Source organism: Pseudopodoces humilis, chromosome 22 (assembly GCF_049639895.1).
Source record: "Pseudopodoces humilis isolate 2021_Gansu_Grassland_sample_001 chromosome 22, ASM4963989v1, whole genome shotgun sequence".
NCBI lineage: Eukaryota > Metazoa > Chordata > Aves > Passeriformes > Paridae > Pseudopodoces > Pseudopodoces humilis.
Genome location: NC_142221.1, coordinates 8,968,665 through 9,090,560, shown reverse-complemented (window position 1 = coordinate 9,090,560; position 121,896 = coordinate 8,968,665). Strand labels below are relative to the sequence as shown.

The following is a 121,896-nucleotide window of genomic DNA, read 5'->3' as shown; positions in this document are numbered from 1 at the left end:
GTGGGTGCTCGAGGTGTGGGAAGGGAGTGAAGTGACCCCTCTATGGGGCAGAGCCAGGATGAGCTGCTCCCCCTGCCCCATCCCTGTCTTCAGGTGGCACAGACACCAAAAACCTTGCATGAACTGGGCTGAGATGACCCAAATGCAGGAGAAGCTAAAAAAGGAGGTGATTGTTTTATGGTTAACCTTTTGGCAGGAAAGACAGAGGGACTTTTTGACTCTTTCTAGGATTTTTTGCAGGGATTTTATGTAGTTTTTTTGGCAACTTGTGCTGCTGGGTGCTGCTGAAAGTTTGGGTGGCTCATGATGTGCTCAGCTGGGAACGGCGGCTGCTCTTCCCCTCGAGGTCTGGGGGTGCGCTGGGGACTCTGGGGATCTTGGTAGGCTCAGTGAGGAGCCGCGGTTTGTGGGTGCCGGTGCGGCGAGCGCGGGGTCCGTCCCCATCCCCAGCAGCCCCGTCCCCATCCCGTACGGCACCTGCCGATGGGCGCCGCCATGATGCCGTACGGCCAGCGGGGCCCCTGGGGGCCGCCATGCTGCCGCGCGCATGCGCTGTGCCCGCCCGAGCGTCTCCATTGAGAAGAATGAGGGGCAAGGGGCGGAGCCAAGGCGCGAGGAGCCGCCGGGGGGGCGGGGCTGCGCTCCGGGGCTCCGGCCATGGCCACAGTGGATGCCGAGGTGAGTGAGAGCGGCGGCGTCCATCTACCCGGGCGGGGGGAAGGAAGATGGAGGAGCGTGGAGTGGTATCGCCCAGGGCCAGGCGGGTTCTGTCGGAGGCCGGGAGGGGGGCCGTGCCCCCGTCGCCCCATGGTTCAGTCCAACTCCTCTAGGGGGAAGAATGTAGGAGCTGCTGCCATTGTGTGTAGGGGGGCCCGGGACTCTGTATAAGTTACACCCCTGCCCGGTGAGTCAGTGGTATGTGCCATACAGATTCCGGGGCTCGCCCCAATGGGAGCGAGTGCGTGCGGCGGAGCCTGGAGGGGGGAGCGCCGGGGCCGCCATCCATGTTCCGGGGCCGCCCCATGCGGCGGGGCGGCGCTGGCGCGGCTCCATCCAGAGTCCGGGGCCCGGCCGGGCGCGGCGGCGGCGGCGGGCGGGCCGGCCGGTGCTATGAGCCATGCAGGGTCCGGGGCCGCGGCGGGCGGGAGCCATGCAGGGTCCCGGGCCCGCGGGCGGGAGGAGCCCCACGGGGAGCCGGGGCCGCGCATCCCGGGGAACCGGGGCCGCACATCCCGGGGGAACCGGGGCCGCGCATCCCGGGGGAACCGGGGCCGCGCATCCCGGGGGAACCGGGGCCGCGCATCCCGGGGGAACCGGGGCCGCACATCCCGGGGGAACCGGGGCCGCACATCCCGGGGGAACCGGGGTCGCGCATCCCGGGGAACCGGGGCCGCGCATCCCGGGGGAACCGGGCTCGGGAATTCGTGCTCCCGGCGCTGCCGCCCCGGGAGCGCAGGAGCGGTTCTGTGCCTCCCCTGAGCCGCGCCGAGCCGCCTGGGCGCTCCCAGCGCGGCCGGGGCTGCCCTGCCGCAGCGGGCACGTCCAGTCGGTCACCGAATGGTTCGGCTTGGAACGGACCCGAAGATCCAGAGCCACCCCTGCCCGTGGGCAGGGACCCCTCCCACTGTCCCAGGGTGCTCCAAAGCCCGTCCGGCCCTGCAGGGATCCAGGCGGAGCGGCCCGGGGGTGGCGGGCCCACATCCCCGGGGAAGCGGCGCTGCCGTGGGGTGACAGCAGCAGCCGGGCTGGGGCCGTGCCCGGGGATGTGCGGGCACACAGCGCCGCTCCCTGTGCCGGGCTCCAGCTCCCGGCTGAGCAGAGAATATCGAATTGTCACTCGTCTGTGCCCTCAGGTGAGCGCTGGAGCGCGGCTGGGCTGCACAGAGAGCCACGAGGTGACACAGCTGTGCATCACACACGGGCTGTGACACAGCTGTGCAGCTGTCACACAGGTGTGCATCGCACACAGGGTGCAGTACAGGTGTACTCATGTATGGACTGTAATACAGGTGTACTCATGTATGGACTGTAATACAGGTGTACTCATGTATGGACTGTAATACAGGTGTACACTCAGTATGGACTGTAATACAGGTGTACACTCGGTATGGACTGTAATACAGGTGTACACTCAGTATAGACTGTAATACAGGTGTACACTCGGTATGGACTGTAATACAGGTGTACACTCGTATCTAGACTGTAATACAGGTGTACACTCATGTACGGACTGTAATACAGGTGTACACTCAGTATGGACTGTAATACAGGTGTACACTCGTATCTAGACTGTAATACAGGTGTACACTCATGTATGGACTGTAATACAGGTGTACACTCATGTATGGACTGTAATACAGGTGTACATTCAGTATGGACTGTAATACAGGTGTACACTCAGTATGGACTGTAATACAGGTGTACACTCATGTACGGACTGTAATACAGGTGTACACTCAGTATGGACTGTAATACAGATGTACACTCAGTATGGACTGTAATACAGGTGTGCAGCTGTGCAGAGACTGTCACACAGGTGTGCATTGTACACACACTAACACAGGTGTACAGTTGGACAGAGACTGTCAGATGTGTACACTCATGTATGGACTAACACACTCATACAGGTGTGCATTGCACATGGGCTGTGACACAGGTGTACAGTTGTTCAGGGGCTGTCATACAGGTGTGCACCATACACACACTAATACAGGTGTACTGTTGGACAGAGACTGTCACACAGGTGTGTATCACACATGGGTTGTAACACAGGTGTACATTTACACACAGACTATAAAACAGGTGTGCACTGTACACAGGCTAACACAGGTGTACAGTTGTACCCAGGCTATAATACAGGTGTACACGTATGTACAGACTGTCATACAGCTGTGGATCACTCAGACTGTCATGCAGGTGTGGATCACTCTCAGACTGTCATACAGCTGTGGATCACTCAGACTGTCATGCAGGTGTGGATCACTCTCAGACTGTCATGCAGCTGTGGATCACTCTCAGACTGCCATGCAGGTGTGGATCACTCTCAAACTGTCATGCAGGTGTGGATCACTCTCAGACTGTCATGCAGGTGTGGATCACTCTCAGACTGTCATACAGGTGTGGATCACTCTCAGACTGTCATGCAGGTGTGGATCACTCAGACTGTCATGCAGGTGTGGATCACTCAGACTGTCATGCAGCTGTGGATCACTCTCAGACTGCCATGCAGGTGTGGATCACTCTCAGACTGTCATACAGGTGTGGATCACTCAGACTGCCATGCAGGTGTGGATCACTCTCAGACTGTCATGCAGGTGTGGATCACTCAGACTGTCATGCAGGTGTGGATCACTCAGACTGTCATGCAGCTGTGGATCACTCTCAGACTGCCATGCAGGTGTGGATCACTCAGACTGTCATACAGGTGTGGATCACTCTCAGACTGTCATGCAGGTGTGGATCACTCTCAGACTGCCATGCAGGTGTGCACTGACTGTGGTCCAGGTGCACACTCGTGTACAGGCTGACTGGAGCTGGGGCACAGCCAGGTGTGGTCACTCATGCAGGTGTGACAGGCTGCCTGCTGCCTTTCCCAGCTCTCTCTGCACTGCCGCGGTGCCAGGGCTGTTCTGGCCCGAACACCTGCCCTGTGTGGGGTGACATTTGTGTCACAGCCCCACAGGTGACACCGGCAGTGCTTCGGAAGTGCTGCAGACAGCTTGGATTTATTACTCAGACGGGATTCCCTTCAATTTGCTGGGAGATTGTCCAAGGCTTCCTTTATGTTTTCTGTTCTGTCACAATTGGCCTGATCCTGCAGCCTTGTGCTTTTCGAGGGGATGAGTGTTAATTTTTCCCTGCGACAGAGAAATCAGCCCTTGAGTGCCTCTGTGACTCCATGGGCCAGTTTTGCTTCCAGGAGAAGGGCAGGGCTGTAGCTGGGGCAGGAGTTGGCTCACAGCTCATCAACTCCTGATGCACAGGTCACTCCTGACCCTGCAGACACACCACACAGGTTTTATTTTGGGAAGCATCTCCCAGGAGCCCTGGCTGGGTCTGCCCTGCGAGCAGAGCGTTTAGATCCCCTGCTCGCCGAGTCAGGAGCATCCCCAGATGTTGCTGTGGATTATGGGGAGGGAACAGTGACTCAACTGGAGTTTAATTCCTCCCCTCCCCCATGAACTCAGTTCTGTCTGAGGCCACATCTTGCTTGTACCTCTCTGAGGCCAGAGGGGAGGAAGTTGGTGCAAGTCAGGCTGGAATGTGGGGACTGCAGGAGAAGATCTTTGCTTCCCCAGTGCTGCTGTGGGAGAGCAAGGAAGAACATCCCACATCCACGGTGTTCTGCCAAATGCAAGATGGAATTGTTTCACTTGGTTAAGAGAGGTGCAGAGGTGTGTTTTTGGGAGGAGATCCTTGCTGTGTTGATGTTTGTGTGTCTGCAGGGAGTGCTCAACCAACTCTGCTCCCAGTCTAGAACAGCTTCTTGCCACTTCTTAGTGTTGATGGCTGAAGGAGAATCTCCTTAAACACCAAACTTGGTGTTTAAAGTTCTTGCCAAACCCTGTCTGTGACCTTCAGTCGTTGTTCTCTTCTGTTACCTGTCCCAGGTGATCTCTGTGTTGGGGAATGGCTGTGCTGCAGCCCTTAGGTGCAGTAACCACGAGGCTGCAGAAAAATCTGATTTTGCTGTTGGATTTCTTTAGTAGATACCTTACATCCAGTCCAGCTTGGGGTTGTTACATGCTTCAGACCTACTGCACTAAAGTTTAAACTTTAGGGAATTGAGTTTTAAGGAGCTGAGCCTTGCATGATGGTGCATGTTTGTTGGATTTGATGCTGCTCCTGCAGTTTGCATCAGTTTGGTGAAGAGCTGCCCTTGTGTCTGTGTGTTTCCTAAAATACTTGTTTGGTGCAGGTTTGGAGTTGAAGCCGTGATGTTTTTCCTGGGGAGGCTGGTGCAGGAAGCGAGGTGTGTGTGTGTGGCTCTGAGTGAAGTGGTTCCCTTCAGAAGTCACGCTGCATTTTTCACCATTTTTTTTTCCCTTCTGTCTGTTCTGATCTGTAAAATCTCTCTTCTGGAGGTGCAGCTTTGATCTCTAAAGCGATGAGCGGGCAGAATTCCTGGCTGGGGCTGGATCTGGGATGGACTCAGCACCCAGCAGCTCCCCGTGCTGGGGCTGAGCATTTCTCAGATCAGCGCTGATGCTGAGGCTTCTCCCCAGCTTTGATCCCGGCTCTCATCCCCTCCAGCCGGTGCTGGGAGCTCGGCTGAGCCCCCTGCCAGCATCCAGGGACAGCATTTCCCCAGCTCTGGCTGGAGAGGGGCTCCTGCAGCAGGTGCTGAGTGCAGGAGGGAGCACAGGAGCAGCGCCTTGGAGCAGGGAGGGAAGAGCTGCAGATTCCCACTCCGTGTCTGCAGGTGTCACACAATCCAGCTCTGCTTTCAGGCCTGCCCTCCCTCATTCCCTCCTGCCAGCCAGGAGAGGCCTCTCTGGCTTTTAAATCCCATTTCAGTCACTTATTCAGGTTGTGGGGAGGGAAGGTGTTTTAAGCCCCAGCAGCCTCCTTGGAGCTGTGTCCTGCAGGAGAGCTGCTTCCCAGGAATCCCTGTGCTCTGAGGTGTGAACACAGCACACCTGTGTTACATTTCCAGGTTAATGCATTTATTTGTGTCTTTGTACAGAAAAAGAAGGTTTTTCTTCCATCTCTCTGATCCTCATAAGGAGGTTTTAGAACTTTTCTGAAGTAGGGAGGTTACTTTATTGACATGATTATAATTGCACACAGCCCTGGCCCTGGCAAAGTCTTACCCTGTGTCAAATGGGTGCTGACTTTTACTTTTTCCATGAATTCTCACGTGTTGTGGGCTGGCAAAGGCCCATGAGGAACTCATCCTTTTATTCCATCGAGAGAAACTTTGAATAATAACAGAATGAGCAAATAGGACTTGTGAAGCTTTAAGAAAGCCTTAGAAGTGCCCTTCAGCTGTGCTAAGCTGATGTGGCTGAGCCAATGTGACTGAAGAGAGCATCTGAAGAACATTTTGTCAGTCAAGGCTGAATCAAAGGCCTGGGTTATACTTTAAATAAACTCTTTCAATATAATTATGCTGGCTGGAGAGAATGAGTTTTCATTTCTTCTTGCTGAAATTGTAATAAAAGTCCTTGCTTGTGGATGCAGCTTTATTAGTTTAGAGGTGATCCCACACCAAGATGGATGATATTTTGCTTTCCAAAGCAGAGCCTTGGTCTCCATTTGAGAAGTTTTGCCCACGTAGTTCTCTGTCCATGAACACAAAGCAATTCCTCTCCCACTGCTGTGTCAGCAGAAGCCCTGGGAGAGATGCAATTACCAGCAAAAACCCCAACAGCAGCAAGGAGAAGCAGCAGCTCCTCCATGGAAGGAGTCTCTGGGGCTGGATCCCTCCCCTGGGAGCAGCTGAGTGAGGAAGGCACGAGCATCCCTGAGCTGGTGCTGGTGCCCTGGGTATCCCATTTCCAAATGCAGCTGGAATTGGAATGATCAGGGACTGATCTGGAATGCCAGTTTGAGGCTTTGCTCTTTATTGGCTTGCCTGGCCTTTTGTGCTCTGTCCCTTCCCCTCCCTACCCCAGAACTGCTCTTCCCCTCTTGCTTTTCCCTGGCACAGTGCTGGTTTGGGTCACTGCACCCCAGAAAAGGAGGAGGTGAGGGGGGATTGTGTTTTGTGCAGGACTGTGAGAGGTTCAAGGAGTCTGTTTGGGTGCTTCAAGACACATTTGGCTGGAGAATTCCCTCTTCCTGACTGTTGTGGAAGCCAAAGGTGACGCGAAGCTCGCCCGGCTGTGTGGAGCAGGGAGCAGCCCCGTGAGTCTGTGCTCCCTTGGCGTGGGGCTGTGTGGGCAGGGACATCCCACAGGAGTCTGCCTGAAGTGGTAAAGTGAATCCAGCTGGGAATGAAGGGTTTGGTGTGGCCCTCCTGGCTCTGGGAAGTTCATAAAGCCAGAATAAACTGTGCTTGGGAGAGCGCTCAGTGTGGTACTGTGGTGTCTAAAGCAGAAAAGCTTTTTAAAGCTTTCCTGCTTTTAAGTAAAACTTTGTAGCACAGCAAAGTGTCGAGCACATCCAGCCCATCCTCTTTTCAAGCAGGAAATATTGCTCCAAGAGGTTTCCTTAATCCCCACTGTTGTCTTGCCATTTGCTTCTATCTCAGTCCATTTGGGATGGTTCCAAGCTGCTGATTCATGGACAGGCAAATCCTGAGCCAGGTGAGCCCACCTGAGCTGTCTGTGTGTACCAGGGGCTGGCTTGAGGGTGGGGATGGGCTCTTGAATATTAAATCCATCCTTTTCAGTGTCTCCTTGCAGGAGAACTCTCGGAGGCAGTGTCAGTTCAGGACAGGGAGATGCTGAGTGGCAGAGCAGAAAATTCAGGTCCACTTCTGTTTGCATAAGTCTGATCATCCTGCAGAGCCAGCACATGGACAGGGAGGAAATTTGCAGGTGGTGCAGCTGGGGAGGAAGTAAATATGAAGCAAAATAACCAGGCTGACATGGATATAAAGCCAGGTAAGTGACTTAGTGCTACAGGGAAACATGAAATTTTGCCGACAGGGATGAAAATAATGACAGTGATTATATATCCTTGGGTCAGCTGGGCCAGAACCTGCTCCAGAAGGTGCTGTGAGCTCAGTACAACATTTACAGCAGCAGCAGAGACCGGGGAGCTGAGCTGAGTGCGGGTCAGTGGTGCTCAAAGACGGTGCAGGTCCATTCCCTGTGGTGTGGGGAGAGCCAGTCCAGGATCCCTGGGATGCTGCAGCAGCTCTGCCCGCTCCTGCTGCCCTTGCTGGTGGAAAGAATGAGGTGGTGATTGCTCCTGGGGGCAGCCAGGATGAACCTGATGGGCTGAGCCATCCCTGGAGAAGGGAGCAGGGCATGAGGGCAGCTCGTGGAGAGGGAATGGCACTCCAGGTGTCTGAGCTGCAGCAGGCTCTGCTGGGGCCTTGATTACGGTAGAAGTTGTTCAGAGTGCTGCTTCAGACTTTTAATTAATTTGGAACTCAAGTGCAGATGTGGACAGAAGGATTTGAGTGTGTTTCTTGCAAAAGGGAGCCCTGATCTCCCCAGGCTCTTGGCCATGACCTGCAGGTGCATTTGAGTACAGCCCTGAGAGCAGTGAAATACATATTCCCCTCCTTTTTTTTTATTTTTAAGCATCAGCTCCTGATTTCCTGAGAATCTGAGCTACCTCTTTCCTCTCCAGTTGCACATTTCCAATCCTTGCAGTTTCAGAGGAAGTTTTAATAGGTAATTTCTCCCACAGGCTCAAAGCCAGAAGGCAAATTACCCCAATGCTTTATCCAGCTTCAGTGGGAATTGGGGATGTTTCATACTGCTGACCCAGAGCATTCAGAAGCTCTGCTTCTCTCAAAAATCATAATATTGTTTCAAGAAGTGGGAAATTAAACATGCACATGGTAGAAGACTTAGAAAGGATTAATGGGTTTCAAAATTACATGCTTCATCCAGCTGCTGATTTGGGAATTGAAAGTATGCCTGTTGCAGGATTGGGAGGGAGGTACTGAAACGTGGTGTTCCTCAGCATCCAGTGAATGCAAATATCCCAAATCTGTCATTCCAAAGCCTTGCCCAATCTCCAGACTGACTCCAGGTTTGATGCTGGATCAGCTCAGCCCAGGTGGGAGCAGCTGGGTGGAAAAGCCCTCTGTATATTTTATTTTGTCTTCCCTGTAGTTTAATTTGTCCTCTCTTGGTTGTCTCAGCTGCTGGGGTGTCACCCAAGGCACGTTTTTAGGCTGCTTGGACTGAAGTTCATTCCCTGTGAGTGAGTTTTGCTTTAGGCACGTGGAAGGGACTCACAGAATGTGCTGGAGGCTCTTCTTGGCTCTTCCTGCCTTGTGAGGAGGATTTGGGATCTGAAGGGGCAGCACCTCCAGCCTGAGGTCACAGGAACCTGCACTAGATTGGAGATGGGTGTTGAAGTCACTTGCATTTTTGGGACCTGAGAAATTTTCTTCCTCTTTTGGTGCATTTCTTGTGTCCACTGGGGTTGGCAGGAGATTTACAGCCTGTCAAGTGTGGGTTTGGAGGTGTGAAGAGGAGAATATTTGTATTTGGGAGATGAAAGCATTAACAATGGGCTGGGAGCTGGTTTGTGTGGTTCCATGTAGGATCCTGCCATTATACATAAACCTCCAGATTATGAGAATCTAAAACATGAATCCAAATATTTTATTAATTGAAGAGTATTATTAATATTTGATCACTTAAATCAACAGCCAGAAAGCTCTGCAAAAAGCACCACTGCTGACCCGGTAACCAAGACATGAGGTGCTTTTAATTGCAAACTTGTTTGTGATGGCTTTTATCAGCTCTGTGTTTTAAATGTTAAGGATCTGTGAATCCCATACATTAGAAATCCTTTTGTTCTTTGGATTAGGAAGGATGTTATTTAGTTTTGCTGAGCTGGATTCAAATTGGTGCTTTAATGCCTTCTTAATATGCAAAGGTGGTTGTTTGTAAGGTGTCCTGTTGGGCCTGGAGGTGACATCTGGAATATTTAATCCTTTTTACCACACTTTGAGGACAAACAAGGGCTGTTCCTTTAAAGATGGCCCTCGGATGAGCTGGAATATTTCCTCTTGCTGTAGTGCCAGCTCCTGGAGCTCCGGGAGCACTTGTGGAGAGGTGAGGTTGAGGTCCTGGCTGCCCTTTAATCACCATCCCCCTGCACCAGGGAGATGCCACCAGTGAGCAGCCAAACTGCAGCTCCTTCTGCTCTGAATTTGGGAATTCACAGCGCCAGGAGCCAGCACAGCCTGCGGCGTGCAGCGTTGGGAAAGGCCAGCGAGGGGGGATCATATTCTGTCTTTTATTTCCACTCTGGTTTCTAGGAGCTGCAAGTTGTATTTCTCATCTTTTTTTTTTTCCCAAGATTTTTTTTTTTTTAAGATTTCTGCTACACACAGTGAACTTCATGCCTATCTCACACTTCTTCTGGTTTTGTTTTGTGAGTTTTGTTGTTTCCTTCCCTGTAGAATGTGCCCTTTGTGCTGGTGATCTGGTCGTGTTCTTGTGTTTCTAGGAGTTTGCCTTTGATAAGAGCACATTGGTATTAATCATTTATGGCTTTCATTAAAACCTTATTGGTTTGATGTTTTCTCAGCCTTCCAGGCTGCCCTCACAGAGGCTGCTTTATAGACATCATTTATCTCCTGCCCCTGCCTGACAGCAGCCCCAGATTTTCCCTCCTGCTGCAGATGCTTTGTGCAGGGAGGACGTGCACGTGGTGTGGCTGTTGCTGCTGGGATTGTGTGTGGGCTGAAATTGGGGTTTGAGGCTGTGTCAGTGACATGGGACACACAGATTATCCCCATCCCCATCCCCATCCCCATCCCCATCCCCATCCCCATCCCCATCCCCATCCCCATCCCATCCCATCCCCATCCCCATCCCCATCCCCATCCCATCCCATCCCATCCCATCCCATCCCCATCCCCATCCCATCCCATCCCATCCCATCCCATCCCATCCCATCCCATCCCATCCCATCCCCATCCCCCTCCCCATCCCCATCCCCATCCCCATCCCCATCCCCATCCCATCCCATCCCATCCCATCCCCATCCCCATCCCATCCCATCCCATCCCATCCCATCCCATCCCATCCCATCCCATCCCATCCCATCCCATCCCATCCCATCCCATCCCATCCCATCCCATCCCCATCCCATCCCATCCCATCCCATCCCATCCCATCCCCAATATGTGGCTCAGTACTGGCCTGGTGTGATCCCAGGGCTGTGTGAGAGGAGGAGAGGGGCAGGAATGTGATGGGGATGAGGTTGATCTGTCAGCTCTGGGCCTTGGCCAGTGCTGGGAAGTCTCACCAGCCAACTTTCCTTTCTTCACCGGGCCTTTGTTCCCAGCCAGGCTTCCCATGAAAGGCAGGAGCGGCAGCAGCTCCAGTGGCTGCAGGAAACCCCCTCCCCACCCTGCACAGCCCTGCAGGGGATGAGCCCCAGGGCTGCCTTGGGGCTGGGAGCCCCGGGCTGGCACTTGTGGCGTGCCCAAGCTGCCTCCTGTGACAGGGAGGAGAGGAGGGATTTCCACTGTCTGCCTTGGGATGAGCCTCAGCACCCTGTGCCTCTTTAGGAAAGGGTTTGGATATTCCCAGTGAGCTGCCAAGAGCAGGGAGGTTTGGTCTGGTCCCCCCAGTCCTGACCCAGCAGCTGGAGGCTGGCGTGGGCAGAGCTGCAGGATTTGCAGACGTGGCCAAAGAGCTGCAGGAGGAGGCCCCGTGTCTGTGTGTGTTTATACACTGCATGCCCAGGGATAGCTGAAATTCTTCTTTAAATGACCAAAAGTCCGCAAGTGGAAGTCGGCGTGGGGCTGCCAAGAGTAACTCCTGATGCAACAGTGTCTGCTCTGAAGAGAGATGTAAATGTTTCCTGCGTGTGCCCAGGAGCCCTCCCTGCCCCATGGTGATGCTGATGCACTTGCTGATCCCTGCCAAAGCAAGCAGTCCACACAAGGAGATTAGCCAACAGTCCCTGCTCCCCTGCTGGGTGCTCGTTAACATTTCCTTGCTGATGTATTATTAATTAAGCTAATTTTTATTGCCCTGTAAGTGTGGAGGGTGCTTTGCAAGCGCAGAGCTTGTGTCCCAGGGTTCCTGAAGCACTGTGCGAGGTGAGGCTGCGTGGTTGAGTGTTGAGGAAAGGTAAATCTGTGGGTTTGGCTTTCTTTTTTGTCTCTTTGCAGCTGCCTGGCTTCGTGTCTGGGGCTGGGGCGTGTGGTGCTGTCTGAGCAGAGGGCTGAGGAAATGCTCTCTGTGCAGAATTAGTGCAGACAGCAGGACTCAAGTGCAAGCAGAGTTTGCAGCATTGACCCCTCCATAAGACAGAAGATTACCCAGACCTGGAGTATTATATTTAAAAGAGTTCTGGGAGCTGATCCAAACCTACAGAAGTCAGGGAGGGATTTGCCATCAGCTGCAGTGAGAGCAGCCTCCCTGCAGTGTAGCCAGGCAATGGGGCAGGCAGCAGCTTAAACAAAAGAGGTTAAACAAGAGTCCAGGCAAGGCTGGTTGAGGTTTTGCTGCCTGTGGTGCTTTTCACGGATGTAAAACAGGTAATATTTTCCCAAAGTTCAAAGGTCTGACTTGGTGCTGGAATGCTTTAACTGGAATTGTTGAAGAACTGCTGAATGTTAATTTTTAAATGTACAGATTATCTTCATTAGGTAAGAGATGGCGAGTTACATAATGGTCATTATTTTATTTGCTCTGGTTTTTGGCTTTAGTCCTTGACATCAGGAATGACAATCAGGCCAGGCCTGATGAAGGGAATAGAAAACTTCTAGAAACACTTTGTAAAGTATGAACTATTTGTGATCAAAGCCAGTGTAACTCTGAATGTCCAGCTCTCTTCTTTGGACTTGTGATAGCAGCCTCGGATTCACCTTGAAAATGGGACCTGTGATCTTTCATATGTTCTTATTTCGTTCTTAAATTAGGCTAATGCATCCTGTTCCAGCTGATGCAATTATTAACAAACCTGGGCAATTATGGCATCTATTGTACAGACATTCTGTGCTCCTTGCTAGGAAAAATACATTTTTAACAAACAAATCCACTTTGACAACCTGTCAAGGACTTTTCTAAGGCAAAATTGAAAGAATCACCTCAGTGACCTTTCTTTTTTGTTCTGTTGTGTTTGGGTTTTTTACATGGTCTTGCAAGAGCACAGCAGCTTCAGCTGGAGGTTCAGGCCTGGTTTCACAGCACAGGGGAATGGAAGAAAGCAGGGATGGGATCACAAGGGCTGGATCTCCCCATCAGCATCCCCTGCCCTGCTGAGTCACAGTGCAGGATCCCAGGCTGCATCTGGCCTTGCAGAAACCCTGGGAAAACCTCTGCTCTCTTGGTTGGTTCAGCTGTTTTACTTTTTAATTTTTTTTTTTTTTTTTTTTGGCACAAATTCTCAATGCTTTCTTCTATTCCACATGTGACAAACATATGTGGTTGCTCAGCCTGGGTAGGATCCACTCCCATCGTGGGCTGCCACCAGGAGTTCAAGGCAGATCTTAAATCCTACTTAAACCTCCCTCTCCAGCAGATCAGCTTTGTTTGGCTCTGGGCACAGGAATGGGAAGGAGTGTGCTCTGTTCAGTCCTAGAAGTTAAATTGCACGGAAGGAAGATCAGCCAGGATTGTTTTCTCACTGCATTATCAGAACTGTGTGAAGGTTTGGCCAGTGCAGGGTTGTGCTAACTGGAAATATCCCTGGGTGTCACATCAGCCAGGGAGGAAAGGCAGGAGGAAGGAGAGGGTTTCCTGCCTCTGCCAGGCATTCCCTGCTCCCTGGGTGTCTCAACAGGTTGTTCTTCCCTTGCTGCTGGGGGCTGAGGGACACAGGCCACCTCTGCAAGGGAATTCCCAGGAAAATGGGTAACTCAAAAATCACAGGATGAATCAGGCTGGAGGGGCCACAGTGGCTCCTCAGGCCCATTTCTTTCTGTGGGAATACTCAAATCAGAATGATTGTTAATCTCCATGTGAGTTGGGCAGTGAGTTTTCCTGAGATGAGTTTCAGAACTCTGTGACCACTGCCATTTTCTGGGTGCTATGTCTCCTCCCCTGAGCTCCCCAGCTGTGCTGTGGCCCTGGGCACATCTGTCCCTCCCCACAGGAGGCTGTATCTCCTCACTGCCTGCTGGGCTGGGCAGCCTCAGGGAGCAGCACTTAACATCTCTCTTTTCTAGCTCATCCTCTGATGTGACAGCAGCAGCTTCTCCAAGGATGTGGTACCCAAAAATCAGATTAAAACCCCTTTCCTTGCCCTGACAGCCCCCAGGGGTGTGATGAGGGATCTACCTGGGGTGTGGGTCGTTTATGTGAGCACAATTCCATGGGGGAATAGCCCATGGTCCAGGGCAGACCCAAAGCAGGAGGAAGAGGAGCAGGGCTGTGCTGCTGAAGGCTCTGCTCTGCAATTACCCAGCGAGGCCAGGCAGGTGGGTTTGGGACTCGCAAACATTAATGCATCAGAGCAGTAATTACTGATTATTATTACAGTAATACAATTGCAGAGCATTCAGCACTGCAGGGAGAGCTGTTTGTGGTGACACAGTGGCACAGACACGGGGAGCAGGCTGCAGGTCCAGGCCCTGGCTGTGTGGGCAGGTGTGAGCCGTGCCTCCATCCAGGAATGCTGCCTTGGAACGCTCTGTGGGTGGCTTGGATGGCTTGAACGTGGCTGCAGCTTTTGCTGGCAAAATTAGCCTTCCTAAGTGAAGTGAGCTGCTTCCATGGCATAAAGATCATTTTGGATGGGCTCCTGGGCTCCTCCCAGCTCTCCTCAGCAGAGCAGGAAGAAGCAGATGTGACGTGTTTTCCCCTCAGTTACAGGTTTTTATCCATTGGATTTGTAGAAATAATTGGCAGGATGATCATGGCAGCTCCTTTGCATGTTGAAAGCAATGACTATTGATGAAGATTGTGTTTGTATAATGTTGATACCCAGATTGAAGCTCTTTGTGGGAAGACTTGGGGCACAGCCCTGTTGGAGCAGCACATTCTGGCAGGAGAACATTCCTCTTGGTCTAACTTTGACCTGTCCCAACAGAGCTGTCATGTACAAAAGTGCCTTTATCAGGGATGGCTAAAAAGATGCCAAAATTGTGGATGGACCAGTCTTCAGGAACTTGGACTAATTTACTTATTTTTTTTCGCATTGTACAGTTGCAGCATTTGTCATTCTGTCTGTTTGATTTTTTGTATTTTTCTGTGGTTTTTTGTTGGAATGAGGAAGAAGCTGTTTTGGGATTGAGAAGCTGGGCTGGAGCACATCCCAGAGCTCTGCGTGCCATGGGAAAGGTGCATTGCTGAGCAGAGCACAGAGGGGACAGAGACTCTCCCAGAGCTGTGAGCAGGCACCAGGAGGTGTCTGGGCATGGATACTGGGCTGCTTTGGAAGGTCACAGTCACAGCCATGGATATATCAGGGCCTTGGATGAAGTTGCAGCAAACTCTTTGGTTTTCCTCAGGTGTGGAGTCTCACACTTGGCCAGGCAGGCTCTGGTGCTGGCATCCTCAGCAGTTCATGTGAATTCTCCATTCCTGAATTTTAATCCAGATGTGGGGTAAATACTGTTCATCCTCTTTGCTGCTTGGTCTGGAACCTATGCAGGTGGTCACAAGGAGGTGAGACCGGCTCTGAGCCTGGCTCTGAGCCTCACTTCCCTGGAGCTGGTCCTTCCTTTGCTCATTTTCATAATCCACTCTGAGCATTTTTGTGTCTTCATCACCTCACTGATGAAGAATTTGCTTAAGCTTTGAAAAAAAATCCCATTTTTTTTTTTTGCTTTTATACTTGAAGCCAGACACCTCCAGGACTTCTGTCCCTCCCCGGCTCCAGGGGTGACAGTTCCAATCAGGACACTCTCCACACATCTTGGGTGCAGTGTCCTTGTGCTGAACATGCCAGAAGGGACAAAGGGAATCTCTGAATCAGTCTGATTTGAGGATTATTTCCTAAAGCATCCATGTTCCTTACAGCAAGGGCTGCTCTGCTGAGCCCTGCAAGGTGCAGTGGGATCCCATTGTCTACCCAGCTCAGTCAACTTCTGAAATGCCACCTAATTTGGATTTGTCCAGTGAGAGGAATTCTGGCCACGTCTCCTGCTGCAAGGACAACCTGCTGGACATGCAAGCAGGGATTTACTGTACCTTTACAGGAAAAATATCTCCCTAATTCCTACCCCTGTGCACCAAAGTCAGCTGCGAGTGGCATCTTTGTGCTGGGCATGAGAGGATGGATCACGGAGAGGAGCAGTGCTCTGCTCAGTCATGGGGCTTCCTGACATGGGGCTGAGCTGCTGGAAAACTTACTGGGATGATCTACTTGTTAAATGATCATTGTGCCCAGCAGAGGATGGGAGATGGCAGCTCCCTGCTCTAAGGGAGGTCTCCTGGTCCCATTTTCCATTGTTGCTGTCTCCTTGATCACATCCTCCGTGAGGCTGTGGAGTCCTTTTGTTCTCTGCTCTACTTTCCAGCATTTTTGTTGCTCTAGCAACACTTCCAGCCCCAAAGCAGCGGGATCCTGGTGCTAACACAATGCTGCATTTGAAAGAAGGAAGCAGAGCACGACAGGTGATCCCCAGCTTTTGTATGGAATGGCTGTGCCTTGAGATGGGAGGATGAATGGCAGGTTGTGATATCTTGTTGTCTTGCAACTGGCATAAAAGGTGAGGAATAGTCTTGTGTTACTGCCACAGCTGTGGTTTGTGAAGTTGCTGTGTTATTTTCCTTGTGTGGAGCAGGACAGCAGCAGTTCCAGTGGGGATGTGGGAGCCAGGCCCATGGCAGGCAGCTCCTTTCTGGGCAAAATAAATAATGTTTTCCATGCTCAGCAAGTCCAGCAGCTTTGCAGGCTCCTCCCCAGAGCTGTGCTGCCACTGCACTGTCCTTCCAGCACGGATGCACCGACCTGCTGCTCATCTGCACATCTGGAGGGGAAAGGAGAAGGGTCCATATTTTATATCAGAAAACTGCAGGTATTGTGTGGAAACCTTTCTGGTGGGTTCCCTGCAAAACTCAGGAGCCACTGGTGCTCTGCAGTGCGGTTTGTGGGATCCTGTCAGCTGCTCTGGCATTTTGTAGCTTCTCTCTAAACGGTGAGAGTGATACAGGAAGATGCATTTAACACCTTTTTTTTAATCCTGGGTGCTCTGCTCTGTCTTGCCACGGTGCTGCAGACAAGGCTGGCAGTGGAAAAGCCACCTGTAATTGCTCTGTGGGTAAGAAGAGAAGAAATCCTTTTGAGATTTTGGGCACAGCTTCCTGCTGGCCCAGGCACTGCTGGAAGGACCTGAGTGCACTGTGTGTAGATGGAAGTGAAAACCTCAGTAGGCTCCTCAAGAAGTCCTCAAGAACTGCCACATACAGTTGAAATAATCCATTATCTGCTGCCTTTCACCCAACCTTCCCTCCCAGACCACTGAAAAGTGTTAAAGACTGAGGATATTTAGAATATATCCTCAGATACCTGAATTTTGTGGCAAATGAAGATGGAGTACCAGCTATGGGATTGATATTGTTTCCAGTGAGTCACCCCTTTTTATTTAGATATTAGGTTCAAAATCATGTTTTTTTCAAGCTGCTATGATTGCAGATACTGATTTGGTCATCATTATACAAACATTTCCCTTCCTGGAACCAATGGTAGGATATTCCTAAGTCATTCCTTTTCCTCTCTTGGGTATTTTGCACTTTTTGGGCCCCTGGCAGCCAGCCTCGATGGAATCACTGTGGTGTGGTGGTGGAGCTGCCCCAAACTTGACGAATCTGGGACACTTCTGTAGCACCGAAAGCTTCACAGGCTCCAAGGGGCTTGGATTTACAGTGTTTGGGCAGCTTTTGGGTGCCTTGGTTGCATCTTCCTGTGCCCCTGGTGAAGACAGGCCACCACCCTCCTCCAGCAGCACCAGCAGGATTACTGAGTGTTGCTGCTCTTTGGATGCTTTTGGGCTGTTTCCATGACTTGTGCAAGAACCCATGGGCAAACAGGGAAGTTTCTAGAGTCTCCAGAACTAGATGGAAGGTTGTGTTTGCCCTTGCAATGACAGATAGATATTTAGATATTTAAACATTTAGATATTTAGATGGATAGATAGATGGATGGATGGATAGATGGATAGATAGATGGATAGATAGATGGATAGATAGATAGATAGATAGATAGATAGATAGATAGATAGATAGATAGATAGATAGATAGATATTGGCATTGCACTGTGCTGGCATTCCAGCTGCGTGCTCAGTCTTCTGCAAATTAATTAGGCAATTTTTGTCTCTTTTCATATAAATGAGCCTGTAAAGGGAGTCTGCACTGAGAGCATAAAATGCCTCCATGAGTTTTCAGCTGGTTTTCTTTGTTGTGCTGTTGGCACCGCTGGGTTTAAAGCGTCGCCTCTGGGTCACTCTGAAATGCTCAAAAGGAGCCTTTGGCTCATGGGCTTGTATCATGTTTAGGCCATGAAAAAGCGAGGAAGAGCATTTCCTGGGGTGAAATGATTAATTGTACACCCAAGGTGCAGAGGTCACAGCAGGGGGATAAGAGAGGTGCCATTTGCTGTCTTGGTGGTGTTAAACACGTTTTTGTTGGGGTTTGAGGCTCCTGGTGAGCAGCAAGGTGTGTCCCAGGGGTTGGAGAGTGTTTTGGGAAGGCTGCTTTTCCCCTACGAGTCATTGTTTGAAGGAGAAGGGTTTTACTTCCTCCTCTCCCTCTCATCATCTTCACCCAGCTGCCACTCATGCTACTCCTGAGAGATGAGGAGTGTGAGGGGTGGATTTCAGCACATCACCTTCTATCTCCTGTGCTGTAAATTAGTGATAGCCACCACACTGTTCTGCAGGAATCCCCCTGACCTGGCTGCTCTTCCAGCCAGTTTGAAGGCTGGGTGGGTTTTTAAATGATGGTATTTTAAAATTTGAGAACAGCTTTGATTTATTGACCTGCTGCCTCCACAAATCGAGCTGTCTGGGCTGGCATCTGCAGATAAGAGGCTGTCAAGTAATTGCTTATTATTGACTGATTGCCAGCTTGGGCTGTTTGCTTGCAGAAGAATCAATAGTAGTCAATCTTCAAAGTCTAAACTCTCAGGGAGTGTGACTGGTTTCCAAATTAAGAATGACAGGTCAGGATAACTCCATAGTTGCTATCCCACCTTCACGCGTGGGTGTAATCCTGCCGTGGAGGAGGAAGCACGGGACATGATCTTCCTCCATCGAGGCTTTTTCACATCTGTCTTCTCCAAAGTCTGGGGTTTTCTTTGCAGAGGTTCTCAGGGTCAGATCCCACCTGGCTCCAGGCTCAGCAGCACCTGAGATCCGTGGGAGGTGAGGGCAGGATGAGGTGCAGCCATCAGTCATTGAAGTCCCCAAAGGATGGAGCGGGGAGAGCTGGCTGAGCAGCCTGTGCTCTGACACATCCAAACCAACCAGTTTGGATGCTTTATAAATAAAACAAAGCCTCTATTTTAACGCATGGTAACAGAGATTCCCTTTCTGGGGGTGATTCTATTTAGGTGGCAACAGAGCAAAATATCCAGTGTCACCATAGGTTTTATCATTTCTTGCGGGGACGGTCGCTATGGAGAGCGTGCCGTGTCAAACGCAGCCATAGCCCTTCTTTAACACTCTCCTGACATCCTGCCTTGTTGTGGATTCACTTGTAGGGCTTAAAACATTAAAGGGGCTTCATGGCATCAAACACACTCAAGACTTTTCAAAAAATAAATCCGTGTTTAGGTGGTTGTAATGGCCAGGGCGCTGCATCTGGGAAGTGATCTCTGAGCTTGGGCTGCAGCCCCTCTGGGGTTTTTCTCCCTGGGCTCAGAGGTTGTGATTTTCCCTGGACTCAGGGGTTGCAGTCTGGTCTCTGTGTGTCCTAGACTCAAGCTGGGTTTAAAACTTGAAATAAGAGCCTTTGGGGGGAGGGGGAGGCTTGGATCTCTTTCAGCTACAAAGAGCAATTAAGCAACAGGACATAAAATAGATAAATGGGAAGGGCAGAACCCTGGAATATGAGAAGATGAAAATGGAAGAAACTGTTTCTGCAGTGTATTTGTCCTTAATTTTTGAGCTTTATTTTCACCAGGAAGGCTTTGAATTGAGGTACATCATTTGAGATGAGGGAGAAATATCTCAAACAGAGCAGTTTAATCTACAGTGGTCTGTGAGAGAATGGACAAGATTACTTGAACAGCCTTGTTTAGATACTGGATTTGTTGTCTACCAGCAAATCCTCATTTGCATGGGTCCTTAATCTGTGGAGTTAAATGTGTCTCAGGATCTGTTACCAACTGTGATGCAGAGTTGGGAACTAGATTTTTAAAGCTGTTCCTTTTTATATGAATGTTTCCCCTCCCCCCTCCCCGCACCCCAAATTATCTTCCTGATTTTTATTTTTTTTTTCTGAAAAGCAAAGATGAGCCAACAAGTGATGCAAAAGGAAAAAAAAAATAATCTGCCAGCGAGAAGAAGTTATTTTTGACTCCAGATTCAGTGGATGAACCGTCCACCAGGCTGTAGAGAAAAGCCAAGGTCAGACATTTCAAACGAGTGTCGCAGGGAAACCACCGCCCCCCTCCTTCCCGCGAGGGGCCATGGACGTCAAATCTTTCAACCTCCTTGGAGCTGGAGGCTTGGGCAGAGATCCTTTGTGGAGCCCTGGGAAGGGCTTTAGCCCTTGGTTTGGGGGCTGCTGGCTCTGCCTGGAGCCCTGAAATGGCATTTCCTCATGTGTGCAGCAGCCCTCACTCATGAAATGGATGCAAGTGCTGAAAAAGCTCCCGCGTGAGCATGCTCACTGGAAGATTAATCCTTTAGAGGGAGTTGGAGAGTTAAGCTACTGTAATTTCTCTGCAGTTGGCTGCAGTAAACAACTGCTCTAAAGACACGAGGAAAAAAATTGACGGAGGTATATGGCATTAATGTACATATCTTTTTGTGTTTCTCCTTTCAGGTTGAGGGTTTGAGAAAGGTTTTTTTTTCTCTGAGAGCCGGGGAAGAGGGAGCTGTGTAATGATTTTATGGGTGACCTTCATGTTGTGGTTTCTTTTTTTCCTCCAGGCCAAAGTAATCCTATTTCCGTGCAAGGCCACACTGAGGCTCGGGCTGACTTTCTAGAGCTGGGGTAGAGCACCAGGGTGGCTTCGTGTTGAGTTAAATGATTAGAGGAGGTGAGGCCTTGCTGCTCGTTGAGCTGCGTTGGCAGAAGGCAGCTGAAAACACCTCGTCCTGTTCAGTTGTGAGCAGAACCCAGTGGGACTCGATCTATCATGCTTCTGTTGGGAGGAAAATGTGTGACAGGATTAGCTTTGCCTACAGAAGAATAGTCTTTTGCTTTTGATTATTACTATTATTTTGCTCCCCCTCCTCCCCATGCCTGAGGAGCTGCAATCCCGTGTCAGATGGGGGAAGGAAAACAATCCTTGAGCTATTTTGGCTTTGCTTTGAAGGCTGATGACTCTCGGCGTGTTGAGGAGGGATGCCTTGGCAGCCAGGTAAGTGTTGCAGGCACAGGGGTTGTGTCAAGGTGAAACTGAGCCCCTTCCTCCCCAGTTCCTGCTTTGTGGGGGCATCCCGGAGGAAGGGAAACCTCGGATGGCTCCTAATGAGCGAAGAGTGTTTTCTCTACTCGCCTCCAGAAGCGTGGGTGAAGGAGGATGTGATTTACCCTCCCTGGTGCTTTGTATCAGCTTCCTCTGAGCGCAGCACAAGCCATGGAGGGCCAACCTGGGGCTGCCAGGACGTCAAGCAGAAATGCCTGGGTGGCTTGATTTTTGTCAGGCTGCTGGAGGCGGGAGAGGCAGCGCTCCCTGACCACGGCTCGTGGCTTTACCTCTTACAAGCATCTCTGTAAATCCTTGGGGATGGCGAGGAAATGGAGGTGATCTGTCAGCAGAACGTGGGGGCGGGGGTGGGGAAGGGCATTGTTCTGTTCTGTACCTGACTGGGATGAATGGGAGCTGGAGGGGCTGGAGGTCACCCCTGGGCAGTCCCCCAGGGCTGAGCGAGCCTGTGAGGAGGGCACAGCCTTCCTTCCATGAGGAGGGAATAATCCGGGGTGCAACTGCAAATCCCGCCGCCGCCCGCTGTGAAATTTACGTCCAACGGCTTTTATCAGAAAATGGCTTCACGTTTCCTTGGAGTGGTGTGAAGAAGGGAATAATAATTCAATAATTTAGCAAATGTCAGTGGCTCCCACTAGGTTTGTCCTGAGGTTGCTGTCAGCTTCCATGTGATACCCAGGTGGATTCTAACACTGCTGGATGAGTTCAGAAGGGCAATTCTATTACAGACTTGGCTGAGCTCGAGATGCTGCGGATTTGAAGAAAATTTTGCCACCCCAAAGTTGAGGATTTTTTTGCTTAGTCCTTCCTTTTCCCCTCCTTTCCAGAAGCTCTGGCTAGCACAGACTGTCTGTTCTGTGGATGGTTTTAGGGAACATTGGTGGCTGTGTGCGTAGGGGGAATAATTAGCTACCAAATGCAAATAGATTGTTTCTTGCTGTTTCAAAATCATTGTAATTTCTATTGATGATGGGTTAATTATAACTTCATTTTGATGGGCGTGAGGGAAATGATAGAGATATAGCAATATAAATCTATATAGGGAAGGATGTTGTTGTCAGAATATTGTTTTGGAGATGATTGTGAGAACAAAGACTCGTGTCGTGGAGGACCATGGTTGTGTCAGGGTTCTGTGGTGCTGCTTGTTTCTCACTGGTGAATGAGTGTTTTTCACATTTTTAACTGATGCCAGCGACGTATCTGTCACCATGACAAGGGGTTTTAGTTCAGAGGAAAATGATCAAATTCTATTTAAAAGCCCGTTTGGTGGAAAATTGGGAAATGGTTTTTTTTTGGAGAAGGAAAGTTGAAAGCAAGAAAGTTAAAGGAAACAATAAAAAGCTGTGATCAGGGTATAACAAAAATGCATTTTCAGGCTGAGGTGTGTAGGTGGGAGCTGCTTTACCAGTACAGGGCCCAAGGTCCAGTGACACCAGGACTGGTCCTTGGTCTGGAACGAGGTGCTGGGCCCTGGCTGTGCCCCAGTGCAGGTCATTGCTGTCCTTCCCTTTTCCAGAGGGTGACTTTAGGGAGCCTGGATCCATCATCTCATTCTTTGTTTCACCCTCACTGGGAAGTGTAATCAGGTTCATCCCTGAAATGGTTTGGACCAGCTTTAAACCTTTTCCTCCTGTTTCCAGTCCCAGGATGGGGGAAAGGCTCAGCAAAGGGACAAAGATCACACTGTCTATAGTGTCGTGGGTTTTGGGTCAAAGTCAGAGGATAAAACCCTCCCCCTCTTCTTATTTTAGAGTAAAATGGGGGAAATGAGCTATTTCCAGTGGCTGAGGAGAGTCCCCTGCACAGAGCACCGTGCCTCAACCTTACCAAGCCTTTGGTGTTCTGGGGACTTGGTGCCTCTGGGTCAGAGCAGCTTTTGGGAGAGCCTCATCCCACAGCTGCTTCCCTCCTGTGCAGGGCTCCCCTCTTCCAGGGAGACATTCAGCTCCTTTCCAGCAAGCTCTGGAACTGATCAATCTGGAAGGAAAAAAGCAGCTACAACCAAATCTAATTTCATTTTGTGGGTTTGAGCTCTCAGAGGAGTTCTGCAGGTCCCTGCTGGGTGTTCCCATGGAGTGGGCACCTCTCCTCTCCTTGCAAACCCTGAGCACTCTGGTGTGGCTGAGCTGAGGGAGATTCTTCCTCCCATGGAACTGTGTCCAGTGCCTGCTGCAGGGTGTGGGATGTGCAGGGCAGCGACTCCTGGATGCTTTCTTTGAGGTGGGTGACTTGGACTTTGCAGGAGGATTCACTGCTTGAATTTGCACATTCCTGTCTTTAGATTTGTGTGAAAAACTCTGCCTGTCTGGCCAGTTACCAGCACAGCTTTGTTCAGTGGAGGAACTGAAACCTGAATTTGGGACTTGCTCATCTTTTTGGTATCATATCAACCCAGGACTGTATTCAAAGCAGAAAGAACAAGATGGAACCGAATCCTACAGGTGTATCTAAGAAAACCTCATGCAACTTTGGCACTCCCAGGGAGGAGGAAGGAACTCTGCTGGATGTACACGGCACGCACGTCCCAGTCTTTAATAATCAAATGGTGACCACTTCAAAGCCTGGTGGCTTTGCTTCTCTCCCTTCTAACTGCTTCAGCCAACCTGGACTCAACTGGCAATGCCTTTAAGAGCAGATATTATGGCAGGAGCCTTGTAATTATTTGCTGTGGTGAATCCTTTCTGTGGTGACGCTGTGTGGAAGGGTTCACTGTCACGCACAGCATTTCTCCACCTCCAGAGGAGTTTTATCTCCTGCCTTCCTGGCCATTTTGAAACCAAATTTATGGCTGAATTTTGGCTTTTTTAACACCCTGGGCTCATTCCTTGCTGCTGCAGCGTTGTTTTGTATCCTTTGGCAGTGCTGTCCCCCTGCCCTGAGTGAAGCAGGGAAGGGTTTTGGGGCATCCCGTGCTCTGTGGAGCTGATGGAGCCCTGCATGGAGAGAGCACCTGAGGAAGCCTGGAAGCACCAGCTGGCAAAGGGGACTCCTTACCCCCCTTTTCCCTGAGGATTAGTGAGTGAAGTCACAGACACAGGGGAAGGAGCTCTGATTTTTGACCCAGATGTGGAATTATAGAATAACTCCATTCCCTTGGTGGATGGGGTTTAATGGATCGGCCAGCATAGAGGACATCCAGGGTTCTGAGGGTGAGAGGAGCGTCATGCTGGGAAAAATGTGGTTGTGGGAAGGAGAAGATGGAAGAAAAATCCTGCTCTAAGGACCTGCAGGGGAGAGGTGGAGTTAAACAGCTGGGAGAGAGCAGAAACACAGGAGACAGGGCTGTAGGGAAAGGGATGGGATGGGATGGATGATGGATGATGGATGGATGATGGATGGATGGATGATGGATGGATGATGGATGGATGGATGATGGATGGATGGATGATGGATGGATGATGGATGGATGGATGATGGATGGATGGATGATGGATGGATGGATGATGGATGGATGGATGATGGATGGACGATGGATGGATGGATGATGGATGGAAGGATGGATGGATAGATGGATGGATGATGGATGGATGATGGATGGATGGATGAGGGATGGATGGATGGATGGATGGATGATGGATGGATGGATGATGGATGGATGATGGATGGATGGATGATGGATGATGGATGATGGATGGATGATGGATGGATGGATGATGGATGGATGGATGGATGATGGATGATGGATGATGGATGGATGGATGGATGATGGATGGATGATGGATGGATGGATGGATGGATGGATGATGGATGGATGATGGATGGATGGATGATGGATGGATGGATGATGGATGATGGATGATGGATGGATGATGGATGGATGGATGATGGATGGATGGATGGATGATGGATGATGGATGATGGATGGATGGATGGATGATGGATGGATGATGGATGGATGGATGATGGATGGATGATGGATGGATGGATGGATGGATGATGGATGGATGATGGATGGATGATGGATGGATGGATGAGGGATGGATGATGGATGGATGATGGATGGATGATGGATGGATGGATGATGGATGGATGATGGATGGATGATGGATGGATGGATGGATGATGGATGGATGATGGATGGATGATGGATGGATGATGGATGGATGATGGATGGATGGATGATGGATGGATGGATGATGGATGATGGATGGATGATGGATGGATGATGGATGGATGGATGATGGATGGATGATGGATGGATGGATGATGGATGGATGATGGATGGATGGATGGATGATGGATGGATGGATGGATGGATGGATGGATGGACGAGGTTTGAAGGTGATGGTGAAGTGATTTGGTGTCTCCTAAAAACCCAGAAAGGCAGAAAAGGGGAGAGGAAACGAACTGCAGGTGATTCTTCAGGCTCTGTCTGGTCTGTGACCTACTTGCTGCCACATTGCTCTGCAGCTGGAGGAGAAACAGCAGATGGCTGTTCCCTGTGGGAGGCACAGGGTGCTGGGATGTGCAGGAGCTCTTCCCAGTGGTGCTTCCTTCAGCTGCTGGGATGTGCCTGTGCCAGGACACTTGGAGTTTGTGACTGGAGGAAGGACAGGGAGAGTTTGAGCCATTTCCTGCTGGAGGGAGAGAGTGCTGGATCCTGAACCAGATCAGATTTGTGAGCTGCCATAAACACATGGGCTCCTGGATGCATTAGGTGCTTCCCTTGGGGATGTGGAGCACTGGAGAACTGTCCTGTGTGGACACACAGACTCCCTGGGAGATCCAGGGGGGATCACCAGATCCCTGGACAGTGGGGATTATTCACCCCCCACCTCCTCGTAATCCATTCCAAACTGGAAATCTGCATTCTTCTGCTTCTGTTCCTTCAGGAGCCCCCACTACCCTGATCATTCTTAATCTTGTGTTATTTTCCAGATGATCAATTTGATTTCTCAGTACTTCTACAGTTCTTAGTGTTCCTGGGAATCTGTGCCTCCACCAGTTAGCTCTGTTTCTTTTTGAGGCTGTAGCAACTTTGAACCACAGTTTCCATCCTATTTTTATAACTCATTCTGTTTATTAGAGGAGTCCTCCAGATATAACTACAGTTCTTACCAAGATACCCCAATTTTTTCTCAGTAAACAATTTCATCTCTTGCTAGTATGGACTTGAAGGCTCTCCTCTTCCGTTTGTTCCCTTCTCCCTCTGGGGTTTGGGAGTGAAACACCTTTAATTTAATTCATGGATGTAGATGTACATGCACAAGGGCTGGTGTCCAATAGTGGCTGCTTCAGATTTACCTTTGGTCCAGATGAGATTGGGAAGTGGCCTCTGTTTCTTTCTGAGGGGCTGTTCTGATTTGCAATATTAAATAAATATATAAAGTGGCTCTGAGAGTGAAATGTCAGCCTTCCTCCTGCTGAAGGCATAGAGGCAGTGATTTGTGAGTCAGCAGTCCAAGGTTAACTCCAAAACTTCTGCGCTTCCCTTGCAACTGCCATGCCAGGAAATCATTTCTTTGGAAAGGAAAATGAAAGAAACCTGTCCTCTGTTTCTCAGAAGTTGTGAATTGTGCTCCTGTTTAAGCTGATTATTTTATTTATTCCAATAATCCTCTCTTCCAGAATAAAGGAAAATTAATTGTCTTCCTATTTCCATAATGGTTTGCCCTTCAGACAGTTGCCAGGCAAAGTGCTTAAAACTGAAATGAAAAGATGGTGAATGCTTAAAATCACTGAGCTACTGTTAGGAACATGTTTGTATTTAATAGGGTGGTATCACACAGTCCCAGAGTGTTATTTGCTCTGGGTTCTGTAGGATTAGGAGGGGTTCTTTTCTTTGCTTCTGCATTTGAAGACGGGGTCAAGCCTGCTGTGGTAGATAGTGCAAGTCTTAGGTAGGATTTTTGTAGAGAGATGGGCTGCCTGCAGCTGAGACCCTAAAATTACCCAGCATTAATGGGGAGAGTTGTCATTGGGCTTGGTTGTGTTTGTCTGCAGGGACAGTGCCTGGAGATGGGCAAGGACTTCTGTCCTTACAGGTGTGATGGGAAAAGATTTTCCCTGCTGGAGTTTTTCACTGACACCTACCTGGATCTTGGTTATTTTTAACTTTGTCTGGCTAAAAAAAAAAAAAGTTACCTGATTATTATGGGAAAATGCTGGAATGTTTCCTTAAAAGGCTCCAAAGTGATGGAACATTCAGTGATGAATCTCAGAGCTAAATGAGTGCCTTGGTGGGTGCGTTGGTTGGGGAAGGGAGTTCTGTGTTTTATCACCCAACACATTTATTTTTCATCCCAGGGCTGCTCTGGGGAAGGTGGTGTGGGAGCACTGACAGAGCTCCAGCTCCAGGTCAGCATCAGGGCTTTACTTTCCTGTTTTACCCCAGCAAGCTTTGGGAAATAGGTAAAAACCTGGAGCTGGGGATGGTTGTGCTTCCAGTGGGGGTTTGCCCTGAGGGTGGGTGAAGAGAAAAGCCCAGTGTGGTAAATGAGAGCCGTGTGCAGCCACCAGGGTTTGTTGCCCAGTCATTCATGTCCCCTCAGGCACATCCAGGCACAGGGACAGTGGAGTTCATCTCCTGTGTATCCAGGGAGAAGCTGCTGGCAGCAGCCACACCTGGATGAGCCCTGGCTCATTCGTCCTCTTGCGGCACGAGGCAGCTCCGGTGTTGTGTGTCCACACGAGAAACCACATGGGAATAAATCCATGTTTCCCTCTCCCCTTTTGTGAAATTGCTCTGAAGGAGCAGAATGTAATCCATCCCAGAAGAGAGGAGGGCAGGAGTTAATTCGTTTTCATGATCTCTCTGTAGCACTTACTCCAGCAGTGAATTGTCGTGCTTGGCCACCTCCAATCCCATGAGGGACCCAGAGGGAGAAGGCTGGGCAGGAAGGACCCGTGGCCCCTGGGTATTTGTGTTAGCTGAGGAGCACATGAGATCATCTGCTGCATTTCCAGCCACTTCTGAGCTGCCATCCCAAGCAGGAGAACAACAGGGGCATCTCAACAGCATCCAGCTCCAGGAGACAGCTATAGCTCATCACCTGAGTGTCCCTGAGCACAGGGAGCCTCTCCTGCCTAGAGGGAGCTTAGGGAATATAAAACCAGGTGTGTGAACAACCTGCCCAGGTCTCAGCTGCTCTGCCCTGCATGCAGCAATCTTTTGTTTTCCTTTAAACATCATAAACCCGGCAGGGGAATTCATTAACGCCAGTCCCCACAGACTTTGATTTCAAATCACTCTCCCTCCTCTTAGTAGGTGAGATCTCTCTCCTCTCTCTGTTCAGACATCTTGGGAAGGTGTAGGTGTGGGCTGCAGCAGAAACCTGCCCAGATTTATTCATTCTGTAGCTGACAGGGATTGCTTTTCCTTGCTGTTGGTGCCTTTGGCTCGTGCATGGGATGGAAGACGTTATCCCAGACCGGCCAGCTCCTGTCTGTCGAAAGCTGCTGTTGATTTCAGTATTTTCAACTCAATCTTTTCAATCCCAGATGGAGCTGTATTTCCAGCTAGTACACACCCATACAGTTCATTGAAGGAGGTGAAAATGCTGCATTTTTTCCAGCAGCCACGGCCCTGCTCTGTGGGCAGTGTCAGCTCCCTGGGCACGACGTGGGGAGAGGAGCCTGGAGGTATCAGTCATGCGCTCGTGGAAAATAGCTCCGTGCTTGCTGCTGTGGCTGCCACAAGGGCTTTTGAAATGGCAAAGGTTGTGAAATCGTGGCAGGAAAAACCAGAGGCCAGAGCTGAGCCAGAGGAGGAGCTACCCCTTCTTACAGCATGGCCAGGACTGGAAAAATGAGCGTTCATGGCTTTATTTTTGCATGAGCTCTTCCCTGTGCTGCAGGCATTCCATGTGCCATGTGCCTGTAGGCATCTTTCAAATGGCAGGAGTTGAGCACCTGTAGCCTTTGCTCCTGCTCTTGGATGGCTCTGTGCAGCAGGAGCTGTGTTTGGGACCTGTGTTTGGGACCTGTGTTTGGGACCTGTGTTTGGGACCTGTGTTTGGGGCTGTTACAGCTCCCAGGAGACAAAACAGCTTTTGAAAATCAGTAACTTTTATCTAGTCCCCACCACGGTACTGATAATCTTGTCCTTTTGTCTCCTGCTCCTCCCTGAGAGGGTTTTTGCCTTTTCTGGATCTCATCCTGATCCCTTTCCTGCAGAACTAAATCCTGGCCTGGTGCTGAAATGAGTTGCTGCATTGTCTGTGGCTGTGCAGGGAGAGGAGGAGCTGGTTAATGTTAAACATTTTGGCCAAGGGCACCAAGGCTGCCTTTCCTTGCGTCCTGTCTAGCTGAAGGAGGAGAAGTAAATCATATTTGGGCATTGTAAAGCATTGGAAGGAGCTTCCCAGGGCAGTGGTGGAGTCACCATCCCTGTGAGTGTTCAAAACCCACGTGGATGTGGCACTTGGGGACACGGATTAATGATGAACATGGGGGTGGTTGGACTCAATGATCTTGGAGGTGTTTTCCAGCCTTAAGGATCCTGTGATTTTTCTCTGGGTCCTGTGGTTAGGATTGATTATTGCACAGCATTTCCATCGTGCTGTGCCCTCAGCACATCAGGGCAGGTGGGATGAAGGGGCTGATGGATGCCCACCAGGAGCCTGTGAATCAACGTTTAACACTGGCAGCATCACAGCAGGTTCTGGTTTCCATCCTCTGCAGCTCATGGACAAGAAAATCACACAATCCCAGAGTGGTTCGGATTGGAAGGGACCTTCAAACTCATCCAGTCCCTCCTCTGCCATGTTTAGGGACATTTTCCACCATCCCAGGCTGCTCCAATCCCTGTCCCTGGCCTTGGGCACTTCCAGGGATCCAGAGGCAGCCACAGCTTCTCTGGGCACCTGTGCCAGGACCTTTTTCTGGCACCTTTGCTGTTATCCCAGCGTGACAGCTCCATCCTGGTCCTGTTGGGGACTTCAGGAGGAGAGGAATTCACAATGTAGGCTGTGAATTATTATCTGTATTAAGAAATACAGTTTTTTTCTCCAAGTTTTGTAAGATCATTCCTGTTGTTCGCTCTGAATGCTCTTTGTGCCTCTTCATGGCTGTGGTTTCCTTTATCTCCTCGCACCTGTGATGTCACAGCGCTGAGCATGAGCTTTAAATATAAAATCTGAGCCATCTGGGAGGTCTGGGACTGGGGGTGGGGAGGAAGGGGAGGAGTTCCTTCCAAAAATCTGGTTAAAAATCAAACTGCTGGATTTTGAGTGGCATTCAGTTGTAGCTGCTTCTCTCTGTTTATTTTTCCTTGGGATTTGGAAACTCACACCGGGCCTGGATGCTGCAGTAGGAGATGGACACCTAAATTTGTGGTGTTTGCTATTGAGCCTTTCTTTAGAGAGAAAACTGGAGCAATATATTTATATATACATTTTATACATCAAATTGACTGAACAAACTCTTCTTACCAAGTCACTGCTGCGTTTTGAAGCAGGTGGAAGAGTTGCCATGGCTGCAGTGATGGTTTTTGGGCCTTTCTGAGGTTTTTAGGGCTGAAAAAGGGAAAAGAAAAATAAATAAAAAATAATAAAAAAAAGATGATTTAGGTTTAGAGAAACACTACCAACAAAACCCCCCCCAAAACAAACAAATCTTTATCACATTTCCAATCTTCCATCTCCCCCCAGTTCCAAATGTGCTTTTTAAAGAGTTACAAATGCTTGTTGGCATAGAAACTGCAGAATGGAAGTGAAGCATGCAAATGTAAAAGGAGCCATTCTGCTGAGCAACATGGCCTGAGCCTCTGCAAAGCTGACTGAAATCTTTTACGAGGCCAAGAAAATTGTCCAGATGTTGCTTGAATTATAATGGCACTAAATATTTCAGTTTTTTTCAATTTACATAAATCCAAAGCGGCTTGAAATGTAGGGAATGCAGCTCCATTACCAGTGGGCTTTCTTCTCTTATGAAAGAATTTGTAGTCCAAAAATATTGCTAAAATGTGTTTGGCTCCGAGTAGTGCCAAATCCTCATTAAAACATGTGGATATTTCTGTGGTTTAATCTGTTAGAAATGCATTCAGGATCCAGTTATGTTAAATTAAGCAACAATATTGGCCTGGATGTTGTTTGAAATATTAAATGTGGCAGTCGGAACACCAAGCAAAATGTTTGCACATTTTAATCGTTCGAGGAGCAAATTTTTTTTTAATTTTTTTTTTATTCCAAGGAATGATCAAGAGTGCTTAAAAACTATCCCTGCTCTCCTCAAGCTGCTTCCTTGCCCCTGCCAGGTCTGTGCCATCCTGGTTCCTCCATCCCACCGTGGGATGGGGATGGATTTGTGTTGTGCCAGGAGGATGCTGCTCCCTTTGAGCATCCTCCTCACCCCCTTCCATGCTGTGGGCCTCCAAAATCCCTGTTGGGAATGTAAAAAAACCACCGTGGCCAGAGGGATTTGTCACCCCAAACTTGCCCTAAGAGGTTTTTCCTGCTGATGCTTTGCTCTGTTGGGGTTTCCTGGAGATTTCCTGGGACAAAACACCTCTGAACTCGCCTGGCTGGTTTGTCCCAGTGCTGCAGGATGGAGCCTCTGTGCTGTAAAATGCTGTGGCAGGAGGGCTCCTTCCCAGCAGGGATTGCAAGGACACCTTGGCTTGTTGAGGATTTATTTCCTATTTATTTTCCTCCCCTACCCCCAAGTTTTTAATTGTCCTGTGGTAAGGCAAGTCCTTCTTCCTGCTTTAATGCAGCCATGCCAAGGAGGGAATTTGCAGTTGGGAATGTGGGAGGGGGTGGCACAAAGAGCCATGAAACTCTGCCTGTGCCCTGGGACATGGGGATATAGAAAATAATACATGTATCATATATCCTGGTACATGAGATATAGAAAATATCCCCATGGGAGGGTTTCTGATGGGGAAGGAGGGGCTGTTTGATTTTAAATGTGACCCATTGCCAAATCAATTCTACACCGGTGCCTTTGTAACCCTCATTTAAAGTTAAAAATGAGGGGAGTGGGGTATGTGGTATATAAAGGGTTTTGGGGATTTTTGAATGGCACCTTGTGCTGCATCAAAATGAGCTCAGAGCAGGATGATTCTGCCTGTACCTGTGTGTGATTTGATAGCATTCACACCTCTTTGTTGTCAGACATCAAAAGGGTGGGAGGTTGGTAGGCTCGAAATTCAAACAAGTTTGACTTTCCCTTTTTAGTATAAAGTTCATATTTTCTGTGGGATGGTTTTGCAGCTTTGTTTTAAAAAATAACATACCACAACAAATCAAAAACCCCTCCAAACCCTGAATTCAGTGCAATTTTCTTTATTCTTTTAATTTCAAGCATATGCAAATATATATATATATATATATACATATATATATATAAAAAAATCAATATATAAAAAAGTCAAGCTATATATATATAACTATCTGATGATAAATGGGGTTGGTTAATGATTCATGATGGAAGAAAGCAAGCACAGAAATAAGGCACAGTGGAATGGGGTCACTGCTGAAAATGCCTTTGCTAAAGCAAATGGGAGCACTGGGGAGGGCAGGCAGAGCTCCAGAGTGGGAAGGGAATCAGCACAATCCCAATTTTGGCTGGGTTTTGTGGCTCTGGAATGCAGCACATGGAGGGTCCCACCAGCACTGAGGGAATGTGTCCAGGGCTGGGAAGGGGCTGGAGAATTCCTGAGGGAGCTGGGAAGGGGCTGGAGAATTCCTGAGGGAGCTGGGAAGGGGCTCAGGCTGGAGCAAAGGAGGCTCAGGGGGAATTTCTGGCTCTGCACAAGTCCCTGCCAGGAGGGGACAGCTCAGGCTCTGCTCCCAGGGAACAGGGACAGGAGGAGAGGGAACGGCCTCAGGGTGGACAGCAGCAGGAATTTCCTCCTGGAAATGATTCTTCAGTGGTTGCCAACCATTGGAACAGGTGGAGTGTTCAAACAACGTGTCCCCAAAAACTTGGGGACATGGGTTAGTGGTGGCCACAGGGCTGGGGGAATGTTGGGACCTGATGATCCTAGGGGATTTTTCAGACCGTAATGACTCTGTGAACTTTGGGAGGTTTGATTTAGCAGTAAAGCCTGGGTTTTTTGAAGGGGGGCAGCTGGGGCACTCACTGGGATGTGGTGAGCAACAGGAGGTGTCAGTGCCACCCCCTGTTTTACCCACCAGCTTTATTTTTATTATTTGCTGCAAGGGGTCTTTCTCTTCATCTTTAAGTTGGGTTCCTGGTTTTGCTGCACTACTTGCTTAACAGTTCATTCTCCATGTGGGATAAGGGCAGCTGTTTGAAAACTGAATTTTCTGATGGGATGCAATATGTGTTTAATAGTGAAGCATCATTAGCTGTGCAGGACAAGTTAGGCCAAACTTGCAGAAAAATCTCCTTATAGAAATCTCCTATAAAAAATGTCTGGAGAAGGGTCATCCTGCAGGCTGTAGGTGTGAGAAGTGCTCTGTGGGGAAGCCTGGAGATCTCCCTCTGCTCCTGGGCCTGGCTGTGTATCCTCAGCTGGCAGGGAATCCTGGAGATCTTTTTTGGAGGGCCCTGCTCTGCCTCCCTGGCTGGTTTTTCTTGGCTTTTGCATGAAAACACGGCTGCAGCTCCATTCCCCAAGTGCAGCAGAGTCATTATCAAAGCTGCCTTGGTGCACTGCTCTGGGCCTGGATTTGAGGTCATGATCCAGCTGCTGAAAAGTTTCATGTGAAACTCCAGAGTTACCAAGTTAATGGCTTGCAAAATTGCTGGAGGAAGGGAAGCTGACTCCAGCAGTCCTTGAGTTTGTTTAACTGGGGCTCAGGAGTGATCAAGGCTGGCATTTGGCTTCCTGTTCCAGAAGAGAAATACTCAGGATTTATTTTTTTCCTTATTTCCTGTCTTATTTTATTTTATTTTATTTTATTTTATTTTATTTTATTTTATTTTATTTTATTTTATTTTATTTTTATTTTATGTTTTATGTTTTATATTTTATTTTATATTATATATTTAATTTTATATTTTACATTTTATATTTTTATATTTTTATATTTTTATATTTTATATTTTTATATTTTATATTTTATGTTTTATTTTACTTTATCTCTGGTGTTATCACCAAACCAGAACCAATGATTTCTACTTCTTTTTCCTCTGGGGTGAGGCTTCATGAGAGTGGAAGAGAAACTTCCAAAGGTTCACCATACTTTTGATGCACATTTGAATTCAGCAGATCAGCACTGGGAGGAAGAGTCTAGGCCCTGTACATCCCTTTGCTGTTTCTTATATAATAACATATAAAAATGGTCTTTTTTTAAGTATGCAGAATTTCTCCCTGGTAGAATCCTGCCTTCCCTTGCTTTGCTTCCCAAACAGATTCTGTTTCCTGTGGCCAAGAGTGGGCAGAGGAGGAATGGGGCTGCTGGGCAGACGTTCTGCAAAGTTCATCTTTCCCAATCTCTGGTTCACAGCTCTGAGAGCTGCTTGTTATTGCAGCGTTTTGTGGTTGGTTTGGTTTTTTTCTTCCTAGTGTTTCACTGTATTTTGGGTCCTTCAGTTGAAAATGTTAACAAAATGAAGCTCTGTGCCTCCTTGTGAGGCAAATGAATGGGTTTTATATAGGGGGAAAATTGGAGAGAAGTTATTTTTGAAATAGTGGTTTAATTTTTGTTGTGAAACCACTGCCTAATTTTAAAGTGCACTGACCATTTGCCTCGTGCTGTAATGTCTGTACACAGGGAGGAGATGTTCTTCTGGAAGAATGGTGTGGAGCTGTGTCAGGAGAGGTTTGTGAAGATGAGGGCAAGGTTCTTCCCCCAGAGGCTGCTGGCACTGCCCAGGCTCCCCAGGGAATGGGCACGGCCCCGAGGCTGCCAGAGCTCCAGGGATGCCCAGAGTGGGATGTTGGGGGGTCTGGGCAGGAACAGGGGCTGGGCTGGGTGATGCTGGTGGGTCCCTTCAATTCAGGATATTCTGTGATTCTAAAAATAGATTTAGAACTTTATCTGAACTGGCCACCCAAAAATCAGTGTGTGACCCTTGATTTAAAACTTATTTTTTTGTTCTACAGAGCTTTCCTGTGGGAAAGCATCACAATGAGCTCGCCAGTCTTAGCCTTGAGCTCCACATGCTGTCCTTGCCTCTGTCCTCCAGAATACAGCAAAGCTGTAGCACTGTGGCTCTGGAAGCCCAAGCAAATAGGGTGGTTTAATGCTTTGGATATTGAAAGAAATCCCATGAATGTCACCCCAAATGCAAACCTGAGTTCAGAGGTCTCCAGCATCCATCAGCTCATTATCCCTCCCACAGCTGCAACAGTTAAATTTGATAGGAAGTGCTGTCATCTCCCTCCCTTCCCAAGTTTCCTTTTGTTTGATCCCATCTTTTCACCCAAACCTTTGCCAGGTGTTTCATGCATCTGCATTAAAACCCCATAACGAGCTCATGCCCTTGCCCCCAGGGGCTTTGACTTGCAGCCCAGTTATCTGACAAAAGGAACTTCTCGGAATTTATTGCTCCTGTTGGTTGATTCCAATGTGTCTGACTCCTTTTATGAGTCTGGCCTGTGTCCTGGTGTCACAGACTCACCCACATGGCATCCACCCACTTTCAAACTTGGCAACCGGCATAAAGAGCTCCTTAGTGATTGCAAGATCACTATTCTGCATAAATATTTCCCCTCCCCTCCAAAAACATGTTGGTTAAGGGAATATCAGACAGGGGGAGAAAATACTGATGTGTTTGTTACGTACATTATGTGGTTTGGGGTTTTCTGGTTGTTTTTAAATAATGGAGGATTTTATTCAAGGGAGCTTGAGGTGCTCAGACTTCACTGGAATTTCAATTTGACTCATCTCATCTGGGCTGTCCAAACACATTCCTTGCTGGCCCAGCTTGGCCAGTTGAGGTGACTCAGTAAATCAGCAGCTGAGCATGACTTCACATCGAGTTCTCCTGTACCCTGTTCCTCTGCTCCATACTTTTGTGAAGGACCACTCCAGAAATTTTTGGCAGTTAGCTCTCCAAACCTTGATTTTAAATTGATTAAAAATGGATACATTAATATTGTCTACTATTCCCATCTTTTATTATAAATTGCTTTATAAAGACCTAATTATTGTTACAATATCCCTAAGCAAATCACCATGTATCTATCAGGCTCTTTTTCACCTGATCATGTTTAGATGTTTTTTCAGTATCTGCTTTGCTTTTGATGAGGAAGAACTAGATGGCTTTTCTTGTTCTTCCCCCAGAAGTCATTCAATAGTCTCCAAAACTCCTTCAGGCTGTGGCATTGGTTGGAATAAAATTTAGTAAATTGCTGTACTTGGGAAAGGATGCACATTGTTGGTAGTCTGGGGGATTTTGTTTCCAGGATTCCTTGACAGCAGCAAGATTGGAACCTTGAGCTGATGATGCTGAGTGCTCTTCAAGTCAATGGACTGAAAAAAACATTGAATTTTTCAAGCCTGAGGGCGGGACCCTGTGGAGTTCTGTTGGACATTTGCAGGGTTTGGGGTTTTATGGTACTTTTTGTTTACAGATTGCCCTCCAGGTGATTGATTGGTCCTACTGTGGACATGTCGAAGAGGAGAGCAAGGCTGTTCAGTCAGGAAAGTGGCCTTGGAACTCCTTTGGAATACCTGGAATGCTGGAGTGCAAGGCCTGAAGTGTGAAACATCCACAGTTCATATCAGATTTAGTGCTGGCCACTCAGTCCAGTAACAACTCTGGGATTCTCCAGGGACAGGGAATGGCGAGGCTTTGTCCCTTATGTGGAGGAAGGAGGATTTTCTCCTCCTGTTTGTGCAGCTCCCATGGCTTTTTCTACCCAGTGATCCTATCAGGAACAGGAGAAGTTTGGAGCTCTGTTCCCTTGGATGTAAAGGTCACCTTTTCAGGTAGAGATTGCAACCCAGCCTCAGCCCAGGCACGCTGGGAATGACCTCTGGGAGGGCATTTGAGGAGCCATAATTTTATTTGCTGTTCCCTTGTGTCCGTTTTTCGCAATATCTGACGGATTTGTGAGAGGTGCTAAACTCCAGAGGGTGGGGGCACTGATTCCCTTTGTAAATGAGCCTATGGATAACTCAGCTCTGACACTTTTGCCCTCCCTCCCGTTTCACGCCCTCGCAGAGAGGTTGTGTGTCACTGCTTTAGGATTTACTGCCTTCCCCAGGAGGATCTGGTGGGAGTGGGTCTGGGAGAAGAGTTATGGCTGCACAGAAGGTCTGGCTTCCCACTTCCCTACCGTGTGTCTGGGGGAAAAGTTGGGCTTAAAACTGCCAAAACATATCTACAAGATGTTAGCACTTTTGTTTTTTACGAAGCTTGTGTTGACTCTTCAGCCTTTGTTGGAGGCAGGTGTGTTTGAGCTGTGTCTTTCGGAGCGATGTGGCAGGAGCAGGACAGCATTTCCCTCTTAGATTGCTCCTCTACGGGACCCACCATCCCTAGCACAGGGTAAGGAAATCACTCTGGGTTTTGCTGGTTTTTTTCTACCTGTCCCCAAGGAAACAATACAAATGCTATGCCTCGAGTGTGCATCCATTGAGGGAAAACGGGATTCTTAAATAGTAATGAACTCTGGTTTTCCCTTAGTGCAGTAAACCAATGGTTCATTAGTGAAATACATTAATAATTCTCTTATGAACCCTGTTGGTAGGTGAATCTGCTTTAATTCCTTTGTGTCAACAAGAGCTGCAGGTATGGATGTCTTCGCTACATAAAATAAAAAAAAGGGAAGAAAGCAATGCTTGCAAATTGGTCTTTGTTTCCAAGGAAACAAATTTGACATGCTTGAGCTGTGCGAGATGCAAACACCGCTCCATTCAGCAGACATGCCTCAGGATTTTATGGTCTGAATATTATTTTTAAACTACCTCCAATTTCCAGGCAAGGCAGAGGATGGGAATAGAATTTGTTGGCAGGGTTTATCAATCAGTGAAGGCGCTGGGCGTTGTCGGGGATTGCCCAGGGTGGCGCGGAGGGAATTGATCCTGCGCTGGGAACAGAGGGCTCTGATGAACCCCCTGGGAAGGGCCAGCCTGGGGCCAAATGGCCTTTGGTGATCCTTCAGCAGGAGGAGAGGTCTGAGAGGAGCACACTGAAGTAATGTGGTTTATCCTGGGTCACTTTACCAAATGTTTTGTGCTCTAAAAATATTTTAGTAAAAAGCAGCTCGCCAGCGCTTGGCGTGCCAGGCTGCCTGGCGCTCCCGAGGCGGACACGGGCCCAGAGAATTTGCTAAAAAGCTGTGACTTGGTGTTGAGGACTGGGCTGAATTTATCAGGGAAGGGATGAGGGAACAAGATCATGAGTTGTTTGCGTAGTGCATCTGGCACAGATGTGCTGGGGCCTGATGAAAATCTTGGCGAGGACTTGGCTCGTGGCGTTGTACAGAACGGCTGTAGTGTTGTTGTGATTCCCTTGGAAGTTTTGTTCGGGAAAAAAGCTGGTTCAGTGTTCAGCTGCCACCCTGGTGTTTCCTGAAACACTGTGAATTTTCCTCCAACTCCAGCTCTGGAGCAGACAGTGCCCATGTTCCACGGGAAGCGAACATGGCTCAGCAGAGCACACACAATTCACGGATTTCAACATCCAGAGTTGGTTTTGGCCTAGGCCCAACATGAGGAACAGGATATATATGTTCCAACTTTGTTGGGATTGAATAACCAATTTTTGTCCTGGGAAAGCTTTACTTTTGCACTGTCTTTGCTTTGTGGGGTTGTTCAGTGAGCTGGAAGGGATCTGCAGGGGACATGCAAAGGATATGTGGGGAAATACAAGTTTTAAAGGAATAGTCAAGCTCCTGTGCACATCACTCAGAGTATGCAGGGCTTTATTCCCTAGGTGTGCTCTGACATTGTGTGTCTTTCGTATTTTGTTGCTTGAAAACCTGGGAAAGATTTAAAAAAATATCCTCTATTAATTCTTCCTTGAAACAGTCCTACTGCATCGAGGGGACAAGGCAATGATGGAGGAATTGCAGAGCTGAAGAGTGAAAAACAAACCTCTCTTAAAATTCAGGTCCTTAGGAAAGCGTAGCATGACGTGTGTTACACTGCAGTCTCTTTTCCTCTCTTTCATCCTGCTGTTTAACTTTCTTGCAAATGGAGTTAAAATAACCTTCAAGGAGTTCAGGGTAGACTGGGGTAGGTTTAGCTTTAAGATGGCTGAGAAGCACTATTTGCATTGCCAGCTAAAAGCCTTGCTTGAAGCCCGTTGAGCGAAAAAATAATATTAATGGCATTTCATGAAAATATTGTAATTTGTGGAAGGCCCAGAGTGACAAATTGGCTGGTTTGAATGTCACTGGGAAATGCTTCTTTTGCACAAGGCTTGCCTGAGACAGGATTTTCCTTGCTTTTGTTCTAAAACAAGATGCTCGCTGCCTAAAAATGCCTGTGATCCCCGCAGCGAGAGCTTCGCCTCCTTGACAAGAGGATGGGAAGAGGAAGGTTGGCCGGATCGGGATGAATCCTGCACCTTTTTTTTTTTTTCTCCCCCCCTCTTTTTTTTTTTTTTTTTTGTTGCTAATGACACTTCCTTATGCTTACATTTCATTAAAGCTCTGAAATGGCTGAAGATCAGCCCGTACTGAGCATGCTCCGGGGTGGAGGCTGCACCCATGGAGTGAGATGGATTTGTGGCTGGAGGAGGGATAGGCCTGGAGTCAGGACCTGGAGGGACCCGCAGCCGGGATGGAGGTAGGGCAAATCCATCGCTTCCTTGCCGTGCCCCTGGGCTGGGGCAGCCAGGAGACCGGATGGAGAGCAAACTGTTGGAATTGATTCAAAAAGCAGCGCAGTTAAACCACTGACACGAGATGGCTTCAAACGCTTCCTGCGGATCTGCGGGGAGGGGTTTGGAACGGTGACCTTTGCCGGCCGGCTGGCCAGCATGGAGAAGGGACCTGTGCAACGTCAGGGTGGTGACACGAGGTGACAGCAGGCAGGGGCTGCAGCCAGGGCTGAGCCTTCATATTGGCAGGCACGTGATCGCGTCTCATCGTGAGCTCGGGCGCTAATTATTATTAATGGGGGAACCTCGCAGGGCTCAGACCCGCTCGGAGCGGTTTCAACCCAGATCCGTCTGGGATTGTGGGAGGGTGAAAGAATGTTAAACTCAAACTCCCCTCTTTCAGACTTATTTTGCATTCCAGTGGTGGCAAACAAACCTTGCCACATCAGGTCCTCCAAAGTGGCATGGAGAGGAGGGAATGTGCACCTTTATTCCTTCGGCTGAGGGTTTTTTCTGTGCTCCTTGCAGGGGTTCACTGTGTTGGTGAGTGGGTTTGGGGGAAGGCAGTGCGAGTTGTGCTCGGTTGGGCTCTTGGATTTCACTTTTTCCAAGGAATGTGTAAGCACCAGCAGGTATGTGCTGCATGAGCCGATTGACTCCAGTTGTTGTACAAGCACGCTGCGTGGTGAGGTGCCAATAAAACATTTACATTGGCTCTGGATGTTTGTGTTAGTGAGGTGTAGGGGGGCTTTGGGTTGGTGTGGAGCAGGGGGACATCAGCTCCCTCTGACCTGTCCCCTCACACGTGGCGGTGTGGCACGGGGGGCACACCCCTGTTGTGGCCTGGTGTTGGTACAGGTAAGGCGAGGGGTTTGCTCTGTCAGCGCTGTGAATCCTTGGGTGGCACAGAGTTATTGACTTTCTGAGCAGAGATCTCTGTGATCACAGGCTGGCTGTGTGCTATAAGGTACATCAGCTCTTCCTCCAGGGCACCTCTGGCCGTTTTTTACAGCTTGGTTCAGGGGGTGACTGGCATAGATTTGATTTTATTGCTGTGTCCCAGGTGATGGGCATTCTGCATGAGGAGTCACTTCATTACCTGAAGTAACTTGCCTGTTTATTGCCTGGTTCCATCTTTCTTGTGAACCCAACTCTTCCTTGGTGCTTTCTGGGCCTGTTTTGCTCCATCAGCCCTGTGCTGAGCTGGTGACCAGCTTGCTTACTGGGCTGGCTTTTATGTTCCCTGCATAAAATCCTGCTGGAGCCCAGCTTGCTGGCCAGGCAGAACTTCTCCCGCTCTTTAATGGTCACTGGCTTGTTTATGGCTGGATGAACGCACAAAGAGAAGCGTTTCTGTAAAACAAACAGCATTGTGATCGTACAGCAAGAGGGAAAAGGGGTTGATTTTCTTTGGCTCAGATGGGGGCTGCCTTCATGGCTTTGCAGAATTCACCCCCGTGGCTTTTCCTCCTTGTGTGACTCTGGCAGCGGAGGCGATCTCAGCCCCAAGTTTTCATGTAAGGCCTGGTTCTCTTGATGAGGAAATTCGACTTAATCAGTTTCAGCTGCTGGAAACCCACTGGCGTGCTCGTTCCTATTGTGCTGTGGGAAGGTGTAAGGTAGCCTTAAAGACCCACTGCCACCTTATGGCAGTTGCTGAGAAGCAGCGTCTGTGGAGCCAATTCCGTACACACATCATGCTCGCTCCATTTCTCCGCTCCTCTTAACCAGGGATATTTGCATGGAGGCAGGAGCTTTGTTTTTACAGAGTTCATCTGCGCCTTCTGTTCCTTGCAGAAATTTGATAAAGCCAGCAGGATGGCTGGGAGAGCCATCAACAGGCACTGTTCCACAGGAGCTCATGATCTGGGGAGAGACACAAAGGCTTTGTGGAGCACTGCTTCTCCTCCAGTGAAGAACTTGCTTATTTTCATGGCAGTGCCTTAATCCTTTTAAAAAATAGGTGTGAGGTCAAAGAACAGGGCCACGCTGAACACGTGAGGCTCGCTGGCAGGATCTCCAGCGCTGGTTGCAGCAGGAGGAGGAGGATGGAATGTGCACAGCCATTTTCCCAGGGCACTGCAGGATGGCTTTGCACTGACAAACGGGGCCAGTGTCCCCAAATAAACCAATAAAACCTTGGTCTGTGGAGCAGTGAGTGTGCTGGGGGTAGAGAATGCTGGATTTAGGAGCCTTCTCCAGCAAGGCTGTGTTTGTACTGTAGGAGCTCTTGATATGCCGTAGCTGAATGGAGTGGAGAAATGGTGGATTTAGAGCTCCAAAATAGAAGGAGCTGTGGTTACTGTAAGTTAAAGCTGAAGGAATTTATAATTGGGAACTGTTAGGAATACAGTATGTTCTAAATTACAGCTGTCTGGCCAATATGCTGCTAAATAAAGTTCTAGGATTGCCCTGTAAATGAAATATTCAACGCATATTCTTATCAAAACATAGCAACATCTCCCAGAGAGCTCACATCTCAATTGCTGTCCAAGAGGATATTTTTCCTTTTCCGTTTTTTTTTTTTTTTTTTCCTTTTTAGCATGTATGATTTACTCAATGCAGCATCTCAGGGAACATTTCTTGTTTCCTATTGAGTAAATACAGTTTTCAACTCTGCTGGGGAAAAGGGGGGAGGAAGGGAGATGGCTTGGAAGCTTTGGGGGAATAAAACCAGGTTTTGAAAGCCAGGGAAAGCTCCATTCCAAAAGATGCCTGTTCTTTCAAAGCTCTTACCTGAGCCTGGAGGTGGACACTGGAGGGTGCTGGGGGTACCCAGTGTGTCCTGGGACATTGTGATTGAGAAATGTTGTATGTAACAGTTGAAGAGCAAAAGGAAAGTTTGAATAGTGGTGGAGCTGGAGAATGGTTTACAGCAGTGCAGAAACAATCAGGATTCCAGCAGAAATGCTCATCTCATACCCAAATCCCTTCAATTTTTGAGATTCCTTCTGAGGAGGCTGGAAGGGAGCATCAGATTTGATCAACTGGAGGGTCTGCAAGTAGAGGAGCCTGATGGAAAAAAGGAAATAAGGAAACCCCTCTGTATTTTGCAGAGCTAAATATTGTTCTTCCTATAAAAAGAAAAACCTCCTTTTGCCTCCCACTTGGGCTTCCCCTGCAAGGGAGCTGTGAAAATGCTGGACTTAATGGTGTCATTAAGCAAGAGCCCTGAGGAACCTGGTGTCCTTTGTGAAGGGAGATGTTTGTGCTGCTCCTTTCCTCCTGAAAATGTGGGATTTCTGAAAGGGGTATTTGAGCGTTCAGTCAGAGAAGGGAGGCCAGAGAGCCGTGGAGTGAAAATACCCTGTAATCTCTGGGTCCTGGCAGGTTTGGAAAGGGGATGTCAGGCGTGGTGGGAAGGCTGCTGGAGGGCACTTGGGTTAAATAAAGGGCACAGCTTCTCAGGGCACGGGCCTGTTCTCATCCTCCATCATCAGCAAAACTTCTTCCACAGCCAGCCTGGAAAAGGGACTGTGACTGCGGCTGTGCAGCACCCGACTCCCACCAAGGAGGGCAGGGGGGTCCCGGGCAGGAGGCACCTCTCCCACTGCTGATGGCTGTGCCCTGGCAGCTTCTCGCTCCTTCTGGATGACATAAATGTGGGGTTTCACTGACTGACACCCCGGCATCCCCCGTGGCAGAGATGCTGCTACGGCGCCGATCGATCGATCGCTTTACTCAAGTTGGTTGTTGAAGCATCTGCAGTGCCCTGATGAGCTCTGCTTTTTCCTTTTTGTTTTTAAACAGTGTTTAGTGCTTTCAAGGATGGCCATGAGATGTGAAAAGCGTCTCTGGAAGCATCTGCTCTCAGTGTATATTTAACCTCAGCAGTGAAAACACGTCTGGTGTGGAGATGCAGTGGGGAGGCTGCGGCTGTGCCGCTGTTCTCCGGCGTTACTTTATCTCAGAAAGGGAATGTTGACTGGGGTGGATCATTGACACTGCCTTTGTTAATATCTTCGTTTCTATTTCTGGGCTTTTAATGAAAGCTTGGTAATTTCATGCTGCAAGGAAGGGCAGCACGTCAACTGTTTTAAAGCCATCTTTGGTTTGAAGTACAGTAATCTTTTGATGCGGTGGATAATGCAACTTCTGTCTGCATAGCTGGGGTTTGTTGCTTTTGTTTGGGGATTTTTGAATTTGTCTTTAAATGAGTTACCTCTGTACCTCTCAGCGACTGAGAGAAAGGCCAGGAAAATCTCATTTTGTGTATATTAAAACTTAAGATTCAGATCAAACGAAAACCCGGTGGGTGAAAGAGCGATCCTTTCTTTATACTGTCACCTCAAATACTCCTTGCCTATGAATTTCAATCATCTCGATTTAGCCTTGTGTGTTTTAACTGTTTAGTAGTGAAACTTCTCCAGAGCGCGGAGAGGAAAACAGCATCCTCATGGCCGAGGGAGATCCGTAGCAGCTCTTTGCTGCTTTAATTATTGCAGCTCTGCAAATGTGCCTGGCCACAGTGGTGAAAGAGCTGCTGGGACTGGAGGAAACGTGGCTTGTGGAGGTTTCCAGCCATGGCTGTCGTGCTGTGCCGAGGCCTGGACTCGCTTGGTGCTGGGCAGGGCAATCATCATCCCCAGGCTCCACCAAACCTCCCCACGGATTTGGATGGCTTTTTCCTCCCTCCAGTGCAGGCTGCTCCCTGCCCTCCCCTCCCCAGCTCACTGTCACACATTACACTCCACTCTCTTCGCTGTAGTTTCTCCTCTTAAAGAGAACTCTCCCTTCAGGAGGACGCTCTCCTGTGCTCTCCTCTTTTTGGAAAGCTGTTTTTCCTTTGGCCAAGAGCGCGCGGGTGGTGCCACGGGGCCATGGCGGAGTTTCCTCTTCCTCCTGGTCTCTTCCCCTAGGTTGCCAGCCACCCTCCCCCTGCTCGGGGGAGGTTCTCCAGCCTGACACCCGGCTCCAGCAGCCTCCTGCTCCTGCCTCCGATAAATGCCAGTCTTCCTTGAATCCCTTCCAGCCGAGCTCTGCTTACAGATGTTCCTGAGAGCTGCTCTGGCAGTTTTGCTGGGAGCCTGAGCAGATATGAAGGTTGCCAAGAGTTTATGCTTAATTGTGAAGTGGAACAGAGACAAACTACTTTTATTTTGAAGCTAAAATTTCTTCTGTTATCTTGCCTGGCTGGGCCGGTAGTATTGTAGGGTTTGACATAGGCTGAGCTTAGAGCTCCTGCACCTCGTCATGAACTATCCCTTCGTTAGGGTGAGGATGAGGATGGATCCATGAGGATGTCCCTTCATTCCATTCCCCCCTGCTTTTCCATGACTGTGTTCGTGATACCCTTTCAAAGTCAGTTGTACCAGGTCATGTTATTAATCCCCAAAGTGAAAATGATCTCCCTTTCAGATCAGCAGTTCGAATCTCGAGGACACTGTCTTGGACACTGCTCGCTGCATCAGTTTAACCCATGTGCCTTCATCCCAGCTCTCTGAGGTCGGGGGCTTTGCTAAGCACAACAAAATCAGCCCGGAGACATCCCCAAGCCACTCGCATCCCTCCCTGTCCCTCCTGCCTCTCCTTTTCCCACGGGCAAGTGCTACTCTTGAAGGCCACGAGACAGCACTCTGGTTTAAAAAGCTTTCTCTTTTTTTCAGGCGAGTGATCAGTTTTGAGGCCTGGCGCCCTGTCAGAAAGTTGACAGATGATCTGCATTACCGGTGCGTCCCCGGGATGCCCGGGATAATCGCGCTCCAATGGACGCCCTGGAGCCGGCAGGTTCTCTGTGAAATGGCTGCAGTGGAGGGAGCAGTGAAATGGGCTCTTCTGGGCATGCTCACTCTGTAGAGGGAGCTTTATCACATGAGCAGAAACTGAATCACTGCTCATGAGGATCTGGAATATGCAACTCTTGGAGTCTTCACCAGAAGAAGACAACAGCTGCCCGCAGGTACCGCAGGGGTCTGTCCACCTCCCGTGCCTGGCGAGGCCCTGGCAGGGCAGGCTGCGTCCTGCCGGGGAAGGAGAGGCCTTGGAGAGGAGGAGCAGAGGCCGGGGAAGCATGGCCGGGGCTGTTTGTTCATTTGTTTGGATATTCCTGCGCGTGGCCGCCCCGTGCGCGGGAGGGCAGGAGGGCTGGGGTGACCCATCCCTGTGGGATGACCCATCCCGCTGGGATCGGTGTTCCATGGGCTCCGAGCGGCCTCCGCACCTGGCATCGCAAACCTCGGGCTTTGTTTCCTCCTGCCTTTCATTTGTCTCCTGGGGTGGGGAGGCTCGCTTGGGGTTGGTTTGGTTCTGGGGTTTTTTTTTGGTGTTTTTAGGATTTATTTGTGCTTTTTAAGTGTGAAGTTTCTGGAAAATTCTCCGAGGAGCCCTCCCTGCTTGTAGCTCTTAGAAGAAAAAGGAGCAGAGCCTGGGGTGCCCGAGCTGCTCGAAGACTGAACTTCTGAAGGGGAGGAGAGGGCCTGTGGCCGCATGGCACCTCCTCACTGGGTCTCTTTTGACAGCTTCTGCCTCTGGCTCACTTGGGTGGAGGCCAGAGGCAACAATATTTTACCAGGAAGAAACAATCCTTTTTTATTTTGGGGTGACTTCCTCCCCTCTCTCTTTGTTTTGTTGGGTTTTTTTTTTTTTTCATAGTAGCAATCCAAGGAAACAGCTGATTAAAAGGAAACATCCCTAGTTGATTTCGTGGCAGGAGGTCCATGCCTGCAACATATTTTAAAACTCAGCCCCCTGGTTTCTGCCCTTGCTAGTTTTTTGTTTGGTTTTTTTTTTTTTTTTTTCCCTCTGTGATTTGTGTTGAGTGCAAGAACTGTTGGCTGCCACAGACCTCGGTGAGACTTGGGATGGACACAGAAGGTCCCAGGGCCGTGGAAGGCACGGGCACCCCTGCAGAACACTGGCCTGAGCTTGCTGTGCTCCAGGGAGACCCTCAAAGCTGCAATGCAGGCACAATATTGAATTTTCAGTCAAGGAGCAAGATGTGAAGATGGCATTTAAAAGATTAGGGAGCTTACACAGGACAACCTGTGATACCTAATCTAAATATCTATCATGTCTCCACTGGACTATAAATGTGCTCCTTGTTCATCATCCAGAAGAAAAGGAAAAGGCATCAGAAGTCACGAGGAGAGAGATGAGATTTCTCTTTAACAGTGAAGAGCTGAGGCCTTGACTTGCTGCCTGAGCAGCTCCACCCAGGGAGGAAATGGGCTTTGGGTATGATGAAGGCTGAGGAGACAACCAAAAACCTGCTGAGGTGTGTGAGGTGTGCTCCTGTGTGCTGGTGGCCACGGTGACACCGGTGTGGCACCGGCTGAAAGCGCCCAATGCTCCGTCCCTGCCGGCGGGGCCCTCGGGAAGCGTCTGCAGAGATGCAGAAAAGCCTGACCTACTTTGCAGGGAGGAGAGCTGCTGAGGTCTGGGTTTGGCACTGCTTCTCAGCAAGGGTTAAGAGACCAAAGTGGAGCCTTCGGGTCTTGGTTTTGTTCCGTTTCATGTATTTGACTGAATGTGCAGTGCCAGCACGAGCTCTTGCCCTCATCCCAGAACATGTTTGGGTAGAACTGGGCTCCGTGGCACACATGGGGCATATTCCTGCAGCTCAGCCTCTGTGAGACCAGCCCTGGGCAGGGGGCAGAGGCAGCTCCATGTCCTGACTTCCCTGAGCTCTCCCATGCGGTGCCCATCTCCTAAGGAATGTGTGCACCTCATGCAGTGGCAGCGAGTTGTTTTATTCAGGTAAACAAGGAGTTCTAAGGAGCTTCGCTCTCCTGGCCAGCTGGTTTGGGGGAGGGCTGGCTTAGTTCCTGCTGCTCCTCTTTGTTTTCCTTTTGCTGCTTTTCCCTGAAGTTTTTCCTTCTCGCCTTCCTGCTCGTGGAGTTGAGAGTGGTCGAGGAATGGCCGCAGCGGGAGAGTGACCGTGTGTTGGGGTCAGCCCAAAGGCTCGGGGCACTGACGGCATGTGCTCCCTGCTTGCAAGCCTTGGAGGACCATATGTTCCTGCAGTGACATGGAATGTCAGTGATTTGGAAATGAATCCCTGAGTTTATAATCCTCAACCACCGTTTTCAGCCAGGTTTTTTTGGGGTTCTTTTTCTGACTCCTCCGAATTCAGAGTTTTGACACCGGCCCCTCTTTGCAGACCCTTGTGGCCCCTCGTGTTTCCAGTGGGATTTGTCCCTCTTGTGCCCATGTGAGATCTTTGGTCTCTTGGGTGGAGGATACGTGTCTGGCTTTGCTGTAGGGTGCTGTCAGTCCTGGAGGGGGGCAGAGGAGGAGGGCAGCCTGCCAGGATTTACAGTAGTGAGGAAAGCAGCAGGAGCGAAGCTCTCAAACTGTACAAGCTAATTGGAAAGCATCCATTAGAAAAAAGAAAATATAGAAGGGGAGAAAATGTTGAGCAAGCTTTTAAAAGATATCCTGGACTCCAACACAACAGCTTGCATCCTCCAAAGCAGGTGATTTATTTATGTTTTTTCCTTCAGTCCCCATCAGGAGGGGGAAGGACGTGGAGAAGGGTCGAGGCAGTGGGGGTTTAGAAGGTCTGACGTGCAAGTGTCCTCCCTGCAACGCTGCCATACTGTGCCTGAGCAGCACAGTGGCTCTTGCAAAGGAAGCTTTTCACAACTTGTCCTTGTTCCAAGGATGAGGAAACCTCCAGCTCTTCTGGCATTTTCTCTCTGTCGTAAGTCAGGGCTGCTTTCACCTGTGAAGTATGATCAGCACAGACAGGGAGAGGGCTGGAATGGAGTGGGGCTCTGAGCAGCCTTGCAAGGCTTTTCATGGAGTTCTTGGTGTTAAATGAGGAACATTTCCCCTCCTCCTCTCCTCGTTTTCCTGTGTGCCTGCAAAAATACTCTGGTTTGCATTTAAAGGAGAAAACTGTATGTGCTGGGACTAAGCCAGCTTGTTTATTTAAGGGAAATACCATATTTCCAACCCCTTCTCTCACAGAGGAAGGCTCGGCAGAGGATGGCAGACTGGGCTGGGGATTATATTTTTAGGTGACATCAAAGCACAGTTGTGATTCGAAGAAGCTAAAAATCATGGCTGGCATTTTGCATTGAGCCCTGCGAGTTCCTCCTCCCCACAGCCCCCACAGGGGTTAACCTCTCCCTCCAAAGCAGATGGATTTTCACCTAAATCAAGGAGGAGAAAAGGAGCAAAAAGAAACAAAAACCATCAGGGAAAAAAAACCCCAAAAAACAACAAACCCACCACCATCACCCCCCCAGGCTTCTTCTTTTCCATGCTTTTGCCGTTTGCCTGTCCCCAGGGGGGTGTTTGTGGCGGGGGCTGGGGCGCTGGGCAGGGACACGGGCCCTGTGTCCCTGTCAAAAGATGGCAGGTCCGTGTGTCCGTAAACAATGCGGTTATGAAATGGCAGCGCGGCCGCGCTGAGCATGCTCGGGAGCTGCCTGTAGGGGGAGGCGAGCCAGAAAGATGATCTAATTCCGTGCAATTCTTGGGATTGAAGGAAAAGACCAGGCTCCACTCTTAATGACAGAGCAGAAAAACCAGGCCCCACGCCGGGGACGAAGCCCGTAGGCCATGGAGGAGAGGGTGTGAGGATCTCCCACCTCCAGGACTTCGGGTGCTGGGCAGCGCTGTGTCGCTTTCTCGCCCTCCAGCAGAGTAAGGCCTTGGTGAGGTTTTGCTGTAGTTATTAGAGGGACAGGCCCGAGGGTGCAAGTTTTATGATTATGATTATTTTCATTATTATTTTGTTGTTATTTTTTTCTTTTCCCCCCTTCTCCCCGTCCGCTTTCCCGGCTCGCAGGCACCGCTGTCTCGCTGCTTGGCCGCGCCATGGCCGGAGATGAGCCAGGTGGAGGTGGTGTGGGCAGCTCAGCCAGCTCCTCGTGGTCCCATGGGAACCCACGAGGGGCTTTCCCTCCTCTGCTGCCCCATGTGCCCTTTGGCTGGGCACCATGGACATGGGCAGGGGGACAGGGACCTGCTCCGCTGGCTGCGGTGCTTTGGGTGGGATGAAGAAGAGCGTGGAGGCTGAAGAGGTTCCTGAGCCCCGTTGATGGGGGTGAGCTGCCTCCCAGCAGGAGACTGCTGGAATCTGCTTCCTCCAGGCTCCTCTTGGTGCTCTGGTTTTGTCCTGGCTCAGCCAGTTCCTGGGGACTGGGTGTTTCTGAAACGGCTGGTTTGCTTTTGCTAGAGATAGTGATGAATCTTGGTCTCCATTTTAGGGTTTTCTTCCCCTCCTCCCCTCCCGGGGGCTAGGAGAAGGCAGGCAGCAGCTGGAATCCTTGCTACCCTCAGCCCGTGGAAGGAGGGGACGCCTTTGTCTGCTCTGGATTTACATTTGCCTGCACACACAAGTTGCACTGGCTTTAACTCTACTGGGATGCAGCTAGATGGGCCTGGAAGCAGTGAGGAAGTGTAAATCGATCTCCCCTTTCCAGGAGGGCAGGGGCTCTGCAGACCCCCCTTGCCTGAAGCCTGCACGCCGTCGTGGAATGCCTTGTCTTGGGAGAAGTCACTTTAAGTCCTGTTGTGTTTCATGCACGTGTCTCCGTGTTCCCAGCTGTTGCATGCAGGGACTTGCACCTCTCTCCTTCCCCCCTTCTCGGGGAGTTGACGTGTGTGGCTGGAATAGGAGAGAGGACATGGGGGTTGAGAAGGAAATGTTTCTTTTCTATGGAGAAGGGTCTGGATGAAAGGATTTCAGGAGACAAAAGAATTGCAAAGAATTTGATTTGGGAGCAAACTTCAGGCTGAGGGCAGTGCTTGTTGTGAGCTGCAGATAAAATTCCATGTTCACATGATTGCATGAGGCTTATAAGGAAGTGGCCTTAGCCTGAAAAAAAGGAGCTTTGAGACTGGTGACTGCTTTGTAGGCCAGGTATGCTGGTGGTTGTGTTTCCTTCCTTCTCCAGATGAAATGCTTCTGTTGTTTCTAATGACAGGCCCGTGGTCAGCGTCCCCACGAGCCTTGAGCCCAGGCCTTGCCCAAGCACAGTGCTGAGATCTGAAATGAGCAGCCTCCCCGTGCCTACAGAAGAAACACTCTCTTTCTACAAACATTCTCTTAATCATTGCTTCCTATATAATTAACTACAAAATGTTTGTCTTCTCTTCAAGGCAAAGGTTATTACGAGCAGGCTGGTTTGGGTTGTGTTATTTTTATTAATATTTTTTTTTTTTAGGAGAAGGAGGGAAAAAATGAGTGAATAAGAATCTGCCGCTGCTGGGGTTGCATCATTTGGTGAGAGATTTGCCTCTGTCTTTCTCCGGCATTGCTGCAGCCCTCGTTTTCCTGGCTGGTGGGAACTTTCCCTGGGGCTGTGTCCTGACTGGGGTCTGGTGTCACCTCGGAGGGGTTGGTGAGCAGCTGGAGGCTCCCAGGCAGGAGCAGTGCTGTCCATCCCAGAGGTGTTGGTGCATCCGCCGCCCCAGATGGGAACAGGCACTTTGAGGGGGTCTCCTGCTCCCAGCCCTGTTCCAGATGGACCTGCTGTGTGTGCACGGCTCTGCTCACAGTAACGCTGCTGCCGAGCCTCAGGTTCCCAGACCGTTGATTTTTAAGACATAAAAAAAAAAAAAGAAAGAAAGAAAAAAAAAAAAAAGGAGAAAAAAAGACCCTGGTGAAGGTAGACATCTTGGCACCTCAGCCTGCGCTCCTTCCCGGGCTGCCGGGAGAGCAGAGCTCGGGCTCATGATGTAACTCTGGTCCCTTGGGCTCGGTAAGCTGCAATATGTTGGAGTTTTGCTGTGCATGTGTTGTCTTTGCCTATAAAACCTGTTTGGACCTTTGCGAAGGGCACCCGGATTGCTGATGAAAATGCCAAGGAGAGGAGGCTGCAAAAGCTCTTTCCGTTTTTCCTGGCTTTGTTCTTTTTATCTTCTTTATTTTCCATTTTTTTTTTTTTGGTGGGCTTTCTTTGATTTTTTGTGGGTTTTTTTGTTGGGTTTTTTTGGGTTTTTTTTATTTGTTTGTTTTAAAGGCACCACTGTTAGTTTGTAGCCATCATCTGTTTGGAAATGCTGCAGAGCCTTTCCTTGGCCGGTCTGACCTGTCTTCCATCCCCTCCAAAGACCTCATGGAGGACAGGAAGCTTGTTTTGTTGTAAACAGAGGCAGAGAGGAAAAAACTAACCCAGCAGTAACTCCTCTGCTTTGCTCCTCATGGCTCTTAAAGCCCTTTCAAAGACCCAATCAGTCTTTCTTCAGATGCACTAATTTTTTCTACCCTTTGAAACCTAAACATGAAGGCTTGGGGAGGGAAGGGGGGGTAAGAATGCTTCGTGGCTGCTGGTGTTTGCTCTTTATGGAGGTTCTCCAGCCACGGATGGTTAATAATCAGTCTGGGGTGGGCGAGGGAATGGAGGCAGACGGCTGCGGGAAAGGGGGAAAGGAGGAAAAAAAAAAAAAAAGAAAGAAATGGAGCGAGTGAGACTTTTATTGTGAAGCAGCGTGTGCTTGGCAGTTGGCTTTGTTGGGACTGCTGCAAGAGCAGACATTTCTCGGCGGGGAGGGTGGGTATAGGATTTCCCTGCCAATCGGGAACGGACGGATGGGGCATGGGGAGGGTGAGCAGAAAGGGAAGTTTGATCTGGATTTAAGGGAGGGGAGGGCAAAAAAAACCCCAACACACACACACACACACACACACAAAGCTGGAGGTAGTGACACTTGCGGTGAAGTTGGTGCTAAGTTGGCTGGGTGGAGCTGGGTGGGAATGAATGGTGCTGGGTATCCCATGGGTGCCCCTCGGTGCTGGGCGCTGATGGAGCAAGGATGGGAGAGCGCTGGCCTGGGGGGATGAGGCTTCGAGGGCTTTCCTGTAGCTTCCTTCTGATCAAAATGCTTCAAAATTCACAGTTGGCTTTTTATTTTATTTTATTTATTTTTAATTATTTTATTTTCTACCTCGACGCCGAGTTTCTGTTGGGAAGTTGTAACGTTGTCGCCTCTGCTAGCGAGGGCTTTGTCTCTGAGGTAGGAAGCAGGAGAGCTGTGAGATGCCACCTCGGCCAGCCTTGCCTTGGCACCCAGCTTTTGTCCTCTCAAAGGACAAAAAGTGGTGGTTTCTCTCTTGGAGTTGGGAATTCTGCTTGGAGAGCTGGGCAGGCAGCTCTGAGCTGCTGGTGAGCAGGGAGGGCGGTCAAGTTCTCATTGACTGCAGGCTTCCTGCAGTGGCTTTTCTTCATGGGTGAGCAGCATGTGGAAGGGAGAGCCTGGATGATGTGTGGAGTGAGGATACTGCTTAGAAAATACAGAAAAACTTAGGCTCAGATGGCTGAGAATGGCCCCTGGAAATCCTGGGGCGTCTTGTATGAGTCAGTGGAGTAGCAGGAATATCAAGACCTCTCCTTGTTGCAACAAAGGTTGGGAAATCAAACTGGTCCCTCTTAGACTGACTGAGGCTCTTTTATTTGCTGCTGGTGCCTGTGGCGAGGGCCTGGGTGCCCTTGGCTGGTGGGAGCCAGGGGTGCCCTCGAGCTCTCTGAGCTCTCTTTGCTCAAGTCTTGCAAGCAGGATAATCCTTGAGAAAAACCGAGTTTACTCCCAGTTTACAAGAGGTCTGACTAGAGGAGAGGTAGGGTTTACAAGCTCATGTTTGCAGCAAGGATGTATATTACTACTGGCTCAAATAAATAAATAAAACAGCTGCTCTATGTTTGGGCTGTGTTTTATGATCATTTCTCAATGGAAGCTGTTGGCCAGTGTCTGCTGAAGGTGGGTTCTGTGTCAGGCTGGGCTGAGCTGAGCTTTCCAGTGCTCACTTTTTGGTCTGTGACTGGAGATCTGAAGGTGCTGTGCTCGGAGCACAAGTTCCTGGTGCTGAGAGCCCTGAGATGTGACTGTGTTTGTGTCTGATTGTGCTCGGGACAGGTTGGGGACAGGCAGGGACAGGCAGGCACCCACAGCCTCTGTCCTGTGCTGCAGGAGCCATCCTTGAAGTGCCCTTAGCTCCGGGCCTGGCAGGTGCTGGAGGCTTTCCCAGGATCTGGGGCTGGGTGAGCCCTGCCTGGAGCTGGGGGCTGCTCTCAGGGCATCTCACTGAGTTCACCAGCCTGGCAGGGTGACAGCAGGTGACAGCAGCACCCAAGCCCATCTCCCCTGACAGCCCTGGACAATGCCACATGGGCACGGGCGAGCTGCTGGGAAGGTTTGGGAGCTGCCACACCGGGCTCCACGCGTGCCTCATCCCCCTCACTTGCTTTAAGGGAGGTGGGCAGGTTGTTTTTCTTTCTTTATCACCCAGTGTGCTTTAAACCCTGTGATTTGCATGGCTGCAGGCACCATCTGCTCCCCGTGCTGGCCTACAACAGTTGGCTTGACCTGGGCTTATTCTTGTGCCGGCAGCGCTCAACCCGGCACCGACCTCCCCATCTCTGCCTCCACACCAGCTCTCTCCTTAAACACAGCTGTGGCAAAGACCCCTTCTAGTTCATTTTCTTTCAAATACCATTTTCCTTCTGGTTTTTTTTGGTACGGTTTTGGGGTTTTTTTGGTTGTGTTTTGGTTTTGGTTTTTTTTTTGTTTTTTTTTGTCTGGTTTTGCTGCTTCAAAATAGAAAGCAAAAGAGATGGTATTAAGGCTGCAAACCTGATCTAACAACATGATGCCAGGCATGTGAAAGGCAGAAGAGATGAGCAGGTGTTCCCTTTTTGAATAATTTTTTTTCTTTTTAAAAAGAGGGGGGAAAAGAAAAATTGCTTTCTATAGAATTAAAAATAGAGCTCATTAACTTTAATAAACATGGATGTTATGAATGAGGAGTTAGCTGTAGCTGACTGATGGTTTGCATTTTGGGATGTTCATTTGAATGAGCTACAAAAAAACCCAACCAAGCCACCAAAAGGACATGGGCTGGAAATGTTGATAAATGAGGTTGTAGTGAGAAGTCTGATAGATCTGCCTGCCCCACCCAAAGCCTAAAAAGTTTTTTGGGGGGGGTCAGAGTCACCTCCTTGAGATGCCTTTCACACAGACAGACTCAGCTGGATCCCCAAGCACGTTGCACTGGGAAAATCTGTCTGGCTGCCTCCAAGCCAGAGCTGGGAGGTGCCAGCCCTGGGCACAGCCTGGAGCCCCTGTGCTCTTCGGGCTGTCAGCTGGGGCCAGCCTTGCCGTGTTTTATCTGTGACCTGTGCCTCGGTGGCAGCTTCCTGGCAGCCTTCATTCTGCAGAGGGAGGTTTGGCTGTGTTGTAAACAGGATGTGTCCATGATTGTCTCTTCTTTTGAATGCACCGTGTGTCCGAGCACTGAGCTCAACCCTGACATTTCTGTTTTTTCTCCCCCACCGTAGCGAGCAGTGCTGAGTAAGGGAGAGCCAAGGAAAGACGGCTGCATGAAGACTGAGCTGCTGAAAGACATCACCAACAACAAAGAGGAAGGTGAGCACCTGCCCTGGTTGAGGGTCAGAGCTGGCTCATGAGGTGGGCATGTGATGGGGACAAAACTGGGGGCTTGGAGATGTGCTCGGTGCCCCCAGCACCTCAGGTGTGCTCCCACAAACACAGGCTCCCTTCTCCTGTGTTTATTCTCAGCAGGGCTCTTCCACTGAAGATGCAGATTTGCTTTTCAGTCCATCCCTCACCACTCCCCTGAAGAAGGAGATCTAATTTTCACTTCTGCTTTGGTGTGAAGCGCCCAGGAGTTACTTTGAACTTGCTGTGTGTGTGACAGGTTTTAGCTGAACTCTGATCCCTCCCCACACTGACCTTTTCCTCCCTCTAGCAACGTTGACATTTTGTTTTGCTGTGGGTTTCTCTGTTGCTGCAGAGCAGCCCCAATGGCTGCAGGGTGGTTGGAGGGGTCACACACCCCACACCTCGTGGCCCCTGTGTGGGTTCTGCAGCTTTCACTGCAGCACAGGTTCTGTTGACAAAGTCTTTTCCTGCAGCATTGTCTGTGAGTTACATGCACACAAATCTGAGGGCTTAATAAATGTGTCAGTGGGATTAGGGAAAAAAAACCCCACCACCCTTTAACTTTCCCCCAACTCCCTCCTTTCATGGTTTTATTATTCCTGGACTAGTTACTTCTCATAGCTCTTCAGGGATTTGGTGTATTTTTGTTCTCCTTTCCATAATAGAGCATTAGGAAAGCACTGAACTGGCCCCACTGAAATCCCTACTCTTATCTAGAAGCAAAATTTTGGACTTAATTCAGTCGTGTGCGAGTACAGCATTGCTTTTTCTTTCTTTTCTGTCCAGCTTAAGTTTTGTCAAGCTGCTCTAGTTAGGAAGTAAAGCTCAGAACAGGCAGAAATACTAAATGCTGTGTCAGGTGCTTGGATATTAACTGGGAGCACAGGAATCCTGCTGCCAGCAGGATAGGGACCTATGGTCTGGGCAGAGTGGAGACAGTCTGAGGTGTCAGAGGTGCCAGTGGGAGGTTGTGTTGGTCTGAGGAAACTCAGTTTGATCCCTTGCCTTTCTTAGCTCAGGATTATAGACCTTGTTTGTGTAGCTCTTGGTTGATCTTACCGTGTTAAGAATCTGTGGAGGTAAAAAAATCCAAAAGGAGCGTAGGAAGAGACATTTCTATGCCTCTTGACTGATTTTGACTTGGAGCAATTGCTGTGTCAGAAGGAAGCTGAGAGCCCTCCCTGTGCAGGAACAGGAGGCTTCACAAGGTGCTGAAATTCCAACCACTCCAGTCTACTGTCCAGCTCTGTTCCCAGGGAAAGGAGGCTCCTAAATGTGAGTCTCCATTCTTCTGGAGTGTTCAGAAGGTGTCTCCCCAGGCACACCACGAGTGTCACAGACCATGGGGTGTGTGCTGCTGTGCTGGGACATTGTCCCTGCTGCCCCTGGCTCCCCAGCTGGGATCCTCAGGGGATCATCACCACCAGAACATTGATTCACGGCCCCAAAGCCTGCTAATAACAGTGTTTAGTGCTGGCACAGAATTCACATTTTTGACTGTTGCGTGAACATGAAATCATTCCAGCAGACTTGCAGGGTGGCATGGAACAGTTTCTTTGAGCCCAGTTTTCTGGCTCGGAGATGGAATTGGGAACTGTGGACTGGAAAAGCACCCTGAAATCTCAGCTTTCTCTCTTCAAGTTTTCTTGAACAGTCATTTCCCTTTAGTGAGGAGGGTGATGCTGTCGAATATCTTTGTCAGTGGCACAAACACAGGTTTAGTTTGGGCTGCTGAGGGTGTGTTTGATGGGAGCCTGCTCTGGATTGTGTTCCCTTTGGAAAACCCCCCTGGCAGGTCACCTGTCAATATTAAACCTGGCATCTAAACTTCCAGAGGCTTGAAGCTGCAGATCCAAAGGCTGACTAAAGGTGCTGTTTGGGCTAAAAGTTTACTGTGAATTGCTCTGTTTTCTCCTCTTTTCACTCTCCCCTGACTCAGAAAGGTGCTGATGCCAAGGGCAGGTCAGGTCCCCATTGGAACTGTGTTAGCACATCCCATAGCTCCAGTCTGCCTCTGAATGGCCTTGCACCAGTTCCACCTCTGTGCAAACCTGAGCTTTGCCTGAGTCCAGGCCAAGACAGGAAATTCAGGTAGCTTGAAGCCTTGGCTGATATTTAGGGGTCTGAGCCCAAGCAAGGCCTGTCAGCTGCAGTGGTTCCTGTGAGCACTGCCTGACTCCAGCACTGGTGAACACCAGCCTGTTGGAGATCTCCATGAAGATCTGCTGCAGGGAAAGCTCCTGCTCTGGTAGGAGTTTGCCATGGGAGCAGCAGTTCAGAATCACAGAATCACAGAGGGGTTTGGGCTGGAAGAGACCTCAAAGCTCATCTCGTTCCATCTCCTGCCCCGGGCAGTGACACCTTCCATAGAGCAGGGTGCTCCAAGCCCAATCCATGCTGGCCATCATTGATGTGCTGCTTTGAGGCAGTGGACCTTTCCTGGTGGTCCTCAGCCTGCCAGCCTTCATTTGGGACATCTCAGCAGCTGGGGGTGGGTTGTTGGTGTTTGGGATGGGGTGGGTGCTCTCAGGGAACATCCTGAGGGTGGGAGGCCTTGGGGTTGTGGAGTTCTGTTCTCTGTTCCTCAAGAGGGAGGTGTTGCAGAAATGCCCTGTGATTCCCACCTGGCCTGTCCTCTCCTGCCTTCACCCTGATAAAGAATTGAACTCTGAAGGTGACATGTGTTTGTAGGAACAAGCTCTTTGCACGTTCAGCACTTTCATTCCCGGTTCTGGGGGTGAGTCTCAGCCTGTGGAAGTTGTTCAGTAGGCTCAGTGTCCCTGTCTGTGTAAAACTGCCCAACACAGATAGAAAAAAGCTGTGGATGAGGCTGTTTTGTGGTCCGTGGGAAATGTTCCAGTTCAGTTTTACATGTGGGTGTGAGCTTAGGGCCATACTTCCCTTTGACAGGGTGGGGAAGGGGGCAGGGAGATGGGAGATGAGTGGAAAAAAGCTTTTATTAGGCCATATTGTCTTTAGTCTGACTCAGAGAGAAACTATTAAAAAGTGGTTTCTTTGCAAGAATTGCAAGTGAATTCAGCTCTCCTCATGTGCTTCACTCCCAGCTCTGCGTCTCCCTTGACCTTTCAAGGCAAACCACTCCTTTTCTGATTCCCCAAGCCCAGGGGTGGAAAGTTCCAGTAAAGCAGCAGCACAAAGGAGCAGGAGTGGGTGTTGGGAATGAAGATTTGCTCCGGTGTTTCTGAGCCTTCAACCAAGGCTTTACAAGAGCCACAGTGCTGGGTGAGACCTGCACAGTCACTGCTCTCAGATAAACTTCAGCCTGCTTTCAGAGACTGCCAGGGGGTTAAACTCCTGGAGGGGCCTTTTTTTTTTTTTTTCCTTTTTTCTCCCTGTTATTGCAGGTAGGAAGCTGCTGTGAGCACAGGAAGTGCTGATTTCCACTGAGCAGCTGCAGCCTTTGCATTCCCAGGTGCAGGGATGGCAGCTTGAAAGGAGGGAAGGACTAATCTGCTCTCCTCAGGTACTTGGCACTGGGATCCCTGCTGAGGCTGACAGCAGGAGGCCAGGCAGAGCAAAGTGATGCTTCAGGATTTTACATCTTCACCCAGCTGTGCACCAAGCACTCCCTGGGTTTGGGAGCCTTGCTCCAGGAGGGATGTGCAGCCCTGGAGCAGGAGCATCCCTTGGGCACAGCTGGGCTGTGACACCACGGCCCCATCCCATGGCACAGGGATGAAGGAGTTTCATGGAGGCTGTTAACCTGCTCTGAGCATTAAACTGTTGAGCCAGTTTAACTGTTAATGTTCAAGCTGTGTCCTGGGGGCTAGGAGGGCCAAGGGAATGCTGGAGGGTGTTTTGGTGTGGCCAGCAGGTGAGGGGAGATGATGCTTCCCTTCTACTCAACCATATCTGGAGTTTTGGGTTCAGTTCTGGACTTTGTGGTTCAAGGAAGACAAGGAGCTGCTGCAGAGGGTCCAGCAGAAGCCACAAAGGTGATGAGGGGTCTGGAGCATCTCTCATATGAGGAGAGACTGCAGGAGCTGGGTCTGGTTAGTCTGGAGCAACATCTTCATCCTCCTGATGGCATCTGGGCTCTCCTCTGCTTGGCAGATTTCCTTTTCCTTGGAGTTAGAGGAGGAAGAGGGACAGGAACTGTAACACAAAGATTAAAAGCAGGTGCTTTTCTTGCTTTTATCCAGCAGGACAGTTGGGTATTGAATCAAAGGCTGTGGGATCTGTGGTGTTTTAAGGATGATCTGCAAAGTGGTTAAGGTAGAACATCTGTGAGATGTGTGTATGTATAAATACAGCTGTGTGCACTTCTTGGTTTGCACTTCCAAATCCTGAGCTTTTCCTTTAAGCTCTGGCTTTGCTTAGTTCATTTAAGCTAAGTTCATTTAAGCCCTGTCTTTGATTAAACATTTCTCTTGCAGCAGCTGAAGCCTCTTGGCTCTACTTGGGTTCTGTGCTGAGGGCTCTGGAAATTCATGGAAAATCCCATGGGCAGAGAGTGTCTTGCCTCCACCAGTCCTCAGCACCAGGATGCTCAGAAAAGTGTGTAAAGGTTCCAGATAAGATGGTAGTGCATTTGTAGCAGAATATATTTCCATTTCTTTTCTTTTTCCCTCTCTTTTCCCTCAGACCTGGTGGCTGCAGTTTGCCCTGGAGCACAAGGCCTCCTAACATTTCCGTATTTTTCTTATTTTGTTTCACTGAGCAGTGAACTCCAAACTTAAAAAATACATTTAAGCCTTTATTTTTTTTCAGAATATTATCAAAGTAACACTGAGTTTTGAGTTGCTACCTGGCCTCCCTCAGGTGGGAAGTTTCTGAAGGTGCACAGAGGTGATCGTGTCCCCTCTGGCTGTGGCCAGGATGGCTGCTGGGGACAGTGACACATCTGTTAGACACCCTCTGCCCACAGATAAGTTTTGGCAGGCTGGACCCAGCTCTGGCGAGCTCCAGGGCAGGATTGGAGCCAGGTCTGGCTCTGCTGAAAGGGCTGGAAACCCCAGCAGGCAAAGACAGCGAAGAGGAACCGATATCTGGGCTGGGAGAGCAGAGGGGGCTTTAATTTTGCCTAATTTAGGGGGTTTTTTTGAAGTTACTGTTCTAATTCTGAATTAATCCAGCTTGTTTCTACTTACACATGGCCCAGGCAGGGCTGAGTTTTCCAGAGATGTTTAAAGTCAGCCTGTGCTGCTTTTGAGCTCTCTGTGGGTTGCAGTGGTGGCTCAGGGACCCCCAGAGCCTGAGATGCCTTTTAGACACCTAAAATTAGATGGGGTGGTCTCATCCTGTCTTAGCTTCTCCCCAACTTCCATCTGAGTCTGTTTTCTTTGGGAGAATTTTAATTCCATTTTAAACAACTGTGATGCTCTGGGATGAAAACTCGAGCCTGACCCTTCTGCCTGAGCCTGGGGAGGGCTGGGAGCTCTGCAGTGCTCTCAGGGGGTTGTTAATTCACAGGAGAGATTTAAATTGATTATTGGGTATTCTTTGCCTCCTCAGTCTTAAATTCACTGTGTTAATAAAATGTACCCTAAAAAATGTGTTTTTACTGAAGTTTGTGCCAACTTGGTACTTCTAGTACCACCAGTAAGTCTCTTGGGCACGTTACCTGGGTTTTAAGTGAATCCAAGCTCAGATGGACGTTCAGGCAGTGTTGGGGTCCATGGGAGAAGCTTTTCCTGCTGCATCTGGCATTGAGGATGCCTTAAGGAACTTTGAAAAGGCTGAGATACTTCTAATTAATAATGCTTCTTCATGGGTGCAGGCTAGAACTTCTTACCTTTTATTTCTTTTTAATTAAAGGAAGGATGGGTGTAGATTAAAGAGCAGTGAGGGAGTTGGAGAGAAAACTAAATGTGGAGAAAACCTCGTTTTGGCCTACTTAGAAGGGATGAATGCTGTAAAGTCACAAAGTTTTAGAGAAATGCCAATTTTAGTTTTATAATTCCCTTGCACTTGCAGCACAGGAGCAGAAAAGCTGCTGAGCAGCATTTTCAAGGGGAGAGCTCACTGCCACGAGGTGTATTTGAAATGTGGATTTTAGCAGGTTTTCAGTGAAGCTTTTTTTTTTTTTTTGGAATGAAAAAGTGGGGGGATGAAAAGGTCACGTCAGGAAGAAGTGTTTCTTTAGGTGTCTGGAGCTGTTGAAGAGCTTCTGTGGGCTGTTTGATTCAGTATTGTCATCGTGAGGCTCCTGCTGGCTCTGGTTTGTGTTCCCATCCCTGTCTGTGGGCCAGAGTTCAGCAAGGCTGTGAAATATGTTGAGTTGTGCCTATTCAGCAGTGCTGTGCTGGTGCCCTTGGTGAACCTGGGATGGCAATTCCTGTTTTCCTGTCACCAGATCAGGTGTCTTGGTTGGGAAAACATGACCAGCTCAAACTGTGATGCAGCTCCTGAGATAACCTGATTCCCCAGGAGCAGCAGTTCAGTTTGAAATGGGGATGGTGCTTCTTGCAGGAGCTCAGTGTGTACAAGAAAATTCTTTTCCAAACTCTTCCTGGGTTTGTTGTAGTGCTGCCAGAAGGGAGAATGGGAGAATGGAGGGGGTTTTACCCCAAAGAAAGGGAAGATCCTGCTTGCAGCATCTCAGCCTTGTTGGAGGCTGGAGGGAAATGTGGGTTCTCTTCCTTCTCAGTCCTTGTGGCCTCTGCTGTGAAATTCCTTATCTCTGTCCATCAAATCTCTGTTCACACAGGTTTGGAAGGGCTGGTGCCTCTTCCACAGGCAATCAGATTGCATTTCACAATAAGGGAAATAAGTGTGTGTGATTTTAATTTTAGCTTCATGGGTTTTTCATAAAGCCCGTGATGCTTTCTGGAGTAATGCAGTTACTTTTTCCCTGGGGCAGTGCTCTAATTCACGTTGTTTTGGTTGCTTTCATGGCAGGTAGAGCAACTCTTGCTCTCTGCTTATTCAGTTTATCTCATAGTCAGCCACTGAAGTTATTTGACTGCTCTGGTGGGAGAACACAGTGTTTAAATCAACAAATATTGAAGGCTTCATTCAGCCAGGTGCCTAAAGCTGGGCTCTAGAAACCTCCAGCTGTGGTTAGAGAGCTTCTTTTTTGTTGCTTTTCTTTTTTTTTTTTTTTCCCCTGGCACTGACTTCGCTGCAATAATTGCCTAAATGGCCTTTTAAAGACCCTGAAACAGAAACAAGAATTGAAAAAAATAAAGGCATAGTTGTGGCTCCCTCTGCCCACAGCTTTTCAAATAGTTAAATAAAACAGTGAGAAAAGGAGCACTTGATCTTCTCCCAGAGTTCTTGCTATCAAAAACAAACCCTTGTGCCACAGGGAGGTCTGGGTGGTGTGAGAGGGAGCAGGTGGAGGTGATAACTTTGAATCCTGCTTGGAGAACCCGCAGTCACTGCTCCTGCAGGTGAGGTTTGTGTCTCTGTGTGCTCCAGAGAGCAATTTTTGAATGTTTTGGAGATCTCTGGAGGCTGTGAGGCAGCAGAGCCCACATGGGAGGCAATCCCAGGCTGGGTTGCCTGGATTTTTAGGGGGAATGGATCTCTTAGTGCAGTGTCTCATCAGGAAAAATGGCCAGAGCTGATCCCCAGGGCAGAGTGACCACTCAGGGTTTGGAGAGACTTTCCAGATCCATCTGTTGAGGTGCTTTGTGCCCAACATCTGTGGCTTTCAGCTGGAAATGAGGAGCATCAGAGGCACTGCCCCCTCTTAATTGATGGGCAGTCTGGGGCTGGAGGGGTCAGTGCTGCAGGAGGTCTTTGAGATGCCCATGGACAGACCGTGGTGTGAGTTCAGCACTGCCCACGTGTTTTTCCAGCCTTGATTCTGGGATTCAGAGCGTTGTTTTCCTTGCCTGTTTGTGAAATGAGGTGCTGAGACCCAGTGGTCTGGCTGTTCCTCCAGTGTGACTCCAGGCTCTTTGGATCCCGTAGGTGAAAATTGCTTTGATGGGAGCTGGTTTGAATCAATCCCCCCTGCTCTGACAGAGCTGTCCCTGTGCTTCTTGTGTTGCTTTTCATAACTGTCTGGTCTCTGGAAGGAAAACAAGCCAAGGAATCCCTAACAGCAGGTTGATGTAATCACTGCACTGAGCGTGCCAGTGAATTGTTATCGCTCCTGGTTGCCTGGGGAGCTGCTGGGCTGTCATGTCAAAAACTTTCCTGCAAGTACATGACACAGTTGGATTTTTTTTCAGCTTGGATTTGAAATGGGACAGTCATTGATGGAGGAACAGGGAAGTGTTTAGAAGGGAAGGAAAAGGAATGTTTTATATGTGCATGAGCTTTGTCAGGCTGCAAAAACCTTGCTGCATTTGAATCACAGAATTATTTTAGTCTAGAAATGCATTTACCACACTTCACTCCTGTGTTTACTCCTGCTGTTACCTCTGAAATGACACCATGAATCCTGGTCCTGTTGTGCTTTGTCATGCTGAAAGAGCCAATTCCCACTGAGCAACATTCCCAGGAGAGCTGGGATGGCCAGGGAATTCTTCCTTGTGATGTTCCCTGTGGCAGCAGAGCCCTGATGTGGACATTTGGCTGCTGGGCTGTGTGTGTGCCACAACAGCTCACTGGGAGAGCCCTACCAGCAAAGCTTTTCCGTGTCAGACTGGCTTTGGGAAGGGCTTTGCCAGAGATCCGGATGCAAGATGGGGCAGAGTTCTGTTTGCCAGGTGAGGTGTTGACATATGGTCCAATAAATGCAGTTATTGGAAAAGGCAGAGATAATATTTACCTTGAAAAATATTGGGAATAAATGGCCACATCTGCAGCTGAGGCAAGTGGGAGGAAGTGCCCTGCTGTCACCTGGGCCAGCCGCTCCAAATGTCACCGTGTGAGGATCCAGGATCCGGGCAGGTGGGTGAGGGAACAGCCTGACAGTGCTGTGCTTTAGTTGATGTGGTGGTGTTTAATCCACTGTTGGATGATCTCAGTGGTCTTTCCCAACCCTAAATATTCTGGGATTCTGTGATTTCCATCAGGCAGGGTGCTGGAGGAGAGGGTTGCTCCTACACTGTGAGTAGCTGTACCTTTCCTCAGGAGTTCCAACACCGCTTGTGACCCTTTTCTCATCTCTTCCTCCCTCTCCTCCCTCTCCCTCCAGGGTTTAATGCCATGGCTGCAGATGAAAGCGCTACAGAAAAGCAAGTGGGGGAACCAAAAATGGCGGTAGATGGCGAAACCAACGGTTCCTGTGAGCACAGCGAGGGTGGGGGCCACCCAAACCCAGCAAAAAACACTCAGGACAACACGAAAGTGAGCCAGCAGGACTCTACTACTAAATTAAATAGGATAGCAGAAAACGGCATTTCGGAGCGGGACGGCGAGCCTGGGAAGCAAAACCATCTGAAAGCAAATGACTTCACACAGACTTCTGTCACAGGGAGCAATGGATATATCCTAACCAAGCAGATGGCACAGGAGCAGCCTCTAAGGACTACCAGCTTTGCTTCTCTCACTGGCCACGCTGCAAAAACGCTGCCTGGAGGGGCAGGCAAGGGCAGGACTGTGGGTTCCTTTGCCCAGCTCCAAGCCACCATGCCAAGCAAGCTCGGGGAGGGCAGTAAGGACATGGATGCTAAAAAAGCCCCCGCTGCTAACGCTGAAGTCAAGGTCCACCGAGCACGGAAGACAATGCCTAAACCCACCCCCAGCCTGGTAATGTACCTGCCCAGCACAGAGCTGCTGCTGCTGCTGCTGCTGGGCTTGCTCTTGGCTTTCTCTGGGGGTGTGAGGGATACCTGACTGCATGGCAACACGTGGTGCTCACAGCTTGCCTGCTGAGCCCATTGGGATTTTTGTTTTATTTATTTATATATATAAATAAATATATTTATATATTATTTATATATTTTTATATATAAATAAATAAAATTGTATTTATTTATATATAAAAATAAATAAATTTTATATATATAATATATATTATAATATATTATATATAATTTTATATATTTTATATCATATATTAAATATTTATTATATACCAAATATTATATATACCAAATATTATATATATTAAATATGATATATTAAATATTTATTATATATTTTACATATTTATTATATTTATATATTTATTAGGTATTATATATATATATATATATATATATATATATATATATATATATATATAAAGCTAAAAATTTTTTCTCTTCCTACAGACAGAGATATTAAAATAGATGGTCACATGGCCACCACCAGCTCCTGTCCCTATTGTGTTTCTAAATATATAATTGATCAATTGCCTCCTCCAGCAGATCTGTGTGAGACACTAAATGGCCTCTCTCTCATGGCTCTGTTGCTCCTCAGCCTCTGCTGGCATCCAGAGATGCTTGTGAAACAAATCTGATTTCTTCTAAGGTCAACCCAAAGGAAATTAAGCATAGCATGTAAACTTGAGGCTGCTCCTAAGCTTGGAAGCTGTCAAGGAGCTGATCTGTGAGGCAGCTTGATTGCATTGCTGTAGGAGTCATTTTAGGGTTAAAACAGATGATGTTTTCCCTCCATGTCATTGGGAAATGTTCTCTGCAGAATCCTTAGGGGTGGATTTACCATCACTTAATAAAGCAGAGCCCTGCTTTATTTTTTTTTGGAGGCATAAGGAGCTGTCATTTGGTGCATTCATGGTGGGGAGGACAGAAATGGGCCTTTCTTTGTCATGGGACGAGTTTGGTTATTTTTTTGTTGTTGTTCTTTGCCAGAGGTAGGGAATAGATCCTGCAACAGGCAGATCTCCACTGTAAGCAGTTGGTTTTCATCCCTGTGATGCTTTATATGACTACAGTGAGCTGGATCCTCTCATTGTGCTGTGTCTGAGGGTGGAGGGAGACTGGCCTTTAGGTCAAGGAAAGGATTAGCCATGGGAGTCATTCCCAGAAATGCATGGAAGCTGCTGCAGCTTTGTCGAGGTCGGTGGAATGCATTGGTGCTGTGATCCAGCAGATCCAAAGGGGCCCTGAGATCCCACTCATCTCAGCACAGCAATGGTGAGGTGGGAAGGGCTCAAAGCTGTGAGTCCCTGTGCTCTGGAGCAGGGAAAGAGAGAGAAAAAAGGGGAAAGAGAGAGAAGAAGGGGGAAAGAGAGAAGAAGGGGGAAAGAGAGAGAAAAAAGGGGAAAGAGAGAGAAAAAAGGGGAAAGAGAGAGAAAAAAGGGGAAAGAGGCACCTCGCCAGCTCCAGATGGGGAAAGGTCCCTTGGCTGCGGCACCACCTGTGCCTCTGGAAGCAGCTGGGAGTCCAAAGAGCACAGCAAGATCAAAACCTGTGGGCACCAGGCTGGGGAGAGGGGCAGAAGCCACACCTGCCTGCCAGGGTTTCCAGGCAGCCCCCTTCACCACTCATTTCCCCTCTGCCTTTCCCTGGCTGCATTTGAATTCTCTGCTCCCACCCTGGCTGTGTTTCCTGGCTCTCACAGGGAAGCCCAGCTGCCATCACTCTCCCACCAGGATGTCTCTTACCCAGGGAAGGCTTTGCAGCCCAAACTGCCTCCAGCCCCCAGTTGTGAACTGGAATTCGGCCCGGCAAACCCCCAGACCCTTGTGGAATTTAACACAGAGAGAGATCCTGTGGGGCTGAGAAATTGAAAGAGGGAATTCCCTCCTAAAAGGTGACTCCTAGCTTGGGAGGGAGAGTTTTCCTCATTCATATTTCATGTTGCATCAGAGGAATATTTATATTCAACCCCTTGGGCTTCAAGGTTTGTCTCTGGGAAGTGGTGTGTGGTATTTGGGAGCTCACTGGGATGATGCTGGTGATCCTTCTTTTGCTCACACGACAAAAGCAGCTTCAAAAAAACCAAAGCCTGCACTTGTTGGGCTGCTCTAGAAAGTACAAAGCCTGTCCTCAGCTCCTCTGGCCATTTGTCTTGGGCTTAAAATAGGGAGAGAAGCAACATTCCCAGGAAGGGTGGTGAGAAGAGGCTGTTCCCATGGTCTCTGCTCAAGCCTCTGCAGCTGAATGGGAACCCAAGATTTGATCTCAGTTCTGCAAGACAATAAAACATCTGTTGTGTTCAGCCTTCCTGATAATTGCTATCTCATTTTCCCCGTTGTCTCTGGAATTTACATGCTATTTTCTTTGGAGCAGCAGAGTCCTTGCTAGTTGTCATTTTTCTATCCCCATTATTCCTTTGTTGAGCTGCTTAAAGGAGGCTCCTCAGCTCAGGAGCTTTTCCTGCACCAACCTTCACACCTTATCCCCTTCAAAACCTCCATGAAATCAGGTGCTGTATCCTGGGAAATAAATTGTAGAAATCACCCAGGAGCTGATGTTACAGGACACAGTAGTTTGCTTGGCTAATATTTTTTAGGGCACTTTTGTTTTCTTGGTGAAACTTGGTTCTGCCCAGGAGGAGGAGAGGAGGAAGGTATTTTGCTGCCTGCAAAGTGTGAATATTTGTTTTCCCCTGGCTCCTGTAGAAACCCACTGGGGCCAAAAAATTGTTTTCTGTAATCCAATAGCTGTCAGGGGACCTTGGTAACCTTTTCCTGCACATGTGAATTGGTCTCTGAAAGGAAGAAGAGAATTTTCTCACCAATTTAACCAGCTTTTTCTCTGTTTAGGAGTTGCTTCCTGAATTGGGATCGAAGCTGAATCTGAAACAGGTGACAATTTTAATTGATGTTGTCGCATGTTAAGGTGGTTTTTGAACAGAGATCTTGGAAGAGTTGTTGACAGCATCATTTCTGCTCCCCTTCTGAATAGAGCAGGAACACAAGCATTACCCTTTTGGAAGAATCTTTCTTTCACTTCTAATCCATTTTACAGCCCTGTTAAGAACCCAAAAGTTTCCAGGGCCAGGCAGCAGACTGAAAGGCAAGTGTGTGTCTGTATGTGTGTCCTGTGCTTGGAGAAGGCTCCTCCTGCTTGGGAACCACCGTTTCTGAGCTTAACTTCAGTAAAACATAAGGGATAAAGGGTGATAAAGGTAGTGAGGGCATCCCAGAGTTACCTTTGGTGGCAGGAGGAGCAGATGGATGAACTGGGAATCCCAAGTTGTGTTTCCTTTCCTTGGTGACCACGAGGCTGCAGTCTGGGGTGTGTGTCTCTGGTGATGTTTTCTTTATGCTGTGCAGAGGACTGGGTCAGCAAATAGTGCAAAAATCCTTTAAATGAGTGTTTTGGCCTGATTCACAGTGTTGTCCCCAAAGTGCCAGGTGCCAGTTGAACTGGGGGAGACAGTGTGGGCAGGGAGGAAGAGCTTGGAGCAGGAGATACTTTGCTTATGTTGGTCTTAAGTAGCATTGCTGTTAAATACCTGATCCCAGAGCTTTTAAACTGCTTCCTTTGTGTGTGCACACAGGTGCTGCTGTGCTGGCCTGGGCTGGGGCTGCTCTGCAGGAGCCTCTGGCCTAGAGAACACCCTGTGCCCATCTCCTGGGGCCAGGCAGGTGGCAGCCAGGGGATTGCAGGGGTCTGGGATTGCTCAGCAAGCTCTGACCCTCCCATGTGCAGGAAACAAAGCAAAAGGGCAAGGTCTGATGGGGGTGATGATAATGGGGATGGGATGAGCTGATACCACACGAGAAGCTGCAAGAAATGAAGATGTTGGTGTTGCAGTTTCTTTTTCTCTCTCATTTGTAGCCCTTTTTTTGGCCTCCAGTGGCCCACAGGGAGCTCAAACTGCATCCTGGAGTTTCCTTTGCATGGGGTTCTGCTCTCAGTCGTTCTCTCAAACTCTGATTTAAAACCTGTTTAATAAGAACAGCAATGATGTAACTTCTGTGTAGCTGAGAACAAGGAAAGGCGGTGAGAAAACTGACTTTAAAATTTGTGCTGATCCTTTTTGTTGCAATCCTTAGATGTAATATTTTATACACACGAGAATTCTCTTCACCCCTTTCTGGGAATTCTTGGGGGTTTTTTTTACCATTGCTGCATATGCCTCCAAGTAAATCTTTATCTCACAAGACTTAATTTGATTTAAAAAAAACTTTCAGCAGAATTGCCATGGAAAAGTCACTTTTAGCAGTTGTTGTGCAGCCTGTTGAAGATTTTAAATTTATTTCTGCGTTGTAATTACAGAGGGAGAGAAAAACCCCGAGCTAATAACACAATACTTTTCAATTTAATAATTGGATTGTATTCTTTCAAGCAGTCTGGCATGGCCTGAGTGTTAATTCCTGGTGTTTGGGAGTAACAGCACATTTTATCAGAGACCAGTTGCAAAAACCTGCACTTAAAGGACACAAAATGCAGCCCTTGTTTACACTCGTGTCAGATCTGCCTGTCCCAAGCTCATTTTTAATAAATTTAATTTAGAAATGGAAAGCACTGGATATTTCAGGGGACTTGGGAATTCTCAGAATAGTTGTGTAACCAAGAGTTACTGTTAACCTTTAGATCTATAAACTCAGGACTTTTAAGAGGTATAAATAGTATTGTTGAGACTATTCTTGGCATGCTGTGCCCTGCACTCCTGACGTGCATTTTTTAAGGGGTAGAACAACTGTGAGCAGACCCAGGAGTGATCCAAGGTCCAGAAAATGATCCTATGGCCACTCAATTTGCTCATTCTATTAAAATGATTGAAAAGAAAGTTTTAAAAGAAAGAAGTTGGTCATAGTCCATAAGTATCTCCTGGGAGTGTGAGGTTCTGATGAGACAGGGCTTTTTAATTTAGTTGCAAAAGCCATAATGCATTTAATTATTTGACAGTGTGAGCAATTAAGCATTGGAACAACATATCAAAGGCTATGGTGGATTTGTCGTCTTTGAAATCGTTAATCCAAGACTTGCTGCCCTTTTAGAAAAGCGGTGGCAATTGAGCCATAAGTTATGGGCTTGATGCAGGAATCATTGGCACTTTGGCCTTTTGCTGTGGGTCATTTCTGATTATCATTAGAGCTTTGCTGGGCCTGGCTCTGCCAGCACCACACACGTGGCACAGCCTAATTAGGGGAATCAGGCTGTTCCCGGTTTGTTCCCAAGGTCACATTGCTGGAGAGCAGTGGCTGGGGGTGCCTGGCTGAACCTGAGTGCTTTTATTGCTTCCTGCTTTTTATTCCGGCCTTGCTTCCGCCTGGGTTCCTCTTTCTGGTTGGGTTTTTCGGCTGTTGCTTCTCAAGTCCCTTAAGAAGAGTTCTGTGAGTGGAGCAGTGCTTAAACCTTAGAATTGTGGAAAGTTTGGGTTGGGGAGGAACTTAAATCCCATCTCATCCCACCCCTGCCATGGCAGGGACACCTCCCACCGTCCCAGGCTGCTCCCAGCCCTGTCCAGCCTGGCCTTGGGCACTGCCAGGGATCCAGGGGCAGCCCCAGCTGCTCTGGGCACCCTGTGCCAGGGCCTGCCCACCCTGCCAGGGAACAATTCCTGCCCAATATCCCATCCAGCCCTACTCTTTTCCAGTGTGAAGCCATTCCTGACACTCTGTGCCCTTGTGAAGAGTCCTCTCTCTCTCTTGTCACTCCTTCAGGCACTGGAAGGCCACAATGGGGGTCTCCCCAGAGCCTTTTCTTTTCCAGGCTGAAGAATCCTAATTCTCCCATCCTTTCCTTGTGTTCTGCTGCTTGTGCTCTTGTTTTGCTGCCAGACCTGCCTGCTGTACAGCTGGATGCAGTGGGATAAATCAGAGGGCAAATCCAGTGTAAAATGTCACAGCAGAGGCAGCTTTCACCCCGGTGTCTGTTGACACTGTGGGAGAGAAGGACAAGCAGGGGCTTTGTTTCATGTTCCTCCATGTGTTTCCTTTTCTCACCAGGTACCTCCTTGCTGGGCTGTAACAGGAAAATGTTTCAGTGAACTGGACTAAGGGGCCTTGCCCTGACCTTGGCTTCCCTTTGCCACACTTGACACAAAAGGCACAGGAATAAAAGCACCATTAAACCAAGCCATGACTGTTTAAAGAATAAACACAGATGGAAAAAGGAAACGCAAACACAGTCTGGACCTCTCTGTCTGAGGCTTTTAGGGTACATAAAATGGAGTTAGATGCTCAGGAAGGGGATTGTTTCCTAAATTAGAGGAGGAAGACATTGAGGTAACATCAAAAGCTGAGAAATGATGCTCAGGGACATGGCTGAGTGGTGGACTAGACACTGCTGGGTTAATGGTTGGACTTGGTGACCTTAAAGGTCTTGTCCAACCTCAGTGATTCTCTGTGGAGCTGTAGGAACTCTTGTTTCCTAACCAGAGGTGCAGGATTTGGTACAGTCTAAGATCAGAGCAGGTGTGAGTGGCTGTGCTGCCTGGGAGGGACTCCAGGAACAGCTACAAAATCCCTTGGTTTGCAGTGGGAGCCTGGGGCCTGCCTGGGGCTTGGAACAGCAGCAGCTGGAGTGGGAATACGTGGGTTAATGGAAGCTTGGACATCTCTCTGTAGGTGCACCTCAATGCCAAGGGAAGAGCTGCTTGGGCTGTGTTTGTTGTGTGCTGGGCTAGAGGGGGGAGCCTTTGCTGAGGCTCAGTGGTGCCAAATGGTGTCCAAAAGGAAAACATTCCTTTCCTCTGCTGCCTGCTCCTCTAAAACAGCTCAGCAGGAGCGTTGCTGAGTGTGCTGGGGGTGTGTTCCAGGGAATAGGTGCTTTGGTTGAGTTGGTTCCTCCTCTCCAGGGCCACCCAGAGCTGTGTGAACAGGGTCTGCTCCTTGTCATGACCTCTGCGAGGTCACCTGCACAGCCTTCAGCCCAGGGGGGACTCACCTCAGCCAGGCTGGGGTTTAGGCAAAGCCCCCTGACATGCTGGAGGAGGGGCTGTGTGCTCCTGCTGGGAACGTGGTCCTGCCTTCAGCTGAAAGTGATTTTGGTCGAGGGAAAGCAATTAAATAAATATCCTAATTTTTTTAAATGACTCAATGCAGAAACTCAATTTAACTGCCTTTTGATTTTCCAGCATGCAAGTAAAGACCCCAAAGACGGGAGAGACATCAGAGATCAGAAGGAATCCAAGGAGAAGGAGTTTGAGAACATGCTGGACTTTGTGAAGCCGTTGTCGTTGCCCTCTCTCCCGGGCCTTCACCAGTCACTACCTCAGAACCAGAGCTATGTGGCCACCACCAAGTCGCAGACAGGTGAAAAGGGGAGGGCTGGAATGTTGGAGTCCCACCTCCCAAACCTGTGTGTGGGGCTGAGAGGGAGATGAGGAGATTAACAAGGATTAAAACCTCTGGTAGTACCTTTTTGCCACTCAGGTTTCCCTTCCCTGCCTGTGCTAAAAGCTTTTCTTAGAGGAGACACTTTGATCCCTTTTTTCCTCTGGGGTGTTCTGAAGAGGTTTCTGTCAGTTCTGTAGGGCTTTGAATATCTCCACAGCTGCTTACCAAGAATTACAGCCTTATAAATAAAATTAATTGGGTTCACAGAATTTTTTAGTGGTCACTTCATAAATTCTGGTGAAATTTCATTACGTGGAAGACAAAAGAAATGTTTTCAAGGAACAGGCTGTGCAAGTGCAAACAATAACAGTGGTGCTGAAGCTGGCTGTTCCTGAAAGAGCCTGCACCAAGCATCCTTCTGCTGTGCAGTCAGCAAAGACAGCAGCAGGCAGGGAGCTGTGATGTCTGGTTTGATTAGAAGGCCAAGAGGGAGACTTAACAAATTAAGACCCAATCAAAGGAGTGAAAGGAATCAAACAGACTTCCATAGTAGGTGTGAAATGAGGTTAAATGACAAACAGCTCTTTATGTAAGGTGCCTTTTCCCTGTGTGTTCTTTGGTTATTGTCAGATTGCTTCCATTGTCAGTTGGTATTGTTGGCCTTGCAGTCTCAATTTGAGCAATTGGATTCCATTCAGCCTCCTACAACATCAGCAGCTGCCAAATGCAGGATAATTTAAGGATTTGATGCTGTGTGTGCTGATGGGGGGGCCAGAAGGAGTGTGCAGAGGGCACTCAGGGTTTGGGAAGCTCTGCAGCCCTGGCAGAGTTCGTGTGCCTGCACATCCGTGTGTGTCATCTTCTGCTTGACTTGAAAATAAATCAGTTGGAGTGGGAAGTTTGCTCAGGTTGTGCCCTCAGATGTGATTTCATAGAATCACAGAAGGTCTGGGTTGGAAGGGACCTTTCAGATCCCACCCCTGCCATGGCAGGGACACCTCCCACTATCCCAGGCTGCTCCCAGCCCTGTCCAGCCTGGCCTTGGGCACTGCCAGGGATCCAGGGGCAGCCCCAGCTGCTCTGGGCACCCTGTGCCAGGGCCTGCCCACCCTGCCAGGGAACAATTCCTGCCCAAGATCCCATCCAGCCCTGCCCTCTGGCACTGGGAGCCATTCCCTGTGTCCTGTCCCTCCAGGCTTTGTCCAAAGTCCCTCTCCAGTGCAGCCCCATGTCTCTATCCCTTCTTCTCATTCCTGAGCAAACTTTGGGTTCCTTCTGCTTCTCTTTTCCAGCTGCTGCAGTATCTCGGAAGAAAAAACGGAGAATGGGAACCTATAGCCTGGTTCCCAAGAAAAAGACCAAAGTGTTAAAACAGAGAACAATGATAGAGATGTTTAAGAGCATAACTCATTCCTCTGTGGGTGCCAAGGTAAGGGCAGCACTGAGCCCACTGCACATGTTTGTTGTCACTTATTTGTCCCTCTTTTTAGACACCAAACCCATGTGGAGGTGCAGGGATCAACATCTTCCCTTCTGAGTGTCCATCTTCCCTCAGGCAGCATCTTCCTGGTGCAGACTGCTCCAGACTGGCTGTCCAGATACCAGCTCCAAAACAAACTTTTTCCAATGAATGTTCCCCTTCTGTGCAGCTGGACAACTGGAGAGATTTCAGGCATTCTCCTTTTTGTTTTGGTCCTCAAGGTCTCGTGCTGCTGCTTGAGGCTGTAAAGAAAAACATGTGGTTACTTATAAAAGTTTAGATATGGACTCACTCCTGATTAAATTCTGCTTTTGCTGCGACTTGTGCCCTGAAGTTTTGGTCTTAGAATTCAAGGAGAACAGTGCTAGGATTTCAAGGAGTGATATGAAAATCCCAATGTGATGTAATTTCCCTTTCCGTTCCCTAGAAACCTTCCTGCATCCCTGGTGGAGCTGCCCCTCCATGTTGGAATGGGCTTCTCCTCCCTAACGTGCAACCACGTGAGTCTGGAGTGACTCCCTGTGGTTCCTGGGCTCCAACAGGGTGAGGTGACACATGGCAGGAGCTCTGGAGGGACACAGAACCAGCTTTAGAGCACAGAGGAGAATCTGGCACGGATCCAGCTGCTCTGTCCCAGGAACTGATGTTGTCTTTGTGTCCTGTGTGCTTGGGGGACTTGCAGAGTGACAAGGAGCTGGGGGATGGCAGCCCTCACGTGAACGGGGAAAGCCTGGATGTGGACTCTGAAGAGGAGGACTCAGATGAGCTGGAAGAGGAGGATGATCATGGAGCAGATCAGGTGGCCGTGTTCCCTGGGGATGACAACAGGACCTCCAAGGACAGCGCGTCCGACGCAGACAACACCAGGAAGGTGATTCCTGTGCCCTGAACAGGATTCCTGTGTCCTGAGGGACTCTGCTGGGGTATCAGGGATAGCACTGAAGCAATTCCTAGGGTTTTTGTTCACCTGCAAGATGACAGAAGGATCATCAATGGCAGAGAGGCTCTTTGGTGACCATTTCCTGCTTCCCCTTGTACCTGTGAGGGTCTCCCCACCTCCTCCAGTTCCAGCCCTACACAATTCTGGGATCCACTGTGCAGAACCCCCCCATGTGTAGTTCTGGGATTCCCTGAACCAATAGGAGACATCTTCCCAATCCTGCTTGGGAAAGCACTAAAATAATCTTGTTGTGCTTTTTTTCCCCAAATTTTGATACACAGTACAGGCATGAGGCTGGTTTGAGATTATCAAAGAAGTTGAAATTTAGTCAGAAAACTTTATTCTGGAGTAGAATTTTTCTTTTTCTCCCTCTACCATCCCCACAGATGTTCCATGATGTGATTGGAACTCGCTGAGCTCAGTGCATATGCAGCTTGGGGTTGGGGGTGCTCTGATGTGTGTGGGGCACAGCAGGATGGTGGGGGATGCTCTGTTTTGGGATGCCCAGGATGGTGGGGGATGCTGTTTTGGGATCCCCAGGGTTGGGGGGATGCTCTGTTTTGGGATCCCCAGGGTTGGGGGGATGCTCTGTTTTGGGATGCCCAGGGTTGGGGGGATGCTCTGTTTTGGGATCCCCAGGATGGTGGGGGATGCTGTTTTGGGGTCCCAAACCTGACTGACCCATTCTGTTCTTGGGTAAATGGTGGCTGCAGATGGATGACGGCGAGTCTGAGGAGGAGCAGGAGTCTGTAGAATCTGGGGAGGAGGAGGAGGATGGAGACGAGTCTGACTTGGTAAGCTGGGCTGCTAAACGTGTTTTTCAGCCCGTGGCCTGTTGATAATAATTTTTCCCCTTTGCACTGCTGCCAGAAGAGAGAGATAGAGCAAAGCCAAAGCTGTGCAGTTGCAAAGTCTCCTTGACAAAATTCATTCTCTGAAACCGCCCACACAGCGAGTATTGTTTTCCACAAGGTGCTTAACCCTGATCCGTGGCACAATTAATTGCTTTCTGATGCTAACTAATGGGCTTTTGTTGTTTTCAACACGGTGTTGACTGCTTTTAATCATTTGAATGTTAGCAGAGGTGTTTAAGGGTGCTTGAGTTCCTCAGATGTGCAGTTGGCACGGGGTAGGAGCCTGAAGTTCTGCTGGGGTGGGGTTGTTCCCAGGTCCACTGGCCCAGCCCACAGCCTAAATCCACTGTTCCTGATGAGCAGCTCCCACCAGGGAGACAAGTAGCACTCAGACAGACAGACAGACAGACAGACAGACACTCCCTGGAACCTTGGCCGTACAGCACCAGGTCAAGACTTCCAGCAGCTGCTGGGGATTTCTACTTTTTATTTTCAGATGGTTGGTGAAGAGAAACCGATGAGTTTTTAATTTAAATTGTTCATTGATTGTCCCTGTCCGCCTCCCTCCCCTTTCCTTAGAAACTGTCTTTCCACAGCCCCTCAAGTTGGGGAGCCAGCATTTAAGGCACCCCAACTCTTCAATCACCTTGAGAAAATTCTTGATGCTTTGAGCTGGAGGTGGAATCATGCACCCCAAACACACCAAGTGACTCACTGAAGCTCTTTAGGGTTTTGTTCCCCGTGCTCTGACAGCCCAGGAGCCGGGGAGGAGCAGGGGCTGTGGGGCTGGGGAAAAGGCTGAGCCCACACTCGGGGGTTTTGGGGCAGTCTGGAGAGCCAGGGCTCAGCTCCACGTGTTCCCTCACTGGGAGAGCAGGGCCTGGCACAGCTGCCCGTGGAGGTAGGGCCTGATCCAGCTGCTGGTGGTGCTACCAGGAGGTTTTTCCAAGGCTTTGCTGGCAGCTGGATAAGCATCAGGAGCTGGCAGCTTCAGTCTGAATATGAATTTTATGATTGATGCGTTAAACCCTGGCAGGGTTGGGGTGCCTGATTCCTCTTCTGATGTTGACTTGGAAACCCCACCCCAGACAACTGAATTTTTTTAAACCAAAACCCAAAGTCTGTTGAGATTGATACGTGTGGCTGAGTGTTTGCTGCATGATTGGTCTGTGCTGCCCTGTGCCTGGCTCAGGGAGGGGGCTGCTCTGCTGCTGTGGAGTTCAGTTCCCCTGGGTTCACTCCAGCCCTGCCAGGTGGCTCTTCAAATGCAAAATGGGTTTTTTTTGTGGAGAAATACAAATATTTTAGTTAAAAAACCCAACTGCCAGAGTTCAAGAAGCGTTGGGACAACCCTCTGAGGCACAGGGCGAGAGGTGTTTGTGCAGCACCAGGAGCTGGTGATCTTTGTTGGGTCCCTTCCAGCTCAGGATATTCTGTGATCCTACAGTTATTTTTTGGGAGAAGCTGGAAGTCTGAACGCCCCTGCCAGCTTGCAGTGCCGCTCATGAGCGTGGCGTGGGGCCTCCGTGGAAGAGAAAGTGCAGCCTGCCCTGCTGAACTGACAGGAAATCCACCCACACGTGTGCCTGAGTTTCCTTTTCTGTGCTATAAAGGCATCTTAGCACCCCTTGGTTTCAAACCCCTGGCTCTTCTCACACAACCCGAGCTGGGTGAGGGCTGTTCCACAGAGGGACCCTGGTGCCACCATGCCTGACGTGCACGTGGCCTCTCTGCTTCCTCAGAGCTCGGAGTCCAGCGTCAAGAAGAAGCTGCTGAAGAGGAAAGGGAAGACAGACAGTCCATGGCTGAAGCCCACCCGCAAGAGGAGGCGGAGGAATAAAAAGAAACAAGGCGGTGTGCTAGGTAATGAATGGGTTTTGTTCCTTAATTCCACCCCAGTGAGCCTCCAGCTGCAGGGGATGGACCTGAGGCCTGCAAATCTGCAGGGCTCACTCTTCCTTCCCGAGGCTGTGTGATGAGCCTGGGTGAACTTTTCCCTCCCTGGCAGGAGCTGCTGGTGTCACTGTGGCAGTAGAACACCTGGCTTTGTCCTTGGAATGCTGGAGGAATTCTGTTTTGCTCACAAATCCCTTCATTTTAGGGTATACCAAAAAAAAGGTTTAGTGTGGCCTTTTGGAGGAAGAGGAAGAGGAGATAGAGGAGAAGGGGGAATGGCTTCAGACTGAAAGATGGGAGGTTGATGTTATCTATACAGGAGGAATTGTTCCCTGGCAGGGTGGGCAGGCCCTGGCACAGGGTGCCCAGAGCAGCTGGGGCTGCCCCTGGATCCCTGGCAGTGCCCAAGGCCAGGCTGGACAGGGCTGGGAGCAGCCTGGGATGGTGGGAGGTGTCCCTGCCATGGCAGGGGTGGAATGGGATGAGCTTTGAGGTCCCTTCCAACCCAAACCAGTCTGGGATCCTGTGATGTGTGTCCATGTGGACTCCTGTCCCATGAGCTCAAGGGAGCACGTTTAGATGCAGAAGGAAGAACCACCCTGGAATGGTTCTTCATTGTGTGGATGCTTGTGCAGGTTGGCTTTGCTCCTTGTGGAATGACCATGATGTTTGGAAGGAGCTGCCTCAGGTCCATCTCAAATGTGGGTGCTGTCTTCAGCCTCATTGCTAAGGTTTCATACATCCACTGCCACCAAAGGGTTTCATTTTTATTCTTCTGGGTTTGCTAGTTCAATGGAAAAATGTCATATTTGTACCAGCAGCTTTTTGGTACTTCTGAGTGAATTGACCATTTTTCAGCCCCTGCTCTGTGCCTGGGCTCTGTCACTCACCTGGCTCCCTCCTCTTCCTCCCAGGACACCATGGGGACCCTTGATCCCTGTCACAGCAAATACCTAATTCTGCATTTCAGATGCAGACTGGTTTTCTGCCCCTTCAGTAAAGCTGGGAGCTGCTCTGAAAGGGTAACCAGACTCTGTAGGCCAGGCAGAAGGAAACAGGAGAGAAAGTGAAGCCAAGGGAGTGATGACGCTCTCAATTCCCTCCCAGGCTCTGAGGACTCTCCCACAATATCTTCCCTCTGTTCACTTAGAGGCAGAACTTGGCTTTTTTGTTTCCCCTGCCACTAAACTGGATGTCACCTGTCCCATCCTCCTCCTGAGGTGCAGCTGGCTCTGCCTGGCCAGCGTGGACCCGAGCCCTGTAGGGCAGCAGGTTGGGAGCCGGGCTCAAGCCCTGCTTCATCCCTTCCTTGTGCCCTTGCAGAGGTGGAACTCATCTCGTTTATTCCCTTCTCTTGTTCCCTGCCTGAGTGGAGGTGGAAGCTCAGTGCCCAGACCATGTGGTGTTGGCACATTCCGTGAGCTCTGTGCTCGTGGATCCCACAGGGATCCCTGGCCTGGCTCGGGGTGCCTCTGCCTGTGGGGTCTGTGCACATCCCCTGTTCCCATCCAGGTGCTGAGACCTACAAACCCTCACTGGGCAGCAGGGAGGGCCCCGGCCAGGAGAACAGCATGGAGTACATGGAGGTGTCCCTGGATTCCCTGGATCTCCGGGTGAAGGGGATCCTCTCCTCACCAGTGGGAGGTGAGTGCTGGGGCTGGGGCTGGGGCTGGGGTTGGGGTCAGGGCTGGTCTTGTGTCTGGGTTTGGAGTCTAATTTGAATTTGAGTGTGGGGCCAGGACTGTGGCCAGGTTTGGGGTCAGGACTGTGTTTGGGGGTCAGGTTTGGGGTTGGGTTTGGATTTGGGGTCAAGTTTGGGGTCGGGTTTGGATTTGGGGTCAGGTTTGGGGTTGGGTTTGGATTTGGGGTCAGGTTTGGGGTCGGGTTTGGATTTGGGGTCAGGTTTGGGGTTGGGTTTGGATTTGGGGTCAGGTTTGGGGTCGGGTTTGGATTTGGGGTCAGGTTTGGGGTTGGGTTTGGATTTGGGGTCAGGTTTGGGGTCGGGTTTGGGGTCCCTTTGTTCCACCGGTGGTGCCGTGCGAGGCCCCGGCTGCCCCCTGGTGGCTGCAGAGCACACGGAGCAACGGGAATGGGAATGGGATGGGAATGGGAATGGGATGGGATCCATGGGATGGGATTGGGATTGGGATTGGATCACCCTGGGATGGGGATAGATAAGGGGCTGCGTTGGGCAGGAGCATGAGGGTAGGAAGGATGAGGATGAGATAGGCATGTGTCTGGGATGGGAAAGAGGATGATGATGGGGACTGGACTGGTTGGGATGAAGATAGAGATAGGTCTGGAATAGGAATGGGAATGGGGCTGAGGGTGAGGAGGAGATGGGAATGGGGCTGGGCTGGGGGTGAGCATGAGGATGGGTATGGGCTTGGGATAGAAATGAGGATGGATTTGGAATGGGAGTGAGGCTGGGCATGTGGGTGAGGATAAGGAGAGTGCTGGGATGGAATGAGGCTGTAGGTGGGATCCCAGTTCCAGTGAGGCGCGTTAGCTCGGGAATACTCTCACCAAGGGTGCAAGGTACTGCCCCAGCCCTCCTGTCCCACTCAGCAGCTCCCCTCCACTCCCTAAAATGTGCTGATTCAGCATCCCCCCGGAATTGCTGCTGCTGTCCCCTCAGGAAGGGCTCATTCAGCCCTGGGAGGAGGAGGGACTGGTGCTGGGCCCTGGGTGCTGAGCCCCAGCTGCTGCTCCCAGTGCTGAGCTCTCCTCTGATCCATCCCCTGGCTGGATCCATCCCCACTGCTGCCTCAAAGGTTGTGTGTCTCCTTTGATAGAGGCACATCAAAGAGAGGGTGGGAGCTTTCCCCACCAAGGGAGGGTCAGGAGGGATGAGGGATGCTTTCACCAGAGCCTCTGGATGTCAAACAGATTAGGGAAGTGACAGCACAGAAGGCGAGGAATGAGCTTTGTGATTTGTGCTCCCAGAGAAAACTCTGAAACCTTTAAGATCTTGATGGGATTTTACACGGAAATGGCGAGGACTTTCCCTGGCCTTGTGTGTCTTGAAATATCCCTTTGCTAGGCTTGGCCTTGCAGCTTGTTGGGAATTCCTGATGGGATGAGAGGGGCTTGTGCTCGGCTGGAGGGGTCAGAGCCACGGGCAGGGTGCTCTGGGGGAAGGCTGCCATTGCCAGGGCAGCTGAAGAGGAATCTCCCCCAGGGATGAATTAAATCTGCAAAACCTCACAGCAAGATAACTCTCCATTCCCATTCAAAAGCTTGGAAAACAGCAGCAAGCTTCCTTCTCAGTGTGAGTCAATCCCATAGCAGTGGGTAGGGAAAGCTTGGGATGCTTCAGGGTGAACCAGCCCAAAAATTCTGTGTTGCAAGCATTGCAGAGATGGTTTGGTGCAGGACTGGAAGAGCAGGGTAGGATTAGCATCAACCCCATTGTCACAAGGCCAGTGTTTGGCAATCTTGGGTAACCCAGTGATAGATTTCAGTCCAGAGGAGCCACAGGAATATTCCCACAGTGACTCCCCTCAAAAGCCCTCAACCACCTTTCCATAGGTTTGTAAATGTTCAGTATCTGAGATGACATGAGGAACAAGAACATTGGAGCATCTTGCTGCTTTCTTTTCCCTGGTTTATTCTCTTTCCAAAATAAATAATTCTTGGCTGACACCAAACAGTCCCAGGAATTTTGTTTTCCCATCTGTGTAATAAGCCTTTGCAAATAGGAGTTTGTGCTTTCTTGATCATCTCTATTTATCACTCCACTGCCTGTTCATATATCCAGCTCTGGGTGGTTTCCTCCAAATTTCCTGGTGCCAGATCCCAGTGTTGTGGGGAGGGGAGAGAGGCTGATAAAAATCTGTACCTCATTGCTTTGCCTTTTTGAGGTTTTTCTCAGAATAAACTGATCTTAACTTATCACTCTTGATTTCAGCACAGTCAGCTGAGTGTGGCTGGACTTGGAAAAGTACAGGAGGCTTTTGCAAACTCCAGCTGGTGTAAAAGGGTCTTTTACAGGGTGGTGCTAAAGCCTGGAGAGCATTTCAAGACGTGGCTGGTGTTGATGGACTGAATCCTTTCTCCTGGAAGAGAACTCAAGTTAATTCACTGTTTTTCCATGCCCCAGGTCTCTCCAATGGCCCTGAAGCAATGGAAGATGGTCTCCAGGAGGTTCCCCTGTGTAGCTGTCGAATGGAAACCCCCAAAAGCAGAGAGATCACCACGTTAGCCAACAACCAGTGCATGGCCACGGAGAGCGTGGATAACGAGGTAGGAGCCTGTCCTTTAGCTTCCCACAGCCTTTCCTGCTGAGGACAAGGCCAGAAAGAGTGAAAAGCTGTGCCAGGAGCACGTGTGGGGTCACGCAGGGGCTCTGCTAGACTGGGACCCACTGGTGTGAGGAATGGCAGGGCCGGTGTCCCCCTCGCTCAGCCGGGGGCTCCAGCACTCTGTGCCTGTCACAGCACTGGGATCAGGCCACTGGGAAGGGAGCAGGTGCTGTGTCTGCACTGGGAGAGGCTCTGGGTGGGTCTCGTGGGCCTGTCCTGGCCTGTGTGGCTGGATGTGGTTGATGTGGCATTCACACTTCAGGCCAAATGGGCTCAAATACAGGAACCTGCACCAGAGGGAGAAATCCCGTCAAGGATTGGAGCTGGTTTCCCTTGACTACGAAAGAACTGCTGCAAACCTTTCTGTGGCCAGGTGTTGAGTTCAGGAGCTTGGCATGGCCTCTGCTGCCCCAGCCTTCTTCTCTCCTCCTCTCTTTCTGTCCCAAAGCTTCCATGTCCCAGCAGCTCTGCAGCCCCAGGTCTGACTGCCTGACAGGGATTGCACTCCATGCCCTCGGTCACAGCTGGGCTGGTTGGGCTCTGCTGGTTCCAGAAGTGTGGAAGGAAGCGGCAGAAGTGACTCCATTCCAAAATCTGGGAAGTGAGAACTGCAGGACAGGAATGCTCTTGGTGGATTCTCCTTTTACTGGGAGACACTCGGGTTTCTTCTCAGCTTCAGCTTCACTCATGCTGGGAGTGAGAATATCCCTAGCTCTCCTCTGGGATCCCAGGAGAAGGGTGGATGGAGGGACAAGGGGATAATCAGGTTTGTAGACCAGCTCTGCCTCTGTTAGTATGTGCTGGTACCTGTAGAGAGAGGAATTTCCAAAGAATGGCAAAATTGATTCATTAAGGAGAAAATGTCCTGGGAGACTCATCAGAGAGAGGGGGACCCCAGGGTTTCTAAACAAACACAGGGTGTGTGAAAGAATTCCTGCTCCTGGCTATGGTGAGTTGACAGTTCTGTCCCTGGGTAAATCACAGGGAGGAATAGCAAAGGCCATACTTTATGTTAGATTCTTTTCAAAAATGGAATAAGTGACTCAGAGATGTTAGAGGAATTATATGTGTGAATAGTGGCTTCTCCAGACTGTCCTGTCCTTGGAGAGTGTTATAAATAGTTATGAGCACCCTGCTGCACTCTCTAATGGTTGGAAAATAGCAATTAATCATGCTGAGCTTCTTTTAGAGTTTCTGACAAATAATAAAGTGTGGCATAACAGTGCAGGGTCTTCCTCACACAGCTAATGCAACTTTCCACGTGTCAATGGGATTTCCTCAGCTCAGTAAAATTCCTCCTCAGGAGAAGATCCTTGGTCCTCTTGTGCCACCCCTGCAGCCCCTGGGGTCGGGTGGTGACAGGGACCAGTCTGGCCAAGATGTCCCAACCACAGGAAGTCTTTGCAGCTGGAATTTGGGAAAGCTGAATTGGAGATGAATGATGAGCCTAGGTTAAAATCCATTCTTTATTCCCACAGGGACGTTGCTTCTGCAGCAGTGGAATTTTAAACAATAGGAGAGAAAGTTTAGTTTTGTTGAGAAAAAGTGGCAAATCCTTGGCTGGAACAGAGGGACAGTTTGTGGCACTGACAGTTTGAGTCCCTGACTGACTCTGTCATGAGGACAATCAATTCTTCACCTTCCTTCCAAGAGACCCTTCCTTGGAGCAGCCTTTCACCTTTATATTCCTAGTTTATAAATCTCCTTTGCCAGGTATTTGGGGAAAGCAAGATTATTACCAAGGGGAACTTGAAACAGGACCCAAAGAGTGTCGTGTCACGCTGGCAGGTGACAGCTGGGCTGGGACAGTGTGGTGGCTTTAGGAGGTGCTGATCCCTCCTGGTGCAGCAGAGCAAGGAACACTGGCTGGGAGCAGGGAACCCCAATTATGGAACCTGCTGCCAGAAACAGGACAAGGTGGAGCATGAGAAGGAGTGATAGGAAAAATGGCTTTAAGCTGAAGGAGGACAGGTGAAGATTGGGCAGGAATTGTTCCCTGGCAGGGTGGGCAGCCCCTGGCACAGGTGCCCAGAGCAGCTGGGGCTGCCCCTGGATCCCTAGAAATGTCCAAGGCCAGGCTGAAACAACCTGGGATAGTGGAAGGTGTCCCTGCCCATGGCAGGGGGTGGAAGTGGATAAGCTTTGAGGTCCCTCCAACCCAAACCATTCCATGATTCTGCGATTCTCTTGATTTTTAAGCCCAGAGCCGTAGATTGGTGAAATCCTTTGGAAAACCTGCTCCAAACATGACTTTAGCTGAGCTCTCATGAAAGCCTGGCTCTCCATCCCTGTGGTCTGGGCAGGGGCCAGTGCTGGAACCAGTACAGACGATAACTTCCCTGGCAATGAGGAGCAATTATTTTTCCCTTTATCTTCCTGTGACTCGGAGTTTTGAGCAGTAACAAGATTTAGCGCGTATGGTCTCGTTCTCTTGGTCACTGACACCCGCTCTTCCTGGCAAGAGGAGAGTGTGTGTTATGTGAGTCAGGCCCCTGGGACTGCCCCTTCTGCTGCTTGGCTGTTGCCTATTTCCAGTTATGATTTCGTTGTCGTTGCAAGGAACAAATGACTCGGGGTGCACGTGCATGTTAGTTAGTAAATGATGCATTCCTTCCTGAGAGCAGCTTTCACAGCTTCCTGCTGCACTGCTAATGCTCTCTGGCACACAGCTGAATTCCTGTGAAAAAGCCAGGGCTCCTCGAGGCAATGTGCAAAACCTTCCTCTGCACAAGCACAGGGAGTGTTGTGGTCTCCAGTAATTTCATTTCCTTTAATTTCTCCTGTTCCAGCTGGGCCGATGCACAAACAGTGTGGTTAAGTATGAACTGATGCGCCCGTCTAACAAAGTCCAGCTTTTGGTGCTGTGTGAGGACCATAGAGGGAGGATGGTGAAACACCAGTGTTGCCCTGGCTGTGGATACTTTTGCACTGCAGTAAGTCCGTGCTCTCGATCTAGGGAAGGGGGTACCTGTTGCAATAGCTGGAAGCTGAAGGTGGAGATGATCCCTAAAGGGGTTTCCCTGACTTCCTGGCATCAGCCCCACCTCGTTCCACAGCACATCAGGAGGTGTTTTCAATAGGAATGTGTCTGAGGGTAGCTGAAATCATCACCTTTATCTTCCCGGAGACCCCCAGGGGGTGTTGCCAAAGGGATTTCACATGCTGGAAGTCTTGCCTTTGGAATTTCTTTGGATCGAGGGTTTGTTGTTTTTCTTTCTGTGTACACAGATCAATCACATCCAAAAAATGTCATAGCTTGGTTTGTAAATGAACCTGTGCCCCCACCTCTGTGTCCCCTCAGGCTGGGGAACCTGAGTGATGGCACTGGAGCAAGGCAGTGCTGGAGATCTCAATTAGGTTAGTTATTAGGAAGATTAAAAATTAGGAAGAAATCCTTCCCTGGCAGGGTGGGCAGGCCCTGGCACAGGGTGCCCAGAGCAGCTGGGGCTGCCCCTGGATCCCTGGCAGTGCCCAAGGCCAGGCAGGACAGGGCTTGGATCACCCTGGGACAGTGGAAGGTGTCCCTGCCATGGCAGGGGGGTGGAACCAGATGAGATTTAAGATCCCTTCCAGCTCAAACCACTCTGTGACCTGTTGCTTCTTCCACCTTTGCCACCGAGGCTTTGAAGGGACTTGGTGCAGTCCTTTAGTGGTCAGTGTCCTGCTTTCCCTGTGGATAAAGCTGAAAGGCAGCACCTGAGGCCTCAGGAGTGATGATGAGGCTTAGTTGTGTGTGACACTGGTATTTTCCAAGATGACTCAAGGGAAGATGCTGCAGTAGTCTCAAGCATTATTGTAGCAAATGGAGCCATCCTGGGTTTTCTTGCTGAGTCAAAGATCATTTAGAAGATAAAATCCTCAAAACCCTTCAAGGCATTTTGCAAAGCTGAAATAGAGTTAATTAGATGGCTTGGGAGGACTGAACTCAGGAGAAGAGGGGGTTTGACTGGCCTTTCCTTGCACTCTCTTCCATCTCTCAGTGCTGTGTGCTGGTGCACAGAGGTGAACCTGGGGTGTTTGTCTGTGCCATCCAGAGCACAGCAGAGCTTCAGGCAGCACTGACACCACAGGCAGGGAGTTCTGGGGTCCTGCACAGCAGCTGCAGGGACTTTGCTAGAAAGGGAGAATAATTTGAAGAGGAACTGTGCAGTTTGTTGCATGAGCAATCAGTTTGTTTGGGTTAATTAGGCTGGTCCAGGCAGAAGAGTCACATAATTTGAGTTAGAGTGGGGTCAATGACAGATTCATGCAGGTTCTTGAATGGTTTGTGTACAGCTGTGTTTCAGGTAGCTTTAATGCTGGCTCAGCACAGGTCTGAAGTTTTCTTTTCCAGTTGTGGGGGCGTCCTTACAGTGCACTGGCACTTCTAGAGACAGAAGCGAGAACTTCAAGCGTTAGAGGGAAGAGCTGGAAATCGGGACTTGTTTGTTCTGTTTCCCAAGCACAGTTCAAAATCTTGCTTTGCAGTCCTTAACCAAGTGAGTTTTTCCCCCTTTACCTTGGTTTTGTTCTCTTCTAAAGAAGTGGCAGTGCTTGCTTTACTGTACTGGACGCAGCAGGGCCGAGAGAGGTGGTGAGAGGAGTGGCATGGAGCGTGTGAAGGGGCGAGGCACGGGCCGAGCCGGGGCTGAATTCCTTCTCTGTGGTTTTTTAAGGGCACTTTCATGGAGTGTCAGCCCGAGAGCAGCATCTCCCACCGCTTCCACAAGAGCTGTGCCTCGCAGGTGAACGACACCAGCTACTGCCCTCACTGCGGGGAGGAGGCCTCCAAGGCCAAGGAGGTGACGATAGCCAAGGCTGACACCACCTCCACGGTGTCCCTGAGCTACGAGCAGCAGAAACCCGCAGCTCTGGAGGGCAGGGCCGACACCACCACGGGGAGGTGAGCACAGGGGGGATCTCAAAGCTCCTGCCCGGAACAGGCTTTGGTTTGGGCTCCTCCTGAACCCAGGCTGGCTCAGCTGTGGGAATCTGCAGGGGTGTTCTGTCCCAGAGCTGCCCCAGAGCTGAGGGAGAGGCTCTGGAGGTTCAGGAATGAAACCATTCCTCTCTCTTATTGTTAGGAATGGATTAACAGTGGAATTAGCTGATGCTGCCAGGTTTGCTAAGGGACAGTGATTCCCATCTGCAGCTCCTGACTGGCACCCACAAGTGCAAACGGAGCAGGAAAACACAAATCAAAGCAGCCCTGTGCTGAGCTGGGCTCTGAATTCCCATCCCATCTGGCCTTGTCTGGGTGGCTTTAAGACTTGCCCCATGTGCCTGGGTCTCCTGTAGCACAGAGAACCTCAAGATGTAGTCAGAGGGCAGTGCAATTCCTTTCTGGGACAAGTTCTTACCGAAAAAGCTGTAAAATAAATTGGTTTGGGTTTCGATTTCAGTTACACTTATCTGTATTTAAAATGCATTTGCTTTCCCTTTTTTGGCACGAGAGACATTGTGTATTTTAATGGTTGTGATTTGGCTGTCTCTCATTTTTCCTCTTCAGTGGCACTGGGACGAGGTTGTCAGAGGAAGACAAGCCAGAAAGTTCGGCTGCTGAAGGCTTTGACATCGCTGGGTCTTCAGTTTTTCCAAAGCCTACTACTAGCTTGACCCAGGGACCAGTGAAAGAAACTCTGGAAAGTGCCCTGATTGCCCTGGACTCTGAAAAGTAAGAAAAGGACCATTGGGTCACTCCAGTTCCCAGCAAAGTTGCTCAAGCCTAGAGAAAATGAGGTTTAGGTTTTCTGGATTTTGGTCCAACTCAGAGCTTTTTTTGTTCACTTCACTCATTAGTCATCCCCAACAGATTTGGGAGAACTGTTACAGCTCTAAATGTTTTATTGATTTCTCTGGAGGATTTAGTTTTTCACTGGCTCTTCAGCTGCAGCTGTAACTTCTGGGAGCTCCTGTTCACAGCAGTGAGACCTAGAACCTGTTGTTGAGCAGCACTGAGCAGATCCAGCCCTCACTGGAACAGGACTGGCTGGAGCTGGATGGAAGTTTTAAAACCTCCTCCTGGAGACTTGTTTTTCTGGAGCAGAGAATCACAGAAGGTTTGGGCTGGAACTGGCGTTAAAACCCATGCAGTGCCACCCCTGCCATGGGCAGGGACACCTTCCTCTGTCCCAGGCTGCTCCAGCCCTGTCCAGCCTGGCCTTGGGCACTGCCAGGGATCCAGGGGCAGCCCCAGCTGCTCTGGGCACCCTGTGCCAGGGCCTGCCCACCCTGCCAGGGAAGGATTTCTTTCATATATTTAATCCTGAATTTCCTGTCTTTCAGTTTGAAGCCATTCCCTGTGTCCTGTCCCTCAATCCCTTGTCCCAAGTCCCTTTCCAGCTTTATTGGAGCCCCTTTAGGCTCTGGAACAGGCTCTGAGCTCTCCCTGGAGCCTTCTTTCCTCTGGGTGAGCACCCCCAGCTCTCCCAGCCTGGCTCCAGGGCAGAGGGGCTCCAGCCCTGGGATTATCTCCATGGCCTCCTCTGGATTCACTCCTCCTGTTGGGGATCCCAGATTTGCAGGCAGCTCTGCAGGTGGGGTCTCACCTGAGCGGGACAGAGGGGCAGAACTCCCTCTGCCCTGCTGCTGCCCACGCTGGGGGATGAGCCCAGATGTCTGTCAGGCCCGGGGGTGGCATTGGGGTGACATTCCTGTGACATTCCTGTGACATTCCTGTGACATTCCTGGCTGCTCATCCCTGGGTTCTCTCTCCCCGCTCCTGCAGGCCCAAGAAGCTGCGGTTCCACCCGAAGCAGCTGTACTTCTCTGCCAGGCAAGGGGAGCTGCAGAAGGTCCTGCTGATGTTGGGTAGGTGCCTCCTTCCCAGGCCAGGGCCCCTCTGGCAGCACTCCCAGCACTTCCCAGCACGGCACTGCGTCATCTTCCCAGTGCCCCCGGGAGCAGAGAGACTCCTCTGTGGTGTGTCACTGGAAAAGGCTTCATCTCTCTGGGAAATGTGCACTGTTCCCCACTTGTGTCTGCATTTGAGCGAGGTTTTATCCAGGCTGTGTCCCCAAAATGACCTCCATGTGGTTTTTCCTGTCCCCTCTCCGTGTGTGGAGGAGATATTTGCATCCCGTGGAGAGGGAAAAGATGGGAGTCAGCTTAAGACAACACCCATCAGCAAGAAAGCAAAAAGGAAGAGCCTTCAATCCGTGGGGTTTCATTTGGGGTGCAGAGTTGCCTATCACCAGGTGCCTCTGAGCTGCTGAGCTTGTTTTTAGTATCCAATATTCCCCAGGAATTTCCCCCTCCAAAGGACACAATGTTTCCTCAGGATGCTTCCTTTCCACTCCAGTACTTTGCTGTACATTTTTGGATGCTTTCTGTTCTTGCCCTTTATCAGTTCCTTCTTTTTTTTTTTTTTGTCTAGCAAGTGTTTGCTCCATTGTTCCTGTCTTCAATAGCACAGAAATGTTATTCATTGATATTTAACTATGGCCTCATCATACACAACATGTTATCATGCCCAGACATCTTTGTCTGGCTGTCAGCATCATCTGTCAGTCTCTGCACAGCTGTGAGAATCTCTGGCCAGATCCTGAGGCTGTGTGGAGAAATTCCATCCATGTTGCAGCTCTGTATTTGCAGGGGTGCCACAAGGATCACTGACATTAATTGCAGTTAACAGTGGTGAGACAGAGGCCAGGTGGTACCAACTCTTTGCTGTTCCCAATTTCTGGGTTGCTTTAAACCAAACAGTGTTTTTTTCCTTTTTTTAATCCTTGTGTGGTGTTTGTTGTTTTTGAGATGAGTTGTGCAGCTGAGGGATGTGGCCTCTGGAGAGACAGTAATGCCTTAAAAAGGTTTTGAATCCTGTGGTGTTTGTAGCTCTGGGTTTGAGGGCTGCAGCATATTGAATGTGCAGGGGGACTGCCCTGAGAGCTTTCTGGTGAAATGTGCAGTGAGACAAGAGCAGGGCTGAGGATGGGAACCCATCCTTTAAAAGCCTTTAGCTGAGACACGATTCTCCTGTTACACTTCAGTCTCTGAACCGTGGTTGAAAGTGTCTCTGCTCTGTTTTGCAGTGGATGGAATTGACCCTAATTTTAAAATGGAGCACCAGAGTAAGAGAACCCCTCTCCATGCTGCCGCTGAGTCTGGCCACGTGGACATCTGCCATATGCTCATTCAGGTCTGTCTGCACTTCCAGCCCTCTGTACAAACCATTTGCTGTGGGCTTTGGTCTGCCCCACCTGGAAATCTGCAGTGGAAAAATCCCTCCTGTAAAAAACCTCCTCCACCCCAGGGTTTGCTGAGGGAGGAGTGGGGCAGAGGAACGGGAGGGCTTGGAGGGCACAGCTGGAATTTTCCTGCTGGGCTGTTCCCCAGGCAAGGAGCAGGGGAAGATTTGGTGCAGGGCACTGTGGGGCAGGTGGGGATCTGTGCCTAAGCACAGCCAGAGCTGGGCACTGCCAGATGTGCCAGATGTGCCAGATGTGCCAGATGTGCTTGGATTTGATCTCCAAGCCAGGTTGCTCTTGGTGATGAAGGCCCTGTCTTCCCTTCTGTCAAAGCCTGAGGAGCTCCAGCAGGATTTTCCTCTGCAGCATAAATGTCTCACATGTGACAAGGAGTGAAGGGAAGGTGCAAGTTTGGTTTGTGGTCTGAGATTTGGATTCTAGCTGAGGGAAGAATGGTCAAAGGCATAGGGATGTTGTTGAGCCTGCTCCACAATGATGTGAAGAAGAAAAAGAAGGATGAAAGAAATTGTAGTTTTTTCTTTATTTATTACCGGTGTACTTGGTCTGGAGTGACTGGAAGTGTGTTTTGCTTACCCTGTGGGATTGGGAAACCTTAAAGGGCTGTTGAGAAGGCAGCAGAGACTGGCCCTTGGAAAAGATCCTGGGTGGTGCATTTCAGCAGCTGGAATTGGAGGCTTTCAGGTACTGTTTGAAGGCAGCAATGGGCTTTCCTGGCTGCTCTCCCTGAAATTACTGCATGTGAAGACAGTGGAATGAGGAAAAGGAGTAAAACTTGTGAGATATTACAAACAATTTAATTATCAGTAGACTTGGTTTGTTTCCAAAGTGCTTCATCTTGTCTCTCCCTGAGGTCTGGCTTCTGCAGCAGCCCAGTCTTTGGCTGGGAATGGCCCCAGCTTGTTCCACTTGAAATGCCTGGAGATGCCTCTCCTCTGCTCTGGTTTAAATAGCTCTGGCTGGGGAAAAAAGAGTCAAAAGAGAGGAATTCAGTGGGAGGCACCTGAAAACAGCTCCTTGTGCCAGGTGAACCTGAGTCAGCTGCTGTGGACAGGTCTGAGCCTCACACACACACACACACCTGCCAAGAGCTGTGTCTGAGACATTCTGGGTTGAAGTTTTGGGTGGTTCCTGAGCTCAGCCCAAGGGCTAAAGCGGGCAGGATAACCTGACACAGCCATGGTTTGGAAAAGAGTGAGGCTGAGCTGAACAGAAGCTCAGAGACCTCTGTGGAAGTGGTGCCATTGACTTCCACAGGAATATTTAGCCAATCCCCAGGATATTTTCTGCAGCTCCTGCCTCTGTTGCAATCAGGGGGTTGTTCCTACTGCTTGTGACATTGAGAAGAGCTGGTTGTTGTAGCCTAAATGATAGACCAGGGAAAACAAAGCTGCTGGAAAAAGGAGGGGGCTGACTTTTCCAAATTGTTACACAAACAATATCTAGAAAGTAGGAGTACAAAATCTATTAATAACAGGAGTTATTTAATACCAGCTGTTGGCTTCCTTACAGTTCCTTCCTGGCTGGGGAAGGCAGGAGAGGGGGCAGGCAGCGTGTACTATTTCCAGAGCAGGTGGATTTGCACTGCCTTCTTTCCTGGGTTTATTTCTTCTTTTTTCTTCTTTTATTTTTTTTTTTTTTTCCTGCTTGATATGGCTAAATTTTGGTATTAAATCTTGTTATTAAATTTCTACTCCCACGTCCTTCCTCTGCTAATTGTCCTTGTCCTTGCCCTGGCCTCCCAACAGGCTGGTGCTAACATTGACACCTGCTCCGAGGACCAGAGGACCCCGCTGATGGAAGCAGCAGAAAACAACCACCTGGAAACTGTGAAATACCTGATCAAGGCTGGAGCACTAGTAGATCCCAAGGTAGCAGTTTATTCCTTACCTTTTTCTCCTGAGGAAGCCTCTGTCCAACATTTCTTCCTCGAAGTTTTGGGTGGAAGTGCCCATGTTGAGGAGAAATGGACTGGTTGGTCTTGGGGTAAAGGCTGGAGGTGTCATAATCTCATTTTTCTGCTGGCCATGAGCTGTTTGGGGCAAATGTTGTCACTTGTCCCTTTAGGTTGTGGCACCAAATGTCAGGGAGATTTGATTTTATAATTCTTAGTGTCACAAATCCGTCGCAGTGGAATTGGATTTCTGAGTTCCCTTCTCTGTCTCTACAGAGTAATAATGATTTTTAATAAACTCTCTATAATGATAGTTTTGGGGTGATGTTTTAAAATGGGCTGGTAATTAGGTGCTTGCCAAGCCAGGAAAAATGACAGAGGAAGCTTTCCTTTCCAAAGGACTGGTGTGTGGATTCTTGCAGTCGTGCTGCAGTGGCAAAATCGAACCCCATCTTTAAACTCTACCCCTTAATTTAAATCAAAACAATAAAATGCAGCTGTCTCTTTGCCTTTAGCATGCTCTGGTTGCTTTGCCATCTTGGAAAATACACAGATCATTTATTAGTACCATAAATCAGATGCTATTTGGAGCACAGGAACCCTCCCCGTGCGAACTCATTGTCACAACCTGCTGCTCTTGGCTGGGTTTGGGAAGGAACTGGCAACACAAGGTATCAGGTGCTGCCCAATCCAGACCCTAAATGCATCCTTGGGAGGTTGGTTCTGAGCTGGGAAGGGGAAAAGGACAGGACAGGCACATGTGGGTTCATCTTGGGGCAGCCCAGACATCCCTCACCTGATTTATTCTTGTGGAAAAAAAAAGAGGGGGAGTTGGTGCCTCTGAAGGTCAAAGGAAGGAGATAAATTCTGAGCTTCCAAAAGCAAATCAGGAGCCTCAGATCACATCTGAGCTCTAAGCTAGTTTATTACATTAATTAGCTTCTTGCACCAACTCAGGCCTCTGTTTGAAAGCAGCAGCACTGGTTTGGAAGCAGCTGGGAAATGCAGCCCTTACCTGGGCCAGGTGTGTGCAGAGCCCTGGCACTGCAGGATGGAGGCTCCCCAGCCCCCAGGGTGAAGATGATGGTCCTGTTACCAAGATAGAAAAGCCCCACTCAAAACCAGAAGAAACTTTACAATAAGATCTCCCTGCTCTCCCAGGGCTGAGGAGCTGCACTTGCTTCTTACCAATCCAAGGGGAAGGCTGTGGAATTATTCAGCTGGAGCAGGCACTTACGGGGGTGGAGAAGCTTTTTCTGTGTCCCTCATGGAGCTCTTTCTGTGTCCCAAGGAGCCCTCATGGTGCTATTCCTGACCTGAGATGTCCCCTCCTTGCTCAGAGAGTTGCTTCCTCACCCTGCATCACATCAGCTCCATCCCAAACCTCTCACCTCCAGCATTGCTTCCAGGGATTTAGCTGGAAGGAGTCGTTTGGTTTTCAGCTTTTCGCTTCCTCCTCCTGATTTCCTGCTCTCTGGGCCTTGCTCTGTGCTCAGCTCTTGGGATATAAATGCCTGAAAAAAATCGGGCTGCAGCCAGAGAGATCTTTGGTGTGAGGGTGGGAGCATCTCCATCGTGACTCACAGCCTGTCCATCTCCTCCAGGCCTTGTATTCCCAGCTCCCAAAGGCATTTTTCCTTTCAACCTTGGGGTTGTTTTTATCTCCTGTCTGGGCAGATGGCTGTGGGCAGGCTGGGGGCCTGATCTCTCTGGAGAGAGACACCACACCCCTGGGCCCTGCTGCCAGGTGCTGGGCCTAACAAAATCCAGAAAAAAAATAAAAATTGAGAAATGGAGCATTTCAAGTTGAGACAAAGCAATTTTCCTGGTGTAAAGTGCAAACTTTGTCTGTGTAAGGGATTTCTGCTTCCCTTTGGCTCTCCAGCACACAGAGAGAAGGTTGGAGAAGGGAGCATCACTGCCAAGGTTTGGGGCTGGTACCTTCCCCAGGCTTTGCAAAGCCCTTTGCACTCTCAGCCTCCTTCTCTGTGCAGGTGGCACCTCTTTGGTGTGAAGCTCCCAAGCTCTGCTTAGTGCTGGCCCTGGCTCCTGCTCTTGCAGGACTTGCACTGCCTTCTTTCCTGGTTTTATTTCTTCTTTTTTATTCTTTTTTCCACCCCTGCTTAATATGGCTTAATTTCAGGGAAAATAAATCTTGTCATTACATCTCTACTCCCACATCCTTCCTCTGCTAATTGTCCTTGCCCTGGCCTCCCAACAGGCTCCTGGCAGTGGGGTGGAGACTTTTGGAGTCCTCTGCTCCATCTGGGAGCTTCTCTGCTGTTCCTGAGCATGGCTGAGGCTTTGTTCTGTGGTTGTGTGCAGGATGCCGAGGGCTCCACGTGTCTGCACTTGGCAGCCAAGAAGGGGCACTATGACGTGGTGCAGTACCTGCTCTCCAACGGGAAGATGGATGTCAACTGCCAGGTGAGACCTTCCCTGGCCCAGGAGCTGCTTTGCCCAGCTCAGGGACTCCCTCAGCAGATTTGCAGTTTCTCCTTGTAGAGCCTGTTGCTCCAGGGTGTCCCTGTGCTTTTCCTGGTGAGGGGATCACGGGCAATGGTGTGGGATGGGCTGAGCCTGGCCCTTGTGGGGTTTGCCCATTGCCCTGGGGTGAGACAGAGCTGCGCCTGGGGCAAGGGCAGGTCCCCCAGGCTTCTCAGGGAGTTTCTCCAAGGCCTTTTACACACCCTGGGTGTTCTTTGTGCTTTCTGGACAGCTTGAACAAGCTGGGGATGCAGAGCCAGCCTGCTGGGCTGGAATAAACTCCAGCTGGCTCAGGCGTGCTGCTCCCAGTCACGCTGGGCTCTGCAGGACCTGCAGCAGAAGGGGAAGGAGGAGAGACAGGGGAGGGCAGCAGGAGGCTGTGTCTGTCCCCTGTGTCACCCCTTGCTGTCCCTGCCCAGGATGACGGTGGCTGGACGCCGATGATCTGGGCCACGGAGTACAAGCACATCGAGCTGGTGAAGCTGCTGCTGGCCAAGGGCTCGGACATCAACATCCGTGACAACGTAAGGCTCCTCTGGAATCTCCTGCCGAAATTCCAGTCTCTCTTTAAACCCCAGACACGCCCAAGGTGATGGATTTTGGGCTCAGTCCCTTGTCACAGTGTGAGTGAAGAGAGTTCTCACAGAGTGAGAGAGTTTTCCTGCATTTTGGGAAGAGGTTTGGCAGCTTGTGGAATGTCCTTTCCCTCCAGCTGCTCTGTCACAGCCTGGGAGGAGGCTGGAGGAATTCAGCTCTGGTTCCCATCCCTCTGTGCCCTCTGTGCTGCCACTGGACACTGCACCAGGCAGATCCCCTGTAGTCCAGACTTACCATGTCCCAGGCCAGTGATTCTGGGTGTGGGTTAGGGGCACCCTGTGTGCCTTTTGAGGAGAATGAACTCGTATTTGTGGGGCTGGGCACTCTGCCAGCAGCTGTCAAAGCCTGGCTTTTCCTGGGCATCGCTGCCACGAAGCTCTGATGTGTCCAGAGCAGGGCCAGGCTGGCAGCTCAGGCTGGAGCTGCTCTGCCCTTCAGCTCCATAAATCCTGTTCCAGTGGGATGCACTCACGGAGTCCCTGGGAGCTCGGTGGGACCCCCCTGGGGCTGTGCCAGCAGCTTTCCCAGGGATTTTCAAGGAAATAGAAAAGATACAAAGGAGATACTGTCTGCTTTTTTCCCAGCCTTCTCCAGGGGAGTCATTGTATCAGCACTGCTCCTCTTTTCTTCTTATGCTATGTTTCTGGTGTTTTTCTTGGAGTCTCTATGGATATTGCAGTGTGGTGTCTCACCCCACTCCTGGCAGGGTCCAGGGCCAGGTTGGACAAGGTTTGGAGCAGCCTGGGAATAGTGGAAAGTGTCCCTGTCCATGGCAGGGAGTGGCACTGGATGACTTTGAGTTCTCTTCCAAACCAAACCTCTCTGTGTTTCAGTGGTTTAACCCCAGCCAGTCACCAAGCCCCTCACAGCCCCTGGCTCACTCCCCCACCAAAGGGGAGAGAATCAGAAGGGTAAAAGGTAGAAAAAGACCTGTGGGTTGAGATACAGTTTAATAGGGAAAGCCAAAGCCACAACACACACAAAACAGGGAATTCATTCCCTGCTTCCCATGGTTGAGCAGCTGTTCATGAGAGCAGGGCCCCACCCTTGCAACAGTGACCTGGGAGGACAAAAAACATCACTCCAAGCATCCCCCTTCCTCCTTCTTTCCCCACATGATATCCTGAGCTGATGTCAGATGGTCTGGAATATCCCTTTGGTCAGGGTCACCTGTCCTGCTGTGTCCTCCCAGCTCTCTGTGTCCCCAGTGAGGGGGGAGGACCAGAGCAGGCTCTGTGTCAGCAGCGGTAAAAACATCTCTGTCACCACCCCTGTGTTCAGATCAGCCACTGGGAGAAAGATTAACTCTACCCCTGCCAAACCCTGCACATTTAGATAGTTCCCAGTTCCCAGGCAGGTCTGGATCCAATCCTATTCCTAAAAACAAAAGTCAAGGTGAGAGGGGGCTTTTGGGGCTGTACATCTGCTTGCTGACTCTGAACAAAACACACTCTTTGATCTGTCACAGCTTCAAGATCACACATTAATGATGAACATCAAATCAACAATTTACTTGAAAGAAAACTCTGCTCTTACCAGCTGTGTGTGTCACACATCCATCCTGGACCCGCAGCTGGGGTGTCCCGATGGATGTGCTTGAGAACAAATGTCACTCGTGCTGGGAAACATCCTGCTCCGAGAGAAATGCTTTTGATTGTGATGATGCTGCTTTTCAGGCAGGAGCAATGCAAGGCAGAGCACCTCTCCAGGTGTCTGTGACCTGTCTGAGCTGCAGCACGTGGGTGCAACCCACAGGGTGGATGTTTTCTCAAGATTGTATGGGATTTTTCTAGATGATGCTGTCAAGGGAACCAGGAGCTGGGTAGAAAAGTGTCTCCCCCTTCCCTGATGTGTGGCAATAGCTCCCTATTTAAGGCAGGACCTTAAGTTATGTGGTAACAGCTCAAACACTCCAGCAGCAGCTTTGTTTTTGCTTTAAAAAGAAGAAAAAAGGAGAATAGCTGGGTGATCATTACTATCATTTCACTGTTGTCATCGACGTCTTTAGAGCCTGTCATGGGGAAGGGATCGACGTGTGCTGCAAATTGCAGTGTAACAGAAAACAGGATCATCCCTTAAAATATCTCCATCAAAAAGATGAGTGTTCAGCTATTTCCAGTGCTGCTGGTGAGAGATGAGTACATACAGTATTTAAGAGATGCCTGGAGTCAGATTGATTGCTTACCCCATGGCTCCTGGTTCTCTTTTTGGCACCTTCACGTACCCTATGTGCTCTTTTTCTGCTTAATTTCGTGCTGTGCTCTTTTTTTCCCTAATTTTGCTGCCCTAGGAGGCACAGTAGCTTTCTTGGCTGTTGGGGCTGGGGAAACTCAGCTTCCAGCCTTTTCCAGCATGTTTGTTCATGTCTGTCACCCCTCTCCTGGATTGATCCAGATTGGTTTGTGGCTTGGAGACAGACGAGCTGTCTGTGCGTGTGTAGGGAAGGTGATGGATTGCCTTGTGTGCAGCCTCCCCATCCCTGGTGTGCTTGGATGGAGTGAGAACTCCCTGTTTGGCTGCTCTAGGGTTTCCCTGTCCACTCTGGCATTCCCAGGGTGGGGATGGTGGGGATGAACGCTGCAGGTGCGGAGCTGAAGGAAGGTGGCATCCCAAAGCCACGGGGTTTTAAACAATCTCCACTCTGTTCTCTTTTCCCTCCAGGAGGAAAACATTTGTTTGCACTGGGCTGCTTTTTCTGGCTGTGTTGACATAGCTGAGATCCTGCTGGCAGCAAAGTGTGACCTGCACGCCGTGAACATCCACGGGGACTCGCCCCTGCACATCGCGGCCCGAGAGAACCGCTACGAGTGTGTGGTGTAAGTGCCCTGCTCACCCCACTCCCTGCCTCCCTCAGTGCTGCCTGCCAGGCTCAGGAGAGCCTCTGAAACGCCTTTGGTCTTCACACAGAGCCCAGGATTGGGATGGAGGCCTTCTTTTTCTCCCAGGGGTGGGGTGTGTGAGGTACCAGCTGCTGCCAGAGCTGGTCAGAAAATGCGGCGTGTTCTGGAGTCTGAGGGGCTGTGCTCAGCCTGGGCTTCCCAGCAGGAAGGTGTCAGGCTTCCTTGATTAAAGCTTTTTTTCCCCACAACTAGCATGGTAACAGGGCTTTTCCTTTGCTTCATCCCTGCTCTGAATAAAGCCATCATGTTCTCACCAAAAGCTGGTGAGTATAAACAAGGGCCATGTCCACCAGCAGTTTCCTGTGGCACTTTTCCATTTCCAGCCTACTCTTCCCACCCCATATCTTTCCCTGCCAGAGAGAGTTTCAAGCCTGTCTGAAGTTAGGCTGGTACCAGCAGGGTACCTGAAGCAAGGCAAGGTTTGCCCAGAGCTCTCATGGGTGCCCAGAGCTCCAGTCTGTGGCTTCTGTCAGAAGGATTCATTGAACCATGCTTAATAAAGAAAACTCAGGTGATTATTCACTACTACAGATTCTTCCTTGTCCCCTGAGGGCTGGCTGGAGGATGTGATTCAGCTTGTTATCCCCTTGCCTGGTTTCTCCTGGGGAATCCTTACCCTTCCTTGCTGTTTTGCAGTCTCTTTCTTTCCCGTGGCTCGGATGTCACTTTAAAGAACAAGGAGGGTGAGACCCCGCTCCAGTGCTCCAGCCTTAACTCTCAGGTCTGGGTGGCCCTACAGATGAACAAGACTCTCAAAGAATCGTCTTCTGAGAAGCCTGCCCAGATAGACAAGGTGGTGAGCAGGTGAGAATAGGGCTGGCTTTGCTTGTGGGTCATGAAGTTGAGCCTTTGCACAGGGGCCTGGCTTAAGAAAGAACTGTGTAGCTTCTTAAACTGGTGTGAAGGTCAGTGTGAGCTTAGCAAGAACTAATCCCATGTTGAATCAGCCCATGGCTTGCAAATCCATCCTCCAAATGGAAATATTCACAAGCACAAAGAACCATCTGTAAGGCAGGGTGGGAAAACGTGAGCTCTGTTCTAATCTGAATGTCTTGGAGTGCTCAGCGCTCAAAGCCAGTGATTCTGCCCCAGGATGGCATTTGAATGGCCCCTTGTCTGGGGGGACTTTCCTTCTGTGACAGTTTTTTCTCCACTGACAGAGACATTGCCCGGGGTTACGAGCGGATCCCCATTCCCTGTGTCAATTCCGTGGACAGTGAGCCCTGCCCCAGCAATTACAAATACGTGTCACAGAACTGTGTCACCTCCCCGATGGACATTGACAGGAACATCACTCATTTACAGGTGAGGGGTTGTGCTTGGGTCCTGTTCTGGGCTGTGCAGCACTCCTCAGGACAGATTTGTAGTTCCAGATGGGAATGTTGAGTCCTGATATCACCAACAAATTCCAGCTAAGGCTGAGTGCCTCACCTCCAGCTCTTATTGTAGGAGATGGGATTTAAATTTTCAGTTTTGAGGCTTTAGCTGTAGCATTGGCCATCTGGTGCTGGCTGATGTAGCTCCCATTTATCCTTCTGCTCTCCTCTGAGGCTGGAGAGTCGGGGATTTGTTGGGACACCTTCCCCGTGCTGCCTTCCCGTGGACTGCAGCGCCCAGGCCGAGGTCTTGGCTGTGACACTCTGGTGTCACTTGGAGCTTTCCTTGTCCTCAGGTGTGGAGAGCAGCTCACAGGGCATGGGGAGGGTTAACAGCAGGGGAACATCCTCTCCTGAGGCTGGCTCAGAATGAGATCCTTCCTTGCCAGGCAGAGTCCTTCGGTGCTCATTGCACACAGAAATAAAGAATGGAGTAAAACTGCCATGGAACGGTGGAGCTGGTGATCCTTCTGGCCCAGAAGCTGCAGCAAGAGGAGGAGATGTGGTTTCCTGACCCAGTCACCAGTTGCAGTCTCAGTTGTGTGGGTGGTGTGGAATTAACCCTTTGTTTCTCTTGCAGTATTGTGTCTGTATAGACGACTGCTCCTCCAGTAACTGCATGTGTGGCCAGCTCAGCATGCGCTGCTGGTACGACAAGGTGAGGACACACAGCCCCCTCCTGGCTCACACCAGGGCTTGGGAGCTAAATTTTGCCTAATTCAGTTCCTTGCACAGCTCAGAGCCAGGCTGGACAGGGCTTGGAGCAACCCTGGTCTAGAGGGAAATGTCCCTGCCCATGGAAGGGAAGGAGCTGAGCTTTAAGGCCCTTTCCAACCCAAACCATTCCCTGCTTCTGTAATTCCAGCTCCTTTCTTCTTGACTTAAAATGCCTGAAGTTACAGTCTCAGCTCTGAGACATGTGTGATAATCCAAGCTGTGTGCTCAGGGCAGCTTTTCTTGTGTTATTTATTTGTGTTCCTCTCGTGCCAACTGAGCCATTAATTACACCCATGTGATAGGGAGCATTTAATAATCCATGCATGAAATCAGCTTCCATTTCAGAGCAACGTGGGAAGTGCTGTAAGATGTAAACAAAGGGAGAAGAGTAGACAGAGAATTTTTTTTTTTAATCTGCTTTTATTTGTTGTGATTCCTCTGGATGAAGGAAAAGATAAGGTTTTTTCACTGTCAGAAAGTCAGGTTTGTTTTGGGTAAATGCTTCAACCCTCCAGGGAGGTTTTGAGATTCATCTTTGGGCAGGTGCTACAAAGATCAGAAGTTCTGTGAATCTCTGCAGGTTTCTCCCAGGGGGAGTGTTGGCATCTTTCTTGGCTTTCTAGCCATTTATTTACACATTAATAGGTGATTACACCTCTCAAGCCTTAAAAGCCACATTTGTTAAATATGATAAATTGCATCCATCACTTCCTTAGTCCTGTATGTTGGTAAATAATTGAATTGTAGCTTTTTTTGGGAGTGTTATTTGGGAAGGTAGTGTGGTTCACAGAACTGGCCTTGGACTCTGCAAGTTCAGGCTTTATTCCAGAGGCAGACTAAGCATCCACTTCTCCCCTCCAGCACAGCAAATGGCAATAATGATGATGCACACCAGTTTTCTGCACAGCACTGGGAGGTATTTTTTTAATGCTGTGTAGGGTGATAGCAGGCAGCAAAAATCCAAATTCTCTGGCTGTTTGTCAGCTGTGGGTGACTGTGCTGCTGTCAGGGTAGAGCAAAACCTCTGCAGAACCTGAGCTCTGACGCTGGGTTTGGGGCATGACTCCACCGTGGGGTTCTCTGGGCTGTTTTTACCCTTGGGGGAAATTTCTGCCTGTGGTTTTGGGGGTCCCAGGAGCAGACAATAACCCAGTGTGGGGTTTTTTGTCCTTCAGGATGGCCGACTCCTGCCTGAGTTCAACATGGCTGAGCCCCCCCTGATCTTTGAGTGCAACCACGCGTGCTCGTGCTGGAGAACCTGCAGGAACCGGGTGGTGCAGAACGGCCTCAGGTGAGCAGGAGGGGCAAACACAGCTGATCTGGGCAGGACCAACCCCAAAGCCATGAGATTTCTGGCTCTCAGCTCCCCCATAATCCCACAAAACCCAGCACAGAAGCTGGGGCTGGTGGGATGGAAGCGGGTTCCTGCCTGCTGCCGGTGGGAATGAAGCAGCAGTGGGTTGATGAGCTCAATTAACATCTCAGTTAATATTTGCACCCTGCCCATGGCACCATCAGGTGGGAACTGCAGTGTTCTTTCATCAGCTGACCATAAAACATACAAATGGCTTGTGGGTTTGCATGCACTGCCCAAGTGTCTCAGGGGGGGAGCTGAGAAGGACATGACAGCAGCAGAGTCTGAATTCCGAAGATCTTGTAAGCCAGCAGTCTAGATTGGAAATACAGGCCAGCATGCCCAGACTTGGCTGCTTAAAATTTCCATGTTCTTGGCATGATTCCCCCTGAATTAGATACCTGAATGCCTGTTGGCCTCGCTGCTCCAGCTTAGACCGTTGGGATTTTGGTGCCTAGCTAAAAATGCCAATGTTCTGGTTTGGTTTTGGTGGAGTTTGCCACTGCACTAAGTTCAAAGGGATCCCACTTGAAAAAAAAAAAAAAAAGACCTTTTTGAATTTCTTTGTGGTGCTGACAACACTCTTTTTGCAAGCTTTGTAGTTTCAATGACATTTTGCAGTGTTAAAAATAAGCAAGGAAGAAACTGGATGTGTTTCCTCAGAACTTTACCTCTCCCTGGTTTTCCCTGCCAAGCTCCGGTGCGTCCGTGGGTGTTTCTTTAGGAGCTGTACAGCTAGAGCTGTTGCTTTGGCATTTTTTTGCCTTGCTGAAGTGTTTTTTTCTGAAAGATGGGAAGGGTTGGGAACACAGCCACGAGCTGGGGGGAGCAGCTCTGCTGGGAAGGAGGGTCTGGGCAGAGCTCACAGTCCCTGGGGAGGCAGAGGGGAAGGCTCCTGCCTTGGGGCTGCAGCTGCCACAGGGGTGCTGCTGCTCCGTTTTCAGTGTTTTCTTGATCAGATTGGCTCCAAATTACCTCTGCCTGGCAGAGCACACGTATCCAGCTGGCAGCCTGGCCCAGCTCAGCTGGCAGGCTCGGCTCAGAGCCACGGCCCCACTGCCACCAGTGTCGGCTCCAGCGCAGAGCTCAGATCTGAGCCGGGCTCTGCTCTGCTCTGCTGGACAAGCCAAAACCTGGGGGAGCTTCCCCAAGGCCCAAACCCAGTGTTAGACCTTGTTTCTCGGAGAGCAGTCACTCCCCTGAGGTCATGCTTTGCCCTGGTGAAGCTGTGGGCAAACAGGATAAAACTGACATCCCTGGTTTGAGCTGACAGTGCAGGAGGGAGTGGGTGGGGGGAAGAGAAGTACTGGGAAAAGCAACAGGGTGAAGTTAAGGTGAGCATCAGATTTCACTTAATTCCGATAACAGCGTTGCTGAGAGTGGGTTTTGGTTCCCTCAGGGATAGAGCAAGCTTTTCCTAGCCCTGGCGACTGTTCATCCTGCACTTAACTCAGGTTCTGGCTGAGCACGAGGCAGAATGACTTACAGGATTGTTTCTCTGCCTATAAACCCCATCAGTAAAATTCCACAGAGCAGCTATTATACCAAGAAGTCTCAAGTTGCAGCTTTTCTTTCTTGTCTTTCATCCAGGCAGCTGGATATGATGGAATTGCTGAATGCCCTGGCTTTGGCAGAGGGCAGAGGGGTCAGAGCACTTAGCTCAAGGTGTTCTTTAGTCCCTGGGAGCTCCTTGCCTTCCCCTTCAGCACCACTCCCTGCACGGCTCCACTGCTGTAAATCCTCTTCCACCTTCCCTGCTTCTCCCAGGGCTGTGTGGAGGGGGAGGAAATGCTGCTGGTGGCATTCTGATATCCTCTGTAAATCATCATCACACACAGCATCTAGCCCTGGTACCTTTCCCTTGTCCCTGGGCTGTTTCCATGCCAGCATCTGCCCACAGCTGGGAGCGGTGGGAGTGGAGCATCCCTGCAGGGTGAGAACGGGAGGGTGAATATTAAAATCCTCTGGGAGCGTGTGGTGATGGAAGGTGCTGGCTTTTTGCTCATCTCTCCGTGAAAATCCATTCTTTCCATGGAGTGCTGCCATCAGTGTGGCTTCATTTCCTCTCTTCCTCTTTCCCAGGACTCGGTTGCAGCTTTACCGGACCCAAAAGATGGGCTGGGGAGTGCGGACGATGCAGGACATTCCTCTGGGAACCTTCGTGTGCGAGTAAGTTGGGCAGCTTCCACCATCCCAAAAACCCCAGCACCTCCCAAATCCAACATTGAATTGTTCCACTTCCACCATCCCAAAAACCCCAGCACCTCCCAAATCCAGCTCTGAATTGTGCAGCTTCCACCATCCCAAAAACCCCAGCACCTCCCAAATCCAGCTCTGAATTCTTCCACCATCCCAAAAACCCCCAGCACCTCCCAAATCCAACATTGAATTGTTCCACTTCCACCATCCCAAAAACCCCAGCACCTCCCAAATCCAGCACTGAATTGTTCCACCATCCCAAAAACTCCAGCACTTCCCAAATCCTGCACTGGTTTGTTCCACTTCCACCATCCCAAAAACCCCAGCACTTCTGCAGGGCACACATGGTTTGCTCCCCTTCCAGGAGAGATTTTCATGGCATCGATCCCAGCTGCCTGCCCTCAGCCAGAGGTTTCCTGACTCCACTTCCTGCCCTGTCCATCCTTCTCCCAGTGTGGAGCTTTCTCCACTGCCCTCTGTCCTGCTGGGATCTGTGCTCAGCTCTTCCCCCTTTTTGAAACACAAGTGATGGGTGAAAAACTCTTTGGGTTGTGCTGCAAAATGTGCTCAACTCCCGTGTTTGCCACAGATGTGGGACCCTGCAACTTCCTGTGCTTCAGTCCTGCCTTCTCCAGAGGTTTTCCAGTGGCACAGCTCTGATTCAGCAGAATGATGAAGCACTTGGGGTTAAGCACATGTTTTGGCCCTGACTCAATAAAGTACTTAGGCACAGAAATGTTCAGATTTATGTCAAAACCTGTCATCAGAGCTCATGGTTTGAGGCTTTAAAGTGGTGTATGTACTTTATTAAATAGTTTGGGAAGTGCTTCCTTCATTGCAATACTACACTGACTGAAGACCTTCTAAATAAGGCTGGACTTGTGTCCATAGTGGAAACAGGTTTTTAGGGCTAGATATTGAAGAAACACTTGGCCAATTCACTGCAGTGAATCAAAATTATCTTTATTTTTTCTTTTAGAAATAATCTTCCTCAATCCCCCCCCCAAATCCATCACACATCAATAACCCAGCTGTTTCACTGCTGGGTGTTATCTTCATTAGCTAAATTGCTCAAAATATCCTGGGAAATACATGAGGGGCAGACACAAATGTTTTGTTTTGGGATGTGAATGGTACAAGCACTGCAGTGGGACAACCTGAGTCTGACCAGGAACTTCAGGAGTTCATGTGTTGATCTTGGCCAGCAGAGAGATTTGCAAAAAGGAGCCTTAGCCCTCAGGAAAAAATAAATGGACTTTTAATATGAAAGGGGTTTTAATATCATTAATTTAGTTTTAAATATTATTTAATTTTTATTATGATGTAATTATAAAATAATTATAATAATTATTATAAATTATATATTATATGGTATATTATATCTATTATATCTGTTATATCTATTATATCTATGATATATGATATATGGTATTGTATGTTATATATTATATATTATATATTATATATTATATATTATATATTATATATTATATATTATATATTATATATTATATAATATATATTATATATTATATATTGTATATTATATATTATATTATAATGAAATAATATCTATTGTAATAAAATATTATATCTTTTATATTATAATAAAATATTATAAATAGTTATAAATAACTATTCTAAATAAATAATAATAAAATATTATTTTAAGAGTTGCTCTGAAGAGGTTTTTCCAGAGAAAACCTGGAGTTTGGAGCCAGATTTTCACTGCTGGAAGTGAACAGAGCTCAGTTTGGTGGTTTGGGGCTGGCCAGCACTGCAGCTGTGGTTGCCCATCTGTGGCTGGGCTGCATCCCTGTGTTTCTCTCTCCCCAAAAAGAGGAGTTTGAAGGTGTGATCACCTCATTGCTGTCCCTGTGCCCACAGGTACGTTGGGGAGCTCATCTCCGACTCCGAGGCCGATGTCCGCGAGGAGGACTCCTACCTCTTCGACCTGGACAACAAGGTACAGTGTCTGCAGCTGTCCTGTCCCAAAGCTCAGCTCCTGACTCCTCAAAAGAGGAGCTGCATCTTGATCTGCAGCAAAATCCTGCAGGGAGCAGGGCTGCTGTGCTTTAGTGGGAGCGTGGTTGAAGGCAGATTTGGGGCTGGTTAAACCCAACGTGTGCTGCCCACACCCCCTGGAGCATCCTGAGCTCAATTGTCCAGCTTTTGGTACTCCCAGCCTGGCATCTGTGTGATTGGCAGCTCTCTGAGTTCTTCATAAAGTGGTGATGAGCTGAAAGATTTAAAAAAAAAACCCCAACAAACCCTGTTCACTCATAAAACATCCACCAGCCACCCTGGCACAGGGGCTTGTTCTGCTGTTTGTTCCCCTGCACTGCTCTGTGAGGGCTTTCAGGGCAGAAATTTTGCTTTGCAAAGTAAAATCTCAAAGTTTTCAGCGAGGCCATGACTTCAGACTCCCCCTGGGAAAGGAGAAGTGAGGAAAGGTGAGCTGGGGACTCGCAGGAGTGGGGTGGCTTCCAAGGAAGGCTGTAAAACACTCTGTGCCTTGTTTCTGTCATCAACTTGTGACAAAAAAGCTTCACTTTATTTTTTCTGTTCTCTTTTTTTTTTTTAAAGCAACACCCATTTCAAGAGCTGAGGAAAGATAAATGATGAATCTGGTGTGAAAACAGGGGGTCAGTTAAGAAGTTGAAAAGGATTTTAGCCTGGTTTATGAGGCACCTGGGCCCTGCCCTGCCTCTTGCTCAGCCCTGACTGGCAGCCCTGAGGGAGAACCTCAGTGCTGGCTCCTGGGAATCCTTCAGGGAAACAGGGAGACCAAGCATCTGCAGAAAACCAGGCACCAGATCACTGGGGGATGGTTAAAGCTGCCCATCAGGCTGGGCAGAGAAGGGCAGGGCAGAGCCAGAGGGTCCTGTGTCCTCCAGAGTGATGGGGCATTGCCAAGGCTGGGAATCCCAACCCTGGGGGGCCTGGAGGTCCTGGTGTGTCCCAAAGGAATGGCTTGAATGGACCTGTGCTGTGGTGAGAGTGGTTGGGCTGTCATTTGTGATGTCCCTGTCCCTTGAGTTGTCACTCTCAGCCCCCTGGGAGGTGATCCTGGAGTGTCCCAGGTGCTGCTGTGGATGTCATCCTGCCCCACCGTGGTGTTCCTGTGTGTGAAATGGAGGGAGGGAAATCACTGATTCATGAAATCAGGGCTGGTGACACCGTGTGTGCTCCAGGCCCGTTGGGGTGATGCCTCCCCCAGTTCTGGGGATGTTTTGGATTTTTTCCTGGGCTCCTGCACCCCCAAGTGTGCCCTGGCACAGCTCATCCATTAATGGTCCGAGGTGCTTGTCCAAAAGGGACTTGGAGCACCACTAATGGATCCTTTTGCTTTTGGCCTCTTTGCAACTGAAATTAGCTCCTGTAATTAAAGCCTCTGCTTTGCACAGTCATTCTCTACTGGAATAAAAAAGCCCTGAGGGGGGTTCTTTTATTTTCAAGAAAAACAAAGTATTACTGCTCTCTGGAAAGAGAATTTCTGTGTTCTCACTTTCGCTCTTATCTGCAAAACCCTGTGTTTTCTCAAGGCTCTGGCTTTGTGTTTCCAAGCTGTCATGTTCAATTAGAGGACAGAACAGATGCCTGTTCCCCTGTCCAGGGGCTGGTACCTGTAAAGTGTCTGCGCTGAACATCAACCCCATTGTGCCAAACTGGTGCTTGGACTGGGAGAACTGGTGTGCCAGAGTGTTAAAAACCAGCCCCTGGGGTGTGTGGGGGGTCAGAGTGCCGTGCACTAAACTCTCTTTTCAGGCTACTGTTGAATATTAATTAAATATAAAAGTGTGTGTGTGTGTGTTTTCAGTCCTTTGAAGCCCACAGCGAGTGCCCTGCCCTGCCCTGGCTGTCCCTGGAGCTCTCAGGAGCGTTAATGGGGGGACCAACAGCCTGATTTAACCCAATAAAGCCCAGGCCTAAGCAGCTCTGCCCCGTTTCTCCCCAGGATGGAGAGGTTTACTGCATCGATGCCCGTTTCTATGGCAACATCAGCCGCTTCATCAACCACCTGTGCGAGCCCAACCTCATCCCCGTGCGGGTGTTCATGTCCCACCAGGACCTGCGCTTCCCCAGGATCGCCTTCTTCAGCACCAGGCACATAGAGGCTGGGGAGGAGATCGGGTACGTGTCCCCCCTGCCCCAGGAGAGCTCTGCTGCTCCCCTGCTGCCTCACCCCATCCCTTTGCTCCAGGGCTTTGTCCCCAGGGCCCTTTGGGATCGCCCTGAGGTTTGTAAAGGGTCAGGTTCAACCTGGTCATGCCCTGGGCTGAGCCCCCCTGCCCTGGGCTGAGCAGTGGGGGCAGCAGGGGAGGGGATTCTGCCCCTGTGCTCAGGTGAGACCCCACCTGCAGAGCTGCCCCAGCCCTGGGACCAGCACAGGGAGCACCTGGAGAGATCCAGAGGAGGCTGGAGCCAGGCTGGGAGAGCTGGGGGTGCTCACCTGGAAAGGAGAAGGCTCCAGGGACACCTCAGAGCCCCTGCCAGGGCCTGAAGGGGCTCCAGGAGAGCTGGAGAGGGACTGGGGACAAGGGATGGGGACAAGCCAGAAAATGGCTCCCAGTGCCAGAGGGCAGGGATAGCCTGTATAAAATAAATGAAGAAATCTCCAGTGAGGGTGGGCAGGCCCTGGCACAGAGTGCCCAGGGGAGCTGTGGCTGCCCCTGGATCCCTGGAATGTCCAAGGCCAGGCTGCTGGAGCTCTGGATCCCTGGAATGTCCAAGGCCAGGCTGCTGGAGCTCTCACAAAAGGTGTCCCTGCCCACTGAACAGAGCAATCCTTGAGGTTGCTCCAACCCAAACCCCGCCGGGATTTTCGGAAGCTGTGGCAGTTCCCTGACCCCTCTCGTGTCTCTCTCTCGCAGCTTCGACTACGGGGACAGGTTCTGGGACATCAAAGGCAAATTCTTCAGCTGTCAGTGCGGTTCACCCAAGTGCAAACACTCGAGCTCGGCGCTGGCGCAGCGGCAGGCGAGCACCTCGGCCCAGGACACGCAGGAGAACGGGCTCCCCGACACCAGCTCTGCCACAGCCTCCTTCTGACACCACCTCCCTCCACCCCACAGCTTCACCTACTGCATTTCCATTTAAACAGAAAGAAGAGAGAGACAGAGAGAGAGAAAAAAATAAAAATAAAAAACCAACAAAAAGCGACACAAAACCATGCAAAAAAAAAATTAAATTAAAAAATAATGAAAAAAAAAAAAAAAAAGAAAAGGGGAAAAAAAAAATCAACAAAAAAAAATTGAATAAACCCCGCTCAAGGAAAGCCAAGGGTTTGTGACACTTAGGGCTGTGCCACCGACTGTTACTTGAGGAAGGAGTGAAAGCAAACCCCGCCTCTGTGACGTTCTCCCCTCCCTGCTCCTGGAAAAGCTGCTGGGTTTCACAGCTGTGTGTGCAGGGGTGGCTGTTGCATTTTTTTAATTTCTTTTTTTGCCACCTGAGCTGTCCTTGCCTCCTCTCTGAACGTGCCGAGTGTCGTCAGGGGCAGGGGGAGCCGCTCCCTGCCTGGATCCCTCACCACAATAAACTCTGGATACTTGCTGGGACTTTCCTGGGAGGGAGCTGCCTCTGGGTTTGCTTGGCACAGCCCCAGGGCAGGTTGTGCTGGTTGGTTTTTTTGTTGGTTTGGTTGGGTTATTTTTTTTTTTTTTGGTTGGTTGGTTGGTTTTTTGGTTGTTTTTTTTTTTATATAAATGAATAATTCCTCCCCCATCTCGCAGGACGTTGTGGTGGGGCCCTACAAACACCCTCAATTCTCTCTTTTTTTTTTTTTTTCTCATCTGATGAGAAGAATCCCAGAATCTTTCCAATCCCTGTGATCCCTGGCTCTCTCCCTCCTGGATTTTCTCCGTTCAAAGCAGCTCTGCTCCTGTTCCTGTCTCAGTGTTGGGTTCCTCCGTGAAGGAATTCCCCTCTCCCTCTCCCACCAGTGGTTTTAGAGAGAGAAGGCTGAAGAGGATTTTACAAGACACTAATTCCTAAAGAAAACCAAGTTTCCCCCCTCCTTTTTTTAAAGATAAAGTGAATGAAATATATATTATAGAGGACCTGGACTGGCTGGGGTGGACAGACGTGTGACGGTGAGGAGATCCCAGCTGCCACCAGCTCGTCTGTTCCCATCCCTTTGCTCCACGCTGGGCACCTTGGATCGATTTTTAAGCCACAATGCTATGAGGTTTCAATGAACTGATTTATTTTTTACCATTATTGAAACATCGGGGACAAGCATTAAAAACGTGAGGAAAAAAAAAAAACAAACAACAAAAAAAAGCTTAAAAAGAAAAAAAAACAACAAAAAACAACAAAACCCACAAAAAAAAAATCCCAAAAAAACCAAAACGACAACAAAAAAGAAACCACAAAACAAAACGGTGCTGATTCTGGTGTGATTTTTGCTCACCACGTGAATATAAACTTATCAATTGTATAAAAAGAACAAAGTGATTTTAGTATAAAAAATGCAGGAAAAAAAAAACAAAACTTTTTTTAAATTGTTAGTATTGTAGTGTGAATAAATTTGCCATCACCTTTTGTGTGGTGGCTGGGCAGGTCATTATCTTAATTTTTTGGTTTTTTTTTTTTTTTTGCATATATCTTTAAATACTGTAATTAGTGCAGTAACAAGTTTTTTTGTTTTTTTGGTTTTTTTGTTCATCTCTTCTAGAACATTCATAATGCCATCATGTTTATTATTATTATTTTTTTCTGTTAATGTTTTTGACAGTTTTAAAGGAGCAGCCTTTTGGCTCTGATCATTTTCTTGTTCTGTTTTCAATGAAATCAATAAAAAAAAAAAGTAAAAAAAAAAAAGTGCTTTAAAAGGAGTTTGGGGTTGTTTTTTTTAAAAAAAAAATTGTGTCATATAAAAATTTGGGAGGCTGAATTCCAATCAGGATGGGCAGCACTGAGGTTTGGGGATCCTGGGATGTCTCTCCAGGGGAGAAAATGAAATAAAATCCCCTTCCCTCTCTTTGTGCTGCTGTGACCTCCTCTGATGAGGAAATATGAGCCAGGCTGATGGTTATCCTGCAGCCCAGGTAAGAGTTATAAAATCTCTATAAATGTAGAATTTCACCCCACATCTCATTTCTGAGCCTTTGCCAGAGCTGGAAGAAATATTACTTTATCTCCCTGCTAGCACAGAATATTCCCTCGTTGTCTGAAGGAGCTCCCTTATCACCCTTTTAATTTCCTTTCTGGTGCTCCAAGCAGGATGAAAATCCTCTGCTGCTGTCACTGGAGGCAGGGCAGGGGCTCCATGTCCTGGCTGAGGGGGAGAAGCAGCCTGAGTTTTAAGGTTGCAGAGGGATGGCAGAGATGAGAGCACAGCAGAGGTCAGGCTCAGCCCCCCTGTCCCTTCCCCAGCCCCAGAAATTGCCTGAACACCCAGAAAAAATCAGATATTGCTGGGTGCTGCCTGTGGGGAACAGCGTGCTTCTCCTGGGGAGGTGGGACAAGCTCAGCCCCACAGCTGAGTCTTCGCCTTTTAATCTCAGTTTAACAGTGTGGGAGTCACTGAAGAGGGCTGGGGACTGGGCTCGGGCTCTGCTGGTGGCACTGGGGACACAGCAGCTCTTGCTGGAGGTGCCTGTGTGCCTCGGGAGGGGACCTGGCCAGGGAGTGACACCTGGGCCACCTCTGCAGCATCACGGGGACCCCAGCAGGGAAATGCCCCCGTGGAAGTTTTTAATGCAGAAATGCTCTCCAGCCCTCTGGGATGGGTGGGGAGTGGAAGGAAGGAAGGAAGTTGAGGCAGGAGCAGTGTCCCCACCACGTCACACCCTGCAAAGGGGGGGTTGTGAAGCAGCTCCTGGAGCTTTGGGAGGTGGGATCAAGGTCCCAAACCTGCACTGGGGGTTTTCCAGTGCTGCCAGCAGAGCCTGGTGCTGAGCTGGGATTAAATTCCCCATTGCAGAGTCCCAGCTGAGCTGGGAGCAGGGCCTGGGCAAAGCCAGGCTTTGTTCAAACACCCGGAGCTCTGCACGAGAGGTGACATTAAAGAGGGCTGGTGTTTACCTGGGATCCATTTGCCAGCTTTCCTGGCTGCAGGGTCTGTAACTCCTCAGGAATTCACACTGACATCCTCCCTGCCCCTCTGAGAGGGCTTTGCAGGAGCCACAAACCCCCTCTGAGCCCAGCAGACATGGGATTTTGGGGTGAGTTCACATCCAGGAGGTGGCAGGGAGCCCTGGGCACCGCAAAGATTTCGTTCTGGGTTTGGGATGCTTTCTCCCTCCCCAAGGAAAGGGGGGACAGGGGAAATGCCACCCCTGATCCTCTTTTCAGACCAATTCACCCCATTTCCAGCCCCTCTTCCAGGCCATAAACCCCCAATGCTGGGGGCTGGGGCCTGACCTGGGCTCTCCAGTGTGGACAAAGCCTCAGGGAGATGCTCTGTAACCAAAAAAAGCTGGAGGAGAGGTAAAATGAGGATTTGTGGTGTTGATCAGGTAGAAAACAAAACTATTTTGGGGCTGGATTTTTTTTCCCCTTCTGGGGGTTTGATTTTTTGCTCTGTGCTCATCCCTTGGGAGCCTGGGAATGTGGAGCCCACTGTGAGGCGGATGGAAAACACCTGGATATGGAGAGCTTCCCCTCCAGAGGAGCCTCCATCTGTGTGCTCAGAATGAGGCTGATTTAAATGTGATTTATTTGTCTGCAACGTGCAATAACCTCAGGAAAAAAAAAACCCCAAACCCTCAGCAATCCTGGTTTGAAAAAGCAAGAAATCATTGAGGTTTTTCTCCCTCCTTTCAGCAGATCCAGAGGCAATGGAACAGCAGTGATGGGTGAATAATAAAACCCTTCTGTGGATAAAGTATAAAAGCCCACAGAGGCAGGGCTCAGGGTGAGCAGAAAATATTCCACCTGAGCAACAGCAATTAGTGCACCTGGCTTTGCCTTTGTTGTGCTCTGTAAATACAATTCTGAGCAGCAAATAGGCAGATAAGCTTTACCCAGACATAGTAAGACAAATCTCCTTTTCTCCCACCTCTGCTGGGAGGAGAATTTCTCTCTGGTTGTGCAGCTGTTGGGGGAAAACAGCTGGAATAAATTGCTTGGGAGTTTGTGAGCAGCAAACATGGCCTGCACTGTTACCAAAGTGACTTTATAAATGAATTAAAGGGGAATATTCCCACTCACATCGTGAAAATGCCTTTGACACAGGTTTGAGCTGGGAGGAGTCGAGGAATTTGTGTGGTGTTTTGCTCTCCCAATGCCTGCTCTTCCCTCCTGCTGCAGGATATAGAAATATAGAGAAATATAACTATAACTATAAATACAAATATAAATATACAAATGTATTTGTATAGGCTGCACATCAGGGCAAGGTTCTTCCCCCAGAGGCTGCTGGCACTGCCCAGGCTCCCCAGGGAATGGGCACGGCCCCGAGGCTGCCAGAGCTCCAGGGATGCCCAGGCTGGGATGTTGGGGGGTCTGGGCAGGGCTGGGTGATCCTGGGGGTCCCTTCCAGCTCAGGATATTCTGTGGTTCTGTCAGCACAGATTTTCCTGGATTTGCAGTGGGAAGGGAGGTGCAGCTGCCCAGGGAGCTCCTGGGGCTGATCCCTCCCCAGCTGTGCTCAGAGTGATCCCATCACATCCCACAGCCCTGGAATGAAGGAAACTCCCCCTGGCTCCTGCCAGGGCAGAGGATGGGGACACAAAAGGGGTCCCTGGGAGTCCCCCTGGGAGGCTCCACCAGCCACACCCCAAATAAAACATTTCTCTGAACCAACAGCTTTGCTGCATATTGGATTCTGTTAAAGGAATTCAATTTAGAGAACATCAGGCCAGGAGGAGGAGGAGGGCAAACCATTACAGCTAAATAATTCCAATTAACCATTCCAGACCTTTCTGGCTAATTCAGTTGGAGTAAGTGTTGCCTGGTGTAGGGATCTGCAGGGCTGAGATCCTCCTGCAGCTCCAGGGAATGTCTGGGATGCTGAGGGCTGCACTGGACCTGAGCAGAGGCTGGTTTGATGTTACTGAGCTCCACTTCTTGAAACAGAACAGGGAAGGAAGAATCTGGGCTGGGAAGCAGAGCTCGGGTACCTCTCCTGCAGCCAGTCCTCATTTCACTTCCCTGGGCACATGCAACCATTTCCAGGCTAATTCCTAAATCAGTGTAAACATCAAAGCAGCGCCTGGAACGAGGCAAATGGTCCAGCTCAGCTCTGCTGTGCAAAAACAACCCAGATCCCAATGGGAAGCTTTACCAGGAGAGCAGCCCTGCGTTTTAAAGCAGATTTTTGTGGTAGAGAAACTTAATTTCACTCTTCAGGTTACTGATTATTCTTTGATTTTCGAAGTAGCTGCCCCTGGTATCGAGAGCTACAAGTGTCAGGCTCTTTTGGGGCAATTCCCAGATTTGGATGGCAGCAATATTGACTCATCATTGACTGCTAAAAATTCCTGAGATTTCAGCTCAAAATCAAAGGAAGCTCAAACCCGTGGAGGTTTGGGAAGTGCTTTGCAGCTCTGAGCAGCCTGTCTGGGTTTTACCCTCCCCAAATCTCTGCCAGAATCACAGAATATGCTGAGCTGCAAGGGAGCCACGAGGATCATCCAGGTCCAACTCCTGACCCTGCAGAGAGCAGCCCCACAAATCCATTTTCCCTGAGTTTCTAAACCACTCCTCATTCCTTCAGTCCCCATCCCAAAAAAGTGACAATAAAGACTCAAAAATTGTGGGTTTGTTTATTTTTTTAGCTCCCCCAAAATGTTTGAGTAGCTCCCCACCATACCTCTTGTCTGAAAACATCTCCCCTCTGGTTGTTTTCCTTCCTGGCTGGAAATCTTAATTTTGATTATGAATTCTTTGGGTCACAGCCCCAGTGTCTGTGTAATTTCACGAGGTTTATGGCCACTGATTCAAAAACCTCAGAGTGTAAACTCCCAGATCTTTCATTGCCTTTGGTTTTGAGCATCATGGAAAACACTGGTTTTCTGCTTGATTTATCAGCTTTTCCATTTTTCTGTGTTTTCATTCTCTAATTTGATATTTCTCTCTGCCCTCTCCTTTCTGAGGCTTCTCCCCTCTCTGGGTCTGTTTGGGAAAACACAAAAATCTTGGATTTTCTCTTAGCAACACTAAAAGGCAGCTCTCACCCAGGGTGAGCCAGGCCTGAGGTGCTCAGGGTTTAAAAACAAATCATTTCTACAGTTTAACAACAAAAAAAAGATCAAGAAGTGCCATTAGCTTGGGGGTTCAGCTGTTCTGAGACCTCCAGCTCCCCACACCTGAGGGAACCCAAACTTGAGTTTCTTCAGGGGTTGTGCAGAGCCTTTTTTTCCTCCTCCTCCTCTTTGCAAAGCTCTTGCTGTTGGTTCATGAATCTTCGCTCTGCTGGAGAGATTCAGGTCTGGAAGCTGTCAAGGAGCCTCTTTTATGAGCACTTGAAAGCAAAAAAAAATATAAAGAAATGGGTGCTTGAAGAGGAGCTGGGACTAATGAAGCTTTTTTATCTTGGCAATTTGTGTGTGTACACAGAGTGGGGGCAAGGGGAATCCTACAGAGTGTTGCAAACCCATGTAGGGCAAGGCAGTTAATAGGATGAAAATGAAATCAATACCCAGGGCTTAATTAAGAAGCTGTTTTTATTCAGAGCCCAGGAAAAAGCTCCCCCCCAGCCCGGATCAGAGGTGCCAAACACTTGCTGGATTTCAGCCCCACATGGGCTGTGCCTGCAGGTCCCTGACACCCCAATGGCCTCGGCAAAGGGGCTTTTTTAGCCATTCCTTCAGGAAATAACAAGAGAAGGCAACAAGAGAAGAAATGAGGATGCAGCCCAATGGTCCTTCATGAAGTACAGCTTCAAACCTAAAGAGAGTAAACTTAGCTGGATATGGGAAAAAATTCCTTCCCTGGCAGGGTGGGCAGGCCCTGGCACAGGGTGCCCAGAGCAGCTGGGGCTGCCCCTGGATCCCTGGCAGTGCCCAAGGCCAGGCTGGACAGGGCTGGAGCAGCCTGGGATGGTGGGAGGTGTCCCTGGCCATGGGATGGATTTTAAGGTCCCTTCCAACCCAAAGCACTCTGTGATTTATGATCCCGTGATATTTGGGGTCAGTCCCAAACCCCCATCGCTTCCTGAGCAGGATTTGTGGAGCCCCAGGGTGGGATGAGAGGGAAGAACTCGTGGAAATGGCTGAGCTTTGGCTTTGATGCCACTTGCAGAGCCAGCCTGATGTGTTTATTTCCCAGGGAAGTGAAAACTGCAGCTGTTCCCAGGAACTGATCCTTCCATAAACCATCTGAAATAGGAGCAGAACAGACCCACTACAGAGAAATATTCCACCCCTGGGCTGCTCAGATATTGGGTGTTACCAAATGTTTCAGGACCAGAGCAAGCAGCCAATTTCTGATCCCAGTTCTGATTTGTTGTTCTTGTTGTGGTTGCCTGTAAAATGAACATGGAGCAATAATCTGATGGGAGGTGTTTTGTAATAGAAATATAAATATAAAATTTGTAATGTAAATAATAATAATATAAAGAAATATACGATAAAGAAATATAATATAATATAATATAATATAATATAATGAAATATAATATAACATAATATAATGAAATATAATATAATATAATATAATATAATATAATATAATGTAATATAATATAACATAATATAATGTAATATAATATAACATAATATAATGTAATGAAATATAATATAATATAATATAATATAATGAAATATAATATAACATAATATAATGAAATATAATATAATATAATATAATATAATATAATATAAATAATTAAAATATAAAATATATATTATCTTGGAAAAATAATATAACTATTATATAAATATGATATAAATATGATATTAATATTATATAAATATAATATAGATAAATATAAATATAATATAAATATTAAATTTATTATATTATATATAAGATTATATAATTTCAAATTAATATTATTATAAAATAAATATAATAATGATATAAATAATAATGCAAGCATGGGCTTGAATCGAACCTTTAAGAATGCATGTGACCCCCTCCTTTGGAATCCCTTTGGAATCCCACATTCAAAAATGAATTCCATTCATTTTTCTCTTGCAAAGAAATGCTGTCAGATGTAAAAAGCCTTGGAGCTCCTTGGGTGCCTCTTGCAGAGGAGCTCGTGGGAATCCCACAGGGCTACAAACACTTCTTGAAACTTTGCCTCGATTTTTTCAAGATGGAAATGCTTGAGGCCATTGCCAGTGTGTTTTGTGTTCCAGACGCTGGCAGTGCCTTTAGTGCTTGTGAAAAGCTGCCAGAGCCCTTCAAGGCCTCTCTGACCACATGAAAATGGCCTTCCCGCTCCTAAATCTGCTTTTCTTCATTTTATTTATTGTTTTTAACCCCCGTTCTTGCCAGTTCTTGTGCTGTGAAATTGTCAGCTGCGGTTTCTTCCTGTCATTTCCCATTTTCTGGCATTGCTGGGCCTCTCCTGCAGCACTCCCTGTGAAAAGCTCACTCAGCTCTGCTGCATTTGGGCAGTTTTTCCCTCTTTTTGGGTCCAGCCTGTGCAGTTGAGGCACAGCAAGGTTGGAAACATCAACTCGAAGAAATAAATGTTTGGCGGTGGCGTGCGCTCCGTTCGCTGATTAAAATGATCTCAGCAATAGAAGCTCTCTGATGTGAGGAGGAATAATTAAGTTCTCTCAGTAATGCAGATAAATAATGCCTTTGCAGAGTCCTGAGTGCATCATAAATCAGCAGCTCCCGAGGTGCCACCTCCTCCTCGTGTCCTGGTGCTCTGCTCACCTGCTGCTCCCCGATGTCACCCCTGATGGCACTGCCAGGGGCTCAGTGTCCCCAGGGCCTGCCTGCCACCTGCCAGGCTTTGGTGGGAGCTGCCCATGGGGATTTTGGGCTGTTCCTCCTCCTGTGTCAGCTCAAAAACCTCTGAGTGTAAACTCCCAAATCTTTCATTGCCTTTGGTTTTGAGCATCATGGAAAACACTGGTTTTCTGCTTGATTTATCAGCTTCTCCTCTTTTCCATTTTTCTGTGTTTTCATTCTCTAGTTTGATACTTCTCTCTGCCCTCTCCCTTCTGAGGCTTCTCTCCTTTCCTTTTGTGTTTGGGGAAACACAAAAATCTTGGATTTTCTCTTAGCAGCACTAAAAGGCAGCTCTCACCCAGGGTGAGCCAGGCCTGAGGTGCTCAGGGTTTAAAAACAAATCATTTCTACAGTTTAACAACAAAAAAAAGATCAAGAAGTGCCAACCTGGCCTGGCCTAACAGAATCCAGGGCTGTGAACACACCAACACACACATATCTACAGTTTAATTTATAGATGTGTGTGTAAATAGCAAAGTTTCAGGTTTTGTCTTTAATTTTGGTGTTACTGGAACTTTGGGAGCCCAGACTGAGCATGTACTGGATATAAGGGAAGAAATAAATCCCTAATAAAGAGATTAGCTGGGGAAAAATGGGGGAAATAGGAAAAAAAGTGCAACTTTACCACCAGCAGGGCTTGGCTGTGAGTTCTGAACTGTTTCTAGCATGCTTATTTCTTGAATCTTAATTTATTTGCTCTCTGCTGGAGGTTCTCAGAAGATTTTCTGGGTCGGAGGAGGTGGTGGTGCCTCTGTTTCAAAGCATCATCCCTGGCTGTGTCATCCCTGGCTCTCCTGGCCTGGGGGAAGGCTGGGGTGGTTCCAGGCATGGACAGAGCCGGGGGTTTAGACAGGGAGCAAAAATTCCTGCTGGAAACCTGGTGTACAGGTTTGGGTGGAGATGTTCGGGTGTCCCCCCTGCCCAGCCGCTCCCTAAATTTGGGCTCCTCTCAAGACTTGAAGTTGTGGATTTCCCACCAGGAATTTTCGTCCGGGAGGAGGAGGAGGAGCTCAGGGTGGGTTCCCTGCTCCTGCCTCTCCCGGGGCCGGGGGGAATGGGCAGAAAGGGAGCAAAAAGCTCTGGAAACACCCGGTGGAGCCTCGTGTGGCCGTGCCGAGGGTGGAGGAGCTGTCCCACGGCGCTGGCAGCTCCTCCATCCAGCCCCGAGCTGTGTCCTCCCCCCATGGAGCCAGAGATGCCCCCGGTGTCCCCAAGAGCCGCAGTGCCCCGGCTGGGGGGACACCCTCGGGGTTCATTTAATTAATTGAATTCCCTCGGGAATAATGAGGCTTCCAAAGCCCAACAGCCAGAGCTGCCTCAGCGGGTGCCAGGGCAGGCGACAGCCAGGGTGGCACCGAGGGAAGCCACCCCCAGCCCCAGTGTAGGGGGGAGAGGAGATTCAGTTCTGCCCGTGCCGGAGCAGAGGGCGCTGGAGCCCCAGAAAAATCCCGAGGATGCTCCAGAGCCGCTCCCGCCGCTCCCGGGGCTGCCGAGCGGATTCTGAGGGATGCGGGAGCCAGGGATCCCTTGGCCAGGGATGGGCTGTGGTCCCCTGGCCAGGGCTGGGGCTCAGGGGGGCCGGGGGTGCCCAGCTGGGGCCGGGCAGAGCGGAGCTGGAAACTGGGGTGATGCTTTTCCTCCGAGGAGTTTTCCCGTCCTCCGAGGAGCCCAGACCCTCGCTGAGTTCCTGTCCCTCGGCCACCAGCTCAGGGCAGCTGCTGACCCTCCAAGGGACCTCTTGGGTTTCCAGAATCTTCTCCTTGACATCCTGAAAGGGAAAAGAGCCTCAAAACGCGGCTGATCACCCGTTTGTGTATTTGGGATTTACAGTAATTAGCACCCTCTTATCCCCCCCATGCTGGCTCGCTAACTCGAGTCAAATCCTCACATGGTTTATTTACCACTCTAATGCGATAATCTCGGTCCATTGACACTTTCCCCCTGCTCCCTGGGGCTGGTTTTCGGGCTTTACCACGTTTGTGTTTGGCCGAGCTCTGCTCCCCCCCCAGATATCTCGGTAAGACAATAGGAAATGTCTCAAGTTGCTCCAGGGGAAGTTTAGGTTGGATATGAGGGGAAAATTGTCTCTCTCCAAAGGTGTCAAGGATGGAATGGGCTGCTCAGGGAGGAGGTGAAGTCACCATCCCTGGAGGGGTTTAAAAGTCCTGTGGATGTGGCGCTCGGGGACGTGGTGGCCTTGGCAGCGCTGGCTGAACGGTCGGACTCGGTGACTTTAGAGGCATTTTCCAACCTAAAAATGCCGTGATTGTATTTCCTGGGGAGCTCTGGCTCCTTCCCCCGCTCCCGTTTGCAGCGAGTGAAGCAGCGGCTGCTGCCTGTGCCTGGGGCTGCAGCGCTCCTGGCTCCGTGGCATCGCCAGGCTGGGACCCCTCAGGTGTCCCCAGAGCCACATCGGCCCTGGGGCTGCCGGAGAGAGCCTGGGGGCTGTGGAAGGTGGGGAGAGCAGCCCTGGAGCTCAGCAAAGCCGGGCCGGGTCCGTCGTTCCCCGCTGCAGGATGAGCTCTGTCCCTGCCCTGACCCAGCGCAGCCTCAGCGGTTCTGCGGATTCGGAACCCCGATCTTCTCCCAGCAGCGAGACACAGCAGCTCCCCTGCCCTCCTTTCCTTCCCCTCTGTGCCGTGGGGATCGGTTTAAGGGATCAGCTCCTCGTGTTCCTCTCCTCCCTGGGCCGTGTGAGCCACCAGAGAGAGCGAGAGAGAACTCCCTGTGACCACAAGAGATTAATTAAACAGTAAGCCCTAATTACTGAGGCTAAGGCTGACCGACTTACCGTGTCTGTAAAGTAGCTGAATACTTAATTTAGACTGTGGACATAACTTTCACCATTAGCTGAACAAACAAGGAGCAGCCGAGCTCAGCTGATGGATGTGAGGCTTCCACCGGAGCTGTCTCCGGGCGAAGATCCGGCCCTGCTGCTCTGTCACTTCTGGGGATGCTTCTGCCTCTTGCATTCAGAGTGAAGCTCATGCCGAGCTGAGCCTGTACACGACTCCGGTTCGGATAAAGTCAGATTTGAAAAGCTGTGTCGACATGGAGATGCTGAGGGAGGCACCCAGACATCTCACGGATTTGGGTAAGGGGGAGCTGCTTTCTAAAACACGAACCTGCCCCTGCCTGGGGGATTCCCTGCCTGCCAGTGTTATTCCGCTTTCAGGCTGCTTCTCGAAGTCGTTGTCGTTTGCATTTCACTGCAGGTTTGGGAAAGAAAGCAACAAAACAAATGGTGGAGAGAGTGAAAAGCGTGAAAGCAAACCCAAACCCCAACTCCCAGCGCAAGGCGGTGGAAGTAGGGCAGCCAGCTCCTATTCCTGCCTCAAGAGCTTCCTTAATAACAATAACAGATCCTAGGAAGTGAGAGTTAATCTGTAGCTGCAGAGCTTTTTATTGTGTTTCTCCTTTTCGGCGTGCATTAACCTTTCAGATTTCGAAGGCTGTGCAGTGGGCATGGCTTTTTTTTTTTATAATTCCTATTATCTGTGCTTGCTGCATGGCTCCAGATCCAGCCCCAGACAGAGTGACAGCCATTCCCCCATTAACCGCAGCTCATTGAGCACTTCATCAGACCTCGAGTTGTGTTTTCGGCGGACTGGAGGTCCCGAGAGGGTTTGAAGCCTCGCTGAGCACTCTGCAGAGAAGGAGAGAACACCCCAGCATCACAGAACAGCCGAAACAGCGGAAAACACCAGCAGAGGAATCTCGCCGCCTGTTTTGAGATGGGGGAAATGGTCATTTAAGGGCTGGAGGTGTGTCTGAGTGCCCGGGGGTGTTAAAAGTGCTCGTGACAAAGCCTTGGGGACTCCCAGGTGTCCTGGCTCTGCTTTCAGCTCTGTGAGAGCACAAACACCAACACTCTGCCCGCTCCCTTAATTCCACAGCAACAGCCATCCTCCAGCTGGGGAAGGAGAAGGCTTGGAGACGTGGTGCTCTTCTCCTTGTGTGGTCTCCAGTCCCCAGGTTCTTCACAACTTCAGAGAACTTTGGGGATCTGGGCTCTCCTGCACTTTGTCTTCGGGTGTTTCATCCCAAAACGTGGCGTTTTCCTGGCTCTTCATTTCTCTTCCATGCCTGAACAGTTTCTCTCACCCATCACTGAGAAGATGAAAAGCTCTCGGTTTTTAATCAGTGACAATGCTGACAATAACCCAGGCAGGGTGTGACTCCTGCTGCGCTGGGGTTTGACACCTGAGAGCTTTGAGTTCTGTCCAGCAAACTCCTGTAGGGTCAGGCACAGAAGGGCTGGGCTTTTGTCTTCAGCTTGCATTAAACTTTGGGAAACTGACTGGTGACATCCCCAAATTTCTCTGATTTTTTTGCCCGTCTGGCTCCAGATCTGGCCCTGCTGCTCTGTCACTTCTGGGGATGCTTCTGCCTCTTGCATTTCCAGAGTGAAGCTCATGCAGAGCTGAGCCTGTACACGACTCCAGTTCAGATAAAGTCAGATTTGAAAAGCTGTGTCGACATGGAGATGCTGAGAGACATCCAGGCAAGTGTTCAGAAGAGCCTAAGGAGGGGAGAGACCTGAATCTTAAGGAGGATTAGATGTCTAAGCATTTACCACAGACAGATATGTACTGAAAGACAGGCAAAGACTCTCAAATCTCCCTCTCCTGGTGATCAAGTCCTCGGTTAAATTGAGGTCCAAATAATGGAACAGAAGGTGTGAAGTTGTCTTTCCCTTCTGGCCGGTCTTGGGGACCAATGGGGTAGAAATGATCTTAGAGATG

General features: G+C 49.4%; 1 protein-coding gene across 14 annotated transcripts; it reads left to right on the top strand.

The window, feature by feature from the left end:
- Positions 1-645: 645 nt before the first annotated feature.
- On the top strand, positions 646-108,843 carry LOC102099526 (histone-lysine N-methyltransferase EHMT1). 14 transcript variants are annotated; one of them, XM_088065743.1, is made up of 29 exons: positions 652-678; positions 45,382-45,674; positions 55,003-55,090; positions 64,182-64,735; positions 67,641-67,682; positions 71,909-72,086; positions 73,403-73,539; positions 74,273-74,461; positions 75,244-75,324; positions 77,127-77,247; positions 78,793-78,924; positions 81,383-81,525; positions 84,374-84,517; positions 86,240-86,466; positions 87,073-87,237; positions 88,291-88,373; positions 89,594-89,700; positions 91,516-91,638; positions 93,987-94,088; positions 94,568-94,672; positions 97,407-97,561; positions 98,282-98,449; positions 98,806-98,950; positions 99,602-99,679; positions 100,914-101,029; positions 103,175-103,261; positions 105,179-105,257; positions 107,250-107,425; positions 108,166-108,843. In XM_088065743.1, exons 2-29 carry the CDS (start codon positions 45,612-45,614, stop codon positions 108,341-108,343), a joined length of 3,966 nt encoding a protein of 1,321 aa, XP_087921869.1. In that variant the 5' UTR covers positions 652-678; positions 45,382-45,611; the 3' UTR covers positions 108,344-108,843. The 14 variants fall into 14 exon arrangements, with proteins under 14 accessions (XP_014111782.2, XP_087921869.1, XP_005527243.2 ...); XM_088065744.1 differs by lacking the exon at positions 652-678 and adding an exon at positions 20,457-20,490; XM_014256308.2 differs by lacking the exons at positions 652-678; positions 45,382-45,674 and adding exons at positions 50,003-50,588; positions 50,893-50,951.
- The last annotated feature ends 13,053 nt before the right edge of the window (positions 108,844-121,896 follow it).

Bases quoted from the DNA above. Each gene is read 5' to 3' on its own strand.
- LOC102099526 (XM_088065743.1), top strand. From the start codon at position 45,612: ATGAGGATCTGGAATATGCAACTCTTGGAGTCTTCACCAGAAGAAGAC. The intron at 67,683-71,908 runs GTGACAATTTTA...TTGATTTTCCAG, and splicing joins CGAAGCTGAATCTGAAACAG to CATGCAAGTAAAGACCCCAA. The intron at 73,540-74,272 runs GTAAGGGCAGCA...GGGGACTTGCAG, and splicing joins ATTCCTCTGTGGGTGCCAAG to AGTGACAAGGAGCTGGGGGA.